Below are 142,465 nucleotides of genomic sequence, written 5' to 3'. Positions count from 1 at the left end.
CTGATAGGGTCTTGTCTGCAAGGACAACGTGGACGAGGCGGACCTCGGCTCAATGAGGGGACGTCTCAGCCCGGGGCCCAGGGACCTGGGGGACACAAGAGGGACGAGGTCAACAACTACAACCCAGAAGAGGGATGAAACTTCAGCATCAGGGAGCTGCCATCGTTCATTCTTCACAGACGGAGGTCCATGTTGGTTTCTGACCTCGTCAACTTAGAACGTTCCCTTTCCAAATGGTACGAGCCGCCAAGCCAAAGTTTTAAAGGAGCCAATTTTAAAAAATCATTAATCATGATGCTTTATCATTTTGGCTCCACATTTGACTGAATGTACGATTGTGATTTTCAACAAAAAGAAACACATTTTCTCTATGCCCCCATGTCAGTGATGAGGGGGATCCACAGAGATGGAGGTGGTATGTACCTTCTCATGCTGACATTGAGACTCACGCAGTCTAACACACATTTACAGTCAAAAGCTAACAGGCATGTAACATCCATTTGTACTCTAACTCCCACTCAGGTCCCATACAGGTATGCCATCGACCTGACGCAGGTCGACGGCGTACCTAAGCTGTAGCTATGCCGTCAACGTACACTCCTACGCCGTAGCCTGACGTGCACCACCAAAAAATCCTAACTACGCGTCGCGTTGACGCGGACCGCAAGCGCTGTGATTGTTCCGCTCAGAGCGTAATTTCCGGCAGTTGCTTCTTTTTTTTTTTAGTGGTCGTACAGACCACCTCCGCAACGTCTTATCTGTCGCCTGCACTTCAACATTTGCAATATAAGCATTTGCTCTTCATTTTTGATGAGCTCCGACTCTACAACCCCTGAAACCACACAGCCACACACAGGTAGGTACGGCGTCAACTTGACGCAGAACCATAAACTAGGCTTTAGGCCTTCTCTGAGTGCTGTATGGTCCACATCACGGGCAGACTGGGGGGAAAAAAAGTGTCACGGGAGTAACTCTCACAGACCGACCCACTCAATACACGGCGCATTCATACAGTCCACCACCCACTCTGCCACACAACACCACAACAAGCATACGTGGCTGGGGACACGCACCGGTACACAAAGCCACACCAGCGGACAGCCTCGCCGAGCAATGCACAATAACGCAACGCCTCTCAGTCGGACGCCTCCAACCTCGCCTCAGCGATGTTGTGCGTCCTGACCAGCCCGACACTGTCAGACCACCGGGGATTTCCCCTCATCAACAAGAACCACATTTCGTACTAACGCAATTATGCAGCACCTCTCGTTCGGCTGGGCGCACCCCTGGGTCAAGAACAAAGCATGTTGTCCAAATTACCAACCAGTCACATTTAGTTATAACAAAACAATTCAAGAGAGAGAGAAGACAGAGAGAAGAGAGAGACATAGAGAAAGACACAAGTGAGATGTGATTGGTCAAAGAGCGTTAAGGAGCGCACGTCAAGTTGAGCCACCGAGCTGGCGACAGAAACAGAAAGCAAGGCAGCAGGAGACAGACAGGAGACAGGAGCTGCTCAATAATTATAATACATGTAGTGTATTTGTGAAAAACAATTACATTATAAAATAGATATAACTTTTAATTATTAAAATAAATTATTATACATATATATATATATATATATATATATATATATATATATATATATATATATATATATATATATATATATATATATATATTATAAAATAACTTTGTGATTCTGTTTAGCAGAGAAGGCCTAGCTGCCAGCTTTGAGATGCTAGCTTTACTGACCAATCACAGCGCATGTTAATGGTCACGCCGGCCCTGTGACCAATCACACGTCCAGACTTTCTAGAAGGCTCTTTCGTGTATTTTAACCAGGATGCTCTTTCATAAAGGAAGACAGGTGAAATGCGATTGGATAAAAAATGCTGTTAAACGGGTCCAAGAAGCCGAACAGGAGGCCTGAAGGAGCAGAGGAACAGATGAAGGCAGCTGTGCAATGAGAAAATAAGCTAATAGGCAAAGAATAATTATAATGCAGGTAGTGTATTTGTGAAAAACAATTACATTATAAAACATAATTATTATTCTAAATATTACATTATTTTTATTATACAATATCTATAACTTTGTGATTCTGTTGAGGCCACCAGAGAAGGCTGTCACAAAGTTAAGAGAGCGTATGAATCCAGAGTAGCGTCATGATATGTGCAGTGTTATTAGCCTTGCTGAATTATACCTACTGTATGCATCATCACTGACACTATTCTTACCTACTCCCTGCATTTCAACAATATGATTATATGCTTTCTTTTATACCAACAATCAAAGTCATCATTATGTGTCTGATCAACCTTTTCTATCGGCAGCAGAATGTTCTCCGTATTTAAAGTCCCTTAGAGTCACGTGTTTCTGCAGGATAACATGTCTCTGATAAAAATGGATGGATGTTTTCACTTTTCAATATGCAGATACAGTATATGGAGAACCCTTATTTCTGATTGGCTATTCCAGCTCTCAGCACCCATGTGATCAATCATGTGATCAATCATGTGATCAGCTGTGTGGGAGCAGAGTCTACAGTTTACAGCATTCTGAGTTGGAATTCTTATCAAGTTGATGAAACTAGTTGTAAATGTCCAAACATATGCACATGTTTCATCCGATATGTATTTAATACAGGAAAACAGCACTGCTAAATTGGTCATGTGTTAAGATTTCATAGAAATGTCAAATATCCATTTCTGTTCCGGTAAAAGCTTCCAGAACATTTCCTCCGCTTTCCTACCGGTGCATCTATTGAGCGGCCTTATCTCCACATGGAGGAAACCGTCGGTCACATGACACAGACAGAGCTTCTGAGGAGCAGTGGCAGAACCACTACCCTCCGACCCTCATTAAAAGCAACAGACTTCTTCCTCCCCCTTTGCTCTGTGGGAACTGCAGGGGCCCCAGCACATGTCTTTGATCGGCTCCGTCACCACAGACAGCTCACTGAGGGCGGAACATTATTCTTTACAGCTTCTAGTAACTTACAGTCACTCACATGGCAAGACCTACTTCGTCACACATCTTTTCAATAATACATTCAACGTTCATCTGATTTCAAATCATAGCACTACATTTCTTCCTGACAACTTCAAATAGATTTTTGATGAACCAACATGAAGTCAACATGAACATTTTAACCACCATGTATCCCACATTCCTGAGCACATGCAACCTCTGACCCGTCTGGATCCCTCCCAGTATATTGTTCAGTCTTCTGACTCGCCCGCTGGAATTCATTCGTACGGAAAAATATGGCATTTGCAAACATTTTAATAATGAGCAACACATTTTGATAATTAGTAGAATTGTGACTTTAAAGTATACCCACCTCAACATTTTGAACCCAACGAGAGACTTCAATGTTCTTTGTTCCAGCTATTAGTCCATGGCCTCAGCGTAAAGCACGGACGTTAAACCCTGTTCTACTTGTGTCATACCCTGTTATACCTCTGTTCTACCCTCTTCTATTTTGTTCTACCCTCTTCTACCTTGTTCTACTTTGTTCTACTTCTGTTCTACCCAGTCTAGTCATAGTCTTATCAGCTGGCTCGGAAAATAAGCTAATACGGAAAAATAATTATAATACATGTTGTGTATTTGTGAAAAACAATTAAATAATAAAAACTAGCTATGACTTTTAATTATTCAAAAAATAAATTAAGAAATAAAATGAAATATGTATAACTTTGTGATTATGTTTAGGCCAGCGGAGAAGGCTTAGAAGGCCCTGACGGCCCATTACTGGTTCTACCCCGTTCTACTTTGTTCTACCTTGTCCAATATAATCTAAATAAGAGACAAACTAAGGAAAACATATTCTTAAATAATTAATTGATTATAAAAAATACTGCCAATCAAGTCATTGACTAATTAATTTACCTTTTTTTCTTTTCACATTATTTACACCGCATTTACACTATTTTTAGCAATAACATATGAAAACTGTTCATCATAATAATCATTATGAGTGATTTATATTTGAGCTCATAAAAGCTGGAGGAAGTCACACACTCTACATACAGTTTGTATTTATGGAAGAGCGGATGTTGTAATTGATGATGTTCTGTATTGACATATTGATCAAGCCATCGGATCACTTTAACGCGGTCCAGGTGTGTTTGTGCCTGCACCGCTAGAGCCGATCCCTCAGGAGACCCTGTAGCCCCTCCCCCATGGACCGTCCCTGTCGGCTGCACTTCATATAGACCCGTCTGCTCTGGTATTTGCCTGCCAGCACAACGAAAAAGGCAAGCTCCCGCATGCTGCCGATCCAGTGCATTCTGTAGCATGTTCTAGTCCTTCTCGTTGGACGACATGCGCGCCCTGATGGAGGCTTTGGCTGAAACAACGGGGCCTGCTGGTCCAGCATGGGAACCGTACGGCTGTACTGCACAGTCTAGGGCTGTGATTTTTCAACCAGTGAGCCGTGAGAGATCGTCATTTGTGCCGTGGGAAAATGTCCAGTTTCACTAATAATAATAATTTTCAACAAATAATTTTCCATTGTTAAATTGTGAGCTTGCAAAATAGTGGCAGACCAGGTAATTAAATACTCTTCCATGCCAGTAGGTAGCGCAATAATTACCTACCATATATGCTGTATTATGCAACAATGTGACATTTTGTAACGTTTTTGGGTTGTTGGTGTGCTGCAGGATTTATTTGTTGTAAAAAATGTGCCGTGGCTCTACAAAGGTTGAAAAACACTGGTCTCGGAAGCAAAAATGATGACCTTCTATGTCTTAAAAATCTGGGTTTTAGTTAAGCTTTTAGTTTAGCTTTGTTTGTTTTTTCCACAGATAGATCTTTATAATCCCACAGTTTAAATGTACGCGAGCATAAATCATAAAATACACAAACGATCGCCAAAAAGAAGAGCCTGGTCTTACTAGGTGGTGGTTCTCCGCTCCACTACAACACTTTCCCCTCAAGACACACAACAAACAAGCAAATTCCACAGTCGCTTGCAAAACAGTGGCTGAATATGCGGCTCCAGCTGCAGGCTGCACACACAGAGCAGCAGTAACCCCAGAGCGGCCCTGCCCTCCACATTCCTCACCAGGACCCCATCCCCCTAGACCTGCCCCGCAGAGGAAACTTACCCAGAGCTTCCCACCCACACCGTGACTTCTTCAAGACGCCACTCACATTATGCTTTCAAAGGCCCACTGGTACAGAGAGGAAAAACACCCACACACACGTTAACCTATAGGCTCACACGTGTCTTTACAGGGAACGCTCATGCACTTTTTATCCTGGAAAATAACATATGTTCACCAATAAAAGATTTATAAGCAATAAACCGGAGGGTTTTACACAGTTGCAACCAAACTGTATTCTAAAGTGGATTTATTCTGTTATAAATGCTTGTGTTTTATATTTTTTAATTGTTTTCACATAAAACAGATTTTACAGTATTTACCAAGGCTAGTTTATATCTTTCTAATATCGTTCTATCTTTAAAAGCATGGTGTGTATGTTCTGATAATTAATCATCACCAGTAGTAAACATCATTTTAGTCAAACAAACAAAATAAACAATATTAAATCACTTATTTTATCCCTCTCATGATCCTACAATGTCTAATAAAGTTTAAATCTGTTAAATCAAAAATAAATCACTTTTATAAAACATGTTATGAGGTTGACTGGTCATGGTATGATGGTCCCATGTGATCACTTGAGACTGTGAGGTAAAGGGTTCACATTGTGGGCCACAACCAAACCCAAAGAGAGTTACTTCATCTGACGGGCCTGCAATGCAAAACAAGACCGCCTCTGAAGTTCTGTGAACAAAATGTCCTTTTTCTAGGAGGCGTGGCCTATGAGGCCTATATCTCCCGGCTAAAATAGGCCTAATAATGCAGCTTGTTTGAACAGAAAAGCCACACACCTTCCTGTCCTAAGGACCTCTGGGCTTAAGCGCTGGTTCCCAAATTGCGGACTGGGGACCTCCAGCGGTCCTTGAGGGAGTTTCCAGAATAAAGAATACTTGTTTTATTTTACTTGATTAAAATTGCCAAATTAAATCCATTGTTTTAGTCAGAACCTTTTCTAAGTTGAAAAGAAAGAGAGAGAGATATGAGTGACCTGAACAATACTACAGACAGGACTATCTTCGAGAAGGCCACATGTAACTGTGTCTGTGAATCTATGAAATTAAAAATGGAAAAAATTAGCTGAGTAATTCCCCCTCTTAAAATGTTAGTGTGGCAATTATTGATTAGACTGAGGAAATAAAATGTAAAAATAAAGTCCCTCTAATTATGACATGGTTGATGTTAACTGGCTGAATGGAAGTACCACCATGAACTAGCACTGTGGTACCGGCCCGCTTGTATGAAGCCACGCCGGTACCGTACAATCAGTGCTGGAAGTTTGTGTGGGGGTTGGGAGGAAGGCTCCTTCATGGTCTTCATCGCCTCTTCCTCTACAGCTAACAGCCTCTGTGCTCCCGCTGTGTGGTGGCCGCGGTGGAGGCAAAGGCCCAATGCTATGACAATACTATTGCACTGCTTTAGGGATGGTACAGTAGTGCAACATCGTCAAAGCAGCTGACCTCTGCAAGCTGGACGCACTCAATGTGGACAAAACTTCTACAGCAGCCATACCACACACACACACACACACATAGAAACACACACACACACACACCATGCACATCAGAGGCATACCACGGTGGCGTAACGGACATAAAGTAATCTTGGACGCGGCCGCAGCGTTACATCCTGTGGCTCGCCGTCCATTCACGTTAGGGCTCAGGGAAGCCGCTCTATTTAGTTGTCACGTTTAAATAAGATTTGTAAGAAGAGGAAGTAGGGGGTGGAGGAGGTGGAGGGGTGTTGAGGGTGTGGGGGGTTGGGTGGATGAAGGGAGGAGGGGGTATTGTCAGCCAATGCCCTTTTAATATTGCACTGCTCATCTGATTTCACAGTAGTACAACAGAAAAAGGGCTTTGGACAACACGGCTGCTCTTCATCTGTTCACTTTCTATTCAGAGCCAGCACGCTAGACCTGGGCCCTTAGACCATATACGGCCTGTAGACCGCAGACCTATAGGGCCTGTAGACCGTAGACCTATGGGGCCCATAGACCACATAGGGGCTGTAGACCATATGGGGCCTGTAGACCGTATGAGGCCTGTAGACTGTATGGGGGCTGTAGACCATGTGGGGAGTGGTGGTCTGGAGACCGCATGGGGCCTGCAGACCGTAGACCGTATAGGGCCTGCACACCTGAGCCTGTAGACCGCATGGGGCCCGTAGATGGTATGGGAGTGGAGGGGTTGTAGACCTGAGCCTGTAGACCCCACAACGAGGGACACCTTGGAAGCCACATGCAATCCAGCAGCCGTGAAATGGGCAAACAGGCTTACTACATTGTGTTGTTACACATATATTAACTGTGTTGCTAACAACACAATGTAGTACGCCTGTTTACACCATACAGGCTACATTGTTGCTAACAACAATGTAGCCTGTATGGTGTAAAATGCACAAATAGAAAAGCAAATCATTTATGCAAATGTGAGATTGTTCCGCTAAGCAGCCCTGCCTTGTGGAAATAAAAGCATAATGAAGTCCCTCTGGAGGTCCGTCCCTTTCCGAGTTAGTTCCGGTCAGCATGAGGCTGGAGGACTAGAGGAGAACACGGGTACTCAACCAAAAGGTTCCTCCAGGACCAGGACTTGGCCTGGAGGAACATATCCATACAACACAGACGCCCTCTCTTAATACCAGACTGTCTCTGTAGCCAAAAGGGTTTGAACCCTCCTGGTTTACAACTACGAGGGAGGCTTTGCCATGAACCCACCAGCAGGACTAAGTAACCCTTTGGTAGTCTGGATGGAAACCAGCTCCATTAGTCCAACAGAAAGAGCAGACTAGTGCTCCTCTCAAAGTGTCCATGTCCTCCAGAAGGCACAGTGGTGTAATAACCCGCTGCAGCGAGCTCACATTCAAACCGCAGCAGCCCAGAGACGGGGCCAAAGGGGCCGGAGGAGAGACGCCGTGTGTCGGGTCACATGTAACTGTGTCGCTGGAGCTCTACCTACACATTATTTTATCATAACACAACATAAAAACACAGCAATGATATATATATATATATATATATATATATATATATATATATATATATATATATATATATATATATATATATATATATATATAATGTGGTTCACCAATAGAAGCCCGTTGATCTCACTCAAACGGACTTCTGGTTGGTGTCGTAAAGGGCTCACTGGTCGCGCGAGCAGGGGCCACCTGAACCCTGGAGGACCCGCGGGGTCCCGACCACCCAGCGGCCGGGAGGAGCTCCCACGATAGCAGCCTGCTGAGCGGCCAGGAGTACTCAGAGACCAGCTGTCAATCACTCCCTTTATCACTCTCTCTCTCTCTCTCTCTCTCTCTCTCTCTCTCTCTCACACACACACACACACTCACACACACGCGCGCGCGCGCGCACGCACAATAGCTGCAATACAGTGTTAAGCGACGAGAGCTCGCGGAGCCTCTCAACCCACCACATACACGTCGTCCCCGCCGCAGCAGCAGCCTCTCCCGCAGGTTTTGATGAACGGTACCTGGCGGAGGCAGGGCCGGTCTGAACAGAAGAAGAAGAAGCACAACGGGGCAGTTGCCCATTTCAGTGAGGAAAAGCGCCCGGGGCTTTACCGCCTAACTCCCGCACATACGTCCGTTTCAACCGCAGTTAGGGTCCACGAGGCGTAACGGCTCCTCGGGGATAAAACGGTGTTTCGTCCACTGGCAACCTCACGGCCTCCCAGCTCTGGACTCCATCTTTGACTAGTTGACATTCAGCTCTTGCCGAGACAAATTCCTTATTTGCATGCCAGCCTGCCATTGGTCCGTTTCCCCGCTTGTCTCTGCCCTCATTGGTGGAAACTGTATCTCATCACCTTCGGGATTGGTCACATACCAAGAGGACGTCATTGTATGGTTTAATTTTAACAATGAACACAAATGTTCTCTTCCATTCACAAATTCCTCATTATCTGCCTTTGAGGTGCTTTATAGTGTTATTGTGCCTCAAAGGAGTCCGATCAGACTCAGAGCAGGACCACGAGCCTCCCGTACCCTGCACGGGGCTACAAGTGCTCCCTTCATCTTACATGTGTTGTTTTTAACGTGTAGCCCGCAATCTACTTCATGGACAACAACCAATAACCTTCAAACTGCAGGAAACGAAGCAAGTCCATAAGCTTCCTCAATGAGCTGGCCGCTCCGGCTGCATATGGAGGACGGGTTTCATGAAGGGAGAAGGGCTCATGGGCCGCCGGAGCGGGTGGGGACGGGCCGGGTGGGAAAAGGCTGAAGGCGACGGGGCTCTGGAGGTGCTGCTCGACGCTCGGAGGAGGGCAGCGGCCTGTGAAATCTGGCATTCCTGACCAATGGAGCTGAAATAATGGCATTGTCCGGCGGGAAAGAGCCGCTTCCACAGCAGCCAGCCTTTCTTCCTCCTCCCTCCCCCGGCCCGGGGACCGAGGGAGGGCCGCTGCTGGTCCGCTGTCCGCAGACACAATGCTCCTCAAACGGGATTCTAGATCTTGTCTGAATGCGGTGATTTCATGTCCTTTAGTCGGCCTTGGGTTGTCTTTTGTTCGGGTGTGGTAAAAGGTAAGTTTGACTAATGCATGTCCAGTGAGATGCTTATGGGACACCACTGGTCTTGATTCATTCACGTCAACAAAGCCTGCTGGGTCTCGGGGGGCTCCTCCCACCTCCCGCCACTTCAAACCAGTGCCGCAGCTCTACGTCGTCCCGTCCGGTAACCTCACCTCGGCGGTACACTGTTCAGATGAAGGAACCCGGAGCCGCGGGGGGAACCCGCATGTGTCCCCGGGGCCCGGGAGAAGGAACCTGCCTCCATGACGTGCGCCAGCAGCTATGTAAGGAATGCGCGTTCACGCCCCCCCCCCCCCCCCCCCACTGCTTATGGATGTAGTGCTGCGCGCACGCGCGCACTTGTGCGTGAAGTAGCACTGCCGAGCGAAGTATGCGGGCCGAAGGAAGCGCGATGCCCATATTTGGGCGTGACGGCTGCGCTCGGCTGACACGCTACACACTGATGAAGGTTCGTTGTTTTTTACAGGCAACTGTTTGTCAAATACCCTATTTCCTTTTCGGGAAAAATTATACAAAATACCAGAAATCCTTTGACATATTTGTACACGTTGAAAAACATAGTAACACAACTCGATGGCAGTTATTGTCGGACGTGTTTTAGATAAGACTTTTTTTGTATCGTCCTGAAGGGAAATAAATAGTCTCAGAATAAAATATCGAAATAATGTATTTTCTTTATTAATTGAAATAAAGACCTATATTAGCCACATGTGCATTAAATCAGCTTTACAAACAGGAACCTATGTATATATATATATATATATATATATATATATATATATATATATATATATATATATATATATATATATATATATATATACATATATATATATATATGTATATATATATATATACATATATATATACAGACACGTGTATGTCTGTATATATATATATACATATACATACAACTACAACAAATTGTGTGTATATATATATATATATATATATATATATATATATATATATATATATATATATATATACAACTACAACAAATTATATATATATATATATATATTTATATATATACAACTACAACAAATTATATGTATAGATATTTAGCTATATATAGATATAGATATTTGTTGAAGGTGTAAAATAATTAACAGATAATTTTTCTTTAACTGGGATACTTTCTAACATACACTACATCTAAATATTAAATTCCTCTATTGACTGTCTACATTAGAAGCAGGAATATTTGATGTAGCAATGTTAACCACAACTGAATTTAATTTTTAGATTATTAATTTGATCCCCTTATAAGTATCATGCTGAATTTTACAGGAATGTGAAATGATATACAGATATAGAATATTTCACTTGAAGTTTCTGTGGTGGAGATACAGAACACACAACATTCAATGGAACAATGGAAATGTTACAACTTTTAAGGGCTCTGTAGAGACAGAGGCAGCATTGTTCGTGTATCAAATGTTTATAATAATAATGTTGTCATACTATCTCAGTGGGGGTCCTGACCCAAGTGCAAAGGGGTGTTGGCTGAAGTCCCTTGAGGTACATGTGTGATCTGATGTTGGGATATGTTTAAAAGAAAAAATTGTAACACTAATTGTCACTTTGTTGTTTGTTCCCATCAGAAAAAAATACATTATTATGTATTTTAAAATGTGTCAATGGATGCACAATTGAAATAATAGTTACCATCAGCTCTCTGACAATAACCCTGGAAACCAATACCCATCTGCCATGTAGACTATAATCTACCATCTTTAATGCATATTTTGAAAATGTGTACATATCTGTCACTGTAAGTCTTACACACTGTACAGAGACATATTTACTGATAGTACACATACTGTACACATTCACCCAGTCTCTCATTTACATGTATTTGTTCAGCTTTGTTGTCCTTGTTGTTAATCTTCATCTAACATTAGACTTATATGGTTTAAAAGTTAGATATCATCACTGTCCTGTAAAAATCATTTATCTCCAAGTTTGATGATTTTCTTGGTCAAGATGATCTAAATGATATATTTCCTATAGTTAAAAACCCTCACCCAGTCTCATTCAGACTGTGATGTTTCTGATATTATATCTCTCTTATTGACCATAAATAGGGAGTTCTTCTGCGCTGTTACACTATCACACATTGTTGCAACACTTGACCTTCATCGTCAACAACTCTACGATGTTGGCTGCAGCTTCACAATAAATGTGACAGCAACATGTACAACACGACGTGTGAGTGTTGGCAAACACACACACACACACACACACAGACACACACACACACACACACACACACACACATGTCCTGCATGCAGGGTCCAACCTGTTTGTCAGTGCAGGTTAATCTTTACTGAACGTTGTGCAACAGAAGCTCTGAGCAGAAGTCAACAAGAGCTTTGTGAGAGACGTCAGCCTCAATCTGTGGCGTGTCTCTGGACATTTTACACATTCATTTGGAATATCCGTTTGTGACCACAGAGAGTAAGCTCTTTACTCTCAACTAGTTGCTTCTACCGATGGCCTCTGACAGCTCAAAGGTAGCAACAGAGAATCTGTATTTTCATGGTTTTATTCAACGTCCAGTATTCAGGGAAAATGTGTCAAAATAAGCAGAATAATTGCTCTGTAATAAATCTAGTGAGCTGAGCATTCTGGGTATTTTGTGTTGTTAGAAGAATAAGAGAAGATACCTGAACATTCTTAACTGACAGTTTACATTGAACCAATCCCAGTTGAACGCATTCAGATAAGTCCCGCCCCCTGGTGCAGGTCATGTGACTCTCTCTGAGATTCTGAAAAATATATGGGTTTTTTTTACTTAAAAAAAAATCCTTTATTACTCCCACAGTAGGGAAATAAAATACAATAATCCTTATTCGTCCCTTAGTGGGGAAATTACAGGATTACAGCAGGATTGTTAAATAAAGATAAAAATCAAGTAATATAAATAAACAGAACAGTAATAAAACAAAATTAAACAGTAAGATGAACATTACATATTAAATTATGTCCTGCATGTTCAGTGTCTTGCTCAAGGACACTTGCACATGAAACTATGGAGAACAGGAGGAACCGCTACCTCGTGGTTTTAGGACCAACACTCTTCCCATGAACTACATGAGAACTTTACGAAGTACACGGACATAAACCCTCATGAATAAATACATGGATGAATGTCTGTACTTTCATGGAAAGGTTTACGTTATCTTGACAGGTTATGCTTGCGTGACATGTCGATTTTTGGCATTTTGCAAAAAGCCTACCTCCATGAGATCTCCGTGAGGTCACACATATCTGCACTCATTGTGTTTTGCACGGGTTGAACGTTATTGTTATTATCTTGAAAAGATATTTAGTGTAAAACAGGTTCTCTGCAGCAACAATAGGTCTTTTTTTTGCACAGATAGAACTTTATTTGCATTGTTCTCACAAAGTGATTGCACATGTTATTAGTTTTTGTCCGATGGAGCAATCTGGTTTACTTGAAAGGGATTTACATTTCATTCATTCTATTCTTTGAAAAAGCACGGATGGAGGATTCACAACAAGTTTAACCATTTGGTTACAATGTTGTTGGGTATTGGGCCTGAACATTGTTCTTCCTCCAAAGTGGGCGTGACAGAAAAAGTGTGAGAACCACTGCTGTAGGGCATGACACCTGACCTGTTTTTTTTTCTTCACTTGTGTGCTTAACAGACTTGTCTCTCCAGCTACATGTATTTGTTCAGCCTTGTGGTCCTTGTTGGTGATTCTGAGAGCTGCCAACGTGTCTTTGAGCAAAATTTAGAGCCCGAGAGTTCATCTTCCAGATTAGTTAGGTTTAGGCAACACAGGTACTGGCTTATGGTTAGCAACACGTTCTCACTCCCAAATGGTCAGATACCAACGTCTGGTATGTGACCCTGAAGCTGAAGCTGTGGCGCTGGAGGCCCCTCGTGTCTGACTGGAACGTGAGGGCCGGCGTGGCCCTACAAACCTGCAGTACTTTAACCAGGACATTGAAAGTCTTCCAACGTTTGTAATCATTCACAATTCAATGACAATGCAGTATGCAAGTATATTTTTGTTTTTTTGCAATAAAAAAAAGACTAACGATGTAAAACAATGACTTTAAAAAACATCCTCTGACTCTTTGGGTCTCTGGACATTTAAACTTAAAGTGGAATTAAAGTGGTGGGATTTTACCCTACGTGCATAAATAGTACCAATATACTCACGTAGATATGTACGTGAGGATATTGGTACTATATTGTAGATATTCGTAAGTATCAGAAGTCACTCATGTATAAGCAGCTGCAGAGCTAATTGTATTTACTGTGGGGAACTCAATATAGAACGTACAATATGAATCATTATGTAATCGAGTAAACAGTTGTAGTAAAGTACTAGTAACAGTAGCAGATGTACCAGTATCAGTAGAGGCAGCAGTAGTACTATTGGTAGCTGTAGAAGTGACTCACCAGTAGCAGCATCAGTAGCAGCACTATTAGCAGTAGCAGCACAAGTAGCAGTAGCACTAGCACTAGAAACTGTAATAAGACCAGTAGTATTGGCCCAAGGTTAACATGAATAGTTACAGAAGCAGTAACGCAGTAGTAAGTACCAGAAGTAGAAGTAGCAGTAGTATACATAGTAGCAGTTGCAGTATTCAATTCAGTTCAATTCAGTGGTACTCCTTAGTTAAAAGTAGCAGTCGTGGTACACTAGAGGTAGAAGCAGTTGCAATAGTAGTACCAGCCGTGAGCAGAGAAAAGGTGTAGTACATTTATTGATGGAAGTAATAATTGTAGCTATTTTATTAAATACATATTGCCCTTGTAAACATCAAAGTTGGTGGTCAGGAAAAAAAAAAGAACATTATAAAGAATAACTAGTTTAAGATCTGCTTTCCCCTCGAGGAAGCCTGTCACTGAAAGAGACACTGCTGCTCGAAGCTCCTCCCCCCTGCCCCTCCATCTGACCTGTGACCTCCAAAGGTCAGCAGCCATAGAGAAGCCAGATGTCAGGGTGAGGGAGAGGAGACCTGAGGCGACTCAAGTTACTCTGAGCAGCATGGCGCCAGCCCCAGAGGGACGGAAGGGTGGGGAGAGGGAAGGAGGGGGGGGGGGGGTTGAAAAGTAAAATTTACATTTGAAAAGTAAAATACAACAAAGTAAAGGTAAGTACATGAAGTATTTAAGTACCATTACTTAATCGGCAGAAAGATGGTAAGTTTGTAGGCGTTACGTTGATTTCTTGGACTGTTCAACAAAAGACTCATGTGGTCTTGATTAACTTGTCTGTGACTCCTATTATGTACATTTTAGTCATCTATCCATTCAAATGTTCATTATTTCTTTACCATTATAATTGCAATGACATTTTATCTTGACTGATGACACATTTTACTATCATTTTTACCACATGTGGTTGACAGACACTATTGAAGAATTAAAAAGTGGAATCCTGTGACGACTTTACAGGGATGACATGTCCGTAGCGGGTCGTGTGTTTTAGACCACGGCCTCTAGTGTAGGCCACATCAGGGGCGGACTGGAGGACGAGTAAGTGTTGTGAAGGAAGATTTAAAAGACTGCAAGGGGAAACAACTACACACATTCTTAAAATGATTAATAATTAAAAATATAGTTTTCAGAGATTTTACTGTAACTCTTGTATTTAATTCACAATAAATTACCTAAAGCTAAAGGATTTGCTCAGATATGGTTGAGACTCATTGAGACATTATTGTCTCCATGTAATCGTCTTTACAAACCCATTCCTGGCGTTCTACCCCCTCCCCCTGCGGCCCCCCCTCCCCCTGCGGCCCTCCCTCCCCCTGTGGCCCCCTCTCCCCCTGTGGCCCCTCTCCTCTGTGCCCCCCCCCCCTCCTCTGTGGCCCCCTCTCCTCTGTGCCCCCCCTCCCTGCCTATATTAGTGTGTTTATGAATGGTATTCCTGCAGAGGGGCGGGGTTAGGCCTTCTGGAATTCCAGAAGGCGGGGCCATGTGGGAGTCCCGTGCTGCATTCATGTGTTGGTGAATAAGTAGGAAATCCAGAACATTAGAGACAATAGACAACTTCTCCACTCAGTTTCCACCTCCAGCCTGCAGTCTCGTGGCAAATAGCTTAAAATATTGGTTCTCAGGTTTCCTTTGGTAACATCCGGCTCCAAAAGTGTGGGACCTGTCAGAGGAAAGCTTCATTACAGATGTACAAATAAAATGCACCGGATATACGGGGGGAGACAAACTCATTCATGTATGTTTTGTGGGAGAGGTCTGCTCAATTATCCTGCTGTATATGACAACGTAACAAGGCTAGATATCCATAATATATATATATATATATATATATATATATATATATATATATATATATATATATATATAAATATATATATACACACATATATATATATATATATATATATATATATATATATATACACACACACACATATATATATTCATGATATATTATATATACATATATTTATGATGTATAATATATATAATATAAATTATGGATGTATATAATATATATACATATGTATGAATAATATATGCTATTGAATAATATGAATAATAAATAATATAAATAATAATAAATAATGAATAATATATATAATATATTATTTAAAAAATTTCCCCTTGGGGATTAATAAAGTACATATCTATCTGTCTATCTGTCTATATATATATATATATATATATATATATATATATATATATATATATATATATATATATATATATATATATATATAGATGTGATAAACGATAATCAGCTTTCTAAAGTCACAATAAATTGATATTCTTGTTGATTATAGATAAATCCAATATTAGGTGGATGCAATCTGTGAAGACTTTATTATTATAGTCTGCATTTTAGCTATATTTTAGGTATACGAGAACTCGTAACCATAGCAACCTGCCAGAATGGCCTATCCCTGAGCAGAGGGACTATATTTCTTGGCGGAATAATACAGCTCTTTGCGTCATTGTGTGTAATAACTCAGTGTTTCTTTTAATGTCGCATCTGAACTGCTTGTTTGGTGCGCGTGTCCGTGACTGGCCGTTCGGCCGGAGCCGCGGGGCCGCGCAGTGAAAGGGTTAACGAGCTGCTGGCCCACACGCGCGGCCAGACTGAACCGGTTTGGATCAACCGGATCTCACTGAGCCGGGACAGGCCCGGCTAATGGCCTGACGGGATTAGCGCGTGCATACAACAATAAAAGGTCAAACAATAATTCCTATACAGCTTCCACAGCGGGGGGTTTATGTCAATATGTCTCTTTTAATTATTATGAACGAATTCCAAAAGGCCACGTGCTGGTTCAGATGCTTTGTGTGTGAGCTTAGTGTATGAACTCTTAGATTATTAATACATGATTTTTCCTTTACAGCTATTTTTATGAAATAATCTCATTCATTACAAACGCTGTAATTAAGATATTTCTGTTATTTCTTCATTTTTTTTGCTCAGACAAATTGAAATAATAATTGTTTTAAGGAAATAATCTTTTCTTTAGGCCTAACACATGTTATTAAAGGCCCACCACATAGCATTCAAATGATTATTTTCTTTTCTTTTTTAAAGGAAAACTAAATTCATGAAAACAATTATAATAAGACCATCATTATCAATGCAGACAGTATCAAACAAATTAATTAGACTAAACTTAACATAAAGGTATGTTATTAAATGTATTTATACATGAAGACAGAAGAGAGAAACATTGGAAAGTTGATGCCTGACTCTAAATGTGCTCCTGGTTTCACTACCATGGAAATGTCCTGCAAACTCCATTATATATATATATATATATATATATATATATATATATATATATATATATATATATATATATAGATATAGATATAGATATAGATATATAATATAATTTGTTGAAGGTGTAAAATAATTAACATATAAAATATTGAACAGATAATTACTCTTTAACTAGGATACTTTCTACCTAACATACACTAACAATTAGTTTTTTTAAAGTGCATAATACTGGCAGAGCGGTACAATTCAGGAATCTGGTGAGAGAGTAAGAGCAGCATTAATAAAACATACAAAATAAATATCTGTTTTCTTGCATGCTTCTATAAAATCTATAATAAAAAAACTTTGGACAAAATTAATATCTAAATGATGAAGTTAATGTCTCATTGACACGCTTTAAGTACGTTGAGGCTCTTTTCCTTTCACTGTCACACGCTCTCACATCGTATCTGACAAATGATCCTGACAAAAACATTCTGGAGTCAATCTGTCCTCGGGTGAGGCTTTTAAATACATCGCGTGCCTCTGAGACAGTGGTTTTCTAACGGGGTATGTGAGATTTAAAAATACATATAAGCATCTATTTAAGCATCTATTTAAAAATCCTTTTAAATTAGTTATTTAATAAATATTCAATCAAATTCAAGAGTAAGTTCATAAACTGAATTGTATATATTCTATATTAAATCAGACCCTTATGGCACATGGTTAGGGTAGTTGGTTGGAAAGATTACTTCACAGGTGAACATCACTGAAAGAGGTTGAGACTGTAAGGATCTGAGATTCACTGTGTTCATCTCCTCTCCATGGACCTGTGTCATGGAGGGGATGGCAAGACTAGAGCCTGAATCTAGAATATTTGTTTATTTGCATTTATAAACAATTGAACCTGAAGGTAGAAACCTCTGCAGTAGATGAAGAGATTCAGTCCAAGAGAACAACTCTGCATGAGAAATGAGAAAACACATCTGTCCTGATAAAGAGGGCTACTTACAATCCCATTTAGCATCAGAACTGTAATGCTGAAGATGGATAAAAGCTGCCACAGATGCCCTGTGGAAACAGTCAGCCTGCCGCTGGCTTTAAAGAAACATACATGACACACATTGAACGCATCCTGAGCCATTTGGGAGCAGTGGGCTGCTGGGAAGTCACCTCATCCCTCTTGTTTCCCCTGTGGAGATCATTGAGGGAGAACATTGATGAGCCAGAGATGATGTCCCTGAATGCATCACTGGTTTGCCTGTAAATGCAGCAGCTGACACCATACAGCTGTGTTTCCCTGCAGGCTGCATGTGGAGACGCATGAAGGAGGAACACACATGTGACCACACGGCAGGAACTGTTGCAACTCTCTGAATGAAATGATTCACTTGGTCCAGAGGTACAGGGTGGCAATGTACCAGCAAAACACCACACGCTCTTTGCAGCTGCAGCTACTTCACATATTTTGTCAAAATATTCTCCCTGTCCTGCCGTAGCGGTGTAGAGGCTCAGAGCGTGCAAGCAAGTATCTCCACGTGACCCTGGACCCTGAGAAAGTCCAACAGAACTGCAGGGCTCTGGTCATCATGGCTGCTGCCAGGATGCTTGTACACAGCCAGGTGTCTGCAGAGGGGAGAGATCTGTGACACAACATCTCTGCTCGCGCTGCCAAGCATCACAGCAAAGCACTTCCTCTTGGGCAATGCAAGCAGATTGTGCTGCTGAACCTGCATGGCCGACGTTCACCTGCATTAGCTTCCTTTCCTCTTCTTATTTACAGTAAAGGAACATACTATTGTAATGCTTATGCCTTTCACATTGTGCTATAGTGCTAATGTAAACCTAGGTTGTAGTTATTGATCTGAGTCACACTACTAGATGACAATAACAACTAATCCTGACTTGACTTCTTGCTGACAATGACTCTGTGCGTCTAGACATGCTGCTACACTACGACAAAGAAGTCCTCAAAGCTCCCTGTAGCCTGCTAGTCCTCCCGGCTTGGAGGCCTGAATATTCTGTCACAGCGACACCTGGTCTGAACTACTGCTAAACCCTCTTTATCTAGACAGAACGGTTCCTAAACTTCATTGACTACAATACGTGCCGCTATAAGCAGAAAAGCTTCAAGCGACATTACCAGGGCTAGCATGGCTAGCTAGTAAAACTGCAGTTGCTAAAAATGATGAAGAAAACAAGCCTTCTGATATCCCCATTGCTGAAAGGTTCCCCATGACGCTGTTAATGTCAGACCGAGCCAAACATCAGGCTAACCGCTATTCAACCCCTTCAATCGTCAGTGAAATCGCTACACAAAATTAAATTGGGCAGCTTACCATCGACAGCTGGATTGTGCCAGTACCACAACAACCTGCAACACCAACAGACTTCCCTGCTGGACCAACTGGAGGACCCAGAAATAGATCAGGCAGGTCTAGTTAACGCAAACTCAATATACAAGAAGGATGCCACCACCGCTATCCCACTGAGAGACCTTCTGGGTCTGGACATCTTCCCCTTACTGGACACAGCGCTCCACACTATCAGACCTGAACTTAGGTAAGGTCGTTTGTCTCCTGCTTTCACCACTTGTGTGATTGGGAGCTGGTATTGAGATGGACCAGACAACACCAGATGAAGTACCAGAGACAGGACCTGTGAGCCTCGCTTGTCAGAAGACAGGCAGCTTTCGGTGAAGGGAACCCTCAACATGAACAGTATCCAGCTTGTCTGGAGATTATGTTTAAAAGAGAGAACCTCGTGTGTCTACGAGAAGCAGAAAGTTGCTGGAAATGACCAGATGATCTTCAGGTTAGATGTATTCAAAACATCCACCTCGACACAAACCGTAAAACATTCTCAGCTCTCGGAAGCAAAATAAAGCTGATATTGCCCATGGACAGGAGACTCACAAAACAAAAGGATGGATTGGTGGAGTGTCTATAACAGCAGATGGATTTGTGTATGAAAACCAACCCATCCATACGGGGTACAGTACAGCGCTCATCCAAATGGACCTGCTGGACTGAGGGACGTCCAAGATGCAAGAAGAAGCCTTAGGTTAGGTCGGGCACCTGGAGACCAAAAGGTCAGTGTTCCTCGACTCTTCCCTGTATGTCTTGGGCCACTAGGAACGGCCTCCTCCTGCAAGTATGAGAAAGAAGCTTTATCACAATAATAATGTACAACAAAGGGAGAAATTCATGAAGAAATATGGACGCAAAATACTCACCAATATACTATCGAACACACCAGACAACATAATTCTGAGAATAAAACAGGCAGACGAGGCTCCTTTACAGGAGGCTCACAGCAGCCTCCTCTCTGCAGTGGCCTACCTCAAGCTATTGTAAATCAAATAGGTTTTTCTCTGGAAAACGTTTAAAGGAACTTTTGTTTGCTATCAAAAGGGATCTAGAAATCATCAAAATGTGGGTTGATGTTAATAAATTGTCTCTCAATATAAAGAAAATAAAATATATGGCTTTTGGAAGTCAAAAAGAATTATACTTGGATATTGAAATTAAAAAGTCTTTTTGTACTTTTGTTCTTGGGTTGAATTATGGGACAACACCAACATACACAAGAATGTAAAACACGTTTTGGGTTTTCAAAAGGATTGTTGATAAATGATATTTTTGAGGGTGATAATGAGATATATTTTACTTTAATATTTTCTTTTCTTGAGCTAAAGTTAATGTAGGATGGGCATATTGAGTTGCAGATTGTATTTAGGTTATATGTATTGTATTGTGTGTGATAGCTGATTAAAAAAGTACATCATAATACTATGAAACAACTCAATCAGTAAAGGGGTCATAGCAGGTCACAGGATCCACTGGAGCACAACACAAGCTAGTTCACTACCATGTGAACTGTTGAGCCCTTCAAGAACTGGAGGAACCTGAATATGTCCCTGTGGGTCGTGTTCATTCTGTACCAAAAGTCAATTAAATAAGGTATACGTCACCACTCTCCATAGTAGTGAAGGCTCTGGTGGTTCAATATCTTTATTACTGATGACAGCGTAATAGAGTTTGAACATCAGATGGTTTGTTGTAGATGAAGGAAGGAAGGGACCGGCTCAGCATTATCCCACGTCCTGTACTGCCACCTAGTGGCAGAAACTAAGACTTCAGGCTTAGTGACGTCAGACTGAACATCCAACGATTCGTTTAAGTTTTTTTTGTAGAGCCCGAGAGGAGAGGTTTTCCTCAGAGGCTTCTCAGTCTGTACACAAAGATCATTTTATCATCACAAATGTCTTCCATGTACGAATGCATTGATGGACAGGCCAACGGATTAATGAATGAGTAAATGAAATTAAATATGCTTTTCTCCTGCACTTATTTCCTGTCAATTACTCACATGTACTGAATAATATTACTGCTCACGTATTCATCAATCCATATTGAACATGGAATATATATATATATATATATATATATATATATATATATATATATATATATATATATATATATATATATATATATATATATATATATATACACTCCATTAGAAGCTTTCTAATAATCTGTTTTGTAAATGGATGTGAACAGTATTTATTGGATTACATTACAGAGAGGGGTTTGCATTGTTGAGAGCCAAGAATTAATACAAATACAAACTATGAAATCAATGTATTTTCATGGATATCTCTTCAGAATAATAATAATCACCTATTAATATAATATTAGTATAATAATATACATGAAGTGATTATGTTTTGTTTTGTCTCATTTAGAAACCATATTTTATATTACATTATTATACCAAATTGCTCTAAATGAGGCCACCCTCTAGGGTCTCTGGAGTCGGGATGAAGGCCCTTTGACAGTTTTAGCTTCACTGGTTCTGTGTTTGCATCTCCAAAGTCTTCATCAAGAATGATTGATGAGTCCCTTGGTGATCCAGCAGAACCCCGGCAAGAACTTTGAGTTGAGAGGTTAATGTTGTGCGATGTGTGTTCTTGTAGGTGTTGATGTGGCTTTCTTTCCTTGCTGTAACTTATCCCCTCAGATTGTTTTCTCTCTGGTTTATTGTTCTTGCTGTGAGGGACTTTTAGTGAAGCAAAAAATTAAAAATATTCATGTGACATTTAATGAAGCATTCAGACTCTTGCTCAAGCTCAAAGATGGACAATACTTTTCATGTCTCTGAACCTCTTTCATGCTCTGTTGAGGAATTATTTCTAAGCCTATTTTGGAAACATTGGAAGAAATGTTTCTGGCTTTTATTCACTGGGGACTTGTAAACTGCAATTAGACTTCTGAGGTGGTGCCCTCTGATTGAATTGTATTTATTTATTTTATATGGACTTGTGTATGAAATAAAGTTGACGTCGGCATCAAACATATGCACATAACATTGGACATTAATATAGTAAGTGAATAAAGTGTATTCATATTGCACTTTTCACAGAGAAAGGTCAGAAACTACTGCGCTAAACATTACCAGAGATAGGAAAGCACAATACAATACAGAATAAAAGAAGTTTTACCAAATGGACTTACCAACAACATATCAGTAATGCACCTTTAATGTTAGGAACTTCCTCTAGAGTGTTTAGGGTCCGCGAGACTAAAGGATGTCATTTAAGGATTATTTTGATCTTCCATGTTTAGGTGTCGGAGAGAGGCAGCAGCTCTCATCCTGCAGTGGGCGGCGCTCGCGCCCTCTGCAGCTGTGAGTCTACCGCTGAAGCGAAAGAAGAAGAAGAAGAAGAAGAATCGTGCGCGCGCCCGCGCGCGCTCCTGTCTGTGTAAACTGTCATGGCCGCTCTCATCGTTCACAACCGGTTCTGTTAGCAGGCGATGTAATGCTACATTTACCTTCGTGTCTTTGAGGTGGAGTGGTTGGGTCCGGTGGAGCCAGTGAAGGGGACGTGCCGCTCTCAGGACAGTTACCGCTCGTGCTCGCGCTTCTTCCACGATGAGAACAGTCCTGATGGTGGCAGAAAAGCCATCCTTGGCTCAGTCCATTGCCAAGATCCTCTCTAAAGGTGGGTACCATGTACCGCTCTGTAAAGCTGTATGAAAGTACCGCTCTGTAAAGCTGTATGAAAGTACCGCTCTGTAAAGCTGTATGAAAGTACCGCTCTGTAAAGCTGTATGAATGGGCTGTAGAGCAATACATTCAGGTGACGTATATGAAGCCAGCTTTCATCAATAACAAGTTGCTAGCATATAGCTTAGCCTCGCATCTCAACAAGTTCACAAATGGTTGTCAGAGTTTGAACTGTATTCTGGCACTATGATGGGCCCTAACATCACCGAACCATAATCATAACAATGGCATGCTACCAATTAGCATGTGTGCTAGATATTTCATGAGCTCATTGAAACAGTAATGGCACTCTGGCTGAATGTTAAAATAACTTAGACCAAGCCCGGCAGTTCATGTGGTGCTTTTTATTTCATGTAACTGTTGCAAGAAATCAGCAAGGACGCAGGAAGCCAGCAAGTTAGCTAACTAGCGCCTAAAGAAGTCAAAAGTAACAACTTGATGCTCCATGCACACACACTTGCCACATCATGGGAAAGCACATTGATAGGTTTTGTAATGCTCCGTCTGCTGTATTTCAAGATGTGACTGGGTGTGTTTGAGCCCCCTCCACTTCAGCCAAAACTTTGGGGTTGAGTTACTCATTAGGATTTGTGGGCAGGATAAAGGCGATACACACTGCTATGGGGACATTTGTTGATGTCTACTAAGAAACGTAACAATGACTTAAACCATCATCTTTACGTCATGCACTATCTTAACAATTATGTACTCTTGGTGTTCACCAAGGCTCTACGTTGGCATCAGAGCAGTCAGTCCGGTTCAGCTGTGTCTGGAGATGGCACATATACAAGCTATGGTGATGAGCTCGAACTCCAGGGAGTAGCTGGCTGTGGGGAAGCAGCTGGGGTTTTTCTTGAGCACAGGCATCCTCAGGGACACGGGGATAGTCTCCAGACCAAAGGTAGTGTCCAGGCCCCGGCAGGAGTGGCTGGTGTGGCAGCTGGCCTCATGGATGACCTGAGGCACCCGGTTCAAGTCGATGTTCTCCCTGGTGAGAGATGAAAAGCAGGCAGACATTAAGACATTGCTTTTTAGTTTTAAAAATGTATTTCTTTGGTGTGTTGGTGCTTAAAGCCTAGAACAGTTTAGTATGTACAAATGCTGCTCTAGCGAAAAGGTTTCTCCTCAGGATTAATAAAGTATGTATATAACTATCTATCTATCTATGCAAATATATATTCTTGTGGCTTTGCAACGGCTCACTATATTAGAATAAAAACAATATACCACCTTATCTAATGTTTCAACATGGTTCAAAGGGTGGCATTGGCTTCAGACCAGGGAGCGAGTGGTCCGTGTACTCACACGTAGCTCCAGGTAGCAATGCTGCGCTCGTTGATGCGGCTGGGCAGGTTGACCAGCTGGCTGTGGTAGTCCTGCAGGCTGTAGGTGCAGAGGGACTCGTCCACACACTGGTCACCCAGCGGCATGGCCCGGCACTGGTGGATGGCCATCAGGCCCAGCAGGAAGACTCTCAGCAGCTGGATGCAGAGAATCACCAGGATGTACTTTACAGACGCTGCTGGAGTGTTGTTTGAGGATTTCTATAGCCACCAATACTGCAACTGTAATTATTTTATCTTAATACAGCGTGGCATTGGGACAGTTAGTCTGTCCACCACTTTGGTCCAAACTGAAATGTCTCAACGAGAGTTCCCCCATGCATCACAGGCCATGAAACAGCTGATGTTAGAGAAGGAAATTTGTTTTTCTCCAACACATACAAAAACTAATCACATTTCAACTCCATCTTTAATTGAAAGACTGTAACTTTAAAATGATATCCACTTGACTTGTCTCACTCAGACTGCTCACACCTTGTATTAGCTTCAGCTAAATGATGAAGACGAGGACCCATAACTATTAGTGCGACAGTTTATAGGACAAATGCGAACATATCCTTTAAAACTATAACTGGGGTCAACCAAGTGTAGCCTCAGTGGTAGCTATCGAAAACACCGGTCAGACATCATCATCATAAACATAGTTTCTTACCTGAAGCTGTTCCATTACAGACGTTTCTGACGAGTTCGGTGCGATGGAGCTGCTGATTGTCGTGGGGTCAGTGATGCTTGATCTGGACTTGTATCTGGACCGGCCTCTATTTATACGTGCCTGTCCTTCTTGGTCTTTCTAATTCTCATCATGATTTTTTGTGTCCATGTTCCCGGCATTAGCATTCAGCCTTGAAAAATGAATTATATTCATGGATGACGTCAGCGTGTAGCATTTAGCCCAGGTAACTCAGGGACGACCTCACTTCTTGAAAGCAGGACGCGGCCATTAAAGTCCTCGTGTTCCTCACTGCCACCGCTCTGACCTCGAACTCATCACCCGGCGGACGCTCTAGTTTTAGAAGTCATTTAATGATTACGTTGTTGAGCGCATTTGAAAAGTTTGACATATATATATATATATATATATATATATATATATATATATATATATATATATATATATATATATATATATATATATATATATATATATATATATATATATATATACTGACATACTCAAAAAAATCTCCTTTTTTTTGTTGCAAAATGTCAAACAAGTCGCACATTGAAAACATAATAAATGAAACGCTAAAAGGCCAACGTCAAGGTTTTCCTGATCAGGCCCTCTGGGTCTGAGAAGTGAAGACGATGCGCTTGTCAAGTGCCTTCAATTGGTTTTCTTTCTCATAGAAGCTGCTCTGCGTGAAAAAAAAAAGTCAAATTGTATAGAAGTCAATGAGAAAAAAGTCCCACTTGTCACTGGATTTAGTTTTGACCAAATTAAACAAGAACATATATTTATCTCAGTGTGACTGCAACATGTGAAGTTTGAATGCTTTTTTCACCCATTGTATTTCTATACAAATAAAATGTATCCTATATTATAAGGTAAGTCATTTTTCAATGAATCCAAAATATTCCAGCATTAGTTCTGATGGTAAGAACTTAATTTCAGTCTTAATTTTTGTAAAAACAAATCTCTGATTACATAAAACCAACATAAGTACATAATGAGTTCACAAACTAGTGCATGTTTTTTATACAATATTTCTAAGATTATTTGGATTGTTCAGCCTTCTAACTCATGAGTCACTGACCCTCACACTGAATATGTAAGCATTCAAAAACTGCTACATTGTTCACTTTTATATTTCATAAAACATCTGCGCCGCAGGGGGCTCATCAATGCATAAGCTCTGTTTAACTGACTGAACCTCTTCTGTTCTCCTTGTCCTTAAGGAAACTGTACGAGCCGCAAGGGACTCAACGGAGCATGCTCAGTGCACGAGTACCCCGGCAGCTTCCAGGGCCAAAGTGTACGTTTCAAGATGACTTCTGTCTGTGGACATGTGATGAGTCTGGATTTCATCGGTGGGTATTCTCCACAGTAGGTCCTGCTCACCCACCACTCTGTGATCAATGACACATCAACATGTTTACAGAGGAAGAGGGAATGGAAACGCCTGTAACGTTACAAACATACAACCAAGTAGATTTAGGATCAGAGTTAGTGGTCTACTGCAAACAAACAGCGCTTGAGCATCTTGTTTTTGGTACTGTGACAGGGTACTGCGACGTCACTAGTAGGTGTGGTTACTGTTGGAAAAACACCCAGTCAAAGGTGACGGATGCTTGAACCAGTGAGGTGGGAAGTGATGACGAGTATAGAAAGTCCACCGTACGCAGCGCTGCCGTTCCAAACAGGCCGGTCAGCTGATTAGCCGAGTCCGGCAATCACTTTTCACATTTACACACGTGCACGTGATCAACACCGCATGATAGTTTTACGTCGGCACACAGATGGTATCGTGGCAGCCACAGAATTAACCGTTAACCTCCTAAGACTAGCTCTAAGTAGCTTATAATACTCATTAGAACTACTAATGCCAAGATTTCTCGGGTCTTGATATGGGTTCCAAACTCTTTGGTTATCTGATAAATGTACTAAAACCGGTTAAGAACTTGGCTCTTTTTCTTCTAGGCAAGTACAACAACTGGGACAAGGTGGACCCTGCAGAACTCTTCAGCACGGCTCCCACAGAAAAGAAGGAGGCCAACCCCAAACTCAACATGGTGAAGTTCCTCCAGGTGGAAGCCAGAGGCTGTGACTACGTGGTGCTATGGCTGGACTGTGATAAAGAAGGAGAGAACATCTGCTTTGAGGTACTTTAGGCCCAATTGAGGCTAAAGCTGCTATTCACATGTATATGTTCTGTATATTCTGTTTATGTTCTATAGATAGTGACTCCCACCCATGGTCTTTAGACCTGCTGTGGCAGCAGTGTTCACACAAAGTCTGTCTGTAAGTCTGTGAGTCTGTGAGTGAGTCTGTGAGTCTGTCTGTCTGGTCTTCCTTGTGCAGTGTGAACTGGTGTTGGTGAGCCATAAGAGATGCCATTAGGTGAACAGGTTATTTTCTTCACAATGTGGTGAAACATTACTACTTCACTGCATTTATTTGACTACATTAGTTACTATTTAGATTCACATTTAATACAAATACAAATCGACTGAAATTCTGATTTATTATGAAGAAGTATAAAAAGTTTTTCCTGCTTTCACAATCCAATATGAAGTTCCTCTTTAAGTTGACACTGCCTTGGGTCATATGTAAAGTGTGCCTGCATTTCTACTGTCATCTTTCTCCCATTCTTGCTTTCATTGCTCGTCTTGCCTCGCAGGTACTGGATGCCATCCAGCCCGTGATGAACCAGGGCAGCGCCAGGGACCAAACTGTTTACCGCGCCAAGTTCAGCTCCATCACTGACACCGACCTCTGCAACGCCATGAACTGCCTCGGAGAGCCCAACCGCAATGAAGCCCTGTCTGTGGATGCACGTCAGGAGCTGGATCTGCGCATCGGCTGTGCCTTCACCCGGTACCTTCTACAGCCCCGCCGCCCCTTGTGCTGGCTTCCCTGCAGCTCTCATCGAAAGCAATAGTCTTGACTTCGTCAGTGGCATGGGTGTGCTTTGTGAGAAACTGGCTGCTGGAAAGGCAGCAGAGGAAACATGGGACATTGATTCGGGCATTCTCTCACTAATCAAGCAGAATGGATTCGATGATGGAACAGTGACAAAGTGCTTTGAAAAGAGAGAGAGCAAACACGGATAGAGCAATGCACAGATGTAAAAGTGGTAAAAGTGCTGGGGTTCAACTATTCATTTTAAAAAAGTAATGAAATAGCTGCGTCCCATCATGGGACTGGACAGTCTCACTAGCTTTGGGGACCGAATCAAGTTCACCACATATTGGACAATTATGACAACTAATGTTTCTTTAGCCTCAGCTGGTTTGACTAAATAGTTCAAAGTCAAAATATGAAAAAAATATGCAATCAGTTAGATGAAATAAATAATCAAAATTCCATCAGATCCTTTATTCAGGATGACACATGTTTGATTCCCTGCTCAGTGAGTTTGATTACAACTGTCCTTTCTTGGTTAAATACTCTTCAGGTTCCAGACCAAGTATTTCCAGGGGAAGTACGGCAATCTAGACTCCTCTCTGATCTCATTTGGACCGTGCCAGACCCCGACGCTGGGCTTCTGTGTGGAACGCCATGACAAGATCCAGTCCTTTAAACCAGAGACGTACTGGGTCCTCCAGGCAAAGGTACGCCCGCTGGTGTCTTTCCCCTTGACACAGTGTCAACTACTTCTTCCTACCGTGCAATATTGACAGCCACGCTGTGTTTGTTCAGGTATTCAGAGGAAAGGACAGCCCACTGACACTGGACTGGAAGAGGGTGAGGGTCTTCGACAGGGATGTGGGTCAGATGTTCGTCAACCAGGCCAAGACATCCAGGGAGGCGCAGGTACGTAAATTAATAAAGTGTTGTTGTTATATTGAATAATAATGTGTGTGCTGTGTGTTTTGTTGCCTGACTGATGCCACTGGATTGACATCAATGTTTTAGATTTTTTATTTTGTCAAACCCTTCCTTGTTTGTCGGAAGAATCTCACGTTTGAGATCAGGAGTGCGGTGCCCGTTCGGAGCAGGCCGATTGCTTGCAGCATTATCGAGAAGCGCTCATCTCTTATTGGCCCGAGAAAGTGAATTCATCAGATGGAGTGACCCATCTCAGCTGACCTTTGATACAACGCTGTGTCCTGGCTCTCTCATACAGGTGGAGTCCGTGAGTAAGAAGGAGAAGGCTAAGCAGAGGCCCCAGGCCTTGAACACTGTGGAGATGTTGAGAGTGGCCAGCTCCTCCTTAGGTAGGTTCACATCATTTAATCAGCTGTCATGAGTTCTGCTCTCGGTAATGGAAATTAAAGGGAGTAAATATTTAGGAACTTTAGAATATGTGTAGCCCCAAATCACAAAGTATCCTCAGCGGGCTTTATAATCTGTACACACACAACATCCTCTGACCCAGTACCTCACATCAGTTTAGGAAAAACTCCCCCAAAAAATACTATAGACATGAACTCGTCCTAACTATAAATGTTGAAAGCCCTGTGATGCTTTGTGTTGTCTCAGGCATGGGTCCCCAGCATACCATGCAGATTGCAGAGCGCCTGTATATTCAGGGCTACATCAGCTACCCACGAACTGAAACAACCCACTATCCAGAGAACTTTGACCTCAAGGGAACACTGAAGGAGCAGACCAGCAATCCTATGTGGGCAGAGGAGGTGAGCGCCACTGTGGGACCAAGTCTTAGTCTTAGGCCTTTGTATAATACTGACCATTGCTAAAACTGTGGGAACAAGGATACATCAGCTTTGTGCCCTGATACTGTCCAGGTCAGTTGTGTATGCATATAGAAAGCAATTGATTGAACATAAATGTGTTCCTAAAAGAACTGTTTTGCTCTCCATCAGGTGAAGGCTCTGCTTTCGACCGGTATAAACCGACCCAGGAAAGGAGCTGATGTCGGAGACCATCCACCTATCACTCCCATGCGTGCTGCCTCAGAAGGGGAACTGGGTGAGTCATATAGATAATGGATAACAGTTAATACGTGTCTCATATGAGCTCCAAAACAAAATTGTACACACTAGAAGACAGTCTTTTAGGTCGGAGCCCTTTTACTCTGACATCCCCTTCACGTTAAACCTCTAACCTCGGTTCTTCCTCCTCCGCTATTCACAGGAAGTGATGGCTGGCGGCTCTACGACTACATCACACGGCACTTCATTGCCACCCTCAGTCAGGACTGCAAATACCTCCAGACCACCATTGACTTCACCATTGGCACAGAGGCCTTTTCGTGTAGTGGCAAAACCCTTATATCACCAGGTAAAGCCAGGTCTCAGACATGCATCTGCCTCCTCTGTGAAAGTTAAGAACATGTGATAAATGCTGTGTAACGAGGATTTAAACCAAGAAGGACGTTTCAAAAGAATAACGCAACATACCTCCTAAAAGAGGTTGTGGTCTTACAGTGACGTCCTGTTTCCATAGTTGAACAGATTGGCATAGTATAAAAGTTTTAGCTAACAAAGACATTAACCTGATTTAATAAATTACTAGTAAAACTAGATTGTGGTCACTAAGAAGTAAGGAAAGACTGGGAGAAGCTGGTGCAACCTGATTCATGCTAAATGCAAATTCTCTTCCCAGGTTACACTGAAGTGATGCCGTGGCAGGGCATTCCCCTGGAAGAGGCCATGCCTGTGTGTGAGCGTGGAGACACTTTCACAGTGGACGAGATCAAGCTGGTGGAAAAGCAGACCAGCCCCCCAGACTACCTGACCGAGGCTGAACTCATCACCCTCATGGAGAAACATGGCATTGGTATAACTCTGCAATGTCTGTTTAGCACAAGTTCTGTTTCTATTTGTTTGTCTATTTGGTAAGATGGGGAGAAGCTTGTGCAGAGTGTTGGCTTCAATGTGTTGATCGGGGGTCAGGAGGTCTACTGCAGTGAGAGAATATACAAAATGCATCCATGTCAATGAAGTTAATACTCGCCACTCGATCCTGGTCTTTATTTAGCACGAGGTCTTCAAGAGGATCTGCATCACCGCATTCATCTGCAGAGGGATGCTGGTGGTAAAGAACAGTTTTACAGATGTTGCTGTCTGTCCTCGTTCCTCAGGTACAGATGCCAGCATTCCTGTCCACATCAACAACATCTGCCAGAGGAACTATGTGACCGTTGAGAATGGACGCAAGTTGAAGCCAACCAACCTGGGCATTGTCCTGGTGCATGGTTACTACAAGACAGGTCACTACTTTGGTTATTGATGCTCATTCTCTGACATTTATGTGGGATCTAGAGAGTGTGTGTACACACACACACACACACACACACACACACACACACACACACACACACACACACACACATATATATATATACTGGGACCGGATAGACTGGTCCAGTTCATTAAATTCATAAGCCACCTTCTTAGTGAGAATGCCGCTCTGTGATTGGCTGTGTGTCCTTGCAGATGCAGAGCTGGTGCTTCCCACTATACGTAGCGCTGTGGAGAAGCAGCTGAACCTTATCTCTCTGGGCAAGGCTAACTTCCAGCAGGTCCTGCAGCACACGCTGGACATCTTCAAGAGGAAGTTTCACTACTTTGTGGACTCCATCCCCAGTAAGTTCTCTGCAGCACTGCTGGTGTTCATAAAATGACTTGTTTTAGGTATGGGATTTGACACTGAGCCTGTCACACTTAGTGTGACAAACAGTGTGGACGGATCATGCATGAGCTGAATTCACTTCGGCAGGTTAGCGTGGTCTACGTCTAGTGTATGAAATATCTGTATTGTCACTGAGCTACATTTGATCCAATAACATGATAATCTGGTTCTCGTTCTTAGGAGTGAAGCAAACTCCAGAAACTTGAAAGTACTGTCTGGACTGCAGGGCACATGCTTACTATGTTGTCACTGAGTACAGATTGTAAAGCCCTCGGAGGTCATTTGGGATTTTGGTCCATACTAAATAAACTGAACCGAACTACAAGTAGGAAGTAGAATGGTGTTGCGCCTCACACACCCTCACCTCAAACATTCCTCCGTTCATTTCCTATCCAGCTCACAGTTCTTGTCTGTTGTGTGTTTACAGGCATGGATGAGTTGATGGAGGTCTCCTTTTCCCCCATTGCTGCCTCTGGGAAGCCCTTGTCCCGCTGTGGGAAGTGTCACCGCTTCATGAAGTACATCCAGGTCAGCAGAAGAGTCCAAACTCATCCTTTAAAGAAAGCAAGATGATCTGACATCGTCCCTCTTTGACATTGGCCCTTCCACTATGAACAAGGCTCATACTACAGCACAAGGCCCCTCTTTAAAGTGTGGGAGCCCATCCTTTATGGCTCAGGCCCTTATTAGTTTTCAGCTGTTGTTTTTGTCTTTGTGTGAATGTCCTGTCTCTGTAACGTTGAGGCCGATAGCTGTTCCATCTTAACCATCACCTCTATAAATAAAGGTTACTGGTTATGAAATTAAAACGGTGCAGTTAACACCACAGTTTTTCAGGATTTCTCAAAGTAAAATAACTCTAAATAAAGTATAAACTGACCATTTGTACTTGGATAAAGATTACACATGACATGTTGTTATTTAATAACTGCAAAGTCGTTTCTTCACAGTTATCAAATAACACTTTTTCTTTTAAGCATTTGTAAAAGGTCTTACCCACCAGTCCGATACCTTTTAACAATGAACTGCTGAAGTGTGTCACTTCCTGTCTTGCTGTTGTGCTTTGGCCTTCGAAGTTGAGCTTTAAAAAGAACTTTACAACCCAAAGCTGACGTGTTCCCGCCATCTGCATTGCAGCCGGACAGAACCACTTTCACAACCATGAATGAGTCACAAGGCCGCAGATCTTTTGCTCATTGTTATTGGATCTGAATATGTATGCGTAGTGGGTCGCTGGTGACTCTTAAGTGGTCCGGTCTCATGGAAACCAAGAGGAAGAACTTGCATGTTTGAATCGCTTCATGTACATTTATGCCTCGATACAGTTTCAAGGAACTGTCTGTCATGGGAGTGTTTATTAGGACTCCAGCACATGGAGGTGTCATGCGCTTCAGCAATACATGTTGGTCTTCATGCAATGGCATCCTTTATTGTGTTGTATATCTCATTTGTCCTGTTTGGCGACACACAATAACCCATGATGCGTTTAAGAACACAAGAGTGCTGATGCCTTCAGGGATCTCTGCCGTCTTCATAGAAGTCACCTTGTTGAATGATCCTCATGTACAGGCCAAGCCCAGCAGGCTCCACTGCTCCCACTGTGACGAGACCTACAGTCTTCCCCAGAACGGAGCCATCAAGCTGTACAAGGAGCTGCGCTGTCCGCTGGACGAGTTTGAGCTGGTGCTGTGGACCTCTGGAGCCCGGGGCAAGAGCTACCCGCTGTGCCCGTACTGCTTCAGCAACACGCCTTTCAGGGACATGAAGAAAGGTAGGACGGAGCTCATGAGCCTGAAGCCACGGCAGCTCTTGTGCTTGTTAGATGGTGGCTAGTTAGCCGTAGCATTGTGACCCTGACTAGCACTAGTAACTCCTCATTACTTTGTACAATAACAGTTGTTCTCAGGTGGAGTTAAATCTTGTGATTATTAAAAGATGTTGTGAGCTTATAGAACTCCCGGTGAGCGTCTGGAGTTATGACCACGCTCACTGAACATCACAACCTCAGTGAGGACATTTACAGACGCTACGCCTGTTTAAATCTGGAGGCGTTCCTGAGTTGTCGCCTCCAGTTGTCGCCTCCAGATTTAAACAGGTCTAAATCTGGAGGCGACAACTCATTAAAATTGGTACGAAGTCCACCTGGACTCAAATATGAACTTAAGGTCAAGATCACTGTGACCTGACAAAACACCTTTTGTCCATAAATTAAGGATTGATATGCAAATTCTGACAGAAACATGAATGTCTAAGTGGAAGAAATGATGAACTGGTGATATTTTGGACAGACATTGATGTAAAATGCAACTTCATTGATTGGTGGAGACTTCCAACCGCCAAGCAATAATCATATTACATATGAATGTTTATTCATATCTATTTGCTTCTCCCAGGAATGGGATGCAATGAATGTACCCATCCTTCCTGTCAGCACTCCCTCAACTCGTTGGGCATTGGACAGTGTGTGGAGTGTGACAGTGGGGTTTTGGTGCTGGATACCACTTCTGGACCAAAATGGAAGATGGCATGTAATAAATGCAACGTGGTGGTGCACTTCTTTGAACATGCACACCGAGTGCAGGTAAGAAAACATCAATATGCTCATCAGTTTATTATTAATACATTATGACTGAGGCTCGGCCCCAAGCCTCTGGGCTCGATCTGAAAATGTGTGTGTGTGTGTGCGCGCGTGCGTGTGTGTGTTCATGAAGGTTGCTCAGGAGAGCTGCGATGCCTGCGACGCCTCTCTGGTCGCGGTGGACTTCAACAAGACTCGAACTCCACTTCCTGCGGGCGAAACCCAACACACTGGCTGCGTCTTCTGTGATCCAGTCTTCCAGGATCTGGTGGAGCTCAAACACGCCACCATGAGGCACCGGGGTGGAGGTGCAAGACGAGGAGGACGGGGGCGGGGCAGAGGACGCCGGGGCAATCCGAAGAAGCCGAAAGACAAAATGGCTGCCTTGGCAGCTTACTTTGTATAGTGTTTTTTTGTAGTGCATCCTCTTATTAGCTTGATGTGTATTTAATTACACTGGAGTAAAATATGTATTGCAAAACGTTTGCCTCAAGTGTCATAAAGAAGAACTTTTATATACGTACTGTATGTGTTCAAGAAAACATCATAGAGAGTGATGGGTTTGACCATTCTGTACCGGGAAGCTGTACCTTGTTCTGTTAGTAGACATGATGATGTATATTTGTGGGCGGAGCGTAGGTAGAGGAAGATTAATGCTCTAAATCCTTCAGTTAATGCTGACTATCTAGTTTTTTTTTTAAATAAAGGTTTCTCTGAATGTCTTCAGTCACTCGCTCTCCGGGCCGTAAGTATAACTTGAGAAAATGCCTCAACAGCTGGACACAGATGGGAGAGTTCTTTGTTTTGTTCATATCGATATGGCTTATGGTCGACCTTACCAATGATGTCATCAAACGACTCTCAAGTCAGAAAACTAGACCACAAACTGCTGTCATCAGGTATACAGAGCTGCTCCACAGACGGAAGAGGGAAAGATGCTGTTGATGAGTGAGAGTGCAATGTTCTCACTCTGAGTCCATTTCTTTCAGAACTGAAAACTCTACCTTTTCTTTCTGCGTCTCTCTCTCACACACTGCATGCGTCATTGGACCATCTTTGAAACATGAATGAATTCAAATGGACCCAAAAATAACATTCAACATTTCGCATAATAATCAGGAAAGCCAAGGCTGCCATCATGGAGTGAATTAAACGCACGGCTCACCTTGAGAAGCACAGCGGGCGGCGAGTGCTCTCAAGCTCGCTGAACCATCTGGGCCTTTTAGTTTTTTCTGTGGTCTGAAAGTACGTTTGTCAGACAAAGACAGCAGGCTCACAGCCTCCGTAGTCCAGCACAGATCTGATTATCTTAGTCGCTCGATATGTGACATCGTTGAAAGATTTTAGGATGACTGACACAGTGGCAAGATGTCCCGTCCCTTTCTGTTCTTTATAGTGCATTATGGGCGTCTTGCTGAATTTGCAAAGTTCATAACACACATGAACAAAGTCTGCTACTGCTGACATTGCGTGTACTACCACTAGTGTAGTTGGCGGTTAAGACAACATAGATATGGTATCTCACGGCCTAGTTTCTCTTGCAGTAGCTTCTGGACTTCAGAGAAGCCCCATGAAATGCATGTTTTAATACTTTGATCGTACTACTTTGGGTCTCAGGGGCAGTAGCCGAGGGGGATATTGCAGATCTCTTTCCCCAGCAACACTTTAAGCTCTTCCTGGGGTGACACGAGGGCCTTGTACCAGTTTGACATGCCTGGCGAACCTCTACGAACAGGCAGGAGGTGTCCTGATGGCGGGGCTCTACTCCGAGCTCCCTCTGGATGTCTGAGCTGCTCTCGCTAACTCTGGGGCTACAAAGGAGGCTCAACCTCGATCTCAGTCTTTCGGTCACTAGCCAGAGCTCATGACCGCAGGTGAGGTTGGAACGGAGATGGACTAAACCTCAGCCACCTCCTCAACACAACAGCCCAGTACGAGGCCCACAGCAGCGCTGGCAGCAAACCGTCTGTCCATGTCACGCTCCATTTACTCATTTACAACCGGTGGGGTCACTGGTTCCATCTGCTTGTAATACTTGTCTCATAGGAGTCACTGGTTCCCCCTGTAGACTCAGTTACCACACGGTCACGACAGCTGAATGTAGCGATGCAAGGGATCTCTTTCGCAACATTAGCCTATTTAAGGTCTTTTTTAATCGTATAGTCTAGCAAGGCGAGGAAAGAGACCACTCCCCCCCGGGCATGTTATCAAAAGTCTTCACTCATAAAGGCAACAATGTTCAGAGAATAACCATAGTACCTTTTCTTTCGCAGCTTGTCTGCGTTGACGCTTGTTCAAATCTCTTTCAGCATTGATGTGGCTCTCTCGCTCCTTCCACACTGTATAGCAGGAGAGATGCTCCATTGAAGATTTATGTTAATGAATCTCTCTCCACCGCATTGTTCCAGTTACAGAAGCCCACAGTCACAAAGGCCTCCAGTGTCTGAGCTCTCCGGGTGGTGCCAGACTGCCGACAGCAAAAACAAAATGCTGCTCGGCCGTGCCCCAGTATTTCAGCCCGCCTTGGTTGTGAAAGGAGATTGGGATGTCAGTTCCAGGTCATTAATGGGTTGTCTGCCACACCTAACATTATCTGAATGTATGCTTTTCTTAAACAAGGACTGCCAAATCCAATAAATCTCCCTCTGAACTCAGCATACCTGCTGCTGCAGGTATGCTAAGCCCAGACTGTAATGGAGTAATACCAGATGCCGTGACTAACACAGAAAAGCTCAGCGTTGATACTATAAATACATATACTAACACCACCTTAATCTTTCATTCTCCATTTTTCAATATAATTGTAATTCTTTGTCAAAGGTGGAGGTCAAACAATATTACTTGACTAGTTTATAGACAAAAAAAAATCTGCAACCATTTTGATTATTGATTAATTAAATGTTATTCATATACTGGGTCCAGCTTCTCAAATGTGAGGATTTAACTTTTTTCTTCAAATAAATGTTTTGTGGTTTTGGATTGATGGTCAACTCAAACAAGAACTTTGAATATGTCACATTGTAGTTTTCACAGACTTTTCGACATTTAATTGACAAACCCAGAAAAGAATGTAGCTCAATCCACATCTATTTCTGTTGTTCAGCTTCCAAACATGTATTCATGGCCTTCCCTCTCTTCCTGTCTGACGTCCTCATCTGACCTGAGTGAAGCTCCGCCCCCTCCCAAAGAGGACCATGGCCCTTTAAATCTCCAGCGCTGGAGGAGGGGCGTGTCCCCGCACCGGAAGAGGGCGGGTGTTCTGCGCTGCTACGTCCATGTACATGTATACACACGTACATGTACACACACACACACACACACACACACACACACACCTACAGACACACACACACACACACACACACACACACACGAGCTTCTACTGCCGTCAGCTCCTCCAGCGCAGGTTCGTGTCTTTGTTTGCTCTCCTCCGCTGTCAGACCGTTGGCGGAACGTTACGAAGCTAACGGAACGTTCTGGTGGCTCGAGCTCCGGTTGTGAAGAACGTGCTTCTCTCAACGGGAGCGCGAGCCCTTCTCAAGGAGCCCAGCCTGCACTGAGCCGTGCCATTGTTGCGTTAACGTTTCACCACGAGGGCGCTTCCCTCACAGCAGGGAGGAAATACTGCATGCATACAACGTGAAAGCACGCATAAAGAAAGTAGCAGTCAGTAGTTTAGAGGCTGTAGGCTGTATAAAGATGTGCCTGCAGGGGACCTAAAAAGATTTACATACAGGGAACCTAAGCCTTTAAAGATGTGCCTACAGGGGACCTAACCCTATAAAGATGTACCTACATAGGAACTAACCCTTTAAAGATGTGCCTACAGGGGACTTAACCCTCTAAAGATGTAACTACATAGGAACTAACCCTATAAAGATGTGCCTACATGCTGATATGACTCAAACATGATAAACATTAGGAGAAAACTACCTTATGTTTTTTTTTGTGTGAAAATTAATACATTTTCACCTTATCAGACAACATAGCTTTTTTTTTTTAGATGAAGATTAATTTGTGATCTCGAGAAAACTGCGATAAAATTGTCTGTTTCGAGCTTCTGTAGTCTTTGTCTCAAAGAGTTTAACCTAATAAATCAAACATTTGTTTTTTAAGATTTTGAGTTCCCGCTCTGTGTGGGGCTGGAAGCTACTGCCGCCTGTATCACTTGGTCTGTGATGTGTTTAGTGTTTTATTTTCCACCACACAGCGCTCGTGGTGATCCCTGAAGCCTTCTTTCTGCCCTTTAAGTTTCCACTTAGGACCTGTGAGCTTACTGCAGCCAGAGTCAGCAGGATGGAGGAGGAGGCCCGGCTCTTCCTGGGGAGGTTTGTGGAGGAGTTCCCAGCTGCTCTGGAGGAAGGCAGTCCGCTACCCGTCAGCCCTCTGAGCCGCAAAGTCACCCTGGAGGAGCTGCAGGGAGAGAGCTTGGAGCTGGGCCTCAGGCTGCTGGCCGCCAGGTGCGACTGAGGGGAGCGTACACTCAATGGGGTTTTCAACGATATTCTTATCAGACATCCCTTTACAGTCCAATATGGAAATCATTGCAAAATATACAGTGTCCACATGTGAATAAATAGAGCTATAAAAATTACATTTTTATTTGTAATTTAGGATGATTATATTTGCTGAATAGGTTACAAGGTACAGTCTGCTGTCATTGCACAACAGGAACAGGTGTAGGTGTAGGTGAAGGTGTGTTTGTGTGTGTGCGTGCATTCCTCAGATTCCTGACAGCTCTGCTCTTGCCCTGTTGCTTCAGTGTGCATGGTTTCTCTGCTGTTCAGCTTCACAATTAGAGTGGACAGAAAGATGGTTGCTGACACACTTTATGAACGTGAGACCAGAAAGTACGCAACAAGAGAGCTGTAAATAAGAACACCCCTTAAGGAGTTTTTAGGTTACATTAAAGTTCAGGAAATGCTCCATGTTTCTTCATCACATGGTGATTGGCACCTTGTGTGCAGGAGGCAGTGTCGAGCTGGAAAAAGAGGGTACGAAGAAAGAAAAGACTTATGTGACTTTTTTAGTCATGGAGCTGGTCGCTCAAAAGTGTAAAGCCATGACAAGATGTCTCATCCTTTCTGCTATGCTCTGAGGCCAGCAGTCTTCTTCTCTGCTATTCTCTTGCAATGACGAGCAAACCTTCAAACTGAGCTAAACGTACAGCACTGACTAGCTTATTTGTGCCCTCTCTCGTCACATCTCCAGAAATATAGCCCTCTCAGGAAGGCTTTACATCCTGTTTGTACAAGCACCATTGTTCTTCACTTCCTGTTTCCTGAGCAAAGCCTTTTTCTGCAACAGAAAAGTCTTTCTGTAAAGGAGTGAAAGACGATAGAGTTGATCTCACGGTTACATTAATTGTGGTCCAGTTAGTGTCTGTGCTGAGGGGCATCGTCCCTGTGGCAGTACAGTTGTGTATCACTCGGCTGCAAAGTCTTAATCCTGTTCAGATCTTGACAAAGTACACAACATGCATTTCTGCTGGTCTCTGTTGGATCAGGGGCGCTCCTGCAGGCCTCAGCGCCCTCCTGTGCCAGGCAGCGCTGTCCCAGCTGCTGCAGAACGACCTTTCTCCTCTCCACTGTGCCCAGGACGCTGGGGACCACCAGGAAGAGCCACAAGAAGTCTGTACGTATTTTCCTCTCAGCTCGTCGTTTGTGGCGCTTTTAAACAAGATTGTTGAGGGGTGTGTCTAATCTGTAGTCTGACCTCATTGGTTAATGGAAGATTGTTTCCAGGACTAGACATCAGATATTAAGCTTAATCTCTACGGACACTTTGTGACATATCCTCACCACTTTAAATTTCTTCATGGCAAACCCAAAGTCTCTTGCCAATTTACACATCCCAGACATGGAGGGACATTAATATTCATATGGAGTCATGTTGGTGTCCAATTTTCACATCCTTTGAGCTGTGGCGGGGGTGAGGGGTGTATTAGAAGAAACCAGGTGAGAGGGTTATTAGAGCTGGAACCAGCTGGGTGAAACCAGGTGAGAGGGAACCACAGTGAGCTAAACGAGGACTGCAGACTTGGTTACATGATACATGCGTATAATTCACATGACGGGTCTGTTGTGAACATGTGCTGCCCTGCACATGCCAACAGCTGCCAGCAGTAAGAAGCTTTATGTTATTGGTGTTCTCTCCAGTGCTCCAGTCAGAGCCCGTCCAGCGTCTCTTCCTCAACCAGCTGATCGAAGTGACCCGGGCTTGGCATCAGGACTTCCCCAAGCACCCCCCTTCCTCCTCACGGTTCCTCCACTGCTCTGTTCATGCCATTAAGAACACCAGGAGGAAGATGGAGGACAAACACTTGGCCCTGGCTGAGTTCAAGCAGCTGTTTGGAATCCAGGTACAATGAGTTCCCTGGTGCAACTGGTCTCACTGGTCTCACTGGTCCAGATGAGTAAATGCTTCTCTCTTGCTCTCTGTCTCTCTCTCTCTCTCGGTCCAGAGCGCAGTGGACTGTGCGTACTACGCTGTGTTCGATGGCCATGGTGGTCTGGATGCTGCCACCTACGCTGCCACTCACCTTCATGTTGCTCTGAGTAAGCAGGAGATTCTGCAGAGCGACGCGGCCACAGCCTTCCAGCGGGCCTTCCAACACACGGATGACATGTTCAGGGGCAAAGCCAGGAGAGAGGTATGAAGCAGCTCAGTGCAATACTGCTTCTGTTGTATAAAAACCCTTCTACAACCCCTCAGAGGAGTGACACATCCATAATGTCCTCTAGCTGGGTTCTTGGCTGCCAAAAATCAACATTGCATAGATTTGAGGTGATAAACTGTGATTCTAAACTCTAGCGAGCAACAATATGGGTCATGTGCTTCAGAGAGGGAGAGCAAGTGAATGAGAAACGGGCAGGAGGAAAGTATTACGAGCAGCTTAGAGAGCCACAAATTCATCTATTTATCTTTACTTGTTCTGCCTCAGCTGCTTCTATAACCTCATTTCCCCTCTGGAAATCAATAAAGACTCATCTCATCTTACACCGCCATGCTGGTGTGAGGAAGCAGCTTCCTGTCGCGCTGATGGCTCATGTGTGTTTCAGCGTCTGCGGAGCGGCTCGACAGGCGTGGCGGTGCTGATTCAGGGACCGGAGCTGACTGTGGCGTGGCTGGGAGACTCTCAAGCCATACTGGTCCGAGAAGGACACGCTGTGACCCTCATGGACCCCCATAGACCAGACAGAGAGGTACGACCTCACACAGCTCTGCCACCAGGAAGAGGCTGATTTAGATGTTTTAAATCTGACCTGCTGATTTTAGATTTTCTAACTTTTTAAGAACTATAAGTGACAGCAAACACGAGACTGAACGTCTTTCCTGCAAAGGCTCCACTCTGAATCACTGGACGGTCACATCTGCACACGTGGAGTTCACATTGAATGTAATTACTGGTTTGTCCTCCACCGTCCAGGATGAGAAGCAGAGGATCGAGGAGCTCGGTGGCTGCGTCACCTTCATGGGCTGCTGGAGGGTCAACGGGACCTATGCTGTTTCCAGAGCTCTCGGTGAGTCGCTCATTCAACAGAACCCACAACTACATTTGGGTCTTTTTCCTTTTGGGTTGTAGAAACCTTTTGGATTCCAGTTGTGGAAACGCTCATTTCATCCTGACATGAAATGCTTTGTATAAAAAGGTTTATATAATATGTATGAACGCATCATGTATCGAGTGTCTGTTTGTGACAATAACTCCAGGGAGACTTCTCCCCAGCCCCCGTGATGTGGACTAGACGGCACTCACTGAAGGCCGACGTCTAAAATGTCCCGCCACTGATTGAAATGCTTCTCTACATAATAAACAAATGCAAATCACATATAAAAGTCATATTATGTATTTACAAATGTGTAACGCGATGAACTGTTGTGTATTACATGAAACGCACCCTTCACATATGAAGGGAATATTTTGACCAAAGCATTAGTTACTAAAGTAATAACGCATGTTCTGCTGTTCTGCAGCTCTGCAGCTCACTGTTCCTGATGTGAGCTCCCGGGATGCTAAGTGGACAGACTGTAAAGCCCTCTGAGGCACGTTTGGTGTTTGTGATTTTGGGTTATATAAAATAAACTGAATTGAATTCATCACTGAACAAACGTCTATCCTATTTAAGGGGCTTCATGACAAAGGGAGTTAACTCACACAGTGAGTTCTCCTGCACGCGCATGACAGGAGACCATTCATTTCCTTTCCTTGGGTTTTTATTCCAAGCAGCAAAAAACACTAACAAAGTACACAAAAGAATAAACGTTCAAAACGATCATTTGGTAAAAAAACTAATGCGGCTCTTTCCTTTCACCTGCTGCCGTCATTAAATCACCTGGCTCAAGCGTCGGTCATTAACAAACATCTTTCAATATATTTCAAATATAGTTTCTACACCGTGAGCATAAATCTGAATATTAAATTATAAACACTTCTGAAATTTCAATTTACCAAAAACATACTTGTGGCTCCAACGTACTCAATAGAAAACATTTCTCCCACAACAAACTCTGTCCTTAATCAGATTAAACCTTTCGGACGTCCACTCTGAACTCTATGGCTCCCTCTTGTGGACCTTTAGGAAACCTTTCCTTCAATTGTACTTGTTTCCAAACACACTGGCATTGTACATCTGTGAGAGTGAGTCTGCTGTGTTCAGCTGAGGCTGCTAACACATGCACATCCTTCCTGCAGGGGACTTTGACCAGAAGCCCTACGTGTCTGGAGAGGCTGACTGCTCCACCACCCAGCTGCTGGGGAACGAGGACTACGTGCTGCTGGCGTGCGACGGCTTCTTTGATGCAGTCAAAGCTTCAGAGGTCCCACATCTGGTCCTGGACGCCCTCCATCAGTCTGTGGACCCTGAGGCCGAGGAAGACGCTCCACTGGAGCAGTCAGAGGACTCTGTTGGGCTGAGAGTCGCTCAACAGTTGGTTTGCCACGCTAAAGCAGCCGGATCCAGTGACAACATCACAGTGATGCTGGTGTTCCTGCGTCCGCCTTCACAGCTTCTGGCTGCCAACTCCGCCACCGGACCTGCAGCCACCGGACCTGCAGCCACCGGACCTGCAGCCACCGGACCTGCAGCCACCGGACCTGCAGCAGTGGTCCTTCAGCAGTGAAGGAGGAGGTCTCCTGTGCCAAGCTACTGCCTCACTCAGCGTGGCTCCGCCTACTTCTCTGACCCTAGATGGACAGAGCTCAATGGTGCTAAAACCACACACGGACGAGTCACTGTTCTGGTGGGAAAGTGTTATTTCAACTGTATTCTAACAAGATGATTTGAAAAGGTTCGATAGATGACGCAGAGCCAGACGGATCCAGACTCGGTCTGAGTCTCTAGACCAGTTCCCTGAAGCCAGAAAGCAACCAGTATTCCTCTATGGGAGTACGACCTGCGTCAGGTTTGTCTGTTTAAGGATAAGCACTACGTCAGCATCTTATCCACCTTTTGTGTATGTTGTGAAATATGATTGTGTGTTAGGGTTCACAGCTCCTGGTCTCATGTGATCCTGACTCAAAGAGTTCTTTGTACTTACATCTAGTACAAGAAATAGAGCTAACATGAGAACTGCAAAAATTTCAACTTGTTTCCGTTACAACACATTTGAAAAAAACAACACTTTTTACTGTATTTATTCTTTTGTCCATAATGAAAATGTCATAAGCAACTCAACACAGAATTGTGGTTTTAATTCTGCTCTTCGAGCTTCAAAACTACATTTTCACCAGTCAGTATTAAAGAAACCAGAGTCTGAACTGTTCTCTCTTGGATCAATGGATCTGATAGCAGGGCCATCAATCCAAACCGGTTTGATGGTTAATCCATATTCTCATTTATTCTCATTTTCAATACAAATTACACCACTTGGTAACCTTCTGTTAATATTGAGTCCCACTCCTCCGTAGTCACTGTTGCTATGCCTATCAAGCTCTCTGCTCTCACCATGCATCGATTAAGAGAAGTCGGCCTTGTTTAAGCAAAACAGGTTCGACTTCTGATTTTAAATCTTAAAATTGCAACAATCTTCTGCATTCATACGCCCAGAGAGCAAAAATTAGCAACGAGTGTTTCCTTTAACCCTTTAACCTTTAGCCTTCAAGAGGGGAACAGCTAAATAATGTAATAAGCTAAACATATGCTCTGTTTGCCTTGGAACTACTACCGCGTAAATACTTCAGGTAACAAACCAGTTAGCCTGATATGCTAATCGAAGCGCTCTCTGTTTGGGGGAGGAGCTTAACAAAAGTTTTTTTTTAATCTTCATGCTCTGTATTCGTACTTTTGTCCTTAAGTTTTATCTACCATGTCTCATCTATATGTCCTATGCATCATGTGTATTACATTTTTAATAAAGATTTTAAATTGCGTGTCTTTAAACTCATGGATTAAAAAAACATTTCAGGTTCTGCAATGAGATTTGAATCATACTGAGATTCATTTGAGTCTTCAGCTGCACATGTGTTATTGTGAGCTGTGCTGCAGTGATCAACGAGGGAGCCTGAAGCAGGGCTGCTTTAGACCTGATAGCAGCCTCTAGTCTCTGATGCCAGCAGTATGCTGTCGGCATATGCAGTATTATAAAGCATACACAGTATTATAAAGCATTAGCAGTATACTGTAAAAATATATTTGTGTTTATATTTATATATATTTCCATGTGAAGGATCAGGGTACGTATAAAACTGGGAGGGCAGGTAAAGGTGTAAAATAAATAAGGATTTTATTCACCCAATATATGAACAAGGATTAGAATGGGGGACAAATATGAATAAATAAGTTCAACATAATTTTGTTGAGGTTTACAAACGCTTTCACTAGAATATAAGACAAACAACATAATGAAGGCTCCATATGGTCCTGCCTGTTGGCATTGCAGCCCTGTCTCCTGCCTCCTGCCTGCTCCCTCCTCTCCTGCCTCCTGCCTCGTGCCTGCTGTCTCCTGCCTCCTGCCTGCTCCCTCCTCTCCTGCCTCGTGCCTCCTGTCTCCTGCCTCCTGCCTCCTGCCTGCTCCCTCCTCTCCTGCCTAGTGCCTCCTGTCTCCTGCCTCCTGCCTGCTCCCTCCTCTCCTGCCTCCTGCCATGGCGGCCCTGTCTCCTGTCTCCTGCCTCCTGCCTGCTCTCTCCTGTCTCCTGCCTCCTGTCTCCTGCCTCCTGCCCCCTACCTCACGCCCCCTGCCTCCTACCTCCTGCCATAGCTGCCCTGCCTCCTGTCTCCTATCTCCTGCCTCCTGCCATGGTGCTGCTGATGCCCCTCTTCTCTACTTTCATCTGCTTGATGGATTGTGGTCCATGCATACTACTCATCATATAAATAATTTCATTCATATTGATGTAAAGTGCTGTAACTCCCTTATGTTGCTCATTCTGGTCACATGACATCTATTGCTTCTGTCCGTCCTGATAGAGGATCCTCCTTTATTGCTCTCCTGAAGGTCTCTTCCTTTTTTCCCTGTGTAAGGGTTTTTACTATCTTTCTTTTTATTTTTTTCCTCACGTTCATGTGCGGTCTTTGGGCAGGATTGTATGTGTACAGATTGTGAAGCCCTTTCAAAGATAATTTGTAATTTTGGGTTATACAAAATGAACTGAATTAAGAAACTCCTGAGCCTTCTTCCATTGCAGGCTATATAGCCGTCGGTGAGTCCAAGTTAATTGAAGGGGAGAGAAGACCTCTCCGTAGTGGTGGAGAGTAGACTGGCTGCCGATGACACCCCTCTGGCTGAGGTAGCATGGTACAGTCCAATTCCCACGACCAGTCTGTAGTCAGGTGTGCTGCAGCAGCGCTAGTTTCTCTGAAGGAGTGGCGGCCGCAGGTACGAGCACACACTGAAGATGTGAAGGAGACGAAGTGTTTTTAGTGTCTTTAAAAAACGTATTTACTGCAGAGACCTAGAAAACATCACCTTAACTTTGGCCTGTTGCTGTTTCGTCACATTTCACGCATGCGCGTGTGCTTTAAGTTTTTCCTGTTTAGTGTTTGCACACCTTTGCTTGCACATGTGCCACACCCTGTCGAGCTCGCCCAACCCGCCAGGAATGCGGTATCAGTTAGAATGGGAGTGGACATCTACACAAAGACGAGGATCATTTCAGACACTGAATGAGAAGACCAACCCTGTGAACAGTTCGCTGTGTTTTACGGGATAGTCCAAGCAAGAACTCCAGGTGAGAGCGACAAGTATATTGCTTTGTGTGATTTAGCTTTTCAGCATCATCTGGACACGAGACTTATCAAGTCTTCAGCTCAATGAGCTTGTGAGATGCTGCTCTGTTTGTCTTATGTATAACAGGTGGTGGGTGTAATGGTGCTGATTAATATGCCATAAGTGAATGGGTACTTATCTTTATTAACATCTAACATATCCCTGTTGGTTCAAGTTGTTTTTACTGCCACATAGGGAATTATAAGTCGTAGTCAGCATGTTAGAGGAGCTTCCTGTAAATGCTAATGACCAGTTGTTAAAGTGTCCGAGACATCCAGCTTCTCCGCCGCTTCGATCACCCTGAAGTTCGATCACCCTTGGGTTCGATCACCCTCAAGTTCGATCACCCTTGGGTTCGATCACCCTCAAGTTCGATCACCCTCGGGTTCGATCATCCTCAAGTTCAATCCCTCCCAGCGGTTCTCCAGGTCATCTAGCGTGACTGTGTGTATCCTCAGCGTGTCATTCTTCAAGAGACGCTCAATAGTGGCAAGACCGCCAAAAGATTTAGTTGCAGACGTGCATCTCGATGAGCTATGCCTCCTTGGTTAAATCAAGTCATGTCTCCACTGGCTGAATAAATCCTAAAAGAGTGATTTGGTTTACAAAGGGGAAAGAAGCTTGCAATGAGATAAAGGTATTACAATAATGTGGGAGATCTACAAATCTCTTGCCAAGTCCGAAGTTCATGCTCTTGAAAATTGAAAAAAAAAGTTCTCTTGAATGGTAAATGGACTGTACTTGTATTTCTTTTATGGTCTTGTGACAAATCAAAGTCTTAACTCTACATGTCATCATTCACACACTAATGGGAGGAGCTACCATGAAGGTACCACCTGTCCATCAGGACTAACTAACATTAATACACTGATGGGAGGAGCTATAAGAGCAATTTCGGGTTAAATGTCTTGCCCAATGACACATGGACAAACAGACTACTACTGACCCTCAGTCGCCCTTAAAAAGGGTGAAAACGTATATGTATGCAACATACTATGGCTGAATGTCGTTTTTTAACTTGTTGAACTGCTGTCTGCCAGTGTCACAGATGGCAGAGAGAAAAGCTGCTGGCACCACCAGAGCTGCCAGACGAAGACGCTGGTGGCATTTGAGACAGAGATGGAGGATGGTCGGGGTGTTTGAGGTCAACCAAGAGCACGAGTTCTACCATCTGACTTCCATGATTAGAGAAGGCATGCATGCTTCCATCCAGGCCACTATAGACGCATCAGTCCAGGTGAAGAATTAGTAAAGGCCACTGGTTATATTACAAACAGGAAACATTGCAGACACAAATTCACTCATGAACACTTCTCCTTTTGCAGGATACGCCTGCAGCTGATGTCATGGTCGAGCAAACTCATGAGGCAGGTAGTGATGTACAGCTGAAAACGTGTTTTTGATTCACAAGCTTTGCCTTTTTTAATATTAATTTGGTCAATTTTGATTATATATTTAAAAGTTGTCATTCATTTATACTTTGATTTTGTTCTCAGTATTCTTGTCAAGCTATTCAAAACAAATGTAATTTTAAAGGCTTCTCTTTCAACCTTGCCTTGCAGGGGTTTGAGATGCAGACATTTGCAGCATCAGCGTTTGCTAAACTGAGGCGTTCACTGGACATCACAGAGGAGGAATATATGGACTCCCTCTGCTCAGATAACTGCTACCTTCAGTTTGTCAGTAACTCCAAGAGCAAGGCAGATTTCTTCATCACGTAAGCATCATCTTCTCATAATTTACACAAACTGATTCTGCACCTCTAATATTTATGAACAATTCTAACTTTCAGTGCCAATTTAGAAATAAGTTTGGTGGGTTTTGTAGTGAGGTGGATGCAAAATTACTGTGCAAAATGCCATCTGACAATTATTTAATTTATTCAAAATCACAAACTTCCCTCAAAGAGCTTTACAATCTGTACACATACGATCAGGAAAAACTTCCCAAAAAACCTTTTAAGGGGAGAAAAAATGGAGGAACCTTCAGGAGAGCAACAGAGGATGGACAGACGCAATATATGTGGGGTAATATGGTACTATGAGCTCTCTAGTGGGGTAATATGGTACTATGAGCTCTGTAGTGGGGTAATATGGTACTATGAGCTCTCTAGTGGGGTAATATGGTACTATGAGCTCTCAAGTGGGGTAATATTGTACTATGAGCTCTCTAGTGGGGTAATATGGTACTATGAGCTCTCTAGTGGGGTAATATGGTACTATGAGCTCTCAAGTGGGGTAATATGGTACTATGAGCTCTCTAGTGGGGTAATATGGTACTATGAGCTCTCAAGTGGGGTAATATGGTACTATGAGCTCTCTAGTGGGGTAATATGGTACTATGAGCTCTCTAGTGGGGTAATATGGTACTATGAGCTCTCTAGTGGGGTAATATGGTACTATGAGCTCTCTAGTGGGGTAATATGGTACTATGAGCTCTCTAGTGGGGTAATATGGTACTATGAGCTCTGTAGTGGGGTAATATGGTACTATGAGCTCTCTAGTGGGGTAATATGGTACTATGAGCTCTCTAGTGGGGTAATATGGTACTATGAGCTCTCTAGTGGGGTAATATGGTACTATGAGCTCTCTAGTGGGGTAATATGGTACTATGAGCTCTCTAGTGGGGTAATATGGTACTATGAGCTCTCTAGTGGGGTAATATGGTACTATGAGCTCTCTAGTGGGGTAATATGGTACTATGAGCTCTGTAGTGGGGTAATATGGTACTATGAGCTCTCTAGTGGGGTAATATGGTACTATGAGCTCTCTAGTGGGGTAATATGGTACTATGAGCTCTCTAGTGGGGTAATATGGTTACCACCCCATGAATTTAAATGATAGATGAATAAGATTGTGGAGGCAAGAAGGACCCCCTATTTCTTCAAATCTTTCTAGAAATTTCTTCAAACAGGAGTACTAACACTAGAGCAAAGCAATATATTGCTGTTGATACGGGGAGATAATGTGTTATTGAGCCCATTTACTGTCTAGTTTCCAGACCTGGTGCAAGCGTCAGTGTAGAAAGCAAGAATGAATCAAACGTTGTCATTGGACGTGACAAAAAAAAAAGCTTTGAATATAGTCTGGGAATTTGCCATATTATTCAATATTGATGTCTGTTGTTTTTTTAACTGGCTGTTCTTGGTTTTAGGAATGACAAGAGATTCTTCCTAAAAACCCAGAGCCGACGCGAGGTGAGATTTCTCCTGTCCAATTTGGGGGCGTACATGGATCACTTGGAGAAATACCCTCATTCCCTGATGGTGAGGTTTCTAGGTAAGAGTAGCTTCGGTTAATGCGGCAGAAGGTATCAACTTCATTCTTGATATCGTTTGGTACCCGACCAAACGGAGTAAGGGTCTGATTTCTGAGTCAAAAACTACCAATGCCCAAAGAAAATGTTCTTAGAGGACACTAAAAAAGATTTGATACCTACAATGAGTTGTGCTGTAGCGTACCATTTATAGAGGAAATGCTACTTAATGCCACAGTCTAGCCTCCACATTGACACTATGCATCAGAATTGATCTGAATCGGCTCAGCAGAGGACAATCTTGATTAATTGATTTACATTCACTTCATCACAGCAGCACATTCTGAAGTTGTGGGAAAAGTAGAGACAAATAGCTTCATTGGTTTCAGGTTGAATTGTGTGAAGTGTGTAACTGATCAAACTGTATGTATAATTATCACCAGCTGGTCATAATTTACCCAATGAATGTTGTCTGGGATTACCTGCTTTGCATTTACTTGAAAGTTCTTTCTCCAACATCTGCATGTTGCCTTAAATACTTATTACATACATACACGCATGTGGTCATTCAAGGATTATTTATTGTCCTCATGCAACACAGGGATGCACAACAAAATGCAGTTGTTGCCCATTTGCAGCTCAAGAAAAACAAGACTCAAAACAAAAAGTCGTTAACTTGTCTTTTCATTTAACATCAGAGGAATCAGGATTAATGCAAATGATTATCTGGACGGACATCAGGAAGTCATCTTTCAAAAGCTGAGCTCGTGTTTGTCCCTCAGCTTTTAAGACTCTAGCAAGACCAACAAGTGCTTTTTCCTTCATCCTGAGATAATTTAATAATATGCATTATTGTTCTCCAAGAATAACAAATGTCAGACTTCTCATCTGTGGCCGATGTTCTGCAGGGATATACTTAGCCTAACATTGTCCTTTTGACTTTCCAGGTGTCCACAGGATTGTTATTCCTAATCAAATGAAGGTATTCTATCAACAGAACAACATGTAGGTACATGAATCTGTCCAGTACCAGTACTAACGATGCAATGTTGTCTGCCTGCTTTCCAGAAGTACTTCATTGTGATGCAGAGTGTGTTCTACCCTGACGAGAGGATCAATATCAGGTACAGTGTACGTTTCAGCTTTGTTGTGTGATTTCTTATGGACTTTATGTTTGTATGAAAACTGACCTTTCTGTTGCATAGATACGACATTAAAGGCTGTGAGGTGGGGAGATGGACTAACCCGGACAAAGGGGGGAAACAAGTAATTAAAGTACTGAAGGACAATAACTTTGAAGGGCAGTCCATTGCATTAGGTGAGTGTCTGCTCCTTTATCATACCTGTCGTTATAGCAATGAAGATCCTTGCACACTAAATGTTGTTGCTTTAGGTCAAGAGCAATCCTGGTTTGCCAATCAAGTGAAAGTGGACACTGCCTTCCTTCATGGGCTCAATGTGCTGGACTACAGTCTCCTGCTGGCGCATCAACCTCTGCACAGAGATGAGCTGGAAGGGAAACACTCTTTGGCAAACCTGGTTTTACGCACCACAAAGTAGGTCTTATATGTCCTTTTGAGCAGGATCAAAACTAATTGTTGTGCATATCCTTATGTCTAATGTTCATATTTTTGTTAGGTCAGTGACCTATAGAAGTTCTACATCCTCATGAAAGCTTTCTTCAAGTGAATGTGCTTTTTAAAGGAAATGCGCCCAACCTTTCTTGCTTCGTTAGATGAGTAGATTGCCACCCCTCCCATGCCCCATGAGCATAACGACTGGAAGCAGGGAAACACCTATAAAACTTCATAAAAAAGCCTACTAACACCATGAAAGGTGTATGAATGTTAATCCTGATTGACAGGTGGTACCTTCAAGGTAGCTCCTCCCATCAGTGTATGAATAACCCACTTTTCCTTGACCTCTGCAGAAACATCACAGGGTCAAAGAAAGATGGGAAGGAGAATTCATGAGGAGTTAAGAAAAGACAACTGCGATGTTTAGAGAATCCGACTTCACTTTCACAATGCGACGTAGTTATGACGCGACGGCAGGTGCATGTTAGTGACATCAGTCTGTCTGCAGTAGTGAAACTACAATATTTCGTTATCCCACTAACGATGTGTCATATGTGTGTCTCGTATCCCCTTATGTTATGGTTTACATGCAGATTATAATCTGATCATAAAAATATGCAGACAATAGTTTATGAAACACCACACAACTTGATGTTTTATTGTAATGTAACATAGTTGATTCAAAAGATGATAATCAGAAACATGAGTCAGACTGAAGAACCCGTCCAATTTAACTCTTTCATTAAAGCTTCTGTTTGGTCTTTCCCAAAGGTCTGTGGACTTAGTTGACAGTCCCACAGAGTCAGACCCCACCACCATTCCATTACTGAAGGAGACCCCGGGGGAGGTCTCGTCAGACACACCAGACTGCGGGATCGGCCGGCCGCGGGCAGCAGCGGAGGGTCCCGATGAAGGGATTCCCCTCCCAGAGATCAACTGCCCAGCGAAAGCAACCAGGACGGACGCAGAAATGCAGGAATTCGTTGAGCATCATCGTAGGCTACTGCCTAACTGCAAAAATGCAATTCATGTGATAGATGGGCCAGATCGTCGACACTTTGTGGGCATTATTGACATCTTTACTGTCTACGGCTGGAAGAAAAAAATGGAAAATCTGTGGAAATCTCTCCGCTACCCAGGCAAGGACTTTTCCACAGTCAGCCCCACCAAATACTCACACAGATTCTGCAAGTGGATTCAGGAGCACTCTCCGGGACCAAATTAAGAAATCATTCAGCTCGGACATGCATTGCAGCTAATGCATCACCCACCCGTTGTTGCACTGTGGTTCTGTCGTGACGCGGTGGCTCCACCAGAATACAATTAGCTGCATAGTGGACCTCTGTGTTAAAGTGTTTGTATAGAAGTTGTAGCCTTGTGTGTAACATAGTTGGGTTGTGGCAGAGGCAGTGATGATGATAGGGGTTCCCGGGTACTGTGGTTGCTGGTTTGAATTAATAAAGACGTAATTGCATGCGCATATAGAAACCTTGCAGTGATATTAGCAGGTTATGGCGAGGAACTCCATGTTATCAGTGTATTATGTATACTTGCTCAGACCCAGTTCTCCTTTGCCTCTTCTCTTTATACATGAACTCTGTTTTGTGAATTGGGATATATTTATCTTAGTTTTACTGGTTTGATATGAGTTGCTTGAGTGAGTTACGCCAGGACGACACGCATGGATAACTCCGTCAAGCTACTAAGCTAGCATATCAAGCTCAGTTAGCATCACTTCCAACGGACCCAGGACTGCGTTGAAGAAACACAAGGTGGATAAAAACAGGCACATTTTATCAAAAATAATTGATTGGGTTAAGTTTATGTGGGCTTTTGAGCTGCGATTGCATGACGAGACTGAGTCCTGGAGGTGCAAGACAGCCAGGCACGTCAAGGACGGCACAACACGAGCTGTTAGACGGCATGTTGTCAGTTAATAGATATGTAAGTAACCCAGTGTGTGTTCTGGCTTTAGAAATGGTTTGTCAGTCAATACAAAAGTTGTAATAACTGTCTGTTTTTTGGAAATCAGTGTCTGTGTGTGTGTGTGTTTAGGAAATTATTAGTGCTGTTTAGCGATTAAAATATTGAATCGCAATTAATCGCATTTTTTTCATTTTAATGCTCTTAACATGAAAAAATGGATTGGTTCGCTTTATGCTAATCTTTTATTTTATTGAAAAAAACAACTGCGAAGCAGGGTGGTTCAAAATAAAAATTTAATTTGCACATTTCAGGTAAACAAGGGCGAGAGAGAGGTAGAGAGATTATTTTAATTACTTATTGTTTTATTATTGTTTTTATCTGTATAAGTTGGCTTCGTCGGTCCTGTCGTTGTCGTTAGCATCAGCTGTGTGGTTGGCCGTCGAGTGGTATTTCAGACTGGATAGCTACGATGATAACTCAGTTCACAATGACAAATGGCTCATACCACTTCCGTCTTGTCAACGGAACCGTCTGACAACTCGTTGAAAGTAAACTTTCCATTTATTAGCGTCTTATCATTCATTTTGCCGTATCGCGCTCCCCATTCATTTCAACCCGTAACGTTAGCCTAGCTTCAGAGCGAAAACGGCGTGTCTATTGTTTTGCTTCCGGTTGAGCAACTGCCGGTTAAACTACATCCGGTGTGGAAAAATGAAAACGCGTCAATGGCGGTAATAAAATTAACGGCGTTAAAATTGGTTTGCGGTAACGCCGTTAATAACGTGCTAACTGGATATCGGTTTTGAAAGAAAGGGGGAAAATAAAATAACGTGCATGCAAGGCCACATGCACGGTCTAACACAGTGTTAGATGCCTGGGTTAGTGCAGACCTCCCTCACACTGAGCTCATTATCACTCTGCTGGGTTGCAGCCGCGGGCGATGCTCATCCTTCCATACTTTACCTCCTCAGGGGCGCGATCCATCCGTCCATACTCACCTCCTCCGCGGGAGGGAAGGCCTACAACCTCCAGGGAGGCCTTCACCTGAGAGTTCACAACCCAGTCTCGAACTCGGGGCTCTCGTGCGCCAGGCAAACACCATACCCAGTGCACCACCGTGTTAGACAAATATGTAGAAATAGATGGATATATTTATCTTAGTTTTACTGGTTTGATATGAGTTATTTGAGTGAGTTACGCCAGGAGGACACGCATGGCTAACTCCGTCAAGCTACTAAGCTAGCATATCAAGCTAAGTTAGCATCACTACCCACGAACGCAGGACTGCGTTGAAGAAACACAACAAGGTGGATAAAAACAGGCACATTTTATCAAAAATAATTGATTGGGTGACGTTTGTGTGGGCTTTTAAGCTGCCCTTGCATGACGAGAGACTGAGTCCTGGAGGAGCAAGACAGCCAGGCACGTCAAGGGCGGCACAACACGAGTTGTTGGACGGCATGTTGTCGGTTAATAGATATGTAAGTAACCCAGTGTGTGTTCTGACTTTAGAAATGGTTTGTCAATCAATACAAAAGTTGTAAAAACTGTCTGTTTTTAGGAAATCTGTGTGTGTGGGTGTGTTTAGAAAATTATTAGTGCTGTCAAGCAATTAATCACATTCATGTCATAGTTAACTCGGGATTGATCGCAATTAATCGCTTCCCCCCCCCTTCATTTTAACGCTCTTAACATGAAGAAGTGGATTGGTTTGCTTTATGCAAATGTTTTATTTTATTGAAAAAAACAACTGCGAAGCAGGGTGGTTCAAAATAAAATTTTAATTTGCACATTTCGGGCAAACAAGCGTTTACAAAATACAATTATTAAATGCACAATTCAGGTAAACAAGGGCGAGAGAGAGAGGTAGAGAGATTATTTTAATTACTTATTGTTTTATTATTGTTTTTATCTGTATAAGTTGGCTTCGTCGGTCCTGTCGTTGGATGCGATGTGTATGAAATCAGGTAGATCCTCGTCCTCCACAACGCTAACAGGCTACACGCAGTAGCATCATTTAGCTGTGGCTGCAGTAAGTTTGTTCTTCGTTGTGGTGTCCATGTGTTTCTGTCTGAAGTCATCCGTTCGTGTCTGGCCGTGACGAGGGGGCGCAGAGTTAGCATCAGCTGTGTGGTTGGCCGTCGAGTGGTATTTCAGACTGGATAGCTACGATGATAACTCAGTTCACAATGACAAATGGCTCATACCACTTCCGTCTTGTCAACGGAACCGTCTGACAACTCGTTGAAAGTAAACTTTCCATTTATTAGCGTCTTATCATTCATTTTGCCATATCGCGCTCCCCTTTCACTTCAACCCGTAACATTAACCTAGCTTCCGAGCGAAAACGGCGTGCCTATTGTTTTGCTTCCGGTTGAGCAACTGCCGGTTAAACTACATCCGGTGTTGAAAAATGAAAACGCGTCAATGGCGGTAATAAAATTAACGGCGTTAAAATTGGTTTGCGGTAACGCCGTTAATAACGTGCTAACTGGATATCGGTTTTGAAAGAAAGGGGGAAAACAAAAATAACGTGCATGTAGGGCCACATGCACGGTCTAACACAGTGTTAGATGCCTGGGTTAGTGCAGACCTCCCTCACACTGAGCCCATTAACACTCTGCTGGGTTGCAGCCGCGGGCGATGCTCATCCTTCCATACTTTACCTCCTCAGGGGCGCGATCCATCCGTCCATACTCACCTCCTCCGCGGGAGGGAAGGCCTACAACCTCCAGGGAGGCCTTCACCTGAGAGTTCACAACCCAGTCTCGAACACGAGGCTCTCGTGCGCCAGGCAAACACCATACCCAGTGCACCACCGTGTTAGACAAATATATAGAAATAGATGGATATATTTATAGTTTAGTTTTACTGGTGTGATATGAGTTGCTTGAGTGAGTTACGCCAGGAGGACACGCATGGCTAACTCCGTCAAGCTACTAAGCTAGCATATCAAGCTAAGTTAGCATCACTACACACGGACGCAGGACTGCGTTGAAGAAACGCAACAAGGTGGATAAAAACATTTTATCCTAAATAATTGATTGGGTGACGTTTGTGTGGGCTTTTGAGCTGCGATTGCATAACGAGACTGAGTCCTGGAGGAGCAAGACAGCCAGGCACGTCAAGGGCGGCACAACACGAGTTGTCGGTTAATAGATATGTAAGTAACCCAGTGTGTGTTCTGGTTTTAGAAATGGTTTGTCAATCAATACAAAAGTTGTAATAACTGCCTGTTTTTAGGAAATCGGTGTGTGTGTTTAGGAAATTATTAGTGCTGTCAAGCGATTAAAATATTTAATCGCGTTTAATGTATTCATGTCATAGTTAACTCGCGATTAATCGCATTTTTCCCCTTCATTTTAATGCTCTTAACATGAAACAGTGGATCGGTTTGCTTTATGGAAATGTTTTATTTTATTGAGAAAAAAACAACTGCCAAACAGGGTGGTTCAAAATAAAATTTTAATTTGCACATTTCAGGTAAACAAGGGTTTACAAAATACAATTATTAAATGCACATTTCAGGTAAACAAGGGCGAGAGAGAGGTATAGAGATTATTTTAATTACTTATTGGTTTATTATTGTTTTTATCTGTATAAGTTGGCTTCGTCGGTCCTGTCGTTGGATGCGATGTGTGTTAAATCAGCTAGATCCTCGTCCTCCACAACGCTAACAGGCTACACGCAGTAGCATCATTTAGCTGTGGCTGCAGTACATTTGTTCTTCGTTGTGGTGTCCATGTGTTTCTGTCTGAAGTCATCCGTTTGTGTCTGGCCGTGACGAGGGGGCGCAGAGTTAGCATCAGCTGTGTGGTTGGCCGTCGAGTGGTATTTCAGACTGGATAGCTACGATGATAGCTCAGTTCACAATGACAAATGGCTCATACCACTTCCGTCTTGTCAACGGAACCGTCTGACAACTCGTTGAAAGTAAACTTTCCATTTATTAGCGTCTTATCATTCATTTTGCCATATCGCGCTCCCCATTCATTTCAACCCGTAACGTTAGCCTAGCTTCAGAGCGAAAACGGCGTGCCTATTGTTTTGCTTCCGGTTGAGCAACAGCCGGTTAAACTACATCCGGTGTTGAAAAATGAAAATGCGTCAATGGCGGTAATAAAATTGACGATGTTTGCGGTAACGCCGTTAATAACGTGCTAACCGGATATCGGTTTTGAAAGAAAGGGGGAAAACAAAAATAACGTGCATGTAGGGCCACATGCACGGTCTAACACAGTGTTAGATGCCTGGGTTAGTGCAGACCTCCCTCACACTGAGCTCATTATCACTCTGCTGGGTTGCAGCCGCGGGCGATGCTCATCCTTCCATACTTTACCTCCTCAGGGGCGCGATCCATCCGTCCATACTCACCTCCTCCGCGGGAGGGAAGGCCTACAACCTCCAGGGAGGCCTTCACCTGAGAGTTCACAACCCAGTCTCGATCTCGGGGCTCTCGTGCGCCAGGCAAACACCATACCCAGTGCACCACCGTGTTAGACAAATATGTAGATATAGATGGATATATTTATCTTAGTTTTACTGGTTTGATATGAGTTATTTGAGTAAGTTACGCCAGGAGGACAGTCATGGATAACTCCGTCAAGCTACTAAGCTAGCATATCAAGCTAAGTTAGCATCACTACCCACGGGCGCAGGACTGCGTTGAAGAAACACAAGGTGGATGAAAACAGGCACATTTTATCCAAAATGATTGATTGTGTGAAGTTTATGTGGGCTTTTAAGCTGCCCTTGCATGAGTAGACTGAGTCCTGGAGGAGCAAGACAGCCAAGCTCGTCAAGGACGGCACGTCACGAGCTGCTGGACGGCATGTTGTCAGTTAATAGATATGTAAGTAACCCAGTGTGTGTTCTGGCTTTAGAAATGGTTTATCAATCTATACAAAAGTTGTAATAACTGTGTTTTTTAGGAAATCAGTGTGTGTGTGTGTGTGTTTAGTAAATTATTAGTACTGTCAAGTGATTAAAATATTTAATTGCGATTAATGCATTCATGTCATAGTTAACTCGCGATTAATCGCATTTTGCCCCTTCATTTTAATGCTCTTAACATGAAAAAGTGGATTAGTTTGCTTTATGGAAATGTTTTATTTTATTGAGAAAAAAACAACTGCCAAACAGGGTGGTTCAAAATAAAATTTTAATTTGCACATTTCAGGTAAACAAGGGCGAGAGAGAGGTAGAGAGATTATTTTAATGACAAATGGCTCATACCACTTCCGTCTTGTCAACGAAACCGTCTGACAACTCGTTGAAAGTAAACTTTCCATTTATTAGCGTCTTATCATTCATTTTGCCGTATCGCGCTCCCCATTCATTTCAACCCGTAACGTTAGCCTAGCTTCTGAGCGAAAACGGCGTGCCTATTGTTTTGCTTCCGGTTGAGCAACAGCCGGTTAAACTACATCCGGTGTTGAAAAATGAAAATGCGTCAATGGCGGTAATAAAATTGACGATGTTTGCGGTAACGCCGTTAATAACGTGCTAACGTGCTTCATTTCAACCCGTAACGTTAGCCTAGCTTCCAAGCGAAAACGGCGTGCCTTTTGTTTTGCTTCCGGTTGAGCAACTGCCGGTTAAACTACATCCGGTGTTGAAAAATGAAAACGCGTTAATGGCGTTAATAAAATTGACGGCGTTAAAATTGGTTTGCGGTAACGCCGTTAATAACGTGCTAATCTGACAGCACTAGAAATGATCAATACATTTGAAATCATCAGTGAAGTGCAAGAATGTGTGTGTGTGTGTGTGTGTGTGTGTGTGTGTGTGTGTGTGTGTGTGTGTGTGTGTGTGTGTGTGTGTGTGTGTGTGTGCGCGTGCGTATCTCAAAGAATTCAAGGTTCAAGGTTTTTATTTTGCCATTTGTGCATAGACCAACAGTCCAGACACATTGGAACTCTTTTCGCAGGGCTCTCTGAATCAGATTTTTAAAATAGAAACACACGATAATAGGAAGGAGAAAGAATATAAACTATGGAGAAAAACACTATGCATACATACATATTAAAAACATTGTAAAAAACAAAGATTGTAGTTCATGTGATAATTGTGTGTGTCAGGTCCCGGAGTCGGCTGGATTTTGGCTGCTGAGTATCCTTCTGCAGTTTTTCCACTAATCCTGTTTGAACTCTTCAATGAAGCCATCCTCATACAACCTCTGGAGAGAGGTGTTCACATAGTACTCTCCATGTTCATACTCTGACAGGCACAAGAACATTGCTTTAAAAAAAAAACCCAGTGCTAATCTGCATGTACAATGTTTCATCATTTGGTGATTGTCATTGATTTAACTCAATGTTTTCTTTCTGGAATGATCCAGGCCCTCTCTGGTTTTGTGGCTCTCCGGGACATGGTCAGACACACAGAAACCATTTCATCTCCGACAGGTTGACTGAATTCTGAAGCTCCGACGTCCCCGCAACACACACACACACACACACACACACACACACACACACGCACGTACACACACACACACACATACACACACACACCCTCCCTTACGGCTGATGACAAAAAGATGTGTAACTTGTTGTATTACACAGTACATTGTTTTATTTCCTCCACACAAATGAGAATGAAATAGAAAAAAAGGTGTGAACATATTTATTTTTATGTTTTAGTCACGTTATATTCCACCATTGTATGTTTTTGTAGCATTGCAATAAATGGAATGAAACACACCGTATCCAAGAGGTCCAAAGGTTTTGTCACCGTTGCTATAAATACTGTGCAAAAATATAAATTTGTATCAAAATGGAAAAAGGGACATTGTAATTATTTACCGTTGTTAGGTACATGGATGAGGAAAACCTGACAAAGTAGAGACATAACTCTTGATTAATCTGAATGTACCTCAAGATGTACTAATCCATGTGTGTGAGCGAGGGAGTAAGTATTGTGCAACATTTTTTTGCACTGTAATTATTTAGGCTATTATAGTTGTATAAAAATTGTAGTTCTTTAATGATATCCAATATGCTCAGTTGATATATATTTTGTATTTATTTAGATATAATAGTTTTTTTTTCGCACTATAGAATGAATTATCTGCAAAATCAGTATGAACTGGCAAAGTTATAGGTAAGGTGTGCTCAATAAATTAGTGAATTTTAATAAAGGATTTTTCAACTTTATTCTTAAACTAGTGAATAATAACATTAACTTTATAACCACTCATATCATGACAATTGTTTCTCCTTAACTGAGCAACCGGATATCGGTTTTGTAAGAAAGGGGGAAAATAAAATAACGTGCATGCAAGGCCACATGCACGGTCTAACACAGTGTTAGATGCCTGGGTTAGTGCAGACCTCCCTCACACTGAGCTCATTATCACTCTGCTGGGTTGCAGCCGCGGGCGATGCTCATCCTTCCATACTTTACCTCCTCAGGGGCGCGATCCATCCGTCCATACTCACCTCCTCCGCGGGAGGGAAGGCCTACAACCTCCAGGGAGGCCTTCACCTGAGAGTTCACAACCCAGTCTCGATCTCGGGGCTCTCGTGCGCCAGGCAAACACCATACCCAGTGCACCACCGTGTTAGACAAATATGTAGATATAGATGGATATATTTATCTTAGTTTTACTAGTTTGATATGAGTTATTTGAGTGAGTTACGCCAGGAGGACACGCATGGCTAACTCCGTCAAGCTACTAAGCTAGCATATCAAGCTAAGTTAGCATCACTACCCACGAACGCAGGACTGCGTTGAAGAAACACAACAAGGTGGATAAAAACAGGCACATTTTATCAAAAATAATTGATTGGGTGACGTTTGTGTGGGCTTTTAAGCTGCCCTTGCATGAGGAGAGACTGAGTCCTGGAGGAGCAAGACAGCCAGGCACGTCAAGGACGGCACAACACGAGCTGTTGGACGGCATGTTGTCAGTTAATAGATATGTAAGTAACCCAGTGTGTGTTCTGGCTTTAGAAATGGTTTGTCAATCAATACAAAAGTTGTAAAAACTGTCTGTTTTTAGGAAATCTGTGTGTGTGTGGGTGTGTGTTTAGAAAATTATTAGTGCTGTCAAGCGATTAATCACATTCATGTCATAGCTAACTCGCGATTGATCGCAATTAATCGCTTTTCCTCCCTTCATTTTAACGCTCTTAACATGAAAAAGTGGATTGGTTTGCTTTATGCAAATGTTTTATTTTATTGAAAAAAACAACTGCGAAGCAGGGTGGTTCAAAATAAAATTTTAATTTGCACATTTCGGGCAAACAAGCGTTTACAAAATACAATTATTAAATGCACAATTCAGGTAAACAAGGGCGAGAGAGAGGTAGAGAGATTATTTTAATTACTTATTGTTTTATTATTGTTTTTATCTGTATAAGTTGGCTTCGTCGGTCCTGTCGTTGGATGCGATGTGTATGAAATCAGGTAGATCCTCGTCCTACACAACGCTAACAGGCTACACGCAGTAGCATCATTTAGCTGTGGCTGCAGTAGGTTTGTTCTTCGTTGTGGTGTCCATGTGTTTCTGTCTGAAGTCATCCGTTCGTGACGAGGGGGCGCAGAGTTAGCATCAGCTGTGTGGTTGGCCGTCGAGTGGTATTTCAGACTGGATAGCTACGATGATAGCTCAGTTCACAATGACAAATGGCTCATACCACTTCCGTCTTGTCAACGGAACCGTCTGACAACTCGTTGAAAGTAAACTTTCCATTTATTAGCGTCTTATCATTCATTTTGCTGTATCGCGCTCCCCATTCATTTCAACCCGTAACGTTAGCCTAGCTTCAGAGCGAAAACGGCGTGTCTATTGTTTTGCTTCCGGTTGAGCAACAGCCGGTTAAACTACATCCGGTGTTGAAAAATGAAAATGCATCAATGGCGGTAATAAAATTGACGATGTTTGCGGTAACGCCGTTAATAACGTGCTAACCGGATATCGGTTTTGAAAGAAAGGGGGAAAATAAAGTAACGTGCATGCAAGGCCACATGCACGGTCTAACACAGTGTTAGATGCCTGGGTTAGTGCAGACCTCCCTCACACTGAGCTCATTATCACTCTGCTGGGTTGCAGCCGCGGGCGATGCTCATCCTTCCATACTTTACCTCCTCAGGGGCGCGATCCATCCGTCCATACTCACCTCCTCCGCGGGAGGGAAGGCCTACAACCTCCAGGGAGGCCTTCACCTGAGAGTTCACAACCCAGTCTCGAACTCGGGGCTCTCGTGCGCCAGGCAAACACCATACCCAGTGCACCACCGTGTTAGACAAAAATGTAGATATAGATGGATATATTTATCTTAGTTTTACTGGTTTGATATGAGTTATTTGAGTGAGTTAAGCCAGGAGGACACGCATGGCTAACTCCGTCAAGCTACTAAGCTAGCATATCAAGCTAAGTTAGCATCACTACCCACGGGCGCAGGACTGCGTTGAAGAAACACAAGGTGGATGAAAACAGGCACATTTTATCCAAAATGATTGATTGTGTGAAGTTTATGTGGGCTTTTAAGCTGCCCTTGCATGAGTAGACTGAGTCCTGGAGGAGCAAGACAGCCAAGCACGTCAAGGACGGCACGTCACGAGCTGCTGGACGGCATGTTGTCAGTTAATAGATATGTAAGTAACCCAGTGTGTGTTCTGGCTTTAGAAATGGTTTATCAATCTATACAAAAGTTGTAATAACTGTGTTTTTTAGGAAATCTGTGTGTGTGTGTGTGTGTGTGTGTGTTTAGTAAATTATTAGTACTGTCAAGTGATTAAAATATTTAATCGCGATTAATGCATTCATGTCATAGTTAACTCGCGATTAATCGCATTTTGCCCCTTCATTTTAATGCTCTTAACATGAAAAAGTGGATTAGTTTGCTTTATGGAAATGTTTTATTTTATTGAGAAAAAAACAACTGCCAAACAGGGTGGTTCAAAATAAAATTTTAATTTGCACATTTCAGGTAAACAAGGGCGAGAGAGAGGTAGAGAGATTATTTTAATGACAAATGGCTCATACCACTTCCGTCTTGTCAACGGAACCGTCTGACAACTCGTTGAATGTAAACTTTCCATTTATTAGCGTCTTATCATTCATTTTGCCGTATCGCGCTCCCCATTCATGTCAACCCGTAACGTTAGCCTAGCTTCAGAGCGAAAACGGCGTGTCTATCGTTTTGCTTTCGGTTGAGCAACTGCCGGTTAAACTACATCCGGTGTTGAAAAATGAAAATGCATCAATGGCGGTAATAAAATTGACGATGTTTGCGGTAACGCCGTTAATAACGTGCTAACGTGCTTCATTTCAACCCGTAACGTTAGCCTAGCTTCCAAGCGAAAACGGCATGCCTTTTGTTTTGCTTCCGGTTGAGCAACTGCCGGTTAAACTACATCCGGTGTTGAAAAATGAAAATGCGTTAATGGCGTTAATAAAATTGACGGCGTTAAAATTGGTTTGCGGTAACGCCGTTAATAACGTGCTAATCTGACAGCACAAGAAATGATCAATACATTTGAAATCATCAGTGAAGTGCAAGAATGTGTGTGTGTGTGTGTGTGTGTGTGTGTGTGTGTGTGTGTGTGTGTGTGTGTGCGCGCGCGCGCGCGTACCTCAAAGAATTCAAGGTTCAAGGTTTTTATTTTGCCATTTGTGCATAGACCAACAGTCCAGACACATTGGAACTCTTTTCGCAGGGCTCTCTGAATCAGATTTTTAAAATAGAAACACACGATAATAGGAAGGAGAAAGAATATAAACTATGGAGAAAAACACTATGCATACATACATATTAAAAACATTGTAAAAAACAAAGATTGTAGTTCATGTGATAATTGTGTGTGTCAGGTCCCGGAGTCGGCTGGATTTTGGCTGCTGAGCATCCTGCTGCAGTTTTTCCACTAATCCTGTTTCAACTCTTCAATGAAGCCATCCTCATACAACCTCTGGAGAGAGGTGTTCACATAGTACTCTCCATTTTCATACTCTGACAGGCACAAGAACATTGCTTTAAAAAAAAAAACCCAGTGCTAATCTGTACAATGTTTCATCATTTGGTGATTGTCATTGATTTAACTCAATGTTTTCTTTCTGGAATGATTCAGGCCCTCTCTGGTTTTGTGGCTCTCCGGGACATAGTCAGACACACAGAAACCATTTCATCTCCGACAGGTTGACTGAATTCTGAAGCTCCGACGTCCCCGCAACACACACACACACACACACACACACACACACACACACACACACACACACACACACACACACACACACACCCTCCCTTACGGCTGATGACAAAAAGATGTGTAACTTGTTGTATTACACAGTACATTGTTTTATTTCCTCCACACAAATGAGAATGAAATAGAAAAAAAGGTGTGAACATATTTATTTTTATGTTTTAGTCACGTTATATTCCACCATTGTATGTTTTTGTAGCATTGCAATAAATGGAATGAAACACACCGTATCCAAGAGGTCCAAAGGTTTTGTCACCGTTGCTATAAATACTGTGCAAAAATATAAATTTGTATCAAAATTGAAAAAGGGACATTGTAATTATTTACCGTTGTTAGGTACACGGATGAGGAAAACCTGACAAAGTAGAGACATAACTCTTGATTAATCTGAATGTACCTCAAGATGTACTAATCCATGTGTGTGAGCGAGGGAGTAAGTATTGTGCAACATTTTTTTGCACTGTAATTATTTAGGCTATTATAGTTGTATAGAAATTGTAGTTCTTTAATGATATCCAATATGCTCAGTTGATATATATTTTGTATTTATTTAGATATAATAGGTTTTTTTTGCACTATAGAATGAATTATCTGCAAAATCAGTATGAACTGGCAAAGTTACAGGTAAGGTGTGCTCAATAAATTAGTGAATTTTAATAAAGGATTTTTCAACTTTATTCTTAAACTAGTGAATAATAACATTAACTTTATAACCACTCATATCATGACAATTGTTTCTCCTTAACTGAGCAACCGGATATCGGTTTTGAAAGAAAGGGGGAAAATAAAATAACGTGCATGCAAGGCCACATGCACGGTCTAACACAGTGTTAGATGCCTGGGTTAGTGCAGACCTCCCTCACACTGAGCTCATTAACACTGCTGGGTTGCAGCCGCGGGCGATGCTCATCCTTCCATACTTTACCTCCTCAGGGGCGCGATCCATCCGTCCATACTCACCTCTTCCGCGGGAGGGAAGGCCTACAACCTCCAGGGAGGCCTTCACCTGAGAGTTCACAACCCAGTCTCGAACTCCGGGCTCTCGTGCGCCAGGCAAACACCATACCCAGCGCACCACCGTGTTAGACAAATATATAGATATAGATGGATATATTTATCTTAATTTTACTGGTCTGATATGAGTTATTTGAGTGAGTTACGCCAGGACGACACGCATGGATAACTCCGTCAAGCTACTAAGCTAGCATATCAAGCTAAGTTAGCATCACTACCCACGGGCGCAGGACTGCGTTGAAGAAACACAACAAGGTGGATAAAAACAGGCACATTTTATCCAAAATAATTGATTGTGTGCCCCTTCATTTTAATGCTCTTAACATGAAAAAGTGGATTAGTTTGCTTTATGGAAATGTTTTATTTTATTGAGAAAAAAACAACTGCCAAACAGGGTGGTTCAAAATAAAATTTTAATTTGCACATTTCAGGTAAACAAGGGCGAGAGAGAGGTAGAGAGATTATTTTAATGACAAATGGCTCATACCACTTCCGTCTTGTCAACGGAACCGCCCGACAACTCGTTGAAAGTAAACTTTCCATTTATTAGCGTCTTATCATTCATTTTGCCGTATCGCGCTCCCCATTCATTTCAACCCGTAACGTTAGCCTAGCTTCAGAGCGAAAACGGCGTATCTATTGTTTTGCTTCCGGTTGAGCAACAGCCGGTTAAACTACATCCGGTGTTGAAAAATGAAAATGCGTCAATGGCGGTAATAAAATTGACGATGTTTGCGGTAACGCCGTTAATAACGTGCTAACGTGCTTCATTTCAACCCGTAACGTTAGCCTAGCTTCCAAGCGAAAACGGCGTGCCTTTTGTTTTGCTTCCGGTTGAGCAACTGCCGGTTAAACTACATCCGGTGTTGAAAAATGAAAATGCGTTAATGGCGTTAATAAAATTGACGGCGTTAAAATTGGTTTGCGGTAACGCCGTTAATAACGTGCTAATCTGACAGCACTAGAAATGATCAATACATTTGAAATCATCAGTGAAGTGCAAGAATGTGTGTGTGTGTGTGTGTGTGTGTGTGTGTGTGCGCGTGCGTATCTCAAAGAATTCAAGGTTCAAGGTTTTTATTTTGCCATTTGTGCATAGACCAACAGTCCAGACACATTGGAACTCTTTTCGCAGGGCTCTCTGAATCAGATTTTTAAAATAGAAACACACGATAATAGGAAGGAGAAAGAATATAAACTATGGAGAAAAACACTATGCATACATACATATTAAAAACATTGTAAAAAACAAAGATTGTAGTTCATGTGATAATTGTGTGTGTCAGGTCCCGGAGTCGGCTGGATTTTGGCTGCTGAGTATCCTTCTGCAGTTTTTCCACTAATCCTGTTTGAACTCTTCCATGAAGCCATCCTCATACAACCTCTGGAGAGAGGTGTTCACATAGTACTCTCCATGTTCATACTCTGACAGGCACAAGAACATTGCTTTAAAAAAAACAACCAGTGCTAATCTGCATGTACAATGTTTCATCATTTGGTGATTGTCATTGATTTAATTCAATGTTTTCTTTCTGGAATGATCCAGGCCCTCTCTGGTTTTGTGGCTCTCCGGGACATGGTCAGACACACAGAAACCATTTCATCTCCGACAGGTTGACTGAATTCTGAAGCTCCGACGTCCCCGCAACACACACACACACACACACACACACACACACACACACACACACACACACGCACGTACACACACACACACACACACACACACACATACACACACACACCCTCCCTTACGGCTGATGACAAAAAGATGTGTAACTTGTTGTATTACACAGTACATTGTTTTATTTCCTCCACACAAATGAGAATGAAATAGAAAAAAAGGTGTGAACATATTTATTTTTATGTTTTAGTCACGTTATATTCCACCATTGTATGTTTTTGTAGCATTGCAATAAATGGAATGAAACACACTGTATCCAAGAGGTCCAAAGGTTTTGTCACCGTTGCTATAAATACTGTGCAAAAATATAAATTTGTATCAAAATGGAAAAAGGGACATTGTAATTATTTACCGTTGTTAGGTACATGGATGAGGAAAACCTGACAAAGTAGAGACATAACTCTTGATTAATCTGAATGTACCTCAAGATGTACTAATCCATGTGTGTGAGCGAGGGAGTAAGTATTGTGCAACATTTTTTTGCACTGTAATTATTTAGGCTATTATAGTTGTATAGAAATTGTAGTTCTTTAATGATATCCAATATGCTCAGTTGATATATATTTTGTATTTATTTAGATATAATAGTTTTTTTTTTGCACTATAGAATGAATTATCTGCAAAATCAGTATGAACTGGCAAAGTTATAGGTAAGGGGTGCTCAATAAATTAGTGAATTTTAATAAAGGATTTTTCAACTTTATTCTTAAACTAGTGAATAATAACATTAACTTTATAACCACTCATATCATGACAATTGTTTCTCCTTAACTGAGCAACCGGATATCGGTTTTGAAAGAAAGGGGGAAAATAAAATAACGTGCATGCAAGGCCACATGCACGGTCTAACACAGTGTTAGATGCCTGGGTTAGTGCAGACCTCCCTCACACTGAGCTCATTAACACTCTGCTGGGTTGCAGCCGCGGGCGATGCTCATCCTTCCATACTTTACCTCCTCAGGGGCGCGATCCATCCGTCCATACTCACCTCCTCCGCGGGAGGGAAGGCCTACAACCTCCAGGGAGGCCTTCACCTGAGAGTTCACAACCCAGTCTCGAACTCGGGGCTCTCGTGCGCCAGGCGAACACCATACCCAGCGCACCACCGTGTTAGACAAATATATATAAATAGATGGATATATTTATCTTAGTTTTACTGGTTTGATATGAGTTATTTGAGTGAGTTACGCCAGGAGGACACGCATGGCTAACTCCGTCAAGCTACTAAGCTAGCATATCAAGCTAAGTTAGCATCACTACCCACGGGCGCAGGACTGCGTTGAAGAAACACAACAAGGTGGATAAAAACAGGCACATTTTATCAAAAATAATTGATTGGGTGACGTTTGTGTGGGCTTTTAAGCTGCCCTTGCATGAGGAGAGACTGAGTCCTGGAGGAGCAAGACAGCCAGGCACGTCAAGGACGGCACAACACGAGTTGTTGGACGGCATGTTGTCAGTTAATAGATATGTAAGTAACCCAGTGTGTGTTCTGGCTTTAGAAATGGTTTGTCAATCAATACAAACGTTGTAATAACTGTCTGTTTTTAGGAAATCTCTGTGTGTGTGTGTGTGTTTAGAAAATTATTAGTGCTGTCAAGCGATTAATCACATTCATGTCATAGTTAACTCGCGATTGATCACAATTAATCGCTTTCCCCCCTTCATTTTAACGCTCTTAACATGAAAAAGTGGATTGGTTTGCTTTATGCAAATGTTTTATTTTATTGAAAAAAACAACTGCGAAGCAGGGTGGTTCAAAATAAAATTTTAATTTGCACATTTCGGGAAAACAAGCGTTTACAAAATACAATTATTAAATGCACAATTCAGGTAAACAAGGGCGAGAGAGAGGTAGAGAGATTATTTTAATTACTTATTGTTTTATTATTGTTTTTATCTGTATAAGTTGGCTTCGTCGGTCCTGTCGTTGGATGCGATGTGTGTTAAATCAGGTAGATCCTCGTCCTCCACAACGCTAACAGGCTACACGCAGTAGCATCATTTAGCTGTGGCTGCAGTACGTTTGTTCTTCGTTGTGGTGTCCATGTGTTTCTGTCTGAAGTCATCCGTTCGTGTCTGGCCGTGACGAGGGGGCGCAGAGTTAGCATCAGCTATGTGGTTGGCCATCGAGTGGTATTTCAGACTGGATAGCTACGATGATAGCTCAGTTCACAATGACAAATGGCTCATACCCCTTCCGTCTTGTCAACGGAACCGTCTGACAACTCGTTGAAAGTAAACTTTCCATTTATTAGCGTCTTATATTCATTTTGCCGTATCGCGCTCCCCATTCATTTGAACCCGTAACGTTAGCCTAGCTTCAGAGCGAAAACGGCGTGTCTATTGTTTTGCTTCCGGTTGAGCAACTGCCGGTTAAACTACATCCGGTGTTGAAAAATGAAAACGCGTCAATGGCGGTAATAAAATTAACGGCGTTAAAATTGGTTTGCGGTAACGCCGTTAATAACGTGCTAACTGGATATCGGTTTTGAAAGAAAGGGGGAAAACAAAAATAACGTGCATGCAAGGCCACATGCACGGTCTAACACAGTGTTAGATGCCTGGGTTAGTGCAGACCTCCCTCACACTGAGCTCATTTACACTGCTGGGTTGCAGCCGCGGGCGATGCTCATCCTTCCATACTTTACCTCCTCAGGGGCGCGATCCATCCGTCCATACTCACCTCCTCCGCGGGAGGGAAGGCCTACAACCTCCAGGGAGGCCTTCACCTGAGAGTTCACAACCCAGTCTCGAACTCGGGGCTCTCGTGCGCCAGGCAAACACCATACCCAGTGCACCACCGTGTTAGACAAATATGTAGAAATAGATGGATATATTTATCTTAGTTTTACTGGTTTGATATGAGTTGCTTGAGTGAGTTACGCCAGGAGGACACGCATGGCTAACTCCGTCAAGCTACTAAGCTAGCATATCAAGCTAAGTTAGCATCACTACCCACGGACGCAGAACTGCGTTGAAGGTGGATAAAAACAGGCACATTTTATCCAAAAGCGTCGGAGCACGTCTTTCAAAACTGATATCCGGTTGCTCAGTTGAGGAGAAACAATTGTCATACTGTGTGATTATAAAGTCATTTATACGCCAAACGTTGTAAAACGTGTTTCCTCTCTCCAGCTCTCTGATTTTAATTACATACATAATACAAGTTATTGAGGGAAACGACTGATCAAATCTTTGAAGAAAATAGTTTGTGGTCCTTTTTTTGTTCAGACCTACAATGAATGAACACATATTTTAACCATATGGCGAATAATTAAACACTAAAAACATATAACGTTTATTTTGTGATCGTCTTCACTCTGGTATGACACTCCATCGATCAGTCCGCTTAGCTGCAGCGTCCAATCAGATGACACAGGAACAGTGAGGGGGCGTGTCCAGCTTTAAAACACTTCCTGGAAGTCTGCTCTCGGGGCTCCTCGATCATGACTCCTCCGATTTCCCTCCTCGATCCTCGCTCCTCCGAGTCGAAGCTTTGGGACGGCCTTCAATATGGCGGAGCAAAACCACTTTCGGTTCAGTGGAGGATCGAGGAGCGAGGAAACGGCAATTTAGAGACTTGGGATTCACTCACTATCAGCCTTAAATCAGCCTTTAGACAGAACAAAATCAGCTGTCATTTGAAGTTGTGGGAACTAAAACGGTTTCATTTGCAGTCCCCAAAAAATCTCACTCAGCACTTTTTGATGAACCCTTTTGTATCAGGTCACAAGGTACAAATCACAAAAAACATGGTATAAATCCCACAAAAATAAACTGTGTTTGGTATTAAATTAAACATAAAAATCAGGGCTACAATAAAATACAATCTCCATGTACAACCTCTGAACTCAGCTGTAACAATTTGGAACTTCTTAATCAAACTTTAAGCCTCAATTTCTCATGCTATGTCAGCATGTTAATCAAAGGTCCTCACACGTTGGAATCCCCTCTACAAAATACTGGAGGGCAAAACTTCTCCTGTAATGCATCCAAACCCTACATACAAGTTATTAACCCTTCTATCAACTCAACCCTCAAATCCATGTTCTTTTAATCATCATCCAATGTTTTCCTCCACATCAACATCAATTCAACCATCCACATTGTTTGTTATCTCCCTCCCCATTTCCTTCTATAGCTCATATTAGCGCTGAAACATACATAAATCAGAGGTTTGCCCACCATGTTTCTGGCTCTGGATCCATCACCATTAACACCAAGTTCTTCACTCATTCTGCATCACAAAATACAAAGGTCAGTCAAAGGAACTTAAGGGAGGAAATCTTTACAGGAATGTATTGAATAAACAGGTTTAAATGGAGTGACTCGTGTGCAATGTTGAACATGTTTTGTTGCACTGCAGCTTGTGAAGAAGGGAATAGGTCTGTTCGGATATGTGAGAACACAAGAAGGAGTCGCCATGATGGCACTTTGAACCTTTTTTAAGGGTCGGATATGCGTGTTCACACAATGGGATGTAACCCTCTTAAGCAGTAGGGGGCAGTGTGCACCCCGTGCTGTTCACAGCGAGAGAAGAAGAACCTGCACGGTCCTTTATGGTCCTCGTCGGTCGCCGTCAAGTCTAGAAGTAAACAATGGAAGAGTCCCGACCGTCCTACTGCACTTTGTGGGACTCGAAGAAGCAGTCCAGGTTCCTCTGCTACACACGCAGAAAACACGGAACATGTCACGTCCGGTGAGTCCAAGGTTGTGTTAGAAAAGCTCACAAACAAGAACGTGAATCGGCGCGAGAACACAGGACGAGCGCGTGCGGCTCTGACCGACAGAAACATACAGAACACCTGGAAGCGGCTCCTCCCTCAGGCCTGGTTGTGACACCATGCCATGGGCTAGCTGGACATCAGGCTGGGCTCTAGGCTGGACATTAGACTGGGCTCTAGGCTGGGCTCAGGCTGGACATTAGACTGGGCTCTAGGCTGGACGTTAGACTGGGCTCTAGGCTGGACATCTGTGTCTTCATGTCAAAGTGTGAGGTCATGTACCTCTTTTAATCAACACGTTTTTGTTCATCTTCTTGAGTTTGACAGACGCAGCCGATGTTTGGAGCACGGAGTACACCGAGGACACATGGAAACAGTTTGTAAGTCCCCCACAGACCCTCACAGACCCTCACAAACCCTCACAGACTCCACATACCATCACAGCTGACTGACTTGTACCTTCATGGTTGTAACTGTACCTGTTTTTTTAGAGACAGAGGTTTGCCTTGAACTCTCCAGAGGATTGTGTTCTAAAACTCAGGTGAGGTGTATGTATGTATACACACACATGTATATAAATACATAAATATGCATATGTAAATACATATATAAATACATGAATATTGTCCCTCTTTCCCAGGTCGGCCTGTGGAAGAGGAGAAGTGTGTGTTGTGGTGCGTGAGGCCGGTGCAGAGCTCCAGGTGAGCTCCAGTCCAGAGGACCAGCAGGTGACCCTGTCCCGACTGGACGCGCCGCAGGCTGCAGAGGAGCTGAAGGAGCTGCTGTTCAGGATGGCTGACAGCCTCACGCGGCCTGAAGGTGAAGGCCATTGTTCTTAATAATGAGAAGTGTAGCTGCAGCTCCAGGCTTCAAGCCAACCCAGTTTAAAGTCTACCCGCCACACACAGTCCAACAACATTAAAGACAGGTGCTCATTCAATGGACCTTCTCAAAGGGTTAATAAAAACAATTGGGTTTTGTTAATCCGCTCTGGATATTCATTTCAATACATTTCATACCCCAGGAGATTGTTGAGTCTTTTGAGAATTTAATGCTGACTGTTGTGATCCTCCTAGGTGGATCCCCCTCTGTCAGTCCAGTGAAAAACCATCAAAGGCCCACAGGTATGTTTTTAAAGCTGCGTACCAAAGGTGCAATTTCCACTCAGTGGTGAGTAGGGTCGTTCTTCAATCAGAGGATCGGCTTGATCCCTGGCTCTGCTAGTCCATGTCCACATGTCCTTGGACAAGATGCTTAACCACAGATTGCTCTGTGAATGATTAGTTAGAGTCCTCATGGGCGTGTTACCCCCTGCCTTCATGGTAGCTCCTCCCATCAGTGTACTAATGGAAGTTAGTCCTGATGGACAGGTGGTACCTTCATTGGAAGCTCCTCCCATCAGTGTGTGAATGTTAGTTAGTCCTGATGGACAGGTGGTACCTTCACGGTGGGTTTCAAAGGCTTCCTCTAAAAGTCATGGTTTTCCGAATATTTATTTGATTTAAACGTTATGAAGTATCAGATTTTTGCCATTTAAACAAAATTTGGTCCGATACGCCAAAACACGTGAAACTGCCTTATTTGTGTTGTTGTTTGTTTCACCAGATGATCTTTTCTCTCCAGAGTTTGAACCCCAGCAGCAGAGTTCTTCTTCAGTAACGATGAAGAAACGACTTCCAGGGGCTTCTCTCATCAACCCGGGAACTAAGAGGTTCAACTTGTATCTCATAAAGTTTATATATATATATATATATATATATATATATATATATATATATATATATATATATATATATATATATATATATATATATATATATATATATAATAGCTAGGAGTGACTTTCTAATCATATCAATATCATCTTATAGTTGTGCATGTCCATAATGATGTTTGACTTTATTACTTAATGTCATGCTTTTCTATAACCTGTGAAGGAATGATCCATTTTCATACTCTCTTGATTATGACTTCTTGATTCCATATGTCTTATTTAATATTTATCATATCATATTTGGTATATGTTAATTATCTTTATTTTATTTCTATATGTTTTGTCTTGTACTGTATAATTGTCACTGAGGACCTACATCTCAAGAGTTTGTGCTCAGAAGGATTCTATCTATTCTGACCTGAATGAAAACCAACAGCTCTCGTCCTTCTTTGCAGAAAGCGGCAAGCGACCGGTGTGGCCTTTGACGATGAAGACTGATCCTTCATACGTCTTCACCCTCCTCATCCTCATGTTCTCACGTTGCTGCTGCAGAGATGAATGTTCTTTTAACCCACTAACATCATGCCGCTTTTTTAATCACTGCTTTTATGTGTCTACTGTGTCTATGATATCAATACAAATTGGATTTTTATTAGTATTTTAATCCGTGGAAATGAAATAAAGAAAAAGTTGCAACAAGTACATCTGATCGTGTGTAAGATGGGTTAAGTTTTTTTAAATGTATGTATATATGTGTCTATATGTGCATGTAGACGTATACAAACAATATGTGAAACAATACATTCTTAATGAGGCGATGACATATATAGCTGTTTATTAATTTATTTATCAGCTGTCTGTCCAAATGTTAATCTGTGCTTTACATCCCCAAATAGTCATAAATCCATATAAAATATAAATTACTCTTTTGATTTTTAACAGCTTGCAGTGTTTGCTGAGTTATGTCTTTTTTGGATAATATATTTGAGATTGTTTCTGTCTTTATGTCAACAAAAATCAGTGTAAAAAAGTGTTAAAGTCTGAAATATGTTTGATGAGTTTATTTTATAATATAATTATTCAAATATTTCAGCAAACCCTGTTACTCCAGCTTTACATTCTCTGAGAAGAAAGAAATGACAATATACATTTTCCTTGTTTAATGATAACCTATTAAGTAGGAAACTGGAATCATAATCACCAAAATATGATTGAAGAGGTGAAACAGTAAATCCATATTTGGATGGGATTCAAGTGAATTATCACAAAACACATGAGCGACCAGATCAAACCTCAAGCCAGCAGTCAATAAACAACCATGTTTGTGTGAATCTGGATATTTTACACAAATTCCATAGAAAATTACAAATACTCCTGCAAATCATACAACTTGTATCCAAGTCAAAACAAAACCATAATAATATTCAGATCTGAGAGTTCCCTTTAGTATCACAGTGATGGTAGTGCAGTTATTGTCAGGGAATATAAGCAGAGTTTAATTACTGCAGTCAGACTGTTAGATTGATGATTACCTATAATAATAATAATAATAAAAATATGATTACTATAATTATCACTATTATTATACACTGTGTCTGGTTTATAGAGGCTCTTCTTGGCAGAGTCCACAACATAATATGTTAAAAGCACAAACAGGAGCCTTCAGGAGAAAGAGACCAACAGTACAGTGTCTCGGCCTCCAGCACATCCTGCATGTCTCTGACCTCCAGCTCAAAGAAAAGGCCCTCAGCTCCACAGCTGCCGCTTCCCAAGGTGCATTTCAGTAAATCTTCTTATTGCAGAATAAGTCACACATATCATTCTCTAGCTGCTTCAATATCCAAAATAAATCCTTCTTTTTGCCACATAAAAATAGAGTGTATTACACAACGACCTCTGGCTATCAGCTCATCACAGCATGCTCTCAGGCAGGGCCGGTCTGGGACAGGACCAGGGGCCCGCTCTGGTTACATGAGGCTCTTTGGGGGAGGGGGGGGGGGGGGAGCGCGTACAGCCATCAAAGTAACCTGCTGTCAATCACTTCATCAACGATATGTTCATTCAATAAGCCGGACGACTGTATTCATCAGCCGCTTTTGAGATACATTCTCAAAATAAATAAATAAATGGAAACATTCCAGGACAAAGTCTTACATCCACATGCAAGCACTCTGCTGCCGCGTCTCATATTTTGACCCTCAGTCCATCCTGGATACTACACGTGAGGCTGAAATAGTGCGCTACTGGTCCTATGCTCCTGTTGCAGAGCTTTGGTCCTCTTTAATCCAGCAGCTCCGCTTGCCCACCGGGCCTCGCAGATCAGTCACACGGGTTTGGGTTCCCTCCTCGGCCTCTGCTCATTCAACAGAGAGTGTCCGTGTTGAAGGAGAGCTGCACCTGCAAGCACACGCCCACGTTACCTTGTGACCAACCAGCAGCCTCACAGGTCAGCTCCTGTTAGTCATGTGACCTGCTGCTGAGCACCTTGTGTAGAAGAGCTCTCTGACAGTTCATTATCATATTTTCCCTCACCATATTAGTCAAATACTGTATTTAGTCACTAGACTAAACATTACTAGACTAAACACTACTAGACTAAACACCACTAGACTAAACACCACTAGACTAAACCTAAACATTACTAGACTAAACCTAAACATTACTAGACTAAACACCACTAGACTAAACACCACTAGACTAAACATTACTAGACTAAACACCACTAGACTAAACATTACTAGACTAAACACCACTAGACTAAACATTACTAGACTAAACACCACTAGACTAAACATTACTAGACTAAACACCACTAGACTAAACATTACTAGACTAAACACCACTAGACTAAACACCACTAGACTAAACATTACTAGACTAAACACCACTAGACTAAACCTAAACACCACTAGACTAAACCTAAACACCACTAGACTAAACATTACTAGACTAAACACCACTAGACTAAACACCACTAGACTAAACATTACTAGACTAAACACCACTAGACTAAACACCACTAGACTAAACATTACTAGACTAAACACCACTAGACTAAACATTACTAGACTAAACATTACTAGACTAAACACCACTAGACTAAACACCACTAGACTAAACACCATTAGACTAAACACCACTAGACTAAACATTACTAGACTAAACACCACTAGACTAAACACCACTAGACTAAACACCACTAGACTGTACAGATACAGATGCAGGTGTGAGCCACTCACTCTCTCCTCTTCAAAGCTGATGAGTCCTTCATCATCGTCGCTCTCCAGCTCTTCCGGCGCCTCGCTGATCAGAGCGTTGAGCTCCGTGTTGGCCGGCCGAGACTTCAGCAGGTTGAGGATGCGCTGCAGTGGCGACTGCCCACCAGCTGGGGGCGACACCTCCTGCTGCTCCAGGTTGTCGCTCTGTTTCTTGGCAAAGTTGACAAACACCTGAGCGGAGTAAAGGTGAGTGACTTGATTACTTCCATTCTTCCTGTTTAAAGCGCTGCATGAAGATGAGCCTGACTCACGTTGTCCAGAGTGGTCTGGCTGACGGAGTACTCCTCAATGCCCAGAACCTCCACCACCTGCTCCATCTTACTGAAGACCTGCGCCAGGGAGATCCGCTCAGACTTCAGCTGGTACTGGAGCTTGGTGTTGTGATGCTCCTGCAAATATGATAATAATAGGATGTGTGAACACTCTAACAGACGGCTAGTGTCTGATCCAGTTTGTAAGACTTAAAGTTACTTAAAGAAATACTGGGAACCAACGATCAAGCTGGGTTAAATATTCACTATATCTAACACAATATGAGTTAGCTGCAGTAATGTACCTTCAGCACGGCCTCCGGGAAGTTCCTGTTGAAGAATCGAACCACCTCCTTCACGTTGGAGCTGCTCTTAGTCCTCACGGTGATCATGTAGCCGTCACCGAACCTGGAACGCCACAACAACAGGATGCAAAGGACTTGTCTTGTTAGACTTGAAGGTGCACTATACGCACAAACGCACACACACACACATACATACATATACGCATATATACATACACACACACATACCCATACGCACACACAAGCACACACACATGCATACATATACACGTTGTTGTGTTTTGATAAGCAAACCAATGATTAAGAAATTTAAAAAATGTTTTATTTTTATTTTTTATGGTGGTCCAAGAAGCTTTTCTGAAGTGCACATTGACCTGGACATGTGTGTCAAATTCATGTCAATGGGATTTACCATGTGAGGGGCGCTGCTTTCTCAAAGCACGACTTGTGGTGTTTATTACAGCGCCACCATGTGGCTGATTGGAGACATATTTCTTAGGAAGCTCTTTCTTCAGTAAAGTATTGGCTAAGTGTCACGTGTGTACCCTGAGGAGCAGCAAAGGAAGCCTCATCTCGTCCTCCTCACCTGTTCTTGAGGTGCTGGATGCTGCCCAGGCATTTAAACCTGCCGTTCACCATGATGCCCAGTCTGGTGCACAGCGCCTCACACTCCTCCATGCTGCAGAGGACAGCATGAACAACATAAGTGCACTGTGGGGGAATAAAACAACCACAGTAGTAAGAGGTATGCAGGTCTCACCTGTGTGAGGTCAGCACTACAGAGCGTCCCGTCTTGATTATGTCCAGGATTAAATTCCAGAGGAATCTGCGCGCCTTCGGGTCCATGCCAGTGGTGGGCTCATCCTGAAAGACCACACGGGAGAAGTTCACAGGCTGCAAACTAGTCTCTCTATTCTAGATTACAGGGCCCTCCAGCTGCCCGTCTACCACGCACACATGGACTTGACAACTTGGATTACTTATACAACATTAATGAAGGAGACATCACTAAGAATAAGCTAAGTTCAGACGTCAAGCTGGTAATACGTTTAAGATCAGGGCCAATACAGGCAAAACCAGGATATGCCATAACAATGTTATTCTTATTACAATTAGATCACATAATCATAATGAAGGATTATCTGAGCTCTTATTTTAAAACGTCTTACCAGGAAGATGAGTGAAGGGAATCCAATCAGAGCGATGGCAGTGGAGAGCTTGCGCTTGTTTCCTCCGCTGTACGTGCAGGCAGGCTTGTCGGCATACTTTGACAACTCCAGCTTCTCTAATGCCCACTGCACCACCTAGAGGAGGGCAGAGGAAATGCACCCTGTGACGACGAGGCTGTGTACTGTGTGAATAGGACACCTTATGTGAAGATCCCTCTGTGTGTGTGTCTGTGTGTGTCTGTGTGAGAGACTGACCCTCCCCTGGTCCTTCCAGGGAATGCCACGCAGACGGGTGTAGAGCTCCAGATGTTCTCTGGCTGTCAGGTCGTCAAACAGAGCATCAAACTGTGGACAGTAGCCGATACTCTGCTGCACGCGTAACAGGTCCTTCAGGATACTGCACACACACACACACACACACACACACACGGTCTTTCATGTGAGTGAAACAGAGGTCATGCTAACGTGATCAGTCCAGCGCTTGCTGACACCAGAACGCTCTTCTGGCTTCAGTCTTTGCACTGATGTTGGATCCCGGCTGAAGGGATCTGCTCCCGTTTCGTACCTGGTTCAACAAAGTCGATCAAAGGCCTATTATCCAGCTTAAATTACAGAGATGATTGACTATAGGATATGTCGGTTCTTCGAATGTGGATCCTCCCTCAAGCGGCCTCGTTCATTCGAACCAGACGTCAGTCATCAGGATAATTGTGCGTGCAGAAAGTTGAACGCCAAATTCATGATGTCTTCTTTCTACAATGGCAAATAAACTCAGAGAAAGAGCGTCTCTTTTCAGCGCAGAAGATGATCATGACTACATATTGAAGCTTAATATGGGCCGGACCAGGTTAAGGGATTTTGATGTGTTGCTATGGTGATTTTTCTCAACTTGCTTACAAAAAACAAAAAGCCTGACGCGCGTCACCTTATCCTGACAAGGATCCAGCGAACTCAGTAAACCAGGAACAGGGCCCGGGACATGAACATTACAAGTGATCTTGCTCTTCTGACCTGCTCCCGTCGATGAAGGCTTCTCCTCCGGTGGTGCACTCGTCTCCCGTCAGCATCTTGAAGGTGCTGGTCTTCCCGGCTCCGTTCACTCCGAGAAGTCCAAAACACTCACCAGGCCGGACGCCCAGACACAGCCGGTCCACAGCCAGGATACGACCCATCTTCCTGGACTTGTACACCTGAATACGAGTAGATGTGCATTGAGGAACCACAGCAGCGTTTTAAGGAAGTTGTAATATGTTTAATACACATATAATGGTTGTTTTGACTGGTTTGACTTCATTTCAAAGTTCGTGATGTTTGAGTAGATTGTCTAACTGTAAAACTAATCCGTAGCTTCCAGGGTTTTCTAAATGTGGACGAGTTGAGTTTAAAACCTTTGTCAGGTTCTCGATCTTCAGCATGTCGTTGTCTGCGTCTCCTCGCAACACTCTTCGTCGCTCACAAGCCACGTCGACATCGTCATCGTCTATCGGCTGGCAGCTAACTGGCACCCTCCTGCACACACACACCAACACACACACAGATTGGTCTCTGCGCTTCAGCATGTCCACTGCACCGCCGACGAAGACCACGTAACGCTGTGTAATGAAGTATAACAGAGTGAAAAAAAAAATACATAAACCTTATTGCTCTGCTTATCTCTAACAATGGAGTGTGTGGTTTAAAGTGTCAGTGTTTATTTCATTAAAAAAGCCGTCTTGGTCGACCTGCGTGTCCTTCTAGACGTCCCTAGTGTGACCTTCCGGCAGCTGACAGCAGGAAGTGACAGAAGATAAATGTACATTTTCATTTTGAGAGAAAGTATCGATCCATCATCGGTTACGTAATCAGTGCTGCAAATGCCAACACATGTAACTTGTAATTGCATTGCATTGTGGTCCGTTTTTTGCTGGTTACACTCTGTGATGCACTTTATTTTCTTGAGCATTGTGATGCAACTCGTTGGTTGTAAAAAAAAAAAGGTCCTCTTTCATTCTGAGGCAGTGAGAGCGAAGCGGACACCTCACGAACACAGAAACTCACGGGGGTTTCCTGAGGAAGTTGTACTGGCAGAGGATGGTGATGAGGAAGCCAACAAAGCCTTCGATTGTCATGGCGACGAGTCCTCGAGTCACAATGTCCCACTCAAACGGAGACTTCATCTTGTCAAACTGGCCTGAAAGCACACGTTCACACCAGTTACCCCTGGACCCTCACGAGTTGCTTCATCATCTCTGATCATCAGACAAAGTGTTTCAGCTGAGACACTGGGTGAACGCGTCCTCTGCATGCTGGGGATCAGGTACCTATCTTAGCGTAGTATTCATTGATGTACTCATTGTAAGCCATCTCCATCAGGCCATGGCCCAGGTTGTAGTTGGGGAAGATTAGGAAACAGGACTTCAGGTAACTGTTGACTTTCTTCAGATCCTGGAGGAGGTGAAAATAGTGAAGAGATACATAAAGATATTTGTGTATGTCGGATACTTCTGCGACACACAAGTGTATTGCACAATGCTCTACACTCAAGATGTACCTGGTCCAGAGTGACAGTAACAAGTCAAACCTTATCGTGCTCAAAGAGCTGGAGGAGGAAGGTGGCCACAGTTGCAGTGATGCCTATGAAGAGGTTGATGACTATCAGGAACACGTAGGCTGTACTGGGAACCTCGAACCAGAAGGACGCCGGGTACATGATGGGAGTAATGGACCACCTGGAAGGAAGAGCACCCATGCTGAGGACCAACTGGGGAACTCTTGGAAACTTTTAAGGCGCTTCGGACCCTTTGGGGATGTGTTTCCTCCTACCTAGACCTGACCCGACCCGGAGCCCAACCCGTAACCACGAGGGGGCGCTACCATCTCAACAGGAAGCTGGGGAACAGACCAGGTCCACCTCCGCTGGTAGTTACAGCAATGTATGTATATGTGAATGTGTATAAATGTATAAAAATGTGTATAAATGTATACAAATGTGTACGAATACATGTATAGGAACAGTTTGTGACTTGCTCACCTGATCTGTCAATCGTTGTTCTGTTGTTGTTGTCGGGTCTGTTTTATTACTTTTTTATTGACTGGGACGAATACTGTAAGAATAAGACTCCTAAATAAAACTTGTGAGACTGTGGTGTCGCCCCCTGATGGCCAGGAGAGAGAATGCAGGTTTAACGCACCTTGGAGATTGCTGCCCACATTTGCATTTGACTTTAAGACCAGAGGTTCACAATTACAGCGTCACGTTATAACGCCTGAGAAGTGAAATGTGTGTGTGTGTGTGTGTGTGTGTGTGTGTGTGTGTGTGTCTGTGTGTGTGTCTGTGTGTGTGTCTGTGTGTGTGAAGTCTCACCCGTACAGAAGAAAGAGGGAGAGCACAGCAGGGAAGTTGGTTGTGGAGGTGTAGGCCGGCAGGTCGAACACAAACAGAATAATAACACAGCAGGTGGCCGGTACCAGGTAGTTGAGCTGTGAGAGAGGAAGCAGAGAAGACCTGTTGAGACCTGGACCCACATGCATGTAGAGACCTGGACCCACATGCCTGTAGCGACCTGGACCCACATGCATGTAGAGACCTGGACCCACATGCATGTAGAGACCTGGACCCACATGCCTGTAGAGACCTGGACCCACTTGCATGTGGAGACCTGGACCCACATGCCTGTGGAGACCTGGACCCACATGCCTGTGGAGACCTGGACCCACATGCCTGTGGAGACCTGGACCCACTTGCATGTGGAGACCTGGACCACCTTGCATGTGGAGACCTGGACCCACATGCCTGTGGAGACCTGGACCCACATGCCTGTGGAGACCTGGACCCACATGCCTGTGGAGACCTGGACCCACTTGCATGTGGAGACCTGGACCCACTTGCATGTGGAGACCTGGACCCACTTGCATGTAGCGACCTGGACCCACATGCCTGTAGCGACCTGGACCCACATGCCTGTGGAGACCTGGACCCACATGCCTGTAGAGACCTGGACCCATATGCTTGTAGCGACCTGGACCCACATCCCTGTAGAGACCTGGACCCACTTGCATGTGGAGACCTGGACCCACTTGCATGTGGAGACCTGGACCCACTTGCATGTGGAGACCTGGACCCACTTGCATGTGGAGACCTGGACCCACTTGCATGTGGAGACCTGGACCCACTTGCAGCACCCTCACCATGTCCCACATGTAGTTGGCCAGCCAGTAGATGACGGGGTCGCAGCCGCTCACAAACTGCAGGTGTTTGGCCTTCGTGGATTTCTCTGCAACCAGGAAGACCACGAAGCTGGCCGGCACAAAGGACATGGCCACGATGATGAAGATGGCAATCACCACATCTGTACCCTGCAGCCTGGAGAAGGTAAGAGAGAAAAGGAGAGAGGAGAGGAGAAGAGAAGAAAGAGAGGAGGATAGGAAAGAGAGGAGATAAGAAGAGAGAGAGGGAGATTAGAGGAGAAAGAGGAGGAGAGGAGACAAAAAAGGAGGAGAAGAGGAGAAGGAGAGGAGTGGGGGAGAAGAGAAAAGGAAGTGAGGAGAGAGGATGCAATGGGGGGAAAGTGAGGAGAAGAGAGAGGAGGAGAGGAAAGGAAAGAGAGGATGAGAAGAGAAGAAGAAAAGAAGAAAGGAAAGGCGAAAGGGAGAGAGGAGAAGAGAAGGGGACGTAAGGAGAGAGGAGGCAAGGGGAGGAAAGAGGAGGAGAGATAGGAGCAGAAGAGAGGAGAGGACGGAGAAGAGGAGACACATCAAAGAGGTCACATGACAGTCACACTTGGATGCAAACAATCAAATATTAAACATCCATGATAATTCATCCATGAATATGCCTAAAATGGCTTCATAATTCTGCAATAGTCCAGCTGTCCCCTGCCTCCGCCTCATGTCAGCTGCGACCGGCTCCAGCGCCCCGGGACCCTGAACAGGGTAAGGGTTTGGATAATGATGGATGGCTTCATAGTTCTGAATTTAAGGGAAAAATCATTCAAGTTTCTTGTAAAACTCGTACTGAAAAAACGTTTTTTATGGATCAGTGAAGTCCAACGAGTTCCCCAGAAGCACTCGTCAGATTTCTTTTGTGAGCTATACATTTGGTTATTCGTATTTGTATTAATAATAAAGGAGAAAACTACAACTTAAGTTGTAACAAGGTGCCTTAAGTGGTCCTTTGAGGCAGTAAGCGTCCGTGTTGCTACTTACAAGTAGTCCAAAGAGAGGCTGGCACTGGTTCGGTTCATTGGATGGTTCGTCAGCGTGAAACCTGCCAAACACACACAATTCATAACATAAGCGCCACATGTACGAGGATGAGACCGAACCAGGACCCGGTCCAGAACTACGCTGCCGGCTCCGTGCTCACCGTAAGCAGCAGGGTTCCCCTTGGAGGCCGGCAGGTTGGCGCGCAGGATGGCGTTGTTGAGGACGTTCAGGTGCGTGGGCATGCTGTGGTAACCCTTGTTGTTGTACAGCACCTGCACACAAGCTGTCAGAGCCGGTTCTACTGGACGGAGAACGTCTGGTCCAGGTCAGACCCGTCTTACCTGAGCTGATCTGCGAACTGCTATCTTGCGAACCATTGGAGGTATCTTCCTCCCAAAGGATGCTGGGATTGATTTCTGGATGTTCCCCACCGTTAAACCACCATATCTATTAAGGTTAAAAGAAAACCTGCGTTAATGTGTTGCTCAGGTAATACAGCTGTGCACGCGCCGCGAACCCCCTGAACACTTAACTGTTTGATTTAATTCATCACCTGGTGCAATACTTTTATACACATATTTACTTATTGTGTAATACTTTTATACACATTTCTACTTATTGTGTAATACTTTCATACACATTTTTACTTATTGTGCAATACTTTTATACACATATTTACTTATTGTGTAATACTTTTATACACATTTCTACTTATTGTGTAATACGTTTATACACACTTCTACTTATTGTGTAATACTTTTATACACATTTCTACTTATTATGTAATACTTACACATATTTACTTATTTTGCAATACTTTTATACACACTTACTTATTTTATTATTATTCCATCTATGTATTTAATATTCTTCTTACTGTTTATTTTTTTAAATTTTTGTTTTATTACTGGTTTACTGTTTATTTATATTACTTAATCTTTATCTTTATTTACTGTGAGCAATGCTGCTGTGATCCTGTAATTTCCCCACTGAGGGACAAATAAAGGATTATCTTATCTTATCTTGTCTGCTGCACGTAATCAAGGCCCCAAGTAACAGTGCAATAAAATATAGCAATATTCATATTTCCATATGAAACGGTCCCACACAGTCTCACCTGTGCAGGCGCAGTCGGTCCGAGGTGAACAGCAGATACTCCGAGACGTTGCGGCCCGTGACGTCCACCAGGATGTCCCCTGTCACCACCTTCATGACGGGGGGCCGGCCGCCCACGCCGCTGGGGCAGGAGAAGCCCGTCCCCTGTGTGGAGCAGAGGCACCGCACCGCCTCTCGGATGGACAGGGGCAGTGTGGGGGGGGAGGTCACCGGCTCTGAACGCAGGAGAGAGGGGTCTTCAAGTCAAAAGATCCGTTGGAACATACGGTCATAGCCGAACCAGCACAGGTGGATTAACATGAGTGATGTCATTCAGTTGTCAGGCGCACATGGGAGCCAAATTCAAAGGTGGGCTTGCTGGTTCCTAGAGATCTAAGCAAGGTGCCTTTGGTACAATTTCATGAAGGGATCATTAAAGTATGAGAGGCCTTTCTTGAACCAGCGAGGACATGTTGTGATCTGTGCTGATGTGTAAAGGAATGATTCACAGCAATGGCTGAAGCGAGTCCTTTGAGATGGACTCACCATGGACCGCGGTTGGAGGGGCCACTGTGAAGTTCCACAGTCCGTCCTCAAAGCGAGGATCTGGGTCATCGGACGGGGCCGGGGAAGGAGGTGGGGGAACAAAGTTGGAGAGAGGGACTCCCTGGGTGAAGGAGTCCAGACACATGGAGTCAAAGTAGCGAGCAGCCAGGGTCTTGGAGTCGTTGGCGCTGGGGTTGAGGGTCTGGGCCAGTTGGTCCAGTGTGCTGTTGAAGGGGGTCTTCAGGACGCAGGTGGCCCCCACGCCTGAGGGCAAGCGGAGGCTGTTGATGATCTTCTGTGGGCTGGCGTCTGGGGACACCTGGCTCCTGAGAGGGGGCCAAAGGTGATCAGGATGGACCGCCGCAAAGAGTCATTTCTACATCCGCCGACCTTTCATTTCATGTCTTTAAATCTATGACTCCATGAGGTACGGATGAGAGTTGTTGATGAAGCTAACATATAAGTCAGGATGTGTGAAAGGCCACATGATAAACACTGTGCAGGTATATCATGGCTGGGCTTTTACATGTGAATACAAACTGTCCCAAGCAAATGCTTGTAGTGAAGAAAATGTCCTGAATGTATATTTTATGAAGCCGATACAGCATTTGCATCCTCTCTGCAAGGGCTTTGTAAAGTCAAACCTGTTTGCTGCCAATGAATATACAGTATTCACATTAATATACACACATTATACACATTATTTTGAAGACAAAACAGATGTTTGTGTGCAGTAGTACTTGGGGGCTGGACCAGTATCCAGGTCCCGCCGACACACAGAGAGCTGCTGTGCAAGCACCACGATGCTGTTGAGCTAGAAAGACTCAACAGCTATACATAATATTTATGAAAACTATATTTATGATCAAATTGACGCATCTTCTATTACACACACTCGTGATTTGGGCTTCAGAAAGGTGTGCTTATGAACACGATGGTTCGAGAGTATTGGCTAACCCTGTTGTCAGAGGTGAAGACGTTCAGTGAACCACAGACTATATTTAAAGATCGTAGATAGTTAGTTTACATGCAGTCCATGTGTTAAACAGACAATAATGGTCATACACTGATGGGAAGAGCTACCATGAAGGTACCACCTGTCCATCAGGACTAACTACCTGTACTGGGCTCTGTCCTCGTTGGCGTAGGGGATGAAGTTGCCCCGAGGTTGGGTGTAGTTATGATACTGGGAAGGGGACAAGATCAGGGGGGGCAGATCTCCTGTAGAAGCAGACAGACAGAATCCTTCTTTATTTACTTCATAAGAAGTGCAAAGCATCCACATGAAGATCACCGCTTGTTTGTAGCTCTTAGAAATGAGCCGATATCTCAACATTCAGCACCAGAACGTTGCATGATATATGCTTCATGTATGGATTCATCAAAGCCGCACTTTTCATATTAACAATGGATCAGTCTACTTTGGATGTGTCATGTGGACATTAACTCTTAATGACCAAGCCACAACAACTATAACAACCATAAACTGTGCCGTTCCTCTCTGCTCAGCGTCATCATCGTCATAAAGCAGCTGATAACACGGAGGAGCCCAGAGCTGCTGAACAAACACTGTCTTCAGAGCTGCTGGAGACCAAAGAGTAAATGTTGCACTTACATGACAGAATGCTAGTGTTGCTCTGTGTCTGCTGCTACAGGACAATATACATAGGTTTCCATTAAATCACACCCTCACACACCTCATACATTTGATCATTTTGATAAAAAACACAATTGTTTGATGTTATTGATAAAACCAAGAGTTTCATTACACTTGGTTTTATTGTTTTTACCCTTTATTATTTCAAAGAACTACTGTCTCACACTCCACTTATGTCTTTATGAATGATATATGTTCGATGCCCATAGTATTTGTGTGTTGTGTGAGGCAGCAGCTTGGAGCACAAGGCAAATTCCCTGCAGGACAATAAAGTACATCTTATTTTTTTTTTCTTATCTAGAGCAGTGAGAGCTGAAGAGCAGTGAGAGGTGAAGAGCAGTGAGAGGTGAAGAGGAGTGATGCTTCTGTCACAGTGTGTTGTGTCAGAGTATGACAGCTGACTTTGGTTTTGCTTTAGAGGTGGGTCAATGTGAATAACCCAAATAAGGCAGAGTAACAAAATGAATACTAGTCCATGCACATGCTCGCTAGCACAGACAAACAGATGTTTTTTGGTCCTGAGGAGGAGGATAGAAACATATTTGTCCAATCTCACCAATCTCAGGCACAGACAAGGCCACGGTCATGGCCACACAGACGAAGAAGGCAGGTAGGAGGATCTGAGAAAAGAGGCCCTTGGTGTTCCTCTTGGCACAGTGAAACCTCTTGACGATGAGGCCGTGGAACTGACTGAGCTTTAACCACCAGCCCTCCAGCTTGAAGCTGCCCTGGCCCTCCAGGACCTCTGGCTCCGGGGACGAGGGGTTCTCTGCATCTCCTGGAGGTGAACAGGCAGCAAAGAAATTGGTAAAATGAATTAAACTAGAAACGATATCCGCCAGGTGGGTCTGCCGTGATCACTGCTGTAATGTTTGATAGCACAATTGCATCATTATTTCTGAAGACAATTCCCTATACAACCAATTCCTTGTTGTTCAGGGTTGCTGTTGCAGAACAGACGAACTCCTGCTGAAGCGTGCTCATCTCCTTTTGGAAGTCCTGTATGTTCGACCAGATGGCGTCATGTGACATGTGATCATGTCTTCTGCTGCTGTGAGTGCTGTGGCTCTGCTGCTAATGTGAGCTTGATGAACTGCTGCTAGGATGCTAACGTGGTGAAGGAGCAGGATGGTTGACTTGTGTGTCTGTGAAGTAGCAACAAGAGGTGGAGGCAACGCGCTACTCTGAGTGAGACAGTGACGTGCAGTCTTTGAGTTTATTGTCTGTAATGACTCCAAGATATCTGACGCTGTCGAATCAAAGTTCAACAAGAGTTCCCCTCTCCCCAGATGTGTTAGCAACATGAGGCTAGCACGACACGCCGAGTCACACTGGCAGCGGAAAGACCTGCAGGACATTCTGAGAGAAAACTTTCCCCAAGACACAGGGATTCTTCTTACCAGGACGTCTGAAATGTGGTCGTGTATTTGTTTCTCCTATGCTCCATTGCTCACTCACTGAGGAGGAGGAGCAGCTCTCTTCAGTGTAACGTGCATGAGTGGAAACAACATTTGGTGTCGCTGTAGAAAACAGTATTACTTATACACAAACAAAAATAACAAAAAGGAGGAAACATGTTGAAATGTGTCATCAATCAGGAGGAATACGGGACAATTGTGACCACGGGAGGAAACCGTGAGAGGGCAAAGACAAATGGGAGGTTGGACAATTTACCTTATTGTCTTTCTCTTTGATTCATTACAGTAACATATTCAAACTCCAAATTCATTCAGATCAAGGCCATGGTGGAGGCCTAGTCTGCACCTGGGACAGATATATACATCGGGTATGTATGTACTTAGTCTGGACAACTGGCAACTGACAATTGCTGGTGAAGCCAGTTCTCTTGACTCCCTGTATGCCAGTAAAGGAGAAGGGAACATCTCTTGGCTGGACGCTCAGTATCTGACACAGCACATCTGCCATCTGGTTGTCTTACCCCTCAGGCTGGCAGAGTCAGACTCTTGGCCGTTGTCAAAGAGTGGGCAGTAATCTCCATAGAAGTCTGCGTACAGTCCCCCTTCATCCCCCCTCACTGAGCCGATGGATGAGGAGGATTTCAGGGAGGACTGGCTCTGACTCAGCCTGGAGCACATCACCAGATTACTCAGCTCCACCTCCGGCGTCTCACTCTCCACTGAAGGTCCAGTGGAGACCCCCAGCCCTCCTGAACCCACTGAGGACTTCCCCACTGAGCTGCCCCCTGGGGAACCCTTCATGTCTGCCAGAGGACAGAGAGAGAAGGAGAAGGCTAAAGTCTGAATCTAACGTCAGAGCTGTATTTCAGGCAGTACACATTCAGCAGAAATCTATTATTGTTGAGAAAGCCACGACGAATTTATGAAGGCTAAAAATGTAGTGGATGTGTTGCGCTACATGGAAGACGCATGAGAGGAACCCGTCTCACCAGCGTCACTGTTCTCCAGAGACTGGTCCTCCTCAGACACTTTGAGGAAAACCTCCTCAAGGGTGGTGTCCATCACCCCGAAGCTGGTCAGAGCCAGGCGGTCCAAGCTCTGCTCTAAAGCCTGGAGGCACACGCAACACAAGAGACTGTCAATGACTACTGAAGAATACATACAACCTACAGGAGCCTCATCATCTTTGTTTAACCAAATATTAAGTACGGCAATATGAAAGTTATACACACGTTTCAATTGCCTTATTCCAATGAGACCTCACTGCCACTGTGTCGGTAGACCTGCTACATGTCTCAATGGGTCTCACATGGGGGTCAGGGGCAGCTCTCCTTCTGGTCCTAGTTTGTAGCGCTAGTTAGCGTTAGAGCTCGGCCACCATTTTTGTGATAGTCAAAAGATTTCAGGGGGTATATAATGTATCTTTGGAAACATTGGGATCCCCACTAAAATATTAAAGTTCATTGGGTTTGTACAATTCTCGCCTGTCCAGTAGGAGTTTGCACTAACTGGGTTGCTGATTGAGTTTTTCATTTTTAATATAAAGGACTTTGCTTCAAATGGAAGGTAATGAGATGTGAGGTCACGGGACAGAGGATGTCGTACAGATTGTAAAGCACTTGTAATTTTGAGCTATAGAAAATAAACTGAATTTAATTGAATTTAATTACCAGACATATCAACTTGACTTGAATCAAGTTGGTAAGAATCGTACCACATTGTTTTGGTAAATCTTCAATATGCCTAACCATACTCTGAACTGCTGGAAACAGTGAATGTGCCAGTTGGAAGATTTTAATCTGTTTGAAATATTCATTACTTTTTATTGTTCATCTAGTAACAGAAGACTAGTACATTACATTTCCTTTAGCTGACGCTTTTATCCAAAGCGACTTACAATAAGTGCATTAAACCGCGAGAACAAACTCAGAACAACAAGAATCAGGAAAGTACAATTTCTTCAATAAAGTCAAACTACAAAGTGCTGTCAGTAAGAGATGTTTAAGTGCTACTAAAGTGCTACTACGGTGCTACTTTACAATAAGTAAGTAAATAAGACCAGAGGTTTCCGGGCATGTCTGTGTCGTACCTGGAAGAGCCTCTCGAAGCAGCCCTTCTTCACGGCCTCAGAGGGCAGGACGTAGGACAACTCAGTGTTGGAGTCAGACACCAGCAGACACGATGCCACAAACTGGCGAATAAACTGTGTGACCCGAGCCTCTGAGCAAGGTGACAGAGAGGAGGAGGGAGACAGAGACGAAGGAGGCTGCAGCTGGCTGCCCTGTGCTGCAGGATGGAGAGAGCGGAAGAGGACAGGAGGGGAAAGACACGAGAATCAGAATAAAAAAAACCATCAATTACAAAAAGAAGCGTGTGGAGATGAATTGAGCAGAGGCTGCAGGACAACATCAACTTGAGAAAGGGAGGTGAGGAGCACACTGATGGGAACAAGCTGAGAGGTGCTATGTCCTCACAGCGAACCCATACAGAGATAACACAGTTATGAAGCTGATCATGAGTCCAACAGCTGACCATCATCACACAAACAACCACAACTAAAACTTAATAGAGTAATATGACAATGTACCACATTTTCTCAATAATAATGTCAAGACTTTCAACATCTAGACTAAGAACAGATATATATATATATATATATATATATATATATATATATATATATATATATATATATATATATATATATATATATATATATATATATATATATATATATATATATATATAGACTAAGACCAGATATGTCTAAAATAAGACCAGATCTGAGTAGAATAAGATCAGATCTGTCTGGACAGGGGTTTCAGTTACTTGATTTCCTGAATCAAATAACTGAAAGAGTTGTATTGTACTAATTAGATTTAGAAAACTGGCCTTTATTAGCCTGCAGAGCAGGTGGCAGTTTATCAATCTGACTTTAAATCTGTTGGAGAAGCAAACCGCACTGACCTCTGCCTTCACTCTGCTTTTTGACTAGCGTGAGTTTGTATCCGTCTCCGTAGGTGCTCTTCAGGAAGAGTGGCGAGCCACAGCACTTCAGTTTCCCATGAGAGATGATGGCAATGCGATCTCCCAGAAGGTCTGCTTCATCCATGTGGTGGGTGGACAGCAGGATTGTACGACCTGGGGCAGAGGTCAACACATGAAACACAACCTCAACCAAAATGTGAAGACTGGATATTTTTGCAGATCATTAAATTTCAAGAAGTGTTGCTCTTTTGCCATTTCATGCAATGAGAATGACACTGAACCAACATTCACTATTTACCATGATGTCCTTTAATAAACAGTTTAGTCGCCAGTAAAGACGTTGGCATTGTATGTTTCTTCAAACCATGGATACATTGAAAGTGGAATTGTCCTACACAATACATGTAGCACTGTGAGCTAAGTGCAGAGCAGGTGGCAGTTTATTGTGTATATATTAATGAGAAGTAGTTTTAGAATAGAGATATTCTACAATTAGCACGTTAAAGACCCAGGTTACCCTGAACTGCAAAGAAAACTCTTTGAAGATCGTTGTTGGAGCATAACCAAAGGGTGTCATCCAGTATGGAGTTTCCACTCACCCTGTTTGTACTTGAGGATCAGGTCCCAGATGGCCCTGCGAGCGTAGGGGTCCACCCCTGCTGTGGGCTCGTCCAGGATGACGGCCCTGGAGCCCCCGACGAAGGCGATGGCCACGGATAGCTTCCTCTTCATCCCGCCGGACAAAGTCTGCACCAAGCAGTGGCGCTTGTTTGATAACTCCAGGTCAACGATCATCCTGGACACACAGCAAAGCAGCTGTTACATGCTTTTAGAGACGATTCCCTATCCATGTCAGTGTCTATATGTAGAGGAAGTTCTCTGATAATGTACAGAGTCATTCCATCGTCACCGCTCTGCTCTCACTTCTTCTGTCTTACAGACATATTTTCATTCACTTAATATTCTAAATCATAATAAATCTATTTTTCTGCTGGTTAGTTATTGTCAATGATGCTCAAAACTGTCTGTGGATGTTTCCCAATAAGTGCTGTCTGGGTAGAGCGTACCTTTTTAACACTAGACACACCCAAGGATCTGAAATGTGATGATATGGTTGTATCTAGTTGCGTTTTGTAGTTATCCTTGAGTACTTGCCTCTTTGCTTTGACTGTCTTTACTTGTGGTGTTTTATTTGATTTGTCTGTTGGACGTTCCATGAACTAAACTCACTTGTCCATCTCCTTGCGTATGTCTTCCTCGGCCATGCCTTTGAGTCTGGAGTAGAACCACAGGTGCTCCTCCACGCTCAGCTTGTCAAACAGGACGTTGTGCTGTGGACACATGCCCAGGTTCTGACGGATCCGCTCCATCTCCGTGCGGATGTCATGACCGTATATGGTGGCAGAGCCAGAGGTGGGCGGGAACAGGCCTGTCAGGATGGACCTATCACAATTCAGTGCAGGCAGTCAGTAGAAGCAGCAACGGATAATCACTCGGGCAATTCAAGCCAGATGTGCACGTTGTACACCTCAACACACTGCACGTCTCACTGGAGCCTGCAACATACTTGAATACAATAAAAAAAGATGACTGAATGTAACAAAGCGCCACGGTTGGGAAATAAAAACTCGGATGGTCCAATCGAAGTTACATGACAGGTCTTTTTTTTAAACCAGTATTTGCCTTTTATCATCACACACATATGCACAAGCACACACACACTGGTCCCCCTCACATGGTTGTGGTCTTGCCAGCGCCGTTGTGTCCCAGGAAGGAGACTACCTGGTTTTCATGGAGGTTGAGGCTCAGCTTGTTGAGGGCCAGTTTGCTGCCGGTCTTATACACCTTGGTCAGTTTGTCTATACAAACCACCAATGACAGGTGGCTCGGCTCCTCCTCTATGCCCCGCATCTCCTCTGGGGTTACAAGAGAGAGAGAAATAAGTGTTGCAAAAAAGATGGGGCTTCCTAAAGCTACTATTTTTTTGTTTGTGTTTGTTTTGCATTCAGTCAGAGCAACGTAGACCATTCTTGAAAGTGAAATGGTGAAATTATAGTACAACAAGTAAAAAGTCCTCTGGATTAGTCAACCAAACACGACTTTCACCAGGAGGCCCATGTTCAATAGAGGACGCTAAATGAGTGGAGCACTTTAGCACTTCTTCACTTGTTCTATTGCCCAACCTGACATTGACAGATGAAGCTGTGGGTCACCAATACGCGTAGTCCTGCAGAGTGTCGATAACATCACGTGTTCATGTCTGACTTGGTTAAGTAAATCTTGAGAAATGACAATCAAGCCATCCTCGTCAGTACCGAAGAATCATTTGTCCTTACCAGATCGCCGCTGGTCCATAGCACAAGCCTGATCCTCCTCCATCACACTGAGCCTGGCAGCCCCGCCTCCACACCACGGCCAATCCCAGGTCTCGACACGCCCACTGCCTGACCAATAGGACCTCTGCAGGGGGAAGTACCATGGACGGGGAAGCCCATACATTCCTATAAGAGAGGTGAAACACATTTGACACAATCATCTGAAAAGATATGGTAAACATTGAGAACATGATGGTGAGGGAATGATGTCGTACCTGGATGCACAGCCTCTATGTACCAAGTGAGCACGCCATATACAGCGGCATCGATGATGAGCATCATCATGGACAGACCCAGGTTGAAGTCATCGCCTTCTACTGGTGACTGGCTGATGGTCCTCCACTGGATGCCAACACCTGCGACCTCATACAGCGCAAAATACTTGGAGCCCAGGCCGAACGCTGTGGTGGACATCAGAGACTGGAGGGGAGAGGAGAGACCAGTAACATCGGGGTTATTTCAGTAATCCCATTTTACAAACAGACCCCAAATGTCGTTAGAGTCAAATGAAAAGGAAGGAAAGGGAGAAAAGGCCTTACAGCGATGCACTTCTCAAAGGCAGTGATCTTGTCATGGGCCACCTCCTCCCTAATGGCCACATACATGTAGGGCACGTAGCTGAGGAAGTAGATGATTCCTCCACAGGCTGAAGCCAGCTTGGCCTTAGAGTAGATGACTGACACCAAAAAACTGGAAAACAAAGAGAGGTTACATGGGTTTCTTTCTCATTAAGCAGCTCCATGAAATCATATATGTATATATATAGAGAGAGAGCTTTGGAAAGGAAGGAGGAGCTCTCACCAGAACATGATGGTGGCCACAGCGTAGATGGTGAGGAAGAGCCAGATGATGAAGGGGTCGCTGTGCAGCAACACCCGGCCATACTTCAAGATGGCCGTCAGAGCGGTGACGGAAATGGACAGCTGGACGAAGCCGGTGATGAACCAGGCCACCCAGTGGACAGCGTTGTTCAGACCCATCATCTTCATCACCTGACAGAGGGACATGATGGTTACACGACGTCGCCCTTCATCCCATTGAAACTGCTTCACTGTGGGTTTGTGTCCTTCAGTGTGACGTCACTCGAAACACAAACTAAAAGAATGTAATTTAAAGGATGGCTGCTATTCCTCTGTATTGCACTTACATAAAGAAACCTATTTAAAAAACAAATATGTAAATAATAAGTAAATACAAAAATGTAATAAACAAAAACTTCCCATTCCTCTCTGTTGTTACCACAATTAACTGTTCAACAATATGGGTGTTGATATCACCATCATCACATTATTGTTATCTTTTCTGCTTAACACACGCTCTATAGATGTGCTACATGTATCTTTTACACATACTTATACATCACATAACAACACCATCACAGATCCAGAAGGACGATTTATCATGTGAATTATACACAAAAGCCTAATAACTATTGCAAACGTCCCTCCTCTCTTGCTCCATGTATATTTAATGTATATACTGATATAATGAAAATAGTAGTAGTAGTAGTAGTAGTAGTAGTAGTAGTAGTAGTAGTAGTAGTAATAGTAGTAATAGTAGTAGTAGTAGTAGTAGTAGTAGTAGTAGTAGTAGTAGTAGTAGTATAACATATATATTGTTGGGTCTGTACATGGCATTTATTGATAATAAAAAAAAGATAAAACATCCTTTGGAAATTTTATATTAATAGTCAAAGATATCATGCTATATATATATATATATATATATATATATATATATATATATATATATATATATATATATATATATATATATATATATATATAATAGAGTAACCTAACCTCTTTGAGCCGGTGCTCCTTCTCAGCCACAATGTGCTGAATCATCATGGCCACTGAGTAAACCCAGGAGATCACCATGCACAGAGGCATCATGTGCTCAATCACAAACAGGAAGCTGAAACAAACAACAACAACAAAAACACATGCTGTCAGGGTATTATCACCAAATACACACTTCTGCAGTTCTAATGCAATACATGTATACAATATATTTAAACAGAACACGAGTTAGACAAACATTTAGAAATGCAATGCTTCAAATTGCACATTTTATTTTCATGCTAAACGTGTGTTTCCATGTGTCTCCAATGAGCATCAACATTACGACAAAGCAGAAGAGCAGCGCTCACTCGTCTCTGGTGTAACAGGGGTAGGGGAACATCTGGACGTAGTTCCCAGGCTCCACCACGTCATGGCCAACAAACGTGTTGATGATGGCTCTCTCTATCATATCTGCAGGAGTGTGGAGGAAATAGAGAGAGCTTTTTGTTGCATTATTTCCTAAAGATCCTTTATCACTCTTTTCAACCTTGAAAAAGGCGTCAGGCCAGAGGGTGAACAGGTCATCCTTCAACCACAAGGTACGCTTTTATATCTTTAGTGTGACCCTGAAAACCACCATGAAAATGGCAACGGCTGACAGGGACAGCCAAAAGAAGACCGGTATGTATTGGACACCTGACACGGAGGCAGCTCCCCTGCTCTCTCCTAAGATAAAAGAGGACTGTGTGAGAAAGTGCTTCTGCTGCAGCTTGCATTGGCATATTCACAGGTGCACAGTGGTAAGCACTTTATCAGACTCCATTTTTCTCTTTGTAAAACCAACTAAATAAAGCGTTTTACGTCACAGTCTGGCTCCCTTATGTCCCTGTGTCCATATTTACATGTAGTACAGACTGTTTCCATCTGCAGACTGCACTAAAACAATGAGTCCGGATATGTTTCAGATTCCAAACAAAGTGGGAGTGCAACAAATCAATATTATAACATGTCAACTTTGTTTCAAATCCATATTCAAGTCCGTATCATAAATAATAATTTAGCACTTACCTTGAATCCAAACAAAACCGTAGAGGAAGTAGAATTTCCCCCCGGTGTTGGGCCCGGGGCGCCAGTAGGCCCGTCGGATTTCATTGGTCTTCTCTGTAAAGCTGGAGTTTTGTCTAATTTTGTAGAGAACATGAGGCGGCAGGGAGCCATCTTTGTTTGTCTGGACAATCACACCTAAAACAAAAGAAACATATATGAGGTCAGACTTCTTACTTTGACTTTAATTCAGGCCTGTTTGTTGTTCTCTCTTTATAACCCAGACTCTATAATACACAGTGAATGGTGTTTATACTTGTTTACTCTACTTGCACTGGTTTCATGCTGCAGTATGGTTCAGATGTCAAATGCGTTTTAAAGCAGGCTAGGGTGCTCTTCTAATGGAGAAAGCATGATGATAAAGTGCCCTCTCGGGTGCTCTTCTAATGGAGAAAGCATGATGATAAAGTGCCCTCTAGGGTGCTCTTCTAGTGGAGAAAGCATGATGATAAAGTGCCCTCTAGGGTGCTCTTCTAGTGGAGAAAGCATGATGATAAAGCGCCCTCTCGGGTGCTCTTTTAGTGGAGAAAGCATGATGATAAAGTGCCTTCTAGGGTGCTCTTCTAGTGGAGAAAACATGATGATAAAGTGCTCTCTAGGGTGCTGTTCTAGTGGAGAAAACATGATGATAAAGTGCCCTCTAGGGTGCTCTTCTAGTGGAGAAAACATGATGATAAAGTGCTCTCTAGGGTGCTGTTCTAGTGGAGAAAACATGATGATAAAGTGCCCTCTAGGGTGCACTTCTAGTGGAGTAAACATGATGAAGTGCCACAACCTGACAGAGGGATGACTCACTGGCAAACACAGACACGTTGTCCTGGTAGGCCTGGTTCAGGGTGTAGTTGACGATGCTGTCCTCGTCAGGAAAGCCCTTGAAGACATCTACACTGACCTGTGAGCACGGAGCAAAGACAGAAGCAGAAATGGATTCATCACAAACTACTAGCACCGAATGTAAAGCATGCTAGCACATTGTTTGTTTTTGTTTGTTTTGCGGTGGCTGTAGATCAAGGACATGAGTGGTCGTCCCGTTACCACAAGGTAGCCGGTTCCCTCATAGTTCACACGTGGAAGTGTCCCTAAACAAGACACTGAAGCCCTGGCTGCTCCTGAACCAAGGATGGGTTGAAGAATTTCCCCAAGGGGATTAATAAAGGATCATTTCTCTTTCTTTCTTCTTCTTTACCATCTCCACACTGGGTCTCTGAGTAAGCCATCAAATGTTAATGGTGATGTAATAGCTGTGGTCTCTACACATATTTCAAGTGACAGAAGTCTCAGTCTCTGCTCCGTTGCTCTCATACTAGTGTTCATTAACTCTCAGCAGCAGCAGCTGTTCAGGTGTCCCAGCTGACTCATGCATGTGAGGTATGTCCTGTTTAATCTCACAGACACTATTCTACACTTTACCAACCTTAGACATGAAGCGCGTCCAGCCGCAGGCGGCATTGTCGATGGTGTCCAGCTGCTCCAGCAGGGTGGAGATGTTTGGAAGACTGTAGTTACCTTCCATCAGACCCTGCATCAGCTCACTGTCTGTGCCATTTAACAACTCAGGGTGCTGCTGAAGCTCTGATGACAGCTGGAGGGAGAGGAGGTGGAGGATGAATGCAGACATCAGTCCAAGTTCTGTTAATAGATGAACTTAATGGGAAAAGTTTGTTTCAACATCATGATAGTACTTTATCTTGAATAATGTCAAAGCATGAGCCGAGTCTACCTGCTGGAGCCACACCAGGTGGTTGTGCAGCCGGCCCTCCTCCAGAAAGGTCCTGAGCTGTGCGGAGATGTTGAGCCACACTTTGGTGTAGTGCGTCACGTTGCCGACGAATGCAAATGTCTCATTTGCCTGAGTGCAAAAGGTTTACATATATTTTGTATGAATTCATCCATTTGTCCATTGCATTTCTACTCCTTCCTGTTTCCACCTCCTCCCTCTCTCACTGCCATCTCATCTAAGTTGCTCAGATAAGAGATGTACAGAGCTGCTGCCACTAGTCAGTCTGTGCTCACCCACATATACTCATTTGTTCGACAGTGTGTGATTTATGTTTTCTTCATGGAATATAAATGATAAAATAATTCACTTTACTCTAGTTTCTCACATTTATTCTGTGTCCTCTGGATGCAGCATCTATCTTCTTAACAACGCTCCTCAAACGAGAGGAAATAATAATGCACATGTAGTGCTCTAGTAAGTATTTGGGGAAGCAGGACAGTGTATGTGGGACAGGGTCAAAATACACTACTGTGTGTGTGTGTGTGTGTGTGTGTGTGTGTGTGTGTGTGTGTGTGTGTTGATGGAGGCGACTATGGCTCAATGGTAGAGCGGGAACGTCCTTCAATCACAGGATCGGCTTAACCCCAAATGTCTCCAGCAACTGTGCCTGTGTATAAACGTTAGTTAGTCCTGATGGACAGGTGCTACCTTCATGGTAGCTCCTCCAATCAGTGTGTGAATGACGACAAGTTGTGTTAAAGAGCTTTGATGGGTCAGATCACGAGAAAATGGATGTACAATACTGTCCATTTGCCATTTAATGCTTGTGAAGTAACATGGCACCCAGTGAATCTTTCACAATAACAATGTCATAAGGTTATTAATAATTATACATCTGAGCTGTATTGGTAGTTTGCTTCCTTTACCCCAAGTGGGCCAAACATAAGTGGAGCATCAAGCACAGCTTTGTCTGTGGGTATAATGAACAGCTGTCCACTTGCCTTCTGAATCACTTTATCCATCTGGGATCCAATGGGTGAGTAGAGGATCTTGGGGTTTGTAGTCATCAAGTGGACCAGTAAGCCCAGATTCCTCTGCTCTTTGCTGGTGAATCCCAGAGAACTCATATTCCCCTGTTTCAAAGCCTCTGGCTCGATGATCCTACAACAAGAGCCACAGGTCAAAGGTCATCACGTTTATGTGACCTGTCACTCCCCACATGTCAGCCCACGAGTTTACAGGCTAATATCCCACTGTTCCTAGTTCAGTGTTCTTACACCACGCACCGCTAACGACCTCATTATCTGAGAAGAAATGATTTCTCCACTCATGTTTAATCTCATATCTCATATTTAATCTCATATCTCATGTTTAATCTCATGTTTAATCACAGACAACAGAAAGGGAGGATGAAGCTTTGTTAAGGACTTTGTTAAAGACAATAGTTATATTTCCAGTTCATTACAATTTGGCTCCTATTTTTTGTAGTTTAAGCAATCATTTCAATCAGCTGTAATCACCATGGAACGCTCAAATGTGGACCAGAAGCATTCAAAAAAAGCATCACATTAAAACACATAAAAGTCAGTCAAGTCAGTTGTATATATTTACAAAGGACAGATTGAGTAATAATGGGTCTTTGCTTTCTCTTCTTTATAAGTTTTAGATGGGGCCTTTTTTAAAAAGTGTGCAATAATCATGTATTTTGACCTTTTTGGTGCTTAAAACCACACATTTCACATCTCTTTAAAAACAGGCCCAATTGGTGTATTTATAGAGGTAAATATTAGTGCTTGGATGTGACAAAACCTTAAACCCTTTATACACTTTAAGTGGAGGTGCTTTAACAGTGGTTTCAGGACCAAAACCTTTCATAAGCAGCCCTTTGTTGAAAGGAATCTGTCAATCATGTTGAGCCTTCTATTAAAAGTTAAAAATAAATCTCCTTTACAAGAGTTTCCTGGCCAAGACAGCAGTAGCACATTAAACAAAGTTTCAAACATACAAGAGGAAACAGATAAAACAGATAAAACAGTGACAGAACATGTTTAGATCACAGCATGAGACTCAGTCATGTCATAGTTCACACAGGTGCACATTCAGCATTCAAAAACATCTACAACCACATGAACCTTCCTCCAACTCTTTCAGGCTATTTTTAAAAACAGCTAAAGAGACCAGCTCCTGTTGCCTCGGAGCAAGTGCAGCAAACCTAAAACCCCTTTTCCCATTTCTAGACGGACTTTAGGGACAGCTCGCAAGAGTAGGCCTTGTGCATCTGTCACAGAGCGAAGACGGTAGCTTCCAGGATCTTTCTGATAAATAAATTTACACAGATAAGATGGAAGTGCATTAAGGATTGCTCTACAATACGGACAAAGTATAACGTGTGTCTCAACGACCAACTTTGTGGGAACTATTTTATTCTTTTGGATAGAAACGGTGATCACAGCGACAGAATTACGGCCCAAAGTTAAAAAGAAAAAGAAACCATCAATTAAATTGAAAAGATATTTCTGTCCTTGCTTTCATTCCCTGCACAACAGCATGAGAACACAGACACATGGCATGTTTTTGTCATGTTTTTGTCATGTTTTTGTCATGATGTCATCACCCACCTGTTGTGCCCACACAGGATGGGCTGTAGTCCGGCCCACAGCTGGACAAATGCTGAAAACTGAGAGTGAGGGTTTTCTGCTTCCTCCTTCCCTTTCCTTCCTCCTGTTCCTCCTCCTCCTTCGGCTCCTTCCACCCCCTCCTCTCCGGGGGTGTCGGTGGTGTTGGGGCCCCAGGTGGTGGCGTTCAGGGGCCCGTTCGTGTTGTTGGGGGAGGCTGAAGTCCGACCAGCGCAGGCGCCTTTGGGCAGCAGCCGGGCCAGACCGGAGAGCAGGTCCACGTCCTGCAGGAGCCGCTCCACGTCGGACACGTCCTTCAACAAGACCCCAAGGTCGGCCCGAGAGAGAGGAGCCAGAGAGCTGGGCTGCTCACAGTGAAGCTGGAGAGGAAGAGAGGGGGAGAGGTAGAGGAAGAGAGGACAAGAAAGGAGAAGAGGTGGAGAAGGAGAGGAGGTGTTGTTAGTGATGAATGATTCACTGTCCTGTGCTTTGAAGATACTTAAAGTTAAAGTCCGGCTGTCGGTGGCTTCGTCTTTCATCAACATGACTTGCTGCTGTGTTTATCGTAGTGTGAATGCAGCGTTGGTCTTGGAAGTCACAAAAGAGGAGTTTTAGTTTTATACATCTGTTGTGTGAACAAGATAAATATCCTGTGGGCACAAGCTATTTTAATATTCATAAGATTGACATGCCTTTTTAAATTATTATTATTGTTCTGGAATAACGATAGCACGACATTGTCCTCAACAAGACTCGTGTTCTGTGTATTTAACAGCAGACAGACTCTCTGTGACATCACCCGTTCGCTGTGACATCACCCGTTCCCTGTGACATCACCCGTTCGCTGTGACATCACCCGTTCGCTGTGACATCACCCGTTCCCTGTGACATCACCCGTTCCCTGTGACATCACCCGTTCACTGTGACATCACCCGTTCGCTGTGACATCACCCGTTCGCTGTGACATCACCCGTTCGCTGTGACATCACCCGTGTGTTTGTGGACGACAGTTTTTATGCCTCCTGTTCCAGACTTGTTTTTTCTGCCCAGGCGTTGAGCATCAGAGCTTTCACATTGTTACGCACTCTGAAGCCGTCATGGAGCCACTGAGGAAAGCGGGTGTGGTCACGCTAACACGTTATCACTTTCACCACGTTTTAGAAATCTTTATTTTAGTACAATAGCTCATTGTATAACTTGTTTGAAGACTAGTTTAAACGATCTATTTGAGAAAAGGGAATCAAGGACTGGCAGGGTCCAGACAGCGAGGAGAGGAGAGAAGGTCGCAGGTTGACCGGAGGCTGAACAACACGGAGCAGAGGAGTGAAGAACCCAAAGGCAAGACTCAGCTTACTCATCAGGTCAGCCTCTGACATGCTTTCCAGTCCCCTGAATCTCCACCAGGGTTTTTTGCGAACAGGGAAAGCTGCAGCTCTGCAACGCGAGCCGTGGAGCTCATCTGTGTTGTGGGAACGCTGGCCCATGTGTTGGAGAGGCACACACAGCTCACTGAGCTCACAGTACCAGAGGAGGAGAGGATGTCCGCTTCACACAAAAGAAGACCAAAGTACTCCGCTGAGTGCTGGGAATCTGGCTGCAGGGTCACTATGCTCCCAGTGGAGGATGCTAGCGTGGCTTTGTGGGGCTTTTAACCAAAAAGTGACAGGAGGAAATCGGAAGAAAGCAACGAAAGAACTGTCAGAGGAGGCGGAGAAGGGCTGAGGAAGAAAGAGGGGAAAGAAACCCGGATGCCAGCTTGTATTATACATTTGAAATTATCCACGAGACTGCATCAACATGTTTGACGCATATCTTATTCATCTACACATTTTCATTATTCATCGTATTGTGTTTCCTCAGTTTCAGTTCATCATTAAACAGAGTTAGACTGTCATCTCTGTGGTGATTGGAGAAAGGGTTATTAGCCAATGAGAGAGCAGCTCCCAGGCAGACTGAGCTACAGGCCATCAGACCAACTGCTAGCTCGTCACGGTGCAGAGTGAGCTAACGCTAGCACAGCAGCCTGAAGACAGGTGTGAAGTACATCTTGGAAGAAAGGAAAACATTGTCTCCTCATTCCTTTGTTACCAGAAGTAATATGTCCTCTGAAAGCTCTCACCTTCAACACGTTCATTGAGTTATGAGGGCTCATGCAGGCCTTATAACTATAAGGCCTATTGTCTCATAAAGCTTCTTAAAGTACTATTATTATTATTATTTTGTTGAATATCAATCATTTTTCTGTTGTAAATGTTTCTGCTGTACCTTCTCACTGACCATCTGTGTGTTGACCTGCTGTCTCAACTCCAGGCTCATCAGTCTGAAGCGCTCTGACCTTTGACCCTCCCCTCCGCTGCACACTGCGCTGCGATAGGCCTGCAGCACCGGCTGCTGCTCCTCAGGCACCAGTAGGATCTTACTGAGCCCGGTGGCCCCGCCCTCCCCACAGGTGAGGCTCTCCAGCATGACTCCAGTCAGAAGGAACGCCTGTGGACGACAGAACCAGATCATGTAGTGATGTCAGCTTCTTAAGGTCATGTCACTCGAATACCGGCTTCATATTATTGTATGACAACAACACATTCAGTTATTAGTTAGCTCAGACTTCAGATTAGTTCTTTTCCTTTACAGAAATGCAGAGCCACAGAAGACATTATACAGCTGTTTACAGTGAATAAAGTGACTTTCACACATAACACCAGCTGATTCATCCTTTGACTCAATGACAGAAATTAACGGGGGGAAAAAAAGAAAAGATTTTTGTTTAGGAAACAGATGAATCATCACAATCATCATGATGTCTTGATGTGAATCCCTGTGTTATTGGAGTTGACCTCATTGTGTACAAAACAGTTTGAAGCAAGAGGCCTCTGGCTCTGTAAGTGAAGGCAATGCTAAAGTTTTTTGATCATTTTGATCACATTTGATCGACTTTGTTGAACCACGTAGGAGAAACAGGTCCAGGTGTTCCAGAAGTGTGAGTCACATCATGAACTTACCTCCAGATGACCAACTTTGTCTCCTGGTTTTTGTCTGCTGGCTTTGGCCCTTTGGATCCAACTTTGAGCTCCTCCTCCACCAAAGATGAGACTGTACACCTGCAGGATACACACACACACATGCACACACACGCACACAAACAATATGGACATGAGTGTAAGGCTGGCCAGAATGCTAGCTTTTGTTGACAGCAGATGTTGCTAAGAATTACTCCTTCATCTTGAGTCTTCCTCTCTGAATCAAGCTTATGTGTTTGTGTGATGTCAGAATGTAGCGTGAAGTGAAACATGAAAAACATCAATAGATATGTGGTGTGATTAAATGCAGGTGTGCCTTTTACTAAATACAATTACCAAAATATTGTAGAACACAGGAGCTGAAAGCAAGTCAATAACAGTTCAGTAAAACAAAAACATTTTTGGCACCAAGATTGCTGTTTGCCACGAGTTTGAAACAAGGAAAATGATTGTGATTACGTCCCAGGAAAATATGAGTTTTTCAGTACAAAGCTTCACTTTATGCCCCAAGCCTGCACCCTCAATACTCATAGTGATGTGTATATAAAGTTATGTTTATGATATGATATATTTAAATACATAATGTATTGCATTGTAAAAAAGAGAGGAGAATGTGACCCCAATGTGTCACTGAATGTGTTAAATGTGTCGACTGGAGAGCCAGTCTCTCTCTCCTGCTGCAGATTCACAAAGTGCCGAAGCAATAACTGATGCTCTTGTTTCTGCTGTGTATACGTGATCACACTCACCATCTAAAGCTCATGGCAGGCGCTTCAGCTACCATGTGTATATTACTGTTGTTGTGTACGTCTCCTATAAGTAAACCTATATGTTGCGGTTCAACAATCATCATGAGAAATGTACGGCAGAGTTCAAGAGAACTTTTCTGTCCTGCTTTTAGCTCAAAGAATGAAACTAAATGAAGATATCCTCAGAGAAAAGAGTCACACAAAGACGTCATGTTCGTGGTTTCAACATTTGAGAAACCAAAGCGACTTCAAACGTAAGAAGAGGAAAAAGTAGAGCTGGTCTGTGGTCAGTTGACATTTATATGACGGACAATAAAAAGAAAGGAGATGGCATCCTGTGTATTTGTACCCACATGACGACTGTATACTATCAAGCGTCTTGATATTTCTGTGTTTCTTTTAGCAGACTCATTCTACCTTCAGGTGCAGAGATCTTATCCAAGAGGCCCTTGCAGTTAATAACTACTGATCTGTATGTTTGGATAAAGGGAAGGTATATCTGGCCCTGTGAACAAGATGATGATGGAGCGTTTCATCACAACCTGTAACACTGAACTGTGTGCGAGGTTGTATTTGACTTCCTGTTCTCTTCCCAGCGGTTACAATAAACTCTCTGTGTGCGTGTCTGTGCGTGTGTGTGTGTGTGTGTGTGTGTGTGTGACTCACCTCCCTGAGGCTGACTGGAGTGTTGAGCAGCAGGCTGCTGGTGGCGTTGGACAGGGAAATGTTCTGGACCAGAAACTGCTGGAACAGCGACTGGTTTTTCAACACACTGGCCAGCGTGAAGCCTGCATCCAAACACATACATGTTGTTAGTCATTCCTGATGGACAGGTGGTACCTTCACGGTAGCTCCTCCCATCAGTGTGTGAATGTTAGTCGGTCCACACACTGGTGATACTCGTTAAGACATATGTGAGACCTTGAGTGGTGTTGAAGTAGTCTGGAGATAAACGGCTTGAACTGAGACTCTCCAGGTGCTGCTGCAGGGTCTCGAGCTCTTGACCCATACCGGGCCGCTCAGACGAGAAGAGGCGGTTCTGTTCCACCACCTCACTGATCCGCTCCAGCAGCTGGGTCACACTGACAGAGAGACATTTAGACATGTAAACAAATGTAAAACAGCAGTGAAGAAAAAACATTGTTAGTTTTTTTTTTCAAGCGGCAGTACATCTACAAATAATTGGCATTAGCAAGCAACGACTGCAGAATGAGTTCCACGTCTTTCCATCTCAGCAGGTGGTCTCTGCCTTCATCCATCACAGCGTCTGTGCTGCTGGTGAACAGCATGCGGACCGTCTGCGGGGTCCGTTTCACATAGAAACTCCCTATAAAGCTCACTGCAGAGAGAATAATGTCTCAATGTTGATGTGCCTGCTGACCTGAGCACCAAACTACTGCACAAATGATAACCAACACAACATAAAAAGGGCACATTGTGATACTAAGTGTATCACTTCTGCAAAAAGAAAATAGATATTTAAACAAAATGTGTTTCGACTCATTTTACACGTGAGTTTATGTCCAATGAACAAATCAGAAGGCACATTTAAATCATGTGTCTGGATCTGAGCCCTTTGAGCGGCACATGATCAGCTCCTGCGTTAGGAAACGGTTCCATGTTGGTTGCATGATCAGGGCCCTACGGGGAGCACTGCGACAATACATCCTGATGCTGAAGCACGTGACTCTACGGTCCACTCAATCACAGCCGGCAGAGCCGTCAGGTCCGTGTTGTGCAATGAGAAGATCCTAATATTTGTAATCGATTGAATGAAACGGTGTGACTGTCGCCCGTCCCTCTTCTGCAGGAATGTGCATGTGTATGTTTGCTCGTGCTCGACGGCAGCAAAAGAACCGGTTCTATCTTTTTGACGAAGACCCCACGGGTTCCCTTCAAATGAACGAGCGGGCCTTTGGGCCTTTCTGAACTCGGCCTGATCCCAGTGTTTGCACGGAATAAAAAGAACGAACAAACAAATCAAGACAAACAAGCGCTCTGAAATGACGAGATGATAAGTGATCTACTCACGTGGAGTTCTTGTACTGCAGGAAACCAAATTCATCCCTCTGTCCATCGGGGCACAGCGACTGCATGATGGGAATGATGCCAGCCGAGGTGAGCGGGGCCGCGCTGTAGAAGGCTGGACGGGGGGGGGAAGGAGGCCATGACAGAGGAAACAGAGGGAGAGATGCTGAGTTAGAGAGAACAATGTGGCTGTATAGAAACAATGTGGCTGTAGAGCAACCAAAGAGGGCTGTATAGAAACAATGTGGTTGTATGGAAATCAAAGAGGGCTGCAGATCCCTTTAACCATCCCTCAGTAAAGATTCTGAGAGTCCAGTGGGTGAATGAATGTCTCCGGCTGTGCTCTGTGTTCGGCTTCGTCTGCCTACCCTCCTTGACGGGAATCGCTGGCTTCTTCTGCCTCAGACCCAGGAGGATGAAGAACAGGACCAGTGGGATGAAGATCTCAAAGGCCAGCACCCACTGAAAGGGGAAAAGGACAAAATAGATTATTTCCAACGAAACCTCATGAAACTCCTCGTCAGTCCCCATCTCCCTGCTCATGGATCTCTCTGTGGAGTCGACTGATGTCACTCGTCCTTCATTCTGTTACATGCGCTGTCCTTTCCTCGGGAGTTCACATCCTGCACGCTTTATGTGTGTGATAAAGAAACGATAAAAACACACGGGTTTGTTTATTGATTTCTCCTACACCACTTCTTCACTGGGCATGATAATTCATATCTGATCAATACCACAAATACCAAGTAAATTCAAACAAAAATGGCCTCAGTCTGTTAGGGTTAGGGGTTATCCCTTTGTTATTCCCTTTGTTATTCCTGCTAGAAGACAAATACTGTCAGTATTAGCCAAACTGCAGCCTGCCCACACTGGCAATTCATGAATCACATGTATGCTGGAAAGGAGGTATTAATATTGTTATTATTTTTCATGTTTAAGTTAAAAGTCAGTTAAAATACACCAAGAGAGTGACAAGTCTGCTTGTATCCATTTTTTAGAATTAGATAACCACTTCATCAGGATCAGAAACTAGTTTATTGCCGAGAAGGACATGCAAAGAAAAACATATCCTGAAAAAGTCAAGAATCAAAAACATGAAATAGAAATTGTACAATAAACCATATGAAAGATTATAAAACATGTGATTCAGATATGCTAAGAGTAAAGAGCTGTACGGGCTCAATACGTCCGGTTTAGTTTGCAGACTTTGGGGTTGTGACCTTTGAAGAAGATGACGTGTCCCTGCTCGCTTCTGATTGGCTCTTTTATGTAAAACTTCCAGAAGACAACAAACAACAATAGCTTCACTCAACAATTCAGAGATTACTCAATATGGATAACGATGAGAGGTCTCGTGCCTCCATGCGCAGGAGGGACGCTCTTATCTGGCTGCTTTGAGACAATCCCCGTGTCCAGCGGCGTTATCAGGCCTGGACAGCTGATATGTGTTCATAAGTGTGGTATTGTGGACAGAGATGATTTCTGAAACGCTCGTCTGGGCAAAGATCTGCTGTGGAAGCGTCACACCCTTCAGCAGCACCACTTTAAAACAACGCAACGCAATACGAGTCATTATGGGTGAAAAGTCTATATTATCCGTCAAAAGATCTTTATTGGGAACATTGGAAAAAACAGAGGATATGAAGTGCCTTCAGATAAGAGGACTCTACAGCTTCATACAACTGAACACACACTTGCTATAAAAGAGCTACCAGACCTTCTCTTGTTAAAGTTTATTGATTTTCATGTGTTAGAAGAGCAAAAGCAAACTGGTCTGAATAACAAAACAGCTGCTCTGTGAATGTGTCTGATGCTGCAGCTTGTTCCAGGTCAAACAGACATCACCATCACTCTGCCGCTTCAGCTTTGGTGATGTCTTTTGTAAGTGCTGCCCTTGTTAATATTCCTATATCAATATAAATCCTGTGACGATGTGTGATGTGAAACCGGTCGTAGTGATGAACCCACAGCCAAATCATCAGGTCGTCAACAAGATGCAGCGCTACTTGAGGTGTGTATTACAGTTCATGGTTTTAGCTACTAGTTTTAATACATGATGTATCCTGTCGGAGCGTCTGAGTGCTTGTGTTTTTAACAACTTCACTGTTTCAAATTCAACAAAAGCTAGACCTTTAGCACGAGAGACCACTTCTCACTTCCTGTTTCCTACCAACGATGTCCATGTTGTTGTTTTTTACCAAGAACCAGGTTGTTCAATCAACAATGCTTTTTCCTTATACCGATACGGTTCCCTTGTGTTGCTCTCCCTGAGCTTTCTGCCCTTTTTCTCCTGTTCTGATGGGAGGGTCAAAGGTCGGAGGATGTCGTATCTAAACAGATTGTAAAGCCCTGTGGTTCAGATGGACTGCTGCTTGGTTCCAACCCGTCGGATCGGCTCACTGATCAGGTTTCTTGGTCCATTGGACTTGGTGGTGATGTCACCATATTGCCAGATCTCATAAAGGACTTTGTTGATTCAAATGTTGTAAAAACGTCTACAAAATCAGACGCACATTGTCATAACCTAGAATGATCTTTGAACAACGACGGTTACTTTGGAAAGGACACATGAGACTGAACATACAAATAATGCATCACAGCTGGTGTTGTAAAAAAATAAAATGCCACAGAGCGTTGCATGTGTCACACTGCCCACACACACTTTATGAGTCATCAGCAATGTGGCAGAGCGACAGAGATATCTGAAACTAGGGATTTCATTTGGTGCCTGAGTCTGTTCAGCACACCATAAATCTGTGTATTACCCATCATCATCATATGACAAAGCAATATAGAAATAGGAACGATGCACCGGATCAATAATAATTACAATCGTTTAGTGGAAGTTACATAAGTACTGACCCTTCATGCCATGTTTCAACAGACAGAGGTGTCATTAGTCTCAGTCTTCTGCTCCACCTAAAACACAGGTTCAGGTTTAATCATGCAAGTAGCTTATGTTGCACATAAGTCAGTAATTATTACGTATTATTATTATTATTATTATTATTATTATTATATTATCACTAATTGTTAGTCATCATTGCTCCCTGCCCTTCACCTGCTACCTGCTGCTCTCTACCCTTTACTCTCCTTCATCCCTCCATCTCCAAAGACCTTCTCTCTCTCTTTCATCTCTCCATCTCCAAAGCCTTATCTCTCTCTTTCATGCCTCCATTTCCCACACCTTCTCTCTCTTTCATACCTCCATATCCAAACACTTTCTCTCTCTCTTTCATCCCTTCATCTCCAAACGCCTTCTCTCTCTCTTTCATCCCTCCATTTCCCACACCTTCTCTCTCTTCTTCATCCCTCCATCTCCAAACAGCTTCTCTATCTCTTTCATCCCTCCATCTCCAAACAGCTTCTCTATCTCTTTCATCCCTCCATCTCCAAACGCCTTCTCTCTCTCTCCCCACTATCACTCATCCACAGAGTTTTCAAAGTAACTCGGAGTCGGCAGCATTCTCAAACAACTTTAACCTCCAAAGTACTGTGAACACATAAAAAGAGCAAACATGGGTTTTAAAGTGGAAATGAAGCCGTGTGGATGAAACATCAGACATTAACCCTTTTTCTATTTCTTTCCAGCCTCACTGACCCTGCTATGACCCCTAAGTCACAGTACCGTGATATTAATGTTTTTATGCTATCGGATCACAAGCCATGTTAGAAAAATTAAGAATATGTACATTGCTTATTCTTAAGCAATGTACATATTCACAATTAACACAATTAGCAGGTGCATGTAAAGAATGAGGTCTTGCATACAAGCGGCCGAAATGAGCTTCCTCCGTAGGGTGACTGGCTCAGCCTTAAGGATAGGGAAAGGAGATGAGTTTTCTCTGTAGGGCTCAGCCTTAGAGATAGAGTAAGGAGACAAGTTTCCTCTGTAGGGCTCAGCCTTAGAGATAGCGTAAGGAGCTCAGACATCAGGACGGAGCTTGGAGTCGAGCCGCTACTCCTCCGTGTTGAAAGGAGTCAGCTGAGGTGGTTCAGCATCTAATCAGGATGCTTCCTGGACGCCTCCCATTGAAAGGTTTTCCAGGCGCGTCCAACTGGTAGGAAGCCCCGGGGAAGACCCAGGACACGCTGGAGGGATTAAATCTCCCAGATGACCTTGGAACCCGTCAGAAACCCCCAGAATAAGCTGGAAAGTGTTGCGGGTGAGAGGGAAGACTGGGTCGGCCTGCTAGGCCTGCTGCCACCGAGACCTGACCCGGATAAGCGGCTGATAATGGATGGAAAGAAAGTTAGAGCTTAGCCAGTAAACATGGTGGAGCATTTAGCAGCTAAAGCTCTCAAAGAGAATGAATGTTGGCTTTACATTTATTAAGTGGACACAAACAGAACTCCAAATGAAAGTTTATGTTGCAAATACATCGCTTGGCCTTCCTTATCTTGAGATAATTTACATTTGATCCCGACCAGCTGTTGCTTTCCCACAGATCTCTTAGTTTGTTAAAGGTTTTCTAGCCAAGAGTCCACACTCTCCTTATCCAACACTGGCACTGCACTCCAGATAAAGGTTTTTATTGTTGTGATATTCAAAAATTAACAAGAAATATTCAAAGTTGTAAAATGGAAAGTGTTTATTATGTTTTATGATATGTACCTACTGTATGTATCAGGTTTTAGACAAATTCAGGGCCGAACTGGGCAAACTACCAGGACGTCAGTACGAGGACTACAGTACCATAAAGTCATATGAGGACTACAGTACCAGGAGTCATATGAGGACTACAGTACCATGAAGTCATATGAGGACTACAGTACCAGGAGTCATATGAGGACTACAGTACCATAAAGTCATATGAGGACTACAGTACCAGGAGTCATATGAGGACTACAGTACCATAAAGTCCTATGAGGACTACAGTACCATGAAGTCATATGAGGACTACAGTACCATAAAGTCCTATGAGGACTATAGTACCATGAAGTCATATGAGGACTACAGTACCATAAAGTAACAGTATGAGGACTACAGTACCATGAAGTCATATGAGGACTACAGTACCAGGAGTCATATGAGGACTACAGTACCAGGAAGTCACAGTATAAGGACTACAGTACCAGGAAGTAACAGTATGAGGACTACAGTACCAGGAAGTCACACAACTTGTCATTGTTTCCTCATTCACACACTGATGGGGGGAGCTGAGGTTCGAAGCTTACAAGTTGGGGTTTAATGTGTTGACCTAAAGGGCACACTGACATTGACTTGTGGAGTCGGGGATTGAACTAACATTAGATGGACAGGTGGCACGTTCATGCTAACTAACAGTCATAGGCACAGCTACGGGAAACATTTGGGGTTTAGTATCTTGCTCAAGGACACGTCCTCTGATTGTAGGACGACTCTGAGCCACGAGTGCTATCTTGTTTGGGTTGTCCTTGAATCAGAGGGTTGTTATTTAGTCCTGACAGGTGGTACCTTCATGGTAGCTCCTCCCATCAATGTATGACTGTTAGTTAGCATGAAGGTGCCACCCGTCCATCTAATGTCAGGTAGTCCTGATGGACAGGTGGTACCTTTATGGTAGCCCCTCCCATTAGTGTATGTATGAATGGATAAATGATGACATGTTAAAAAGCTTTGAATGGTCTAAAAACTAAAAAGATTGCTGCGCAAGTACAGTCCATTTAGTATGTATACTTATGTTGTATTCTCCTGTGTGAATTAAGTACGTGACAAGTTCAAAATACTGAGTATTTTCTCATTTTGTTAAGGACTTCAGTACAAAATTAACATAATTTCAGGCGAAACTATTGAGAGAACAAAAAATAGACCCAGCCTATATTTTAGATGAAGCGAACTAAAAATACAATTTAAAAAACGGCTGAAAAAGGTATTTTACAGAGCAGATGGCAGATATTTAGGTTAGAGATGCACTAACCAGTCGCAGCTGGACCAGAGAGCAGCACAACATGCTGCTGTTGTAGACGTTTTTAACGTAAGTGAACAGCAAACAATTTGTTGCAGTTGCAAGTCTAAAATATGCCCTTATGTACAGTACATGTTCACCTTCAATTCTAAGAAATCCTCTATGATGTAGGCGCAGCTTATGTCTGCATGAATTTGCATATTTCAGCAGAGCCCAACATATGAGATTGATGCTGACTGTTGCACTCTCATCATCAATACATGGACAGTTTTAGAGGCACGACCAGCGGCGTTTTAAATCAAGAGACAGAAATGACGCAGCTGTTACTATTAATATGACAGAGGCTCCCCACTGCATCTCTCTTGCCTCCTCACTTTGATGTCTGGAGGTAGATGGGCTAAAAATAGCTGCACCCCACCCCCTCTCTCAGGACACCAGCAAAGGCATCAGACGTGATGAAGAGCAGGCTGCCTGAGGACAGCACAAACATCCCTAAAATAAAGCAGCTGTCAGCCATTAGGAGTTCTGATTGCTAATGAGGATGAAGGCGTCACTCAGAGAGCATGTGAGGGTCGTCTCATTGGACCAACCATCTGGAGAACGCCCCTCACCTGTGATAACCACTGACACTATTCTTGAGAGAAACATAATCTATAACGACCAACACAAGGCCACACTGTTCTCAACCCTGGAGGCAGACTTCCCTTTAGTAGCTCCAAACCCGCTCAGCTCGGCTGATCTTGAATGTTAATTCTTGACCTTGGAAAAAAAGTAGTTTTTAAAATCTTAACTCAAGGTTCACGACTAGTTTTTTAAGAAGTACTTCTTGCAGTCCTTTTCCCCACTAACCTCCTGCTGTATTGATTCATAACTTCCACATGTGAAAAGGCCATTATGAGTAAGTGGACCTCGGGTCAAGATGTTTTCATCAAACTTAATGTGGAGTTCAGAGGTTATGGGCGTACAGACAGGAAGCCTCACTGCTTCAATGAGGACGTCATCATTGAACAAGAGTCGACCTTTATGGAAGTTAAGATGCGCTCATTCATTCTATGTTGTCAGTAACAACATATTGTTGTTAATGATAATAACTTAAATCCTACAGTCAGAACTAAAGTCACATCAAATTCTATAATCTTCCTATTCGTAGAAATATTAGGCTACAGAATATGTAAATGCAGTCTCCAGAATATTGTCATCAGGTGCTTAAAGTAGAGTTTGACAGTCAACAGGTTATTTATCATAAATGAGTTTATACGTGATCCGATTTGGAATCGTAATTACAACATTCATCTGCCCATTTTTTGAATTATGAATAATCTCATGCATATGATAAACAAAAAAACTGTGATTACCTCATGACAACACACCCTGAGTGTATCTGTTAAGGCCTTTTCAAAAACTGAGATTACGCAACAACTGTGCTTCATCCACAAACAACTACCTGTTAGACAACGTGGGCACTGGAGAGAGGCTCCTGCTTCAACTACACCATAATCAGCATTCGCTTCAGCTTCATCATCAGCTTCATCATCATCAGCTTCAGCTTCATCAGCATCAGCTTCATCAGCATCAGCTTCATCAGCATCAGCATCATCAGCATCAGCTTCATCAGCATCATCAGCTTCAGCTTCATCAGCATCAGCTTCATCAGCATCATCAGCTTCAGCTTCATCAGCATCAGCGTCCTCAGCTTCAGCATCCGCATCCTGCTCCACATGCAGCTCACTGCGGGGTTACAACAGAGACGGCCGGTGCTGTAGAAGGTAACAGAGACCCGATAGAGGCCGCGGTGCCGCGCTGCGCGCTGCCGCGGTGCCGCCGGACCGACGCCCCTCGGCCGCTCCGGTCACGGCGGGTCAGCAGGTGTGGTCTTACCGGCCCCCTCCTCTTCAGAGAGATGTTCTTCCACAGCAGGAGGTGCAGCTGGTGCAGGAACCCCATGTCGCCTCCCCTCAGTTCAGCGGATCAGCGGGACGGTACCGGCGGTGTCTGGCGGTGAATACCGTCCCCGGGCATCCCGCGCGCTGCTGGTCCGCTGCTGAAATGAACCGCTTGTCTAATACGGACTATTATATTATATTGTGTTCTATGATATTTATATCCAGCTCAGGTGTCTCTCATCCTCTGCGTGTCGGTGGAGCAGCGAGTCCTGCGGAATACGTTCACTTGAGTTGTGCAGTGATCAGGAAGCCGGAGGAGACGACCAGGCTGCTGTGAAGCTCACCGGAGGAACGGGAGCATGCACTTCCGGCCTGGCCTTTCAAAACAAAAGCCATCCTAATGTCCAGGAAGCTGCTTTGTCATAGATCTAAGTCAAAGTTAAAGTCCTCAATTGCAGCGTTTAGCACCTCCGAACCACAAAAACGTCTCTGGAATGCCAAACATGTTGTACTCTGTACATGTTGTACTCTGTACACGTTGTACTCTGTACATGTTGTACTCTGGAGTTCCAGCATTCTCTCCCAGACACAGACTGCCAGGATGGTGTCACCTCTCCTTCCATTCCTCGATCCCATCCCATTTTTCTCATGGATGGGGAACATTTATGACCAACAGATGTCCTTCTTGGATACAATAAATCATGTCTGGACATGCCTGATGACATGATGTCTGCAGAAGATTGCAGAGATGAATCAGACATGCACAAAGATTCACAAAATGATGCACAAAGAAATTGGATAAATGAAGCAATAGTTCAGCTCTTACTATCCTGTAGGTTTTTTTTATTAATAACATGGTCCAACAAATAATGTAAAGGTTAAATACAACAATAATAATCCACTTAAGATGAGACGTTAACAAACAATATTCCACTATTCCACAAAGACAGGTTGATAAATTAACAAAAGCAGAAATAAACAAATAAAACATTTGAAACGTATCCCACTCTTCAACCAAGAGGCATATTGAACTAATGTTTACAGTTCAACTTACAGTACAGTATACAGTTACATTGTGAATAGCACCAACAGCATCAGTAACAGCTTAAGCAATGCACTGGTTTCAGCCACTGGATCTATAACCGTGTCGTTGCTAATAGACATGAGGATTTCCTTCTCTGTGCACATTAACATGAACGCCTCCAAGTTGTCCTGCCTCAATGAGCTTCGTGGCCTAGTCTTTACAAGTTTTAGGGTTGAGAAGCGTCTCTCACATGCAATCTGTATGAAGACAAAGTCAACATAAACGTATATGCTAACCCAATGACAGGATAAGCATCTGTGAGGACGTTGTACTGTGAGAGTGCTCTTGTAAGATTTTGTCAAACTTGATTTATCTCAATGGCATTTGGCCCACAGCCTTTGACCAACATTATAAATCTTCTCATATTGGCCCTTTGACCTCTTCTGTACCATTCAATGCAGGATTTTTATTTGTAATAATAAGTATCTGTGTTGTGTGTTTACCATTTCTACATGTAAATGTACTGAGTAAATTTACTTATCTACGTTATTTATACAGACGTCCCAACACCCTGAGGTGACAATTTTAGGATTGCACAAAAAACGTGGCTGACTAGTGGCAAGCGCACAGTTCACAGCCGACTTGCCGCATGGGTGCACCTCACTCGGGCTGCTTTTAGCCGCACACAGGTGTACTAAACTGCGAGAGTCGTTCCACCACGCGAGTATTGGCCTAACGAGGGGTACCAGAGGTACTTTGTATCGTGCTTAATGCCAGCGAGTGTGTGCAGACCGAGTTTCGAACCCCGGTCTCCCATGCACCATCCGACTGTGACCCCGCTAGACCACATAGTCAACAAATACAAAGATACACAGGTTTGTATTTATCTTTTCTTTCGTTGATTTCTGTTGTTAGTTGCTTGAATAACGTAAACTAATAGACGGCGTGAACTCTACGTCTGATGTCAAAGCAATCTTTTTCTGTAAGATAATTATAAAAAAAGACAGTTTTACAATAAAAAAAAAACCCGCAATGAACACGTCGGGGAGAGAGAGAGAGATTCATTTATTGAGCACACTGAGGTGTAATTTTAACTTTGCTGAGAGAATTCAATCGATTGCACAACAAAAAATATATACATTAAATATAATTATGTATATAATACACACAAACACACACCTTCTTAGCGTTCAGATTCTGTTGGATTTACGTCGATGGCTTAAATATTCGAGGAGTTAAGGTCAAATTAGCTTTGCATCCGGTTTGCATTTCACTTTTTCTTTTTACTTTTTCAAGCTCTGTACTAAAAAGGTCAAATCAGATGATTCTTGACAAACCAACCACAGATTTGCTGCTTAAACAACCAACTTGCCTGAAAACATCCTAAAATAATATTGTGTTGCTCAACAACAGTAATATTCCGAGGATGTCAAATTTCAGTTGTGAGTTTTCTCATCAAGTAGAGAGAAGATCGCATCCTGAGAAACGGCAGCCGTAGACACGGACCAACTTCCTCGCGTGATACACCTGTTGCACCTCGCGAGGAAGTTCTTCCCTCCCAATCAGAGTTGGTTGGTTCCATAATGGACCGAACCAACTCTATATGGGAGGGGTGAACTTTCTCGCATGGTACAACCCATCCGGAGGCTGCGTTATCAGAATGCGCAACGTGTGTAGCCCACTTTAAGAGAAGATCGACAAACGTGACAAATGTCAACAAATAAAGATCAGGATACCAATCTGGATTTGGTCCAGTCAGATAGACCATCAGTGTATGAATGTGAATGATGAGTTCAAAAGCGTTTTAAGGGCTCTTAGGACCGTAAAGGCACTATACAAGTACAGGTACAAGACCATTGAACATTAATCAGGTGAAAAGGCTTTATAACGTCATGATATCACATCTGGAATTTGAAATCCTAGATATCTTTTTTACACGACTCCTCTGCTCTTGAATTGATGGATAAGAACAGATGACTCTTGCTGCTCCGTTTGTCCGACTCAAAAGATGGGGGGAAGAGGGGGGTCCATCTTGTCGCTTTAGATTGAACTTTATTATCTACTAAATGAAATGATTGATTGTATATACAAGAAATTTGCCTTAGAATTTTTGAATAACATTAAAAGAAAGTAAGGCAATCATCAATCATATTATATAACTACATACATATGGCTTTTATACATAACACATTGTGTTATACCTCTATTGTTTAGATGTGAAACCTATGTTCCAAGTTGTATTATTGTTTGCCATGTTCCTAATGATAATGTAATAGTCCTAGAATGAGTAAAGACCCTCTTTCAAATAGGGTCTCGCTATGTCAGACAGCTGGCCCTCACAGAGCTGTTTGATGATGTGACTGAGCTGCATTAAGAAACAATGGAGACTTTACATATTGTCACATCCCTGGGGAAAGACTACTGGTTCCTGTTGTTATACATCACACATTATGCAAGAGTTTGGGCCATGAAGTTTCTTTACAGACCAAGTCAGAGAACAAATAAATATATCATATCAGAAAAGTGCATTTTGACTAGATTTCAAGACCATGCCGTCATATTAACTGCACAGACAGCGCGCTCTGCTGGTATCTGTGGGTATGAAGCACAAACACATTCACCGCCATACAATCACTCCAGGGAATCAAATGGGAACTTCCAGAGAAGTACAATGGAAATAGACTGAAAACATGAGTTTTAATAAACAATTTATACATCAGAGGGTAAATTGTTTTCACAATCTGACACCAATCTCTAGGAAAAGCACATAATGTTCATCTTTATTTGAACATGCCAGCAGAGAGCAATACACAGAGTTTTTCACAGCGGGTCACAGAACTGGGCCCGGCTATTTTGGAAATCTTCCTCTTGCAACGTTCTCGTTGGTTTCAGCCGCCTCCTTCAGGGCCTGCATCACCAGAGCATTCCTCCTCCTTGTCTCATCCATTCTCAGCGGGTTCGATTCAGGCAGATTCTGATGGGCGGTAAGCAAAAGGCACAAGTTACTCTACTGATCACAAGAGTTACTTTACATGAGTTACTCTACTGACCTCAAGAGTTACATTACATGAGTTACTCTACTGACCACAAGTTACTTTACTTGAGTTACTCTACTGATCACAAGAGTTTTTCTACTGGCTGTTTATTTGCACATGTTCAATATAAGAGTCTGACTACGTCCACTTCTTATATTTAGTCTATAATATCGGTAACAAAGACAATTTACTAAAGCTTTAGCAGGTATCATCAAACAAGCAGCTTGATGCTGCTTTACGGAGTTTAAGCTTGTGTCCACCTTGTTTGATTTTTTGTGAAATCTTAAACCAGACAAAATGAAAGTACTGAAAACCGGAGTCGACTGTGTTTACTTTCAGCTCAGAGTCAAAGTATGATTGTATATACAAGAAATTTGCCTTAGAATTTTTTGAATAACATTAAAAGAAAATAAGGCAATCAATCAATCATATTATATTATATAATTATATACATATGGCTTTTATACATAAAACATTGTGGTCCTTTTCTCACTGATGGTTTGAAAGATGACAGCGATATGTATTGAAAAGGACCAGTCTCCTCAGAGGATGTGAGGAATTCAGTTCAGTTTATTTCGTATAACCCAAAATAACAAATTACAAATCCTCGTCAGAGGGCGTTACAATATGTACACATGCAACATCCCTGTCTCAGGACCTCACATAAGATCAGGAAGAACGCCCCTCAAAAAGTAATAAACCTTTCACAGGAGAAAAAAAAGGAAGAATCCTTCAGGAGAGCAACAGAGGAGGAGTCCCTCTTCTGATGGACAGAAGCAATAGATGTCATGTGACCTGCTGAAAGGACATGAGTAACGCCGTGGGCCTGGTGACATCTCTGGTCCTGTCCAGAGAACATGGTCCAACCAGCTGGTGTCATCACTGACCCTGCTGAGAGGACCTCACCCTGCAGCTGCTCATAGACTTCCTCACAAACGTCCTCCCTCCTGAAGACATTGCCAGCACCGGCCGAATTACAAACAAAAAAAGGGACTTTATGTAGAGAGCAAAGCTACGACCTTCATGCGGTGTTCACACCGAACGCGACAAAATTTGGTCGCGCGACCAGATTACATGCAAAGTCAACGCACAGCTGCGTAGGAGCTGCGTAGACGAGACTTTTCTGGGGAGCGACGCGACAGACGCGTTTGAGGCGACACGAACAGCGAGTTTGCCGCGGGGCGAACAGAGCGTCGGACGCGACAGCTTGTCGCGCGAGTTGAAATTTCCCAACTCCTGGCGACAAAAACGCGTGAGTCATAGTTGCGTCAGCCAATCAGCGTTGAGATGTTCCGCTCGTCACCGTCGTCCTGTTGTTGAATCAAACTTCTGCCGGTGATAGCGGCCGTCATATAGACGCTGTTGTGGGACTACGGATGATATTATGAACCCAGACACGATGGAGTTTGATGTTCTGACGTGTGTGGAAGTAACACAACAAGTATAAAGCAGAACTGGTGGTTATTTCTTCCATAGTTTATAGCGTAAAAGATCGTTATTTTCCCAGGGAGAAGCTACAGAGATAAGCCACGCCCCCTTTGTGGCGGCTCGATTAGTCATGTTGCGTTTGGTGTGAACATCCTTTTTTTGTGGCGCGACACAACTGATGCGGTAGACGCGACGTGAATTTTTTTTGTCGCGTTCGGTGTGAACACAGCATAAGCATGAGTGACGTCGGAGAAAAGCGCTACAGGACCCTAGACACTGAGTATCAGCTGCTGGACCAGCTGACTCCAAGCAGCTTCCTGGCTGTGGGCCTCCTAACTCATCCTCCACATATGACACAGTTTAGTATGTGTTATGTAGCATGTTCTTCATGTTGGGCTCTCTGCTCTCCTGTGTGGTCACGTGGACCATATTGTCCAGAGAGTTGTGTTGTTGCTGCTATTGTTGCTTTCCACCGATGCACATTAACAAACAAGCCCAGGCATGCTCTGCTGTACTGGCACTGGACGAACAGGACACTGGGTTAGTCTGTACGCTGCATGACACCCGGAGGACTCACCTTGAGGAGCTCTTTCCGCCGTTCTTCTCCGGGAGATATGATGGCCCACATCCCATAGCCGAGACCCATGGTTGCGGTCAGCGCGCCGGCGCCCAGAAGGGTCCGCATGGAGCTCATCCTGGAGCGGGGGAGTAGGCGCAGTACCGGCCTGATCTATGCGTCTTCGTGGCTGCACAAACCATTCACTTCATTTGGTAACGTCGGGCACCGCAGCAGCAGTGCACGCTGGGATATCTTTTTCTTCTTCGTCGTCCGGTAATAGTGTATAGCGCCACCTGCTGTGTGGGAGTGGGTGGAGTCACGGCTGTTTGAAGGCTAAGGCACGAGAGGCCCGGTGACAGGGACTAACTAACTAACTAACAACTAGCGTGAACAAATCACTCCGCTTCTTTTATTGAGGAAACGCAACAAGACTCAAATGCCCCACCACTCCAAACATGCATTTAATTCACACTGCTACACGACGAGTAAAGGTCCACTATTGTGATATAGTGGACTGAGACATTAGACTATAATAGCCACGTCATCCTGTGGGCTAATAATCCACATTTAATACAGCCATTATGATTCCCCACACTGTTGAGTGTCATCGTTGTACTGCGTGCTCTCTCCAGCACGACGTGCGCCCCCCATGGGCCACTGTGGGCATTGCGCCGTGCTCTCCCTCAAGCGGCCGAGATCCAACCAATGAAGAAGGAGCTTTTCGGAGGTTTTCCGCTTTCCCCGAAGTTCTTGACAGATCATCCGACTTCAGCTTGAAAGAATTCAAGATGGCTGCTACAGGTAAGCGTTTAACTTCTATCTAAACTGTATTAAACACACCGACGGAAGACGGTTTCGCTGTTATCCTGGTGAACGTAGCATCATGTCAGCAACTGTTCAGGCTGTGTTACTGCTGTCGGCTGAACACGTCACTGCTGTGTATTTGGGGAAGACATGAAGGAGCAACAAGCTGACGCGGTGGTAAAACCCCCGGCGGGCTAACGTTAGCATGCAGCCCTCCACAGCGGAGGGAGGGAGACGAGGCTCCGGGTAATCTCTGCCGGGCTCCCGGCAGCTCGTTGTGAGAGGAACCGAGAGGTTTGCTAACTTTTGTTCGCTTTCCCGTACCGCTGTAGGCCACCGTGTCCCCTTTGACCCACTTCCCACCAGCCTGCCGCCTCGGCAGCGCGTTGGTCCGCTTTAAGGGCTAGCTGTCGCCCCGAGACAAGCACGGCCTTCCAAAAGTACAAATGTCAGATTGCATCGAAGGCAAATCCCATGCTAAGCTAATGGCTAACGTTAGGTCGGATTAGCATGCGAGGAGTTCGCACTTTGACTGTCAGCATTGATTAAAAGGCCGTCCTGCACATCGGCCCGTTGTACAGGTGCTGTAGTCTGATCACCGGGTCCGGAGCGGCTGCGCTGCTTTCTCTCTCGGATCGTCATTGTAACTTGTGTCCAGAGGAAACTCCGTGTGACCCGCTCACAGCTCCTCTGGATCATTTCATGTGTGCATACAAGTGAGGGCAGCACATTTACCCCTTCTCAGTCAATGTAACGTCATTTAGCATTATGATTCAAAGTTATAGAAATTCAAATCACCCACAAACTTTCGTCTTCAGAACTTGTGTTTATGTTTTTGGTCATTTGCATATTATTTATATATCTACATGTGTGTTGTTGATGGAGGGTGTTGGAACCGGCTCTGTGCTTGGTGTTGGTTTCTTATGGTTGATTACTTGGGCGAGTCATCTCCATCCTCAACCCACGCTATTATCATAATCTATAGAACAGAAAATGTCATTTTTGCCACAACAATGTACAAACTGAAATGTGTCTGTTGCAGGAAACTAGGAAAGGAAACTCTTGTGGACTCCACTGTGCATGAAGCTGTCCTGAGGTTGTGGGTGTCTAAGTGCTCCGTGTCCCAGCTCCTGCGATCTCCCATCATGTCCTCCACCTCCTCCTCCTACTCCTCTTCGGGGGAGACCAGTCCAGAGGATGTACCCCGAGGTGGGGGCACCATCCGAGTCTACCTCCCCAACAAACAGAGGACAGTGGTGAGATTACTGGCTTACACCGCTCTTAATCAATGAACCAGCATAACATGTAATAAACACATCTAGACATACAGAATAGATGTAACAGGATTAAGAAGTGGTAGCTGACTACTGCCATTTCTGTCATGAATGACGCCAGCACTGTTGCTTTGTAAGTGTAATTAATCACACAAAATGTGACATCTTTTTTATGAGTAAGCTAGTGGACAGTTGGTGTCAGATTTCACAGATGGCGCCTGCTACCAGCGTCTGTTCAGCTTATTATTCAGATGTAGATGTCTTGTGTTCATGTTCAGAAAAATAATTGCTAAATTGTAATGCTAGTGAAAATGGTTGAGCATTATAATTATGTGGAGCCAATCTACTGCTCATGTTATCCATATTAATCTACTGTAAATATCCAGCCATGTGAGGAGCTCAGCACTAATAATAATAATAATAATAATAATAATATATCTTTGTGTTTTCCTGCTGTGCTTTTTCACTGTGGTGCACTATGTACCAAATCTGTTTTGTAATCTATGTTAGAAATGCACATATCATTGTGACATGTTATTGTGCAGTAACATCACCATGGAGCAGCAGCTGTGGTTAACAGTCATCCCACTATGTCAATAAGAGCCATGTTGTGGTCCGAATAGGAACGTAACATTTGGAGGGAAACATTAATTATCTTGTTGTCAACATTAACTCAATTTGCTGCTGTCATTTCTGCTTATCAGTACTTCTAATATTCCTCCTTTCTACCGTTGTGTACCTGGACCCCTGAATGTCATTTCAAAGTCGCATTTGTTCAAATACTGTTTCCTGTTCTCAGGTGAATGTTCGCCAAGGACAGACTGTGTACGAGAGTCTAGACAAAGCGCTCAAAGTGAGAGGCCTGAGCCAAGACTGCTGTGCTGTGTTTCGCCTTTTAGAAGGGTAAGATGTCAAGATGTTGTCCTCTGAATGTCCTCCCACACCATAAGGTAATGGGTTCCTCATCGCCAGCATAAAAGATCAAGAGGCAACAGCAAAGAATCGGCTTTAGTTAAATATCTGCGTGTTGTTCAGTGTGGTTTGTTCAAATATTTGTTGAGTATTAAGACTTGAGGCAGAGAATGAGGTTATTTCTTGCTCAAACATGTGTGTGTGTGTGTGTGTGTGTGTGTGTGTGTGTGTGTGTGTGTGTGTGTGTGTGTGTGTGTGTGTGTGTGTGTGTGTGTGTGTGTGTGTGTGTGTGCACGTCTTATCTTCAACATATACACTATGTGCATAGACAATATGTTCCACTATATTTCCCCGTAGCATAACAAACATGATCTCACGTTCCAAGAGCGATCAGACTCATGCAGTATTGTCTGATACTCACCATCGAGGACATCATAAGAATTGAATTGTGAGAAGCACAAATGGTGGAACCAGACCCCTCGGGTTTGGACATGTCAAGTTTTAACGGGTGATGATACACAAATGTTTTGATGTCTTTGCTCTGTAGTCGTAAGAGACTGACCGACTGGGACACGGACATCACTCCACTGGTTGGAGAGGAGCTGCTAGTCGAGGTCCTGGATGATATTCCCCTCACCATGCATAACTTTGTAAGTATGATTATATGATTATGGCTTCACTGAAATACCTTTTATTTACACAATGCCAACCTATCGGTAACCTGGTTGGCGTGCCAGCTGATATTTTGGTTCATAATTACATAGCTGATGTAAAGTGACGATTGTGGCCTCTTTATTCATGCAGGTACGGAAAACCTTCTTCAAACTGGCCTACTGTGATTTTTGCCACAAGTTTCTTTTTAACGGCTTCAGATGTCAGACATGCTGCTACAAATTCCACCAGCACTGCAGTAGCAAGGTCCCCACTGTGTGTGTGGACATGGACACAGTGACCAAACGGTGAGTTGAGGAGCAGAGGGTGCGAAGTGTCTTTATGATGTTTTCTCAGTTGCCGCTGTTTCTTTAGCGTAACTGCCGTCTACAGCATGCACTGCACTATCACTAGATGGAGGCGGGATGCAGAATCTCCTACTGGAATTTATTTTTTCTTTTTACATATATTGATAACAAATAAAGAAACATTTAGCTGTCTTTAAAGGATGGAAGATAATCTCAGCTCAAAGGCAACATCCTTTCTTGTTCTAGTGCTTTAAACCACACGTCTACAGCTTGCTCAGTTGTATCGTTTTATTTTATAGTTAACATTTTCTAAGGTCAAGTGTCAACACAAGTCCAAAACAGACTAAAAGCCAGACATCTGTGACCTGAAACAATCGTCCATATCCAGGACTAGGATCCACAGATGAACATGTGTAAAATGTTTTACGAGTTTAAAATTATCACATCAGCCTGTCCCATAGATGTCTGTGTGCTTGGTTTTTTTGTCTATTATGAGATGTAATCGTTGTTGAATGTATTTAGTTTTTCTGAAAGAAATGAACCAGCGAGTTGCTTAGTTTGTGTTCTTATCAGATAATGGTTCCTGTTTTTGTCCTCGGCTGAGCAGTGGCAATACAAATTGGTCAAAGTGCAAATTAAAAGTCTAAAATAAGAAAAATAATTAGGTACAATGCCACAATCAGGTTAACAATATAGCTCGTAAAAATCTAACCCGATTAAGGGCCGTCTGTGTGGGTTGCATATAGATGTGTAATAACAAGAGCCTCCTTCATGTAAATGAGTGTTCCTTTGTCTGACGCATTGTTTCATCATGTCTCTTGTGCTATCCCTTTTCTCCTATGTTTTGTCCAGGGTTGATACTAATCCCTGCACAGATGAGTACCCACGGATACTATTGCCAGAAAATTCCCCATCCCAGAGCAACCTAGCCTTAACCCCAGAGCCTGCTGGGTAAGCTCCTATACTAAACAAAGTAGATTCAAGCTTTGCTTATGCTAGCGCCGGTGTCGTAGCATGAGCCTCCACAGACGACGTGCACGCTCCGAGTATGAAGAACGCCGAGGAGGAAATGTGTTTATTTAAAGATCCAGATCTCATATTCATGCATCTTAAAGAAACAAAGGTTGAACTTTTTGGTTTGGCTGCAAAACATTTACTCATGAGAAGAATCTGAAGACTTCCTGTTTCTAAAGCGTCTCAAAACTAATTGGGCTACTTTGTCTAATCACCCTTCGACATAAACTAGTGCGTTATCAGTGAACGATCGCAGCCGGCCGTGATTACGTCAATTTCTGGTGCGCACGCCTCGCGCCAGCTTCAGTCCTGCGAGTACAAACTGAGCTTTAGGGGGACACTATAGTCTTGGTTTGTAAATCGGATATAATTCAATACACATGACTGTTTTACTTGTTCTCTCAGGATGGACCTCCTGTCCCCCACCTCAGCTTTTCGATTCCCCATGCCGGGTGGAGATGGCCAGTCTCTACAGAGGCATCGCTCCACCTCCACACCCAATGTTCATATGGTCAGCACTGTGGGCCCAGCTGGTACCAGCATTATAGAGGTCAGTGCGGGCTGCTTGCTCCATGTTTCACAAGAGGATTCAAATGTATCTGCTGTTCGTACCTGCTAAATGTCTAAGAACTGAGAAGGTGAACCGTGTTAACGACTGCATGCTTTTCGCTGCCGACGAGCTCTTTGATATCGTTTTAGTTACAAGCTGAAACACCGAGCTCGAGTACTTGAACATGTTGGTCTTGATAAAGTCTGCAAACTGCAGACCTGTGTGTTGAAAACCATATGTGAATTTAAAATGCAGGGTATCTCCTCCTTTTTTAGGAAGCACTCAAATTCAACAACACAATGGGTACGTGAATTTTGTATTTGTAAAGTTCTATATGTACATTTTAATCTGTAGTCAGAATTTCTATTAATTAGTGATTTTACGTGTGGTGTTATTGTTGAAGTACGTGTGACTCTTTCTCATCCCTGCAGGTCCTGAACCCTCACCAAAACCCTCCACCAGCCCACCGTCTCTCGGCTCTCCGGGGAGGAGACCACCAAAGTCTCCCTCAGAGCACAAGGAGCGCAAGCCTTCCTCGTCCGACGAGAAAAAAAAAGTGGTACGTAGTCTTTGACCTCATCTGCGGGTCACTGGGGTCGAACTAACGTCAAAACCCCAGCGCTAATCCCATGATGATTGACCTGTGCTGTGAGTTAGTAGTTAAACACATTTAATCTATGTGATCTTTCAGCACCGAGGCGGCTACAGAGACTCAAGTTACTACTGGGAGGTCCACTCTCGAGAAGTCACCATTCAGAAGAGAATAGGCGCCGGCTCCTTTGGAACCGTCTTCAAGGGCAAGTGGCACGGAGACGTGGCCATCAAGATCCTTAAAGTCACAGAGCCGACCCCCGAACAGCTGCAGGCCTTCAAGAACGAAATGCAGGTCTTGCGGTGAGAAGTGCTGTTTTTCTTCCATCCCTGGAAACCTTACTTATTGGAAAGAAATGTTCTGACATCATTAAAACAACGTTTTCTTCAGATAATTTTGTATCTTCACCAACAGACCCTCGTTGATCAGTAAGAATCAGTTTGGTTTAGACCAGATGAGGTCATCTGGTCTCTGTGAAGTCACACTGTTCAACAGAGAGTTTTGCTGAATCTTTGTCTCTTGACTTAATCATGGCTTCCTAGTAGAGAATGTAATGATTTCTACAGGATCTGACTATGTTCTTTTGAGGAGAGATTTTATCATTTTAGTCTTGTGTGAAATTATCAGTGTTCATTCCCCTTTTCGCTCAAAGGTTTTTGTGGTTGAACATGACATGTTTCCGTCTATTCATTTTGAAAGAGCAATGGCCAATAGGAAGCTCCACACCTCGGTCGTCCAATGTGTTTTGGCCCCGTCCCAAATAGCCTTTGAACCTATTTAGTGGGATATCATAATACCTCTGTGGCCGCCACTTGGATTTGGACCAACACGTATTATGAATATGTTAATCATGGATGAGACTGTGATTGTGATTTCCGTTATCTGCAGGAAGACCCGCCACGTCAACATCCTGCTGTTCATGGGCTACATGACTAAGCCCAACTTTGCCATCATCACCCAGTGGTGTGAAGGCAGCAGCCTGTACCGCCATCTGCACGTCACAGAAACCAAGTTTGACACCATGCGCCGCATTGATGTGGCCAGACAGACGGCACAGGGCATGGAGTAAGACCGGCTGCTACAGTAGCATTACCACTCAATCTCTGCTGAATTACTCGCATCAAGTATTGATTTGATGCCTTTTTTTTCCCCGGTACACAACTTTGTGTACTTTGTAAAATTGGAAGTGAGTTTAGTAGAGAGAAATGATACCATGAGCTGCAACATATGTACTTTTTCTGTACTTTTCTAATGGGATTAAATCAGTTTATTGTTTAACATGTTTCAGCTACGCTCTAAAAATATGTGATTGAATAGTCCATCATAGTGCAGAGGCGCTCAATGTAGTGAAATGTAAGTAAAGGCTATTGATACTGAAGGAGAACCTCTGGGAGCTGATGGCTTTCTAACAGTATGCAGGATGCAATAATAAGTGATGTTTTCCCCCGTTCAGTTATCTTCATGCAAAGAACATCATTCATCGAGACCTGAAATCAAACAGTATCCTTTTCTTGTCAAGTTCTCACTAGCGACATAGCTGTTTGTGCTGAGATCACTAAAACGAAAAGAAAAATGCACTTTATTAATCCGCTTTGGGAAATTCTTCTCTGCATTTGACCCATCCTTGGATAAGGAGCAGTGGGCTGCCTTGGGAGGCGCCCGGGGAGCACCTGGGGGTTAGGTGTCTCGCTCAGGGACACTTTGACATGTGAACTATGGAGGGACTGGGGATCAAACCGGGTACCTTGCAGTTACGGGACGACCACTCATTCGACTGAGCTACAGCCACCCCCCAAGAAAACCTTGAACCACAAACCTGAATCCTAATCTTTAATATGCAGACATGTCTAGAACAAGCAGTAACTTGATTGTGAACAGGTGTGGGAGGTGTTAGCATCGCGTGGGAGGTGTTAGCATCGTGTGGGAGGTGCTGGCATCGCGTGGGAGGTGTTAGCATACAGTAAGGTGGTGTTAGCACAGTGTTACAACATGTAGCTGCTGACTGTTCCAAATATTCACATGGTTTAATGTTTGGTAAAAGTCATTCGATGGGCAGTTTCAACAGCTTCTTTCTTTGCTCGTGAGGTAGCTAATACCTGAAGTATGTTCCAGGTGTTTGTTGTAATGGTTCCTGAGCGTTGCCGCTAGATATCTTTCTCCACGAGGGCTGGACCGTGAAGATCGGAGACTTCGGCTTGGCCACGGTGAAGTCTCGGTGGAGCGGCTCTCAACAGGTGGAGCAGCCCAGTGGGTCCATTCTGTGGATGGTGAGCCGCTCACTGTTTAGCATCACTTTGATGCACTGACATTCTGTGATGAACACACTACATTTGATGCCATAAGACTCAATTAGACTCAATTTGCAATATTCTTTTGTCAGTCAGCCACACTTGGCCACCTTAGATTGGTTAAATATAAAACTTCTCTTTTATCTGGACTTGAGCTACTAAAGCATCTGCTTTTTGTATCATTCTACACCGGTGACGTATTTTAGTTTGACAGTTGTGAGCGTGCTCAATGTGTTGACCTGTACAGGTTGAGCATAGAGGCTGTCGCATTATTCCTTTGGCTCAGTTGATTTCTGACAAAAGTCAGTTTTAGCACTATGTCCCTCCACAATGTAGCATAATGTGACGACATAATAACAGACACAACATGCTCTGTAACTCAGAATATGATAGAAACAGTTTCTTCATGTATATTTGGGTCATTATTGTTGTATGGTCGTCTTATATGAAAACAAGTACTTTGTCTGCATAGACACAAAAACTATATTTTAGCCTAAAAGCTGAATGAAAGCTCAGCTCAGCATTCATGTCCTCACACCAAGGAAATGCTTACCTTGTCTCCCGCTCGTCTCCTCCTGAGGCTCCCGAGGTGATCCGGATGCAGGACAGCAACCCGTACACGTTCCAGTCTGATGTCTACGGCTACGGAGTCGTGCTGTTTGAGCTGATGTCGGGGACTCTGCCGTACTCCATCATCAACAACAGAGACCAGGTAACGCCACAATGCTCCTCTTGGCTTTACACTAGTCTGGCATAGCAAGGCCTCTCTTCGAAAGAACTGCTCAGGATTAATAACAACGATGACATCGTCTGAAGGAGAGTGTATCTGTTCACTCGGGTCCGGATGAGTTGTTAGGAACACACTTCACCTTCCAACTGTGTGGAGCAGCTAGTGATCGAATGTCATCCAACACCCAAAGTCTGCTGAGTTCAGGCGCTTGAGGCTGATTTATACTCGGGTTTTACGCAGAGACGCAAGCACGCAAGACACGCATGGCCGACCTTGCGTGGTCAAATCGGCCATTTTGCGTGCTTGCGTGCGTCACCCCAAATTTCTGACTATCCGTCAAAGCAACGCGAGCCGTACGCAGCCCGGAAGGCTGTGTTTGGTCCGCTAACCACGTCCTTTCTGAGTCTCATTTCCGGTTTTATAGCATAATACCGCTGTTTTTAAAAGCCACAGTAGAAACACGAACAATAGATCTTGTTGAAGAACGTTTGGCTGAAGAGGTCCACAAATATGAGCATTTATAAAACCCGTCTGATGGAGTATTAGAACATGCAGATGGAGGTGAATTCCTGGTGGGAGATATCGGTGAACGTCGGTGTGCAGGTCGACTCTAAACGGTCGTTGCGCCACCTGCTGGTCTGGCATAAGGAAAACGCAGGGGAACTAAAAATCAAAACGAGTCCGTCAATCCGACTGTGTGGCCAGCCGGAGTTGTAGTTGCAGAAGTATAATTCAGCCTTAAGCAGTGGTGTGTTTGGGTGCTTAGCACGTGGTGCAGTTTGCCACACGACACAACACCAGTGTAGTTTGAAGGAGTTGTGCACAGGAGCAAAACCCCCGCCACCACCTGGAGATTATATTCTCCATGTTACTAATTGTTTAATGTACAAAAGGTCCAGAAATGTAGAACGCAACAACGTGAAACCAAGAAAAGCAGCAAATACTTTTTTGGGGGGCATTTTTACTTAAAATTTGCTGAAACGATTAATTATCAAATTAGTTTCTGTTCAACTATTTGTTTCAACTTTAATTTTAATATTCCATGCTCCATTAATATCTGCAGCAAATGCCATGGTAGTGTAGTTTCCTGTAGTTTTAAGTGTAGAGCGAGTGGACGTTTTGATCTGAAGCAAAATGGAGACAGAACGTCGGCTCCAGGACTCATCCTCTGGAGACATGTTGTGGAGCAAAGAGTTTCTGTATCAACGGAGAAGGGCTCATGTTCATGTTAACTGTTAGCAGCTCACTGGCAGCGCAGTCCTTGCAGCATATTATGTTGTAGTTCATTCCCATGCATGCTGTTCAGAAAGGATAATGATGTACTTCCTGTATCTTGGCTTTGTATCACGAGCACCTACATGAACAGCCGCTCGCATCCAGTCACAGTTTGCTGTGCTGCTCTCCTCAGATCATCTTCATGGTGGGGCGGGGCTACTTGTCTCCAGACCTCAGTAAGCTGTACAGCACCTCCCCCAAGTCCATGAAGAGGCTCATCATCGACTGTCAGAAGTTCAAGCGAGACGAGAGGCCCCTGTTTCCACAGGTGAGGTGTTCACGCCGTGAAGCAACTCCAATGTCATAGCTTCATCCATGAGAGCCTTACTTCATAACAAGGTAATATCTTTTGAGAATATGATTATAAACTAAACCAAACCAAAGTTCAACATAGTGTAATGACATTTAAGTTTTCCTTCAGAACAGGAACTCTTCTAGTTCTTCTTCTAGTCCTTAATTCACAGCAACTGGACTCGGCTCTAGACTCTAATGGATGAAGTCTAAAGAGAGGTCGTGACCCGACCAACGAGAACCTTTACGGAGATGAAATGCTGGGGGATTCTTAGCACGTGAAATAGTTGCTCCTTGTATAATGAGTGCATTTATTTTAATAACATTATTTTAATGACTGTCATTGTTCCTCCGTCAGATCCTCGTGTCCATCGAGCAGGTTCAAGACCTGCTGCCAAAAATCGAGCGGAGTCGCTCGGAGCCGTCGCTCCACCGGGCCGTCCACGCCGAGGACCTGAACCCTCTTCTGTTCCACACCACCAGGCTGATGCCCCTCTAGGCCACAGGACTGTCCTGCAGACCACCGCCCCCCCACCCCCCTCCTGCCCCGCGGAGCCCTCAGTGACTGTAGAAATAACTGTAAGACATTGTAGTCTGGTATCAAAAGGAAAAGATGGTTCCCTATCAGAGACAAAGATCTGCTCGTTGGGTTAAATCATTGCTGACTGTTTGTAGCAGGAAGTTAAAATGCCTTTGATCGTTACGTACTCTGACCTCCTCAGAGGGATTTTCACTTGTTTCGAGGAAAAGGTTCAAACGGATGTTTTGCACACAGCCTGCTAAATTGTGTTTTCCGTAGTGAGACATCGAGACAGACGTCGTACTCGGTCCTTTTCGAGCGATTGTATCCAGTCCAACTCCCGGAGCTGCTAGTTCACGTCCCCTGATCAGCTTCCACATACACGCCTGGCCAAAAAAAAGTCGCCACCGGGATTTAACTACTACTGCCTACTGTACAAGCGCAGCGGTCAGACTCTACCATCATCGATACAAGATCTTGGTGAGGTATTAATGCAACACTGGATAGAAATAAATCTTGTGACATTGCAGAAGCTTATGGAAACAATGGCACAGTGAATGTGTGTCGTAATCAAAGCTAAAGGCGGTCCAACGAAATATTAGTGTGTGTGACCTTTTTTTTTTTGGCCAGGCAGTGTATATTCATATTTCAAATGCAGCTCCTTTCAGTCAGGGTGACGGGAGATCTGAGAGCTGGAGCTAGTGATCTGACGAAGATATGCTTGGTCAAAAGGTGGCACATCTAGTCTGGATGGGAATCAGCAAAGAACAGCGAGTTCCCTTGTTGCCTGAGTGGAAGCTTCTCTGCACATGAGGCTGTATCGAGTAGCTTATGTCAGCTGTGTTAGTCATGACTAACATAGCGATCACCACGTTGACGTTGGACTTCTCTGTCTGTGGACTACTTTGCTCGTTCCAGTTAGATTCCAGGAGCGTCTTCGTAGGATTGTCTCCTAAATTCACTGAAGACTATTTAAGAAATTCAGTTTGCTCCCCCTACAAGTTGCATTCATTAAAGACCGTTGATATAATAATAAACAAAGAGAGAATCGTTTGATCTGATGAACCCTTTCTTTCAAATCGAGGACTCTGTTGAGGATGATGATGAACCTCACTCAGCGCTTCTTAGGTAAAGGAAGGCGTGCAGCTCTACTGCACATGCTGTAGCTCAGAATGACCTTTTCTTCCTCAAAGGGTTAATGACTCGTCTCACTTGGATAGGCGTCCTCAAACAGTTCCCGTTGACGCAGCAATGGACGACAGCACGAGTTCAACTCAAAGGAGCACCTGTCTTGTGGAGTTTGAACAGTTAGCCCAGCAGAAGTGTCTGTAGTTTAAAATGCAATGTTTTGTGAATGACATATCTCTAGAAGCTCATTGATGCATCTGCTTCACTCGGAGCTGCTCGTCGTGTCTCTCAGCTTGTTGTCAACGTTCAGGTTGAACGCAGGGTCACGTCGTCGGGACCAATACTGAACGTTTACAGAAGGGTTCGCCTCATGAGTTAACTTTCCACTCTGACTCCAAAACACAAGATTGTCCCAAGTATTTTTTATCTTTGTCAGTTAAGAGAAAACCCTTTAAAACTTTACAGGCCGCTAACGCCCTGCAGAAGATTAAGAATCAATGGATGCAGATAAAGAAGCATGTGTGTACTATCAGGATGCTTCAGGTTAAGAGCTCAGTGGACGCGGTCCAGTGTGAGGTACTCGCACCCCAAAGCTTTTCATTCCACTTCGACCAGAAGGTGGTCAGGCTCCAGGTCACAGGGGTTCAGGTGAGGCTGCTTTCAGTCTGGACTGTATGTGAGGCGGGCTGCCCCAGAATCCAGTGTCCGGGTGTCAGATGACAGATTTTCACGGAGGCACATGGATCAGCTTTAGCCGTCTCAAAACCCTCGCCGCCGCCTGCTGCTGCGTGTTCATGCATTAAGTCGTTCAGAGTACGGTCCTCTTGATGCTCAGGCTGCTCAGTGTGACCTCTGATGCTCACCGTGACCTCTGTGTGCTCTGCTTCACGCAGTATGTTTGTACTCGCTCCAGATCAAAGGCATCGATGAGGTGCGGGGGGGAAAGAAAGGCCCCGGCCTCTTCAGGTGACGTGGTCCGGTCATGGTGAGTGGCTGTCGGTGTCCTCGCTGCTTCGTGAGCACAGCTGGACATGGAGAAGGCCCCCAGGAGCCAGCGGCCCCCGCTGAGCCCTCCATTGTTGGGGGACTGCCTGTGCCACGGTGTCGGGGTTGTAGTCCTCTATGAATAAAAGGAACCATGGGATTGAATTCATCACAGCGAGTAGTTTCATGTTATTTATGTTCTAAAGATAGTCCCTCAGTCCACCAGAGAGGGGCTGGGTGCTGGTGTCGGCTTCCTCCTGGCTTCCTCTGTGACCCGGGACACGAGGGGAACGTTCTCCCCTTCACGGCAGCTTTTCTCTCCTGTTTTTGGTTTCTCCTAAATCGACATAACGGAGGCCCCGTTTAGTTGCTTTCAGGTTGAGAAGCGGTTCCTGGCTCCTCTGTTTCCTGATTGAAAGCATCAGCAGCTGGTTGTCCACGAGAGGAGCTGCTTTCTATTTGCTACTGTTCTGTGGGATGTGATCGATAGAGTTCTGCTCTCTGGCCTACCTGGCATCATGGAGGTATTGGCTGCATAGTACTACTGAGTCCTGTGGTGTCGGGTGTTCGGCGAGGGCCTCTTCTCTCTGGTCGTGGCCCTCCTCACTGAACCGACAGCGGACCAGGCATTTACACCTTATATGTCCGTGTTGTGTAACTCGGGGCTGGGTTCCCTTTCTGTTCTTACTCATTCCAGTTCTGTGGTGGATCCGGGTTCTACCAGCGGGGGCTGCGTCTGTCTTTCCCTTATTTATTAATGTCTTGATCATGTTCTCCAATAAATGTTGACAGAGAGGCATCACTCTTTGCAGCATTTACGTCCTGTGTGTCCGGGGCCCCGACTGTCTGGGCCCCACGCGTGTTGTGTGTCCGAGGCCCCCGCGTGTTGTGTGTGTGTGTCCGAGGCCCCCGCGTGTTGTGTGTCCAGGGCCCCCCCCCCGTGTTTTTGGCCCCTGTGTCTTTGGGGTCCCGGTACTGTCTGGTCGTCTCAAGGTCTCCTCTGGTGTGTTTGGCTTGTCTGAGCTCAAACTAGTGTGAAACCTTTCAGCCACTCGGTTTGTGGGTTAATGCGTTCATGTGTTCACGCGTTCATGGTTCCACCAGACAGCTTTACTTGGTGAACACCGTGTGAAGGGGACTGTGCTCTGGGTTCCTGTTGAGGCTTGTGGCGTTGGCGGCGTCACGCTGCTGAATGAAAGAAACCCACCTTTTCTAAATGAGATGCGTTTGATCTTTTAATGGCACAATGGTAAGTTAGAGCAGGTTTCCTGTAAAGCAAAGGCAGAAGTCTTCACCTGTCAGAGGACTCAGAGGATGTGGGATCATGTCGGCTCCCTTGTGTGAGTGGGGGGCCTCCCTCAGAGGACCGGGTTCCTCTTTGGAGATCCCCACAGAGGAACCCGGTCCTCTGGTGTGTGGAGGAGGAAGCAGCGACTGGATCCACTGACGTGAAGCTGAACGGCTGCTGAGAGGAGAGCTGTATCATCAGAGTAGAGTTATTTAGTGTGTTTTCACATCTGTAGGGGAATTGAAATACTTGTGTTTATAGTTTCTGAGGTGTTCAGTTTGCAATAAATGGTATATTCTTCTGTGTACAGTTACTTTTTTTTTTATTACAAAAAATTTACTTGTCTATTTTTTGTGTGATGGTTTCAAAAAGAACAATTATTTTAAAGTGTAAAGGAAATCTTAGTATTTTTGTAGTTTTTTTTTTTTTTTTGTCTTAAAATATTGCTGCAGGATTTAAATAAATACATTCATCTGTGTAACCGGCTTGTTTTCAACTTCATGTGCAATCGTTTGAAAAGCGTTTTGGTTTCCAAAAAAAAGGAAACTATTTAAAAATGTCAGTTTATTAATAAATTAGAAAAATTCCCCAACACCTCTTAAAGCCTTAGACGTGTGTTTTGAGGCTGCCTCTCACAAGAGGACATTTGGAGGAACAAGTGCCTTAAGAGGAACTACTGGGGGTTGAACAGTCAAACAGGAAGTGTTTGTGGTGAACACATGTGGCTCCACCACAGATCAGTGATCAAAAAAATTGACAAGTCAAACAAAATTAGTCAAAATGGAGGCCGCGGCGTCGTCTTTAATATTGACGATGCTTCAGTGGGACAGTAGGATTTTAAAAAGTATATTTATTCATATATTGAATGTTACAGAAACAACTGCTCTTCCTTACTCTTCCCTCTAAAGCTGCTCAGTGGAGAGAAACGAGCAGCGCTAACGTCACACAGCTCGGCCTGAAATATCATTTACATATAGCTCACTCACGATTACACAAGGCCAAAGTTTTCTTGAGAATTATTCTGTTCGTTATGTGATCATAGCAGAGATTATAAAATCACTGTCCTCACAAAATAATCATTTCATGATCTTAAACATGATTTCTCTAGAACTCTGCAAACATGGATTTATCAAAGGACTAACTGTACAACAATATTAATGGTAAGATACGCAGATGATACACTGATTTATTGTCTGAGAGAACGATTATAACTTGTAGCCCAGTCCGGATCTGCTGATGTGGCAGAAGAGCGTCATGGCGAAACACATGCCCAGCACCTGTCAACAAACAAGAGAAACACATTTTGGATCTGCTTTTTGGCCATTTGGAACATTTAAGTATTTAAACAAATTAAGTATGCCTCAGTTTACCTCGATAATGCAGAGGACAATGACAGAAATCCCAGTGGTTAGGAAATTCTCCTCAAACCAATTCTGCAACATCACCAAACAACCCTGCAAACAAAGAGCATGAAGTTGAGGTCAACTGCAACCAACAGTCAAATGCAGTCGAAAGTAAAGCGTCCATCCGGCACAAAGGGGACCTCTGAGCTGCATTGTCTACCTTTTCTCTGTACTTGGGATTTAGTGTGTGACAATCCTTCAGGCAGCAGGATTTGGGCACTTTGTCCCCCCAGTCGGACGCATTAAGGACGCCACAGCACTCGAGCTGAAAGCGATTATTAAAAAGGTTCATGATGATGTATTGCAGCAGACGATTATGCGAGCTGTCAGCTCTGATCCGCTCACCTTCTCCTGAACCATGTCCCACTCACTCATCACATCCGTTGAGTTTGCGCTCTCTCCTTTGGCCTTTTCCAAACCCTTGTTGAGATCCTCTTTCACAATGCTAGCGATCTAAATATTGACGAGAGATGTGCAGATTATTCATAGTTTATGTGCGTTTCCTCTAGGAGCACCAGCCGGTGGGACCTACCTCTTTCTCGTACATGAGCAGAAAGCATGCTGCAGTCAGCTCCACCAGCATCAGGAAGAACAGCAGCAGGAAAAACTGTCAACAGAACAAGAGGTTTCATCTTCACGTCATGTTCAAACTAGGGCTGGGCAAAGTATAACCGTATCATGCGTCAAATTCAATAATGAAGTAAAAACTAGTATTGCACGCTTATATTTTAAAGTAATGTTATCAGAACAATATAACAGCACTCTGGAGCAACAACAAGTTAACATACATATCTAGTTTATAAATCTGTTTTTTTTTTTTAAATTTCTGAACAGGTATTGTTCAGTAGTAAGGGTCCCTGTGAGGGACAAACCACTCCTTCTTTTGTCCATGTTCACCCTGTTGCTGACCTTAAAGATGTTAAAGACCAGCAGTTGATTGACTTTGTACAAAAGCAAAAAGTGTTTGGTAGTATGTAGTAGTATTTGGTCGTGTTTGGTAGTAGGAGTAGTTTAGAGTAGGAGTAGGTTAGAGTAGTTTAGGGTAGGAGTAGTTTAGAGTAGTTTAGAGTAGTTTAGGGTAGGAGTAGTTTAGAGTAGTTTAGGTTATGTCTAGTTTAGAGTAGTTTAGGGTAGGAGTAGTTTAGAGTAGTTTAGGATAGGGGTAGTTTAGGGTAGTGGTAGTTTAGAGTAGTTTAGGGTAGGGGTAGTTTAGAGTAGTTTAGGGTAGGAGTAGGTTAGAGTAGTTTAGGGTAGGAGTAGTTTAGGGTAGGGCTAGTTTAGAGTAGTTTAGGGTAGGAGTAGTTTAGAGTAGTTTAGGGTAGGAGTAGTTTAGAGTAGTTTAGGTTATGTCTAGTTTAGAGTAGTTTAGGGTAGGAGTAGTTTAGGGTAGGAGTAGTTTAGAGTAGTTTAGGGTAGGGGTAGTTTAGAGTAGTTTAGGGTAGTGGTAGGTTAGAGTAGTTTAGGGTAGGAGTAGTTTAGAGTAGTTTAGGTTATGTCTAGTTTAGAGTAGTTTAGGGTAGGAGTAGTTTAGAGTAGTTTAGGGTAGTGGTAGGTTAGAGCAGTTTAGGGTAGGAGTAGGTAAAAAGTAGGTTAGGCGTGTCCTACCGTCAGCAGGAGACAGCGGTTCTCCTTCAGAGCGCCCAGGAAGCCCAGGAAGGACACGCATGTGATGACGATGCCGCTGATCAGCAGCATGTTGGCTGAGTTGAAGCTGGCCAGGGTCGGGGTGAGGGTGGCCATCCTGAAGTTCACCATCATGTAGACGCCGAAGCTCAGCACCGCCACACCGCACATCTGACAGGATCATTAACATGATTACACAATGCTTAGGATTCATGATAATACAATTATATTTATCGAACAATTATATCTGATCTAACTATACTTCTTCAACCTGGAGCCTTTCTCCATGTTCCTGTGACTAATGGGACATTTTTAGACATTGGTCCAGTTGTGAGTATTGAGAGCAGCTCCTCACGTGAAAGGGATTGTTGACATGTCAGATCCTAACTGTCTGATACATTATGGAAGTAACCAAACAGAGAAATAAAACCGTTTGCTTAATGTGTCATGTGACTTGTTCCCATGAAACGGGAGTGACAGTTGGAGAGAGGCGTGCTGGTGATGTTTTTTCGAAAAATACTTTCAATGTCAGAGTACTTGGCCGATGTGATGCAAGACGTGTCAGTGACTAACAGGACAAACAGGATCAACGTTCTCGTTCTCTGTCGGGTTCCTTCCATCATGCCGTCAGACACCTGCAGTGACTCCCTGAGCCGGACCAGACCTGTTAGTGGACCGGAGATCTCCCTCAAGACTCAACCAGGTTCAACACCTCTTGTCCACATTAGTCCCTCAGACACACAAACATGGGATAAAGTCCTCGGTGGCAATATCAAAGTTAGCTTTCAGTAAAGGATCACACTTCTGCCTGTCAGTTCAGCACCACCTTCAGCGGCAGATCATCATTTTGAACACGTGCTACGACCGAATGTGACGCTGGATGATTGAAACATACATACAAAGCACAGGAAGTTGGCGAAACACATGGTGTACTTTAAACACTTGAGGCAGCTTTGAGCCATTCTGGAAAACCTCTGATCAGACCTGCAACACAAACAACAAATACACATTCAGATGATCAGATTTCATCTAACGTGAACAGAGGAAGCACACATGTATCTTTTCTGAACTAAAAACCTGTAAATTATTTAGGGTTTTAGTGAATGTGTACGCGTGTGTCGGGGTCTGTGCTGACACATCTCACTTCCTGTGTTTCCTCCCAGCAGAGAGTGTGTTGCGTTACATTTCATGTTCATTAAACAGACGTGTATTGCAGTTGTTGTTGCTGATGACGTCACAAGTGTTTGTTCCACTGCGGAAATAAAAACTACCGCCACAGAAAATATATCTAGATATTCAAACGGCATCAGAAACCTCAAACAGATCATCTATTTAGAACTGACCTTGACATACGAATGATAATAAAGGATGGCAGAATAATATTATTTAGCTAACTTTGATTCCTGGTTGTACTAAACTTCTACACGCGATACTTTGGCTGAGATGGCTTTGTTGGTTATTTTAAGTCATTTTTTAGTCTTTCAAACTCTTTATTAGGTATCTTTTTTTTTCTAGTATTCTCTCACAACGTCAACACATTGTTTTATGATAAAGAAGAAAGAAAGATGAGAAATGAAGTTCAGGTCTTACCGTTTGAGAGAATATTCAGCTCGTCTGTGGAGCGTTGAGGGAACTGAGCTCTACTTCCTCTCCTCTCTGCGCTGGAGGCTTCACTTCCTGTTTCTCAGCATCAGCAGCGTGGAACCTGTGACCGAAAGCAGAGAACGAACCAAAATAACAGCAGAAAGCGTCTGTGTCACGCTTCTTATATTTAAACAACATACAGGAAACACACAGGCCAGTTGTGGTGAAGAGGTGGAAACATGCAGAAGGATTCTGCCGTCAGAGACAAACCTTATCCGAGTCACATTTATTCACAATGAAGCGAACTCACTGCAGACTTTACAGACGTGGTGAGCTTCACTCGACCTTTTAGACCAGCTGGACACTTATCATTTTATAATTTAGTTTATTATATTTTCATCATTCATTTTGTACTGGCCGTTGTTTTCATGAAACATAATTATATTCTCTTCATTAAATTCAAATAGAGTAAAACCCACAAGAGTTTGTGAAAGTGATGCAATATATAAATGAACTGTGAATGTTTGGGTTTGAATACTTGAGTATCTCTTTATCTGTAATAAATAAACCTGATCATACTCTGAGTATGGTGTGAACATGAAGTGTCAGTTAGACATGTGACCACACCCTGCAGGCAAATGTACTGAATATTTACACAGGTATGAAACTAGCTAGAAAAAAAAAAAAATCACACTTCTCAAATTTTTACACTTACAAAACTTCCCCGAATTCCTATTTTCATCTATTAATCATCAAATTAGACACCTGCAGCTATTTCAGATTCAGCAAAAAGTAAATGTTTTGATTTTGAACTTGTTAATAATTTTAGATCCTCTCCTCCAAAACTCGTGTGCACATTGCACTCCTCAGGGGTCAGCGACCTGAAATAAAAGGGCCCACCAGTGGGACCCGCTGACCCACCAGTGGCCCACAAGTGGCTCACCAATGGGACCCGCTGACCCACCAGTGACCCACCACTGGGACCCGGTGACCCACCAGTGACTCCCCACTGGGACCCGGTGACCCACCACTGGGACCCACCAGTGGGATCCGGTGACCCACAAGTGGCCCACCACTGGGACCCGGCGACCCACCAGTGACTCCCCAGTGGGACCCGGTGACCCACCAGTGACCCACCACTGGGACCCGGTGACCCACCAGTGACCCACCACTGGGACCCGGTGACCCACCAGTGACCCACCACTGGGACCCGGTGACCCATCAGTGACCCACCAGTGGGATCCGGTGACCCACCAGTGACCCACCACTGGGACCAGGGCATGTATACAATCTGAGCTTCCCGTTGTTGAAGTGCAGTGAATGAACAGCGCGCTGCTCCTTTAAGATGCTTGAAGAGGTTCAACAGAGGATGAGCTCAGATAAAGAAGCTGCTCTGCTTGGGGCGGTTTAGGAGAGCCTTCCTGTCCTGGACCGTGCACGTCCCGTTGGGGGCGTTTGCAGTCAGGGTGCTTTCTCTTGATCTTCTGGAAAACTTAACCACAACTTGCAACGTGTATGTATCCTTCCTCATCTGACCTAAATACAGCTGTTCATCATCGTTCTTCTCCAGGATGGATATGTGAGGACCATGACGCTGATTCTTAAGCTGTTATTGGGCTCCACCTCAGCTCCATCGACGGAGACTGGTGGCGTGTCTGCGCCTCCTTTTCTCTAAACTCCTCCTGACATTGAGCAGCAGGTTGCTCAGCGTTGACTTTAGTGTCATCTGCAGCGTTCTCCAGCAGAGTTGTCTTCATACCGGGGAGCAAGGGGGGCTGAGCGGGGTCTGGATGTCATCAGGCCCAGCAGCTTTACTCATCGTCACTCTCAGCAGGAGTACGGCCGGTCCTCTGGAGGCAGACTCATGAAGCAGACCTGCTGCTCTCAGCATGCAGCCTCACACCTTTTACACACTAAAGCAAACGCTCTACTCTTTTGCGCTTCGAGGCGGGATCATTGGGCTATGAAGTAATGTATTTATTTATTAAAATAATGTATTTTTGCCGATAAGATTTACTAAACATACTCGGAACTGAAGAGACTTTAACAGTCATAATCGGTAGGATGATAATGCAACTTTAAAAGTTGAAAAAATATTGATCACCTCTAATCTAAGATGTACAGTAGATAACATTCAACATCTTAATGGACAGCAACTCTTTTATTTTATTA

General features: G+C 43.6%; 9 protein-coding genes across 14 annotated transcripts; 5 read left to right on the top strand and 4 right to left on the bottom strand.

The window, feature by feature from the left end:
- The first annotated feature begins 23,186 nt into the window (after window positions 1-23,186).
- top3b (DNA topoisomerase III beta) lies at window positions 23,187-35,389 on the top strand. Its single transcript, XM_068605160.1, has 17 exons — window positions 23,187-23,415; window positions 26,720-26,851; window positions 27,462-27,643; window positions 28,162-28,358; window positions 28,939-29,095; window positions 29,184-29,297; window positions 29,611-29,701; window positions 29,967-30,121; window positions 30,311-30,416; window positions 30,582-30,728; window positions 31,053-31,226; window positions 31,531-31,659; window positions 31,886-32,035; window positions 32,509-32,609; window positions 33,651-33,852; window positions 34,475-34,662; window positions 34,793-35,389. Exons 1-17 carry the CDS (start codon window positions 23,346-23,348, stop codon window positions 35,063-35,065), a joined length of 2,568 nt encoding a protein of 855 aa, XP_068461261.1. The 5' UTR covers window positions 23,187-23,345; the 3' UTR covers window positions 35,066-35,389.
- Window positions 23,972-25,540, bottom strand: LOC137779181 (interleukin-25). Its single transcript, XM_068566728.1, has 3 exons — window positions 25,476-25,540; window positions 24,786-24,961; window positions 23,972-24,468 (listed from the first exon to the last, which is right to left on the bottom strand). Exons 1-3 carry the CDS (start codon window positions 25,488-25,490, stop codon window positions 24,240-24,242), a joined length of 420 nt encoding a protein of 139 aa, XP_068422829.1. The 5' UTR covers window positions 25,491-25,540; the 3' UTR covers window positions 23,972-24,239.
- Window positions 35,390-37,931: 2,542 nt separating the features above from the next.
- Window positions 37,932-44,262, top strand: ppm1f (protein phosphatase, Mg2+/Mn2+ dependent, 1F). 2 transcript variants are annotated; one of them, XM_068605418.1, is made up of 9 exons: window positions 37,932-38,065; window positions 38,911-39,119; window positions 40,166-40,293; window positions 40,818-41,020; window positions 41,123-41,311; window positions 41,721-41,864; window positions 42,089-42,182; window positions 43,355-43,726; window positions 43,757-44,262. In XM_068605418.1, exons 2-9 carry the CDS (start codon window positions 38,956-38,958, stop codon window positions 43,780-43,782), a joined length of 1,320 nt encoding a protein of 439 aa, XP_068461519.1. In that variant the 5' UTR covers window positions 37,932-38,065; window positions 38,911-38,955; the 3' UTR covers window positions 43,783-44,262. The 2 variants fall into 2 exon arrangements, with proteins under 2 accessions (XP_068461519.1, XP_068461518.1); XM_068605417.1 differs by having other exon boundaries at window positions 43,355-44,262.
- A 2,130-nt stretch (window positions 44,263-46,392) lies between these two features.
- LOC137805161 (phosphatidylinositol 4-phosphate 5-kinase-like protein 1) lies at window positions 46,393-53,269 on the top strand. The gene is made up of 10 exons (XM_068604957.1): window positions 46,393-46,476; window positions 47,915-48,103; window positions 48,192-48,233; window positions 48,429-48,583; window positions 50,020-50,144; window positions 51,069-51,103; window positions 51,190-51,245; window positions 51,327-51,439; window positions 51,515-51,677; window positions 52,470-53,269. The coding sequence occupies exons 1-10, from the start codon at window positions 46,393-46,395 to the stop codon at window positions 52,921-52,923; spliced, it is 1,416 nt and encodes a 471-aa protein (XP_068461058.1). The 3' UTR covers window positions 52,924-53,269.
- An 18,831-nt stretch (window positions 53,270-72,100) lies between these two features.
- Window positions 72,101-74,692, top strand: paxx (PAXX non-homologous end joining factor). Of its 2 annotated transcripts, none has more exons than XM_068604450.1 (7): window positions 72,101-72,235; window positions 72,580-72,640; window positions 72,752-72,801; window positions 72,916-73,079; window positions 73,337-73,384; window positions 73,884-73,971; window positions 74,430-74,692. In XM_068604450.1, exons 1-7 carry the CDS (start codon window positions 72,135-72,137, stop codon window positions 74,470-74,472), a joined length of 555 nt encoding a protein of 184 aa, XP_068460551.1. In that variant the 5' UTR covers window positions 72,101-72,134; the 3' UTR covers window positions 74,473-74,692. The 2 variants fall into 2 exon arrangements, with proteins under 2 accessions (XP_068460551.1, XP_068460549.1); XM_068604448.1 differs by having other exon boundaries at window positions 72,901-73,079.
- A 136-nt stretch (window positions 74,693-74,828) lies between these two features.
- Window positions 74,829-115,343, bottom strand: abca2 (ATP-binding cassette, sub-family A (ABC1), member 2). Of its 3 annotated transcripts, none has more exons than XM_068604445.1 (48): window positions 115,024-115,343; window positions 107,626-107,719; window positions 107,261-107,372; window positions 106,151-106,311; window positions 105,896-106,017; window positions 104,463-104,561; window positions 103,729-103,950; window positions 101,467-101,843; window positions 99,850-100,009; window positions 98,849-98,977; window positions 98,543-98,710; window positions 97,924-98,020; window positions 97,093-97,266; window positions 96,393-96,495; window positions 96,043-96,157; window positions 95,042-95,232; window positions 94,780-94,930; window positions 94,456-94,660; window positions 94,202-94,366; window positions 93,601-93,781; window positions 93,096-93,308; window positions 92,465-92,661; window positions 91,845-92,018; window positions 90,967-91,163; window positions 89,867-89,987; window positions 89,399-89,680; window positions 88,016-88,237; window positions 86,921-87,023; window positions 85,803-86,128; window positions 85,279-85,492; window positions 84,503-84,608; window positions 84,322-84,433; window positions 84,162-84,222; window positions 83,145-83,319; window positions 82,321-82,436; window positions 81,538-81,685; window positions 81,278-81,401; window positions 81,015-81,147; window positions 80,366-80,486; window positions 79,989-80,167; window positions 79,233-79,374; window positions 78,978-79,112; window positions 78,569-78,672; window positions 78,395-78,487; window positions 77,809-77,911; window positions 77,504-77,641; window positions 77,214-77,423; window positions 74,829-76,371 (listed from the first exon to the last, which is right to left on the bottom strand). In XM_068604445.1, the coding sequence occupies exons 1-48, from the start codon at window positions 115,087-115,089 to the stop codon at window positions 76,336-76,338; spliced, it is 7,377 nt and encodes a 2,458-aa protein (XP_068460546.1). In that variant the 5' UTR covers window positions 115,090-115,343; the 3' UTR covers window positions 74,829-76,335. The 3 variants fall into 3 exon arrangements, with proteins under 3 accessions (XP_068460546.1, XP_068460547.1, XP_068460548.1); XM_068604446.1 differs by having other exon boundaries at window positions 103,741-103,950; XM_068604447.1 differs by lacking the exon at window positions 89,399-89,680.
- A 2,334-nt stretch (window positions 115,344-117,677) lies between these two features.
- On the bottom strand, window positions 117,678-121,327 carry uqcc3 (ubiquinol-cytochrome c reductase complex assembly factor 3). Its single transcript, XM_068566363.1, has 2 exons — window positions 121,093-121,327; window positions 117,678-119,026 (listed from the first exon to the last, which is right to left on the bottom strand). The coding sequence occupies exons 1-2, from the start codon at window positions 121,207-121,209 to the stop codon at window positions 118,901-118,903; spliced, it is 243 nt and encodes an 80-aa protein (XP_068422464.1). The 5' UTR covers window positions 121,210-121,327; the 3' UTR covers window positions 117,678-118,900.
- Window positions 121,328-121,767: 440 nt separating this feature from the next.
- On the top strand, window positions 121,768-136,164 carry araf (A-Raf proto-oncogene, serine/threonine kinase). 2 transcript variants are annotated; one of them, XM_068604678.1, is made up of 16 exons: window positions 121,768-121,875; window positions 122,921-123,134; window positions 123,952-124,055; window positions 124,612-124,714; window positions 124,869-125,023; window positions 125,876-125,974; window positions 126,443-126,587; window positions 126,863-126,890; window positions 127,019-127,146; window positions 127,279-127,481; window positions 128,068-128,244; window positions 128,633-128,679; window positions 129,328-129,446; window positions 130,048-130,179; window positions 131,606-131,740; window positions 132,122-136,164. In XM_068604678.1, exons 2-16 carry the CDS (start codon window positions 123,024-123,026, stop codon window positions 132,260-132,262), a joined length of 1,827 nt encoding a protein of 608 aa, XP_068460779.1. In that variant the 5' UTR covers window positions 121,768-121,875; window positions 122,921-123,023; the 3' UTR covers window positions 132,263-136,164. The 2 variants fall into 2 exon arrangements, with proteins under 2 accessions (XP_068460779.1, XP_068460780.1); XM_068604679.1 differs by lacking the exon at window positions 121,768-121,875 and adding an exon at window positions 122,031-122,172.
- Window positions 136,165-136,471: 307 nt separating this feature from the next.
- Window positions 136,472-140,347, bottom strand: zgc:64051 (leukocyte surface antigen CD53). The gene is made up of 8 exons (XM_068566381.1): window positions 140,300-140,347; window positions 139,609-139,693; window positions 138,692-138,880; window positions 137,619-137,693; window positions 137,432-137,539; window positions 137,247-137,351; window positions 137,054-137,137; window positions 136,472-136,960 (listed from the first exon to the last, which is right to left on the bottom strand). Exons 2-8 carry the CDS (start codon window positions 139,669-139,671, stop codon window positions 136,889-136,891), a joined length of 696 nt encoding a protein of 231 aa, XP_068422482.1. The 5' UTR covers window positions 139,672-139,693; window positions 140,300-140,347; the 3' UTR covers window positions 136,472-136,888.
- Window positions 140,348-142,465: the final 2,118 nt, after the last annotated feature.

Source organism: Clinocottus analis, unplaced genomic scaffold (assembly GCF_023055335.1).
Source record: "Clinocottus analis isolate CAN_PGR_092001 unplaced genomic scaffold, fCliAna1.0.p SCAF_7, whole genome shotgun sequence".
NCBI lineage: Eukaryota > Metazoa > Chordata > Actinopteri > Perciformes > Cottidae > Clinocottus > Clinocottus analis.
The sequence above is the reverse complement of the archived record's forward strand: the minus strand, read 5'-3'. Positions and strand labels throughout refer to the sequence as shown.

Bases quoted from the DNA above. Each gene is read 5' to 3' on its own strand.
- top3b (XM_068605160.1), top strand. From the start codon at position 23,346: ATGAGAACAGTCCTGATGGTGGCAGAAAAGCCATCCTTGGCTCAGTCC. The intron at 29,096-29,183 runs GTACGCCCGCTG...GTGTTTGTTCAG, and splicing joins ACTGGGTCCTCCAGGCAAAG to GTATTCAGAGGAAAGGACAG. The intron at 31,660-31,885 runs GTCACTACTTTG...GTGTCCTTGCAG, and splicing joins GCATGGTTACTACAAGACAG to ATGCAGAGCTGGTGCTTCCC.
- LOC137779181 (XM_068566728.1), bottom strand. The intron at 24,469-24,785 runs GTGAGTACACGG...ATCTCTCACCAG, and splicing joins ATTGCTACCTGGAGCTACGT to GGAGAACATCGACTTGAACC.
- ppm1f (XM_068605417.1), top strand. From the start codon at position 38,956: ATGGAGGAGGAGGCCCGGCTCTTCCTGGGGAGGTTTGTGGAGGAGTTC. The intron at 41,865-42,088 runs GTACGACCTCAC...TCCACCGTCCAG, and splicing joins CCCATAGACCAGACAGAGAG to GATGAGAAGCAGAGGATCGA. The intron at 42,183-43,354 runs GTGAGTCGCTCA...TCCTTCCTGCAG, and splicing joins TGCTGTTTCCAGAGCTCTCG to GGGACTTTGACCAGAAGCCC.
- LOC137805161 (XM_068604957.1), top strand. From the start codon at position 46,393: ATGGTACAGTCCAATTCCCACGACCAGTCTGTAGTCAGGTGTGCTGCA. The intron at 48,584-50,019 runs GTAAGCATCATC...TCTTGGTTTTAG, and splicing joins AAGGCAGATTTCTTCATCAC to GAATGACAAGAGATTCTTCC. The intron at 51,246-51,326 runs GTACAGTGTACG...TCTGTTGCATAG, and splicing joins GACGAGAGGATCAATATCAG to ATACGACATTAAAGGCTGTG.
- paxx (XM_068604448.1), top strand. From the start codon at position 72,135: ATGGAAGAGTCCCGACCGTCCTACTGCACTTTGTGGGACTCGAAGAAG. The intron at 72,641-72,751 runs GTAAGTCCCCCA...CTGTTTTTTTAG, and splicing joins AGGACACATGGAAACAGTTT to AGACAGAGGTTTGCCTTGAA. The intron at 73,385-73,883 runs GTATGTTTTTAA...TTTTCTCTCCAG, and splicing joins AAACCATCAAAGGCCCACAG to AGTTTGAACCCCAGCAGCAG.
- abca2 (XM_068604445.1), bottom strand. From the start codon at position 115,089: ATGGGGTTCCTGCACCAGCTGCACCTCCTGCTGTGGAAGAACATCTCT. The intron at 94,661-94,779 runs GTAAGGCCTTTT...TCTCCCCTCCAG, and splicing joins CCTTTGAGAAGTGCATCGCT to TCTCTGATGTCCACCACAGC. The intron at 77,912-78,394 runs GTGAGGAGGACG...GTGGCGTTCCAG, and splicing joins ATCCAGCACCTCAAGAACAG to GTTCGGTGACGGCTACATGA.
- uqcc3 (XM_068566363.1), bottom strand. From the start codon at position 121,209: ATGAGCTCCATGCGGACCCTTCTGGGCGCCGGCGCGCTGACCGCAACC. The intron at 119,027-121,092 runs GTGAGTCCTCCG...ACCGCCCATCAG, and splicing joins GGCGGAAAGAGCTCCTCAAG to AATCTGCCTGAATCGAACCC.
- araf (XM_068604678.1), top strand. From the start codon at position 123,024: ATGTCCTCCACCTCCTCCTCCTACTCCTCTTCGGGGGAGACCAGTCCA. The intron at 126,891-127,018 runs GTACGTGAATTT...TCATCCCTGCAG, and splicing joins CAAATTCAACAACACAATGG to GTCCTGAACCCTCACCAAAA. The intron at 131,741-132,121 runs GTGAGGTGTTCA...TTCCTCCGTCAG, and splicing joins AGAGGCCCCTGTTTCCACAG to ATCCTCGTGTCCATCGAGCA.
- zgc:64051 (XM_068566381.1), bottom strand. From the start codon at position 139,671: ATGGCTCAAAGCTGCCTCAAGTGTTTAAAGTACACCATGTGTTTCGCC. The intron at 138,881-139,608 runs GTATGTATGTTT...TGATCCTGTCAG, and splicing joins TCGCCAACTTCCTGTGCTTT to ATGTGCGGTGTGGCGGTGCT. The intron at 137,138-137,246 runs GTAGACAATGCA...CTTTGTTTGCAG, and splicing joins ATCCCAAGTACAGAGAAAAG to GGTTGTTTGGTGATGTTGCA.